The 144,179-nt window shown below is 37.7% G+C and overlaps 1 protein-coding gene across 1 annotated transcript; it reads left to right on the forward strand.

The window, feature by feature from the left end:
* The first annotated feature begins 5,722 nt into the window (after window positions 1-5,722).
* On the forward strand, window positions 5,723-103,735 carry TAFA4 (TAFA chemokine like family member 4). The gene is made up of 4 exons (XM_074199052.1): window positions 5,723-5,864; window positions 8,483-8,598; window positions 102,569-102,724; window positions 103,671-103,735. The coding sequence occupies exons 1-4, from the start codon at window positions 5,785-5,787 to the stop codon at window positions 103,733-103,735; spliced, it is 417 nt and encodes a 138-aa protein (XP_074055153.1). The 5' UTR covers window positions 5,723-5,784.
* Window positions 103,736-144,179: the final 40,444 nt, after the last annotated feature.

Below are 144,179 nucleotides of genomic sequence, written 5' to 3' on the forward strand. Positions count from 1 at the left end.
AGTAAAATGTCAGGTGACGAGTATAATCCATCATTCAGATGTTTGATCTCCATGGCCCCAAATATCTGGGTGCTTGGAAATGTGAAGAGATTGGCTAGTTTTTCCACATTTGATGTGGTTTAGACAAAGGCAATGTTTTACATCACTGAAAATGTCAGTGTTCCTTGATTATCTGAAATCAACCTATAGAAACTACTATTCTGAATACTTTGTATTGGGATAAAACCAGAGGTGGAAACAATGAAAAACACTTTGGAACATCACATATCTTTTACAAACAAATTTATTCATCATCTGTGTTGAGTCAGGTGAAAAATCTGTGAGTAAAGAATCCATTTTATTTCTCCCTGGCTACCTGCATATTGTAAACATAGATAGAAAGCTAAATATTAAACATATTAAATGATGAAGTTTTTTTTATAATCCACAAAATGTTTCACTTACATTTTCCTAAGTTAAAAAATAATAATTATTATTGCACTTTAAAGTTTGCAAAGTGTTTTAGAATTATTATCTCATTCAATCTTCATGCCAACCTAGATGAAGAAACTGAGGCAGGCAGAGAATAAGCAATCTGTCTAGTGCCACACAGCTAGTAAGGATTTGAGACTGGGTGGTTAACTTTTCCTGCTCAGGTCTTATTCTCTAACTACTGCACCACTTAACTGCCTAGAAAAAGTCCAAGATTCTGAAAGGTAGGATAGTCACGGAACATATACTAGTTTGAAGATTCAAGTTCCACTCCAGTATGCTTCTACATACAGAAATGAAATAAAATAGGTTATTTTTTGGTTATTGTTTCTGTTTCAGCTCATAGGATCCTTGACTTGGATGTTTGCTCCATGATTTGCTACCCATTTTACCTTGGCAAGTCACATCATTCTCTGTGCCTCAGTTTCCCCATCTGTCAAATGAAGGGATTTGATTTAAATGTCCTGTAAGTTCCATTTAGCTCCAAGTTTATGATCCATGATCATGATCATCCAGGTTAGTACCTCTAGTTATATCCCCTCCAACCTCCTTTCTCACCCCCCTCTTTTAATCTTCAGTCTCTTTTCTACCAATTTATCCACAGCTATTCATAAACATGCTCATCTAAAAAAAATACTACAAATTTTTACTGGTCCCTAAAGCTATTGTCCTTATTCTTTTCCTGTTCATAACCAAAGTCTGTCTGTCTGTCTGTCTCTGTCTATCTATCTATCTATCTATCTACCTATCTATCTATCTATCTATCTATCTATCTATCTATCTATCTATCTATCCTTATGGACTTTGTTTCCTCTCCCCAATATCAATAATAAGTATTAAGTGCTTCTATGTCCAGGCACCATGCTAAGTGCTAGGGATAGGAAGAAAATTAACAAAGCAAAAAGCAAAGCAAATGATATTTTCCATGAGGGAGACAGCATACAAAATACTAAGGTATATGCAGCATAAATGGGAGATAATCTCAGAAAGAAGGTACTAATAGTGGGGAGTGGGGAACCAAGGAAGGCTTCAGGCAGAAGGTGGATTTTGAACTGAATCTTGAAGGAAGCCAAGAGGCAAGGGTGAGGAGGGATAGCCTTCCAGTTATTGGGGACAACCTTTGAAAAGGCAGTTAGAAAATGGAACCACTTGTGTGAGGGACAGCAAGAAACCCAGTACAACTGCAGAGTATTACAAGAGAAAAAAATCCACCCCTTAGGAATCTTGTATCTCATCTTATTAGTGATCCATTTTTAGCAATAATTAGAAAATGATCACCACGAAATGCTGCTTCATATCTCTCTGATTTCATTCATGAATGTTTTTTGTTTTTCCACAGATACTTTTCTTATTTGTTTTTTAATTTTTTAAACGTTGTTATTTAAAGTTTTGTGTTCAAAATTGTATTCCTCATTCTCTCCCTCCCTTATCCCCTTCCTAAGATGGTAAAAAGGATATAGATTATATGTTCGTGTTAGTCATTTTATACAAGAAGACTCAAATAAAAGGAAAAAATGAAAGAAAGTGAAAACCATCATGCTTCAGTATGTATTTTGATCAATAGCAGTTCTCTGGAGGTGGATAGTGTACTTCATCGTTAGTCCTTTGGGATTGTTTTGGATTGTATTACTGAGAATAATGGAATTGTTCAGAATTCTTCATGCAACAATGCTGCTGTTATTGTGAACAATGTTCTCCTGGTTCTGTTCACTTCACCATGCATCAGTTCATAAAGTTTTTCCAAGTTTTGCTGAAATCATCCTGCTCATCAATTCTTATAACCCAATAATATTCCATTTCAATCATTTACCACAGCTTTTTATAACCGATGGGCTTTCCAAATCTTAGCCATCCAAAAAAAGCTGCTTTAAATATTTTAGTACAAATAGGTCCTTTTCTTTCTTTTTTTAAAATAGTATCACTGGATCAAAGGGTATACACAATTTTATAGTCCTTTGGATATAGCTTCAAATAGTTACAAATTGCTTTCCAGAATTCTTGGAGTTCACTGATCCACCAACCAGCATTAGTGTCCCAGTTTCCCCACATCTCCTTTACATACAGCATTTTCCTTTTTTTTGGTCATATTAGCCACTCTAATAGATGTGAGGTGGTACTTAAGAGTTGTTTGAATTTGTATTCTCTGATCAATGGTGTTTTGGGAATTTTTTTTTTTCATATGACAATAGTTTTGGTTTCTTTGTCTGAAAACTCCCTGTTCAGATCCTTTGACCATTTATCAGGGAATGACTTGGATTTTTTTTAAGGTTTTTTGCAAGGCAAACGGGGTTAAGCGGCTCGCCCAAGGCCACACAGCTAGACAATAATTAAGTGTCTGTGGTAGTATTTGAACTGAGGTACTCCTGACTTCAGGGCCTGTGCTCTATCCACTGTGACACCTAGCCACCCCAAATGACTTGGATTTTTATAAATTTGACTCAGTTATCTATATTTTTTTAAGGACTGAGGTCTTTAACAGAAATATTTGTCACAAAATGTTTTTCTCCAGTTTTCTGAATTAGTGCATTGGTTTTGCTTGTGCAAAACCTTTTAAATTTTATATAGTCAAAATGATTGATTTTATATTTTGTAATGCTCTCTTTATCTTCTTTGGTCCTAAATTCTTCCCTTATTCATAAATCTGACAGATACAGTATTCCACACTTTCTTAATTAGCTTTACTCCTTTTGACCTTATTTTGATATACAGTGTGAGATACTCAGTTTCTATCATACTGCTTTTCAGTTTTCCCAGTAGTTTTTGTCAAATAATGAATTTTTGTCTAAAAGCTTGGGTTTTTGGGTACATCAAATACTAGATTACTATGGTCATATAACTGTAACTTTTACCTAATCTATTCCACTGATTCACCACTCTGTTTCTCAGCTAATGACAGACTGTTTTGACTGGTGAATATTCTTGCTGATCACAGGTGTTTTATTTCTTAGCAGATGTTTTAGTAATCTGACATAAACAACAACTACAAAAGTACCAATTGGTGACCAGGTTTCTGATGATGATGAGGTTCTCTGAACTGCTGTGGTCCTTGGAAGACACACAATCTGCTTGGCGGGGCTTTGAAGTCTTTTAACTTGATAGACTTGCTGAAGCTTCTGCAGTATTGTTAGAGCCTTCAAGGACCCAGAGTCACCTCCTTGCCACAATGAGACATTGAAGCAGGGCTCAGGGGAAGCATCAGTTACTAAATGTTTAAAAGTGATGTGAAAGAATGAACCTTTCAAAGAAATTGCCTAATAGGCAGACTGGGACAATTTGATTGAATGAGGGTTGGCAAGAACTGAAATTAAACTGCTGCCACCCCCTGGTCTGGGGTTCAAACCATTTGACCACATTTCTTTTCACTGATGGATCCATTATTTCCCCCAACAAATTAAAAAAGAAATTCCTAGTGGTTTTCTTAGTATGATGAAAATAAGACAAATATTTGCAAGAAAAGGTCACTTTAGTCTCTGAGAAGTGAAGAGTTCATTATGGCTGCGTCTGATGAATTGTCCTCTGCAATCTCATTTTGGGGAATAGAAGGTCAAATTGTGCTCTTGGGTAGAAGAAGGAACAAACATTGAGCATAAAAAAGAGGGTCAGGGGGATGCAAGTTTCTAAATTTGTGCTTGCAAAACCCATATAAATCTTTTTTTCTATTTTTTTAAAATTGAAATTTTATTTTCATTTCCAAATTCTCTCTTTCCCTCTCCTTCCATATGGCTGTTAAAGGGCATTTTTTTCCTTTGTTGTTTCTAAGACAATCATTGGAGCTTTTTGAAAGGGGTGGGTAGCCTCAGTGAGCCGGATGGTCTGCAGAGTGTTCTGTGGGCAAATTTCTTAAATCATCTTCAGGTGTTCTGAAAGAAGAGCAAATCCTAGTTTTCTTGGGAATGGATTTGGGATGTGTTCAGTGGGATTCTGAAGTAATTAAATGAGTTTCAAAGGCTAATTCTTGATCACATTTGGAATTTTAATATGCATGGCTGCAAATCTTTATTTCTTTCAAAAATCCTCCACTTAAAGGAGTATATAAATAAAAATAAGGCAATAAGGAAAAATAAGGCACTTTTATTTTTTATTTTCTGAGGTGTTTGCAACAGATGCTATTTGGATGCCAAATTACCTTGTTGTTTGAAAGTTGTTTGAAAGATCATCTACAGATGTTTTGTACCTTGATAGTATCTAATGGGAAGCAATGTGGTAAGGGGTCATGAACACTGACTCTGGAAACAGAGGATCTGAGTTCAAATTCAGTCTCAGTTTTACTATCTATGAATCCTTCAGGAAATGACTTAAATTCCCTAGGTGCTTATTTCCTCATCTGAAAAAAATGATGGGATTGGACAATATGAGTTCTAAGGCCCCTAAAGTTCTGGATTTATGAGACAAAGTGCTTTTCATATGTCAGAGGGTTATCAAAATAAGAATATTTTCTCTCTTTCTTCTCTGTTGAAATCTTTGTTGGAGCATACAACCCTGGAAATCTTTCTTATTTCTTATTTCATACCTGTTGGTCTAGGAGTCAGGAGACCTGCTCTATGATCCTGGACAAATCAGTTCTCCAGACCTCAATTTCATCTTCCACAAAATGGGAATAATAGTAGTACCTCCTTTATAGGGATGTTGTGAGGATCAAATGAGATGTGTCTAGCATTTTGTAAATTATAAAGTGCTCTATTGAAGTAGATTATTATTTTTTGGTTGGAAAATTAAGAAGTTTGAATTAGATAGCAACAAGGTCATAGGAACATTTGATTTGAAAGGGACCTTAACTAACTCTCTGGAGGGAGGATTTGAAGTCTTGTCCCATGTCCCATTTACTTTGCACTGTACCATGCTGTTTTCCTTTATTATGATTCTATGATGGATTGAATAGAATTATAACATAGTATTCATTTTGCTTTGTGAACTCTCTTGTTACTTATCACTTTTGATTATTATTGATTGGATTACCACTATGCCAGTATTTTAGGATTCTTTTTTTTGTTGGGAGGAATTCAGCTAATTTCAAATCATACAATTCTTGACTAACATTTAAGCTAACACGATGTGTTTTTAAAATGCAATCTTACTTCCCTCCCTTTGTTAGAATAGCATAGACTATTCTATGAGGAGAACCTTACTGTCCACAGACTAGCTTACTTATGACAGGCGGTGGCATCATAAAACAATTACTTTGCTAATAGAAATCTGTTTCATATCAACATTAAAAATTCTAATGGTTGTCTATCTGGGTTTCCTTAATAGGTAATAGATTTCTCAAGCGAAGAGAAATTTGTGAATCTCAGCAATGGTTGAGTCTAGTTGCAAATGGAAATTTGGAGCTGCTTTGAAACATTTTCTGGAATAATTGTGTTTGACTGGAATCCAATTCTTGTGAAGTCCCCAAGGTAAGATGACTTTTACCAGTGACATAGAGATGGCACTTTCTAAATACTAGAATTTGGCAGATGTGAGTGTTTCTGGGGCTCTGCTCATCTTTTCTAAAGGTCTCCCTCTTATCTGGGATTCTGGGGCTTTGGGGCTCATGGTTTTTTTATTTGGGACTCTAATCTTTTGGACTCTTTTCAGTTTACAAAGAGTTGTATGGAGAGATGAGTTGTAAAGACCTGGGATTCTCGCTAAACAACATTCATTTTAACCTGGGGAAAGTATAACCATTTTATGAGAGCATTTTTCCCCATCTGAAAATTGAAATCTTGTATCAGATAAAGTCTAGGGTTTGCTGGAGCCTGCTCATACTGGTTCGGGAGAACTGATTGTTAAATTTTCAGTATAAGCATTTATATCTTGGAAAGTAGCAAATGTTACAAACTGTGACTTGATTTGTTGTTTTGTTGATTGTCTAAAATTAATATAATGATGGAGAAAATGTAAATGATACTTATTAGGGGTTTTTTTTAGTTTTTTTTTTTTGCAAGGCAAATGGTGTTAAGTGGCTTGCCCAAAGCCACACAGCTGGGTAATTATTAAGTGTCTGAGGTCGGATTTGGAACTCAGGTCCTCCTGACTCCAGGGCTGATGCTCTATCCACTGCGCCACCTAGCTGCCCCTAATGATACTTATTAAATTTCAAAATGCATTTGTTTGCATTTTTCTCCCCAGAGAGTTAGTTCTAAAATATTTACCACCATATAACCGGATGAGATGGTCTAAGGGACACAAAATAATAAGCTCACATTATCCAGAATAATAGAGCTGGGAGAGAGAGACCTCTGCAGTTGACTAGTCCAACTCATACCTGATCCACAAGTTATTGTCCATTTTCTTCTTAAAGATGTCAGGGGAGAGGGACCTCACTGCCTCCTGAGGCAACCCATATGACTTGGTGGGGGGAACTCTAATTGTCAGTGAGCTTTTCCTGCTGTCTAGTCTATGATGGCCTTTCACAAATTCTTACCATTGCTTCTGGTGATGTACTCTGGGGCAAAATGGAACATATCAAATCTCTTCTTCACAGTCTTTGAAAAACTTGCCCCATAGTTTTACCACGACTCACCTTTAACATATACTTCTTTAAAGACAAACTGAAAATCTTGTGTTTGTCCGTAGGTTCAGATAATGAAAGGAATCTCCAGCCAAGGAGCAGTATGGCACCTTTTCAGTAGTTTTCTTTAACTAAATAATAGAAAGCTCAAAGAGATTACTGGTTTCAGGTCTGACTTTTGATAGTTTTATGAGGTGGGGATCTTCTCTGATGATATTTTGTACTTTTTCCCCCCAGGCTAAAAATGGCACCCTATGGATGTGGTACCAGATTTCCTGGAGGGCATCTATTGGATGTATTTTCAGAGAACACAGGGGGTTCACCTGGAGAGTTGTTCACTATCATTGAGACCCAGTATGCCATTTCAGTAGTGTTCTCCCATGACTGTTTTTGTGCTCAATAACTTTCAGTGCTCCCATAGAGTACTTAGGTCCTAGAGGATTGAATAGGGGAAGATATAAAAAGCTGCAAGGCATTTACCCAAAGTGGAAAGAGAACATTTGATTTGGTATAAGCAGATCTAAATCCAGAATACCACCACTAAATCAAATCTCCACTTTGGTATCAATTAAAGTATATGCCATCTGAGGTTATTTTCAGCTCTTATGTTTTGTGATTTGGTTGGTCAGTGACTTGGGAACTCCCAGTGTGAAAACTCCCTCCAAAATAGGCAAACTCCTAATAGAGAAGTTTTGTCTATGACTTATTATTCGTAAGATACAGAGTTGAAATGCATTGGCCAGGTTCTAAGAGCTAGTGAGTTTCAGAGGCTGATTTGAGCCTAGGTCTTCCTAATTTCAAGACTAAGGTTTTATTATCTTCTTCTGCCTTTCCAGATTTTGTGAAGCCCAGAGAATATAAGTTTTCTAGTCACTACATTTGTATTTTGTTTAATCTTTTCTTTGGGTAACTGAACCAGACCAGCATAAATGATCATTGAAGAGTTTTATTTGCTACATTGACCATTCATAAAGTCTAAATAATTTGACAGTCATCACTTTAGTGTCTTTTGTTCAAGATATCAAATGCCAACCTGTCCCACAAACCTGAGGGTTTGTTCAATAAAATATATGTCTGTGCTTTCATCCCAAACATTTTTCATTCATAAGTGCTTGACTTGAGGGGAGGTGTGTTCAGCATTAACTCAGATTTTATATAGGGAAGCAGTGTGCATTTCAACAAATGTAACTTTCTTAATATTTAAAAGTGATTTAAACCAAATTTAATTATCAGACCATCGAATTGATACTTAGGAAAGCAGGGCTGATCTTATATCTAAGCATATAATTCACTTCTGGAATTTAATTTTAAGATTGATTTATCAGAAATTGGGTCAAATCAAGTCTAAACTAGATTTGATTGGCGCTCCTTAAAGAAAAAAAACTATTATCTCTGATACTACCCTCTCCCCACCAACAGGCAATTTTCAGACTACTTTGTCCTACCTCCATAGTATTGTCTGTCTCATAGCTCCTTCAAGTATCAGCTCTTCATTGAACTCATTTTTTTTTCTGCCTTTAGGATGAGATTCTCTGCCAAATCAGTGCTGCTGTCTCATTGGCTCCTCCTTGTCTCCTTGCTAATGGTATGCAGTAAACTGTTATCAGCCTCTAGCCATCATCTCCGGGGACACCCAGGTAGGAGCTTTAAACTCATTATGCACTACCGAGATCAATTAATCACACTCCACCAACATCAGAGCCCACTTTTTAGCCATTGGTTAATTGACCAAGCTGTGGATAGTGTCTAATAACTGGGGTAAAACTATCAGTGCAATATTTGGATGTGCCACAAATTCTTGCCATTTTTTCCCAGCATGATTTGTTTGCATTTTCTCTTCTTAAATGCCTCTGTTTATATAGTGCCTTTCCCCCAGGATGCTAGAACAAAAGACAGGCTGTTTTCATTCATTCTCCTAGCATCCCTCCAAAGTATGTTGAGGCTATCTGCTAGGGTATATTGACATCTAATTGAATTGTTGAAAAATGAATGAAAAAGCATTTGTTAATGCTTACTGTATACCACATGCTATAAGCTGATCACTGGGAATGCAAAGAGAAAAGTTGTGATGTTTGTCCTTCTTTCTTAAAGAAGACCATGACATCATGGAAGTGATGCCGTAACAAGCAAAAGGATTGGATTTAAGTGAGGGGGGCTGTGCTAAATCACCAATCTCAGTTTTTCCTCCAGAGCCATTTGGGTCTAGTGAATCAGAATGACTGGAAATGGTCCTGGATGCAAGGCAGTCGGGGTTGGGTGGCTTGGTCAAGGTCATACAGCTAGTAAGCGTCAAGTGTCTGAGGCTGGATTTGAACTCAAGTTCCCCCAGCTCTAGGGCTGGTACTCTATCCACTCTACCACCTAACTGCCCTGGTCATGAATAATAAAACGCATGATTAATGGTGATGATGGTGATATAACAAAGGCACGTGGTTAAGCTCTCAAGTCAATTGACCCAGGTTCAAATTCCACCTGATATTTACCTCGGTCATGTTTGACAAATCGCTTCACCTTCATGGGCCTTAGTTTCCCAAGCTGTAAAGAGAGGGTTGGGTTCATTGATCTTTGAAGTTTGTCAGAAAGCAAGATCTTTGATCCAATGAATGATGATACCTTCACAAAGGGGGCATAGAGAGAACTAAGCAACTTGATTCATTTTGACTTGATGTAATGAAAAAACAAACTGTCTAAAAGTGGAATGGAGGGTTGTGGGCTCCTCATCAGAAATCTTCAGTCAACCTGAGATGATCTCTCTTTGGGTGTATTGAAAAGGGACATCCCTTTGGAATATGGATTAGATTAGATAGAAGGTCTCTGAGGCAGGACTCCGATAGTCCTTGATTCTGAAAGGTAAGCAACCCTGATCATTTTCTTGGCAACTTGGGTCTGTGATTTTGTTATTTCTGGACTAAGGTTGACCGGCTTTGTCATCAGTGACTCCTTTTTTTTTCTATTCCCCTCTTTCTCTTGCTTCCCAAATGTGTCTTTGTGCTCACATATATACATGCTCACACACAAACACCATACGCCACTTTAATCACCACTTAGAGTGACCTACATTGAGAAACTCCCCAAAGATTTGTGTTTTTTCCTCCATAATTCATGGTTGTCAGCAGACTGACTGCTAAACAATTAATCCAGATCTTGAGAAACTGCAATTTATGCGATGGCAGTCCCAGAAATTCTTAGACTTTTTGAATGTAAGACTTTATAGCCTGAATCCTAAGCTGTGCTGTCTGTCAACTTAAAAATTGTAATGTATAACCTGGAAAGGGCTTTTCTGTGGTTTAGGGATGCTAAACATTTTGATTCCCTATCCAGTTGCTGTTTTTCACTACATAACACTCGAATTCGAAGGTCATAAATCATTTTGGACTCAAGTTCATTTTTTTTTGAAATCCTCTAAAACTCATTTTCCCCCTCGAGCTACACATTTTGATGAAGATCAAGCCAAATCATGATGGAAGTTTGAACAAATCAGCATAAAATCAATACCATGCGGCTGTTCCAAAATGCCGACAGCCAGCAACTTACCCCACCATGTATCTCTAGATGACTTCCTTTGGAAGACAAAGTGTTTTAAGTCATTAGCCTTATCTGATTAGTCCACATCGCTTTTCCTGGGTGGAGGTCGAGAGACATGCTTGTCATCAGCCAAGGAAAACATTGCAGCCAGGCAGGTTATTAACAGTAGATTTTCAGATTTCAGAGGGCTGAGCCCGAGGGACAATGTTGAAAGGTTATTAAAACTTGAAGGAAACCGAGGACAAGGCAGAGCCTTCATTTGATTGGGGTCAAATTCTTGCTTCATTGCTTTAGCCCTTTGAATGGGGAAAATGTATCATTTCAGGGACAAATCTGTATGAGGATGACAGTAGTTTTGAGTAGGCATAAAACAATAATGAAGGAGGCAATGTAGGGCTATGGAAAGAGTAAAGATCTTGGAATCTGATGATGGGTTTGCAAATTCAATCTACCTTCCTAGTGAAGTGACCTTGGTCACATCAATGACTTCTCTCCTGGTGTCTCAGTTTCTTTATCTGAAAAATCAGGGATTTGGACTAGGTGAGCTTTGATATCTCTTCCAGTTTTAGAATTAGGATTCTAAGAAGTGATGAAATGATACCTTCTACTTTCATAATAGACAGGTACCTTTTGAGAGACCTGGATAGTTCTAGACAAGCACTGAGGGGAGCACTGAATAGAGCAAAGAAGGAAAGTCTTTTTAAGAATCTACTAAGAATAAGGCACTTTACACATATTATCTCACAACTACTCTGGGAAGTAGGGCGTTATTATTATTATATTATTATTTTACAGTTGAAGAAACTGAGACAGATAGAGATTAAACAACTTGTTAATGATCACCTATCTAGAAAGATTTGAATTCAGTTCTTCCCATCATGTCCTCTAGCTGCCTCCAAAGCTTAGTTAAGTTATAGATTTTTAAAAACCTGAACTTTTGGCATAATATTCTCTCTTTTTGACTTTTCTTTCTCTGTAAAAGAAAATTCCCAGCACCACCATCCTAATTTAAGCCCTTATTGCTTTGTTATTGTTCAGTTGTTTCAGTAATATCTGACTCCTTGTGACCCCATTCGGACTTTTCTTGGCAGAGATACTGGAATATTTTCCATTTCTTTCTCCAGCTCATTTTACAGATGAGGAAACTGAGACAAACAGTGTTAAGTCATTTGTCCAGGGTTACCAAGTGTCTGAGGTCAGATTTGGACTCTAAAGATAGTCTTCCTGAATCTAGGGTCAGCATATCATCCTTTGTATCACCTGCCTGCCTTTATCACTTTAAGCTTAGACTATTAGAATGACCTTCTAACTATTCACTAATACTGGCTTTGCAATTTATTACCTGTGTAACATGGAAAACTCTTTTAACCTCTCTGGGCCTCAGTTTCCCCATCTATAAAATGAAATTATTGGACTGGATGGACTATAGCATCCCTTCTAGCTTGATGGCTATGATCCTGAGTTCAAACACTTCCTCCTTCTCCTCCTCTTCCTTCTTTCTTCTCACTCCTCCAGTTTTTCAGATCAATTCATTGAAAAGCCCTTTACAATCTTCCTAAATCACCACTATGATCCTGCCACCTTCATATTCAAAACCTTCATTGCGGAGGAGCCAGGGTTGCTGAGCAGGGCGGATGACCACACTATTACTCCTCTGTCCCCCTCCCCTGGCACCTCCAGTGCCACCCTCTGCTAGCTCAATGGTGCATCACTTCTGGATCAAAGAAAGCTTTTCTATCCCATACCTTAGTTAGCAGATCTGCTTGGAACAGTTTATTAGCCCAGAGCTTTCATTTTCTGTCGCTCATTGGTGATCGAGATGGAGATATTGAAGACAAATGAAATATGGAACTGCTGATTGTTCTCAGACCATATAGAAGGAAAACAGAAGATTGTGGCTTATAAATGCCTTTCAAGGCCTTTAATACAATACAGTAATCTAATTTTGACTGGGTTAATTTTAAGTTGGAACTGCTATGATTAAGAGAATTTTAATTTTTTTTTAAAAAACTGAACTGGAATAGAAAATAAAAATAAAAAGTAAATACCTTTCATAGGAGACTATGAAGGATGATTTGACATTGAAACAGATATGTTTCATTTCTAGAGTTATTAAATTTATATAGAGTTAAATATGAGTAAATAAATGGAGTAAATATGAGTGATTTTATAACAGACACTCCAGGAATGCTCTTGGTTGGTTTTTAACTTGCAATGAAAGTTGGGGTAGGGGGGAAGATGGGCCTGTAGAATTTGGTTGCAATACAAATTTAATGAAAATATCCTTTTGGAGTCGAAAACATTTAAATTACTTCTACCTCTCTATCAGATGAGTTTGAATTTATAAATGACTTAGCCACCAAAAGATATCATATCAGAGATGGTGTCTTCACTACATAAATCCTCATGAGCTCCCAGAGATGCTGTTAACTCAGTTCCAACTCCATCACTGTTGGTGAGCAGCCTGTATAGAACAGGGTGGGGTAAGACTCAGAGGAGAACAATTAGGTCATTTTAGATCATTGATCCCCCCCGCCCCCCCCCCCACCCCCCCCCCCCCCCCCCCCCCCCCCGCCCCATCCCTATGGCCAAAGCCAAAAGAGGAAGGAACTCAGTTGTATTTGTTAGACACAACATAGTGTGAAAAACCACTCTCTTCTTCCTTGCAAAGTTAAACATGTGTTTAGGTCAGTAAAGATCATAGTGTGGGGTGTCAGCATTAGGATAGATTCAGAAGCATTTTGCCACAATGCATTGCGTTTGTTTACAAGGCTTGCTAAGAGTCTGAATTTCATATTGAGGTTGTAAATGTTTCCCCATGTAAAATTATTCCCAGCTAAGAGGATGCTTGGTCTAGTTCATTTATACAGCAGGGAAAAATAAGTAAGAGTTAACAGACGGGCAAGTGAAAGATTTGGGTGTTTTGAAAAATAAATTTAAAAATTTAAACTTATTCTTTAGGAGGCAAAAAAGAGGCTCTGGCACATTTGCCCACACCTTACTGATGGTGCCTATCTACAAAGAGGTTGATCTTTACCAATGGGCTAGAACACAAGCTTAGGGTGTAATTTTTCTTGACCTGTTCATCCAAGAAGTGCCCATTGCCTTTTGGGATAGCTTGGACCAATCTGATTAATAGTTGGAAGGTGATAGCATTTTTCTATAAAATAGAATGAATCAATAAACTCCAGTGGAATTCTCTATCAGTTGTATACTAATTTAACTATTAGTGCAGATTAAGGAGGGCATTCCACTTGAAAAAACAAGCAAACTTTCTTTGGTTTCCATCGTCTAATCAATAAAACTGAAGCTCTAGAGTTCTCCCAACCTACCTTATTTCCTCCCAGGTCTGATTTTTATTCTTTTTTTCTTTTTCTTTCTTTCTTTTTTTCTGGAAAGGCAATGGGATTAAGTAACTTGTTCAAGGTCACACAGCTAAATAATTATTAGGTGTTTGAGGTCAGATTTGAACTCAGGTCCTCCTGACTCCAGGGCCAGTGCTCTATCTATTGTGCCACCTAGCTGCCCCCACCCCTTGTTTTTTTTTCTAATTAGTCTGAACTATTTAATATTCCAATGTTTCTGGGACTTTAGGCTATTCTTTTTACTGGAATGTGTGTTTCTTTTCTCTTTCTTTTCTTGTCCTCAAATATATGGGCACTGACCGGAGGCAGAAGACGATCCTAGGCATGGCTCTTCATTTCCCTGGGTCTCAGATTCTTCATTTCTAGTTTAGATGCCTCTGAGCTCCCTTCCAGCAGATACATTCTCCAAGATGTAGTTCTGTTGTAAGTTCTACCCTTATTATCTCATCTCCCATTAATTACCTAGTCAGGAATATTCCTTTTCCTGGGTTCCTATGGCATCTAGTTTGTGCTTCTCATAGGGCACTAATAATGCTTTGTGTTATAGATATTTAAATATTTACCTTAGATTATAAACTCTACAGGGACCATGTTTCATATAATTTTGTGTCTTAAACAGAGGCAAACCCACTGCTCTGTCTATGGTAAATGGTTAATAAATATTTATTGAGAGAATGAACTCTAACTACATGGTGATCTTTTTTTAAAAATGGAAAAACTATCCAGGAGTGACTAACCTACAGAACATCTCATGGTACGGTTGATAGAATTCTGGATTTGGACTCATGAAGATCTGGGTTCGAATCCCACCTCAGATGCTTTCTAGCTGTGCAACTCTGGGCAAGTTCTGCAACCTCTCTAGCCCCTTCTTTCTCCTCTGAAAAATGAGAAAGTTGGACTCAATGATCCTTATTAATAATAATGATAACAACAAAAATGATACCTAGCATTTGTAAAGCTCTTTAAGGTTTGTGAAAAGATTTATGTGTGATCTCATTTGGTCTTCATGACAACCCTGGAAAGTAGATGCTGTTATAACTGTTTTACAGATGAGGAAACTGAGGCAAACAGGTTTAGGTGACTATACACAGAATCACACAGCAAGTCAATGTCTAAGACTGGATTTGAACTCATGTCTTTTTGAGTCTTAAGTCCAGTGTTTCAGAAAGTTCTTTCTGACCATAAATCTGTGATTAACCTTGAAATAGCTTAAAGTGAACTTTGGGAATATCCTGTATGTACAAGCAATGGAGAATAAAATAAAGGAAAGTCTTCTAACATAATGACTAAAGTAATGTAATTGAACAGAAAAAAGGATCAGTCTTGGATAGGAGGAAAGACAATCTCTCCTTTCCCTGGGGAGGATGGGGCAAGATAGATGTGATATGCTGCTCATACTGTCAGTCAAGAAACTTTATCTGTTGATTTTGTTTAACATCTTTTCTTCGTTTCAAGGAAACACTCCTCAGATGGGGGAGAGGTTTATATGGAAATGATTGTGATGTGTTAATAAAAAGGCAGAAATAAAATTTGAAGGTAAAACTAACTATGTGGGTATATATGTACATATGCATGCCTGCATGTCTCTCTCTCTCTCTCTCTCTCTCTATATATATATATGTATATATATATATATATCTATATATATATATCTATGATATGGACACACATATATACCCACATCACTCCCTCCCTATATCCATTTCTGTTTCCATCTTCATCTATGTATCTATACCCACTTCTACATCTACATTTATATCTACATCTATATTTGTATCTCTTTTCAGGGAAGCTAGAAGGTATGAAATTCCAATCAATTTTGAAAGGGAGTGATAATATTAATTATAAGCAACTAGGTAGTGCCATAGTGAGTAGAAAACAGGGCCTGGGATCAGGAATCCTGAGTTTAAATCCAACTTTAGATGCTTACTAGTGGTGTGACTGTAGGCAAGTCCCTTAACCCTATTTGCCTCAGTTTCCTCATCTGTAAAATGAGTTGAAGAAAATGGCAAACCACTCCAGTATCTCTGCCTAGAAAACCCCAGATGGGATCATTCAAGTGTGAACAACTAAACAATAACAATGATATTGATTACATTGTAGTCAGTAGGAATTGCGCCCTAGCCTCTTAGGGCCCTTCCTCTCTGCTCTCTTGAATGACCTTTTGATTTCTCTGTCTTCCTTCAAGACTTAACTACTTCCTACATTAGTCCTGGACCCTTTCTTCTCTCCCTTCTAAGATTACTTTCCGTCTCTTCTACATTTATTTTCTTTGTATCTTGTTATTTACATATTTTCTTCCTCATTAGAGGCTAAGCTTCTTGAGGACAGATAGAATTTTGAGCTTTTTCCTCCTCTCCTTATAACTCCCACATAGTATTGTGCTTATTACATTAGGTAAACATTTAATAAGTCTTCATTATTATTGCCATCATTGGATTATAGGTGCAGGATTGACTTGGTAACTAGTGGACTGAACAGCTCCCCTACTTGGAAAGGGAAGCATCAAAGCTGATGCAGCAATTGGGAACCTGGGTTATCTCAAACAAAAGAGGAGGTAGCTTAAGGGAAAAGATAATGAGTTCTCTTTTGGACCAAGTAGGACTTTAGACCTCCAGACCAGAAGGAAATCATCAAGGATTAGTTAGAACTATGTATCAGGTAAATTCATGATGGAATCATGAAAGCCTTGCAATTGGTGGTAGAATTTAATCCAAACTATGAGTCTCAGAGGACTCTCTTTTTTTGGAGAAAGTTGTTGTGTACTTTTAGTTTCCTGAATTGGGAGGTTAAGTGCTATAGGATTTTATTTGTGGAAAAAGCAGAAATTTTTAATGTTTTAATATTTATGCCGAAACAAATTTATTTGCTATCACTATCAAATGAGAATAAGATAGGAAGAGGTCTTGTTTTTGGACATCAGTGGTATAGGACAGCCCCAATCGTAATAGTAATAATGATGAAAATAGCTGACATTTCTATCTGTACTTTAAACTTTGGAAAGCTCATCCCATATATTTTATCATTTGATGGGATGTGGGGTATATTTTGTCATATAATAGGATAGGTATAACTTATACAGTGGTAAGAATACATTATATTTCGGTGGCCTATTTGGGGTGGAATCATTCTTAAAAGTATCAGGTCCTTGGAGAAAGAGAACAGCAAATATTCTTTTTGCAAAAAGAAAAATCCCTTCCATCTCAGTCTTCCTTATTTTACATGAAAATTAAAAAAATTTAACCCCTGAGTAGGAGTCCAGGACTAGGAGATCTTTCGCATAAAGCTCCCAGAAAGCTCAGAGATTAAGGGGTGGGGCTTTTTTTGGGTGGTTGCTAGGATTTGGAGAGCTGAGGCTGAGTTCCTAAAGCTTTTTGAATAGTTCCTCTTGGTTCTGTTTTGGGAGTGTGTACCACCAGGCAACTATCACTAGAGGGAAGCAAATATTGCTTAAATCTGTTGTTGCATCCCATATAGTAGAATTAGGAGACGTACAAGGCTTGCAGAACTGGCTACTTTAGAATAATTTTCTTTAAAAAGTGTTCAATTCAGAATGCTTATATATGGACAAGTTGCTCAGTTTGAATGCAGATCTGTTGAGGACAGGGTCTGTTTTTTTTTATCTTTGAGTATCAATCACAGGGATTGGAATGGAGTGTGTACCATAGAAAATATTTGCTGGCTTTTTAAATGGAATGATTAATAAAGTCTGTATCTGTCCTTATAAAGAGCAGTATCATTTCAACATAAGAATCTTGGACACCTACTTAATTAAATTCAAGTTAACTGTTGGCTTTGTTCTCTTCACCTGTTTCCATTAAGGTAGGTCAAGAGAGAAATATTTTTGCTTCAATTTAAAGATCGAACTATTGAGATTGTGGGAAAATAGCCCAATAGAACTTAAAGACTTGTATACAAGTCACCCTTAGTTATCCTGGACCTCTATAAAATGAGGAGAACAATCCAGATGAATCTTCTGGTTCTAGATAAATTTTTTTCAATTTTAAGGGATTCAAAGAATGAATTAGACTTACAGGGGTTCAAATAACATTAGAAGTCAACTCCTCTTTTTCTAATTGAAGAAACTAAGGTATAAAGGTATAAACTCATTTAATGTTACGCAGCATCATAGGATTTGAACAAAGGATTGACCAATGTAGGATTTGAATCCAGTTCTCCTCTGTCCAAATCCTGGGCTCTGACCACTATGATTCTTTTAGGACTAAAGCTACATCATTTTGCCTCCCATTCTTTCCTCTCTCATCCTTCTACCTTGCAGTGACTAAAGGTGAAAGTCTTGAAGAAACTAATCCAAGCTTGAGGTAATGAAGTCCTTTCCAACAATTAGAACTACCCCAGGAGGCAACGTTATGAATTTAGTTCAATTTTAAAAGCATTCTTAAGAACTTATATATTTGGAAATACAAAGAGAGAAACACAACAGTCCTTGAATTCTGTGTAACATTGAATAAGTTAGTTTTTTCTTCTGCAGAAATGGGTATATTAGGTGATAATAACCTTATTAGATTGTTGTAAAGATCAAGTTAAATAATATATGTTATATCCAGTGGCAGGATTCAAATAAATTAACAACTGGTTCCCCAAACTCATCATAAAATTAAATATCAGTTCTGCATAACCAGTGTGAACCAGTTGAATTCCACCACTGTATCCCATCCAGGATTACTTCACCAACTCCCACATCCACTGGCAGGGGACCAGGTTCCTAGAAGGTGATTATTATTCCTCCCCTCTGCATTAAGAGTAATTCTGACAAGCTGTAGTTTCTACTGTTGTTCACACACCCAACTGGTGTGCTCTTTATTGCCAGTCAGAATCAGTTGAACTTCATTAGCTTTTTAAAAAAATTTTATTTATTTAAGGCAATGGGATTAAATGACTTGTCCAAGGTTACACAGCTAGGTAATTATTAAGTATCTGAAATTAGATTTGAACTCAGGTCCTCCTGACTTTGGGGCTGGTGCTCTATCCATTGTGCCACCTAGCTGCCCTCTATTAGTTTTTTTTTTAGGTTTTTGCAAGGCAAATGGGGTTAAGTGTCTTGCCCAAGGCCACACAGCTAGGCAATTATTAAGTGTCTGAGACCGGATTTGAACCCAGGTACTCCTGACTCCAGAGCCGATGCTTTATCCACTGCACCACCTAGCTGCCCCTATCCATTTGTTTTTGAAAAGGGGATTACTGAGTAGTAGAATCAATGATTTGTACAAAACCTTCCCTCCAGACCTAATGTATACTCTCTCTTTGCACACATGTAGTCCCTGGGGAGAGTGGTCCCAAAAGTTGAGAACAACAGCAGCAAGGCACCTTTGACTTCCAGGCCTTGAAGTGTTTTTCTCTTTTGGCAGAGTTCTCATTAACTTTCTCTGAGGTCTTGCCTCCTACTGGGGTCCGACCCAGGGCTTCTGTTCTGTCTCTGCAATGTGGGGTCTCATTCTATGAAAACATTCATACATACGTGACTTTTCCCATATAGGCACTTCATCTGTTGTCAGCCACTACCACTTTGACAGCCACTGCTATATCTCATTGCCAGAGGGACTTCTTAGGAGAACCTCAGATTTCCCAAACCAGGTCATCTGGAAACTGCTACTCAGAATATTTATTAGCATAATTTAGGAAGGAATAAACACAAGAGAAACCATGGTGTCATGTGCTCCTGTACAGCCCCTTCTCACTCATCGAACCTCATAAGTTTAACACTTAGGGCTTCCCTTCTTACTGAAAGCCCTCAAGAAAAGAAACTGAAAGATGGGTATGGGGTCCTTTTGTTTAGATTCTCAATTTCAGCTTGGCACCTACTTAGTCATTGGTTCATTTTTCTCTGCAGTTAATTAGAAGGCTTTGCATCATCACATAATAAAAACCCCTTTGGTCACTCATTACTGAAAGTAATCTCATCAAAGTTTCTTTGTGGCTGGGTTGAGGCCATCTGAACATAACTCTAAAATCTGGACCCCAATTAGCCTATCTTTTCCACTCCTTTTCCTATGAAAAGCCATTTGCCAACTTTAAATGCTACAGAAATTATTATTAATATCATATACAGTGACAAATAAATATACAAACAAAATAAATATTTTTTTTGGAGGGGGAGTGGAGAGAGAGAGAGAGAGAGAGAGAGAGAGAGAGAGAGAGAGAGAGAGAGAGAGAGAGAGAGAAGAACACTAAGATGTGGAGGAAGAAAAAATGTCTTGTAGGAGACCTGGAGTTGAGTCTGGAAGGGATCTAGAAATTCCAAGAGGTAACTATGAGGAGAAGACATTCCACACAAAGGGGACATCCTGCCCAAAGGAATAGAGATGAGAGAAGAAATGTCATATATGGGCATCAGCGAGGAGGCCAGTTTGGTTGGACCATGGAGTGTATGAGATGAAATCAGGTGTAACCAACCTGGGCTGATTGGTTTCTGGCTCATTGGACATCATTAAGTAAAGTTTAGGGTTGTCATAGAGGGAATTCTTTTTCAGGTCTGAACTGGACTAGATCAGGGGTTCTTAAAAATCATTTTGTTATATCATAGACCCCTTTCAGCAGTTTGGTGAAGCCTAGAGATCCCTTCAGAATAAAATCTGTTGCCTATAAGTAAAGCAAATAATGCATTTCAGTTAGAAGTTGGGGAAATTGAAAATGTAATTTTTTCTCATCCAAGTTCATGGACCTACCATGATTTAAATCTATCCTTAGACCTTTTGGGGGGATGGTTTATCTCCAAGTAAAGAATCCCTAGATGACTGTAGAAGACCCTATGTTTTTCTGATTTTGGGTTTTTTTTTTACTGAATTTCAATGGCTGTGTGGTTTAAATTAATTGAATAATTGCCTAGACCCTTATCCATAAACTTGTTTTTCTCTTGTAATGCTGAGATATTAGGGGTCATACTAATCCAGGCTTTTTTGCAGAAACTTATTAACCTTGTTAAATGGTTTTGTTTTAAAGGAATGTTGTAAAGATTATTTAGAGTAAAACAATTAGATGGGCAACTTGGGATACATTGAAGGGGAAACAAGGACTCTTTTCATTGTGTAAGATCGCTTTGAGAATTTTTTTATTGTGCTTATATCTCTGACTGTCAAGTGGAAGACTGAGGTATCAAGGGATCAGTCATTATTTAAGTTTCTTTAATGCCCTGCTTGTCTTGTGACATACTCTTCTTCATCCTTTTGTTCACTCCTGTCTTGAAGTTGTCTCCTTTCTATTTCTTGGGGCAGGAAAAGAGAATGTTTATTTTAAGGTAGCTTGTACTGCTGTCTTGGTTGGACCTTCCTTGAATGTATTTTTCCAAGTATTTTAGTTCTCTTGCTGATTCTAGAGGGAAATTGAATGGACAGAGTAGGTACTGACTCCAATTGAGGTGTTAAATTCAACTGCAGTAAAGAATAGAAAATGTCTGGGAATAGGGTCTGCTTAAATCTGGCAGTGAGAATGGTAGAGGAAATTATAGGATCATAAAGTTAGATCTAGAATAAATGACCATTGACTCCAGTCTTGAGAAAACTGAGGCACAGAAATTGACTTGCCCATGGTCAAACAGCTATTAAGTATCTGAGATAAAATTTGAATCCATATCTTGATTTTATTTCTATTCATTATATCCCTTGTTCCTTCAGTATTTCAGTAGATTAGTGATGGTCCTGATTTTCTCCTTAGGTATAGCTGATGACCCATCCATGTCTTGTCATCATGTTCTCAATCAAGTAGCAAGCATTTATCTAAAGCCTACAATATATGGCCCAGATATTCTATGAGATACTGGGTAGACAATCACAAAAATGGAAGTCCAAGCCCTGAAAGGAGCTTATATTCAGATGAGGAAACTGAGGCCAAGTCACTTGTCTAGAAGTTAGTAAGAGTCTAAAGTGGAATTTGAACCCAGGGCTTCTTCACTACATGGCCATTTCTTTATCTATTAATTATGCCAATATGCAACTCATTTGTAGAAGAGTAATATAAATAAATCAAAAGAAGCTTTGAGACAAATCTATGAATGATGCAACTTTCATTGGCTACTATGAAAAATGGGAATATACTTAACCATTAGGAGGAAAATCAAGGTGAATGACTATAAAATTCATTGATGTTTGTAATGATAATGAAACCTTGAGCTATATGAATAATAGATATGATTAAAACCAAGGACTCATATTTTTTTCATGTTGGGAGCAAATATATAATCACATTAGTGAAGTAGGTTTATTCTACATAAAATTTAGGTCCCTGTAATATTCTACTAACTGTAATCTTCCTGAAGTCAGGGACAATGTGTTACTCATTTAATATCCTCGTGGAATCCGTTTTAGTATATTATAGAAGGAAAGTGCTCAGGAACTATTTTAATGAATGTGGATGAATTTTTGCTTGGATAAGAAACTTGAGGGCAGGAGCTATTTTTGCTTTTTATTGTATCCTCAATGATTACTATATCTGCTCTTTTCAGACCCACATCAGACACTAATGATATGACTTTTTTTGCTCCCCCTTCCTCATCTCTGCTTACTTGTAGATCAGGGGATTTTAGCCTTTTTATGTGTATCACGGACCACTTGGGTCTTCTGATGAGGCCCATGGACTTCTTATAATAGAGATTTAAAACGCATAATAGGAAATAATAGCATTGCCAAGGAAACCAATTATATTAGAACATATCTATCAAAATTTTTATTAAAGCATTCACAGACCCCACCTTAAGAATCCTTACTCTAGATGAACGCTCCAGTTCTACTGCTCTAAGACAATATCAGCCCAGCTTGTGTTTTTGTGGTTGCAGCTGGCATACAAAGTATCAACGAGGATAGTATTTATATTAAAACACAATTTTTACATAAAGAATCCATTACCTTCTTGTACCTAAACTCAACCAGACAGCACATGATCCATTTTTAGCTACTAGAGAGACTGGTTCACTTTGCTAAATGGTCCCTCAAGCTCAGGAAGAGGACAGCATCTTGGGAACACAGGCCCTCTTTACAGCATCAGCCACTGGTCATTAAATGAGAATATTGTTGCTCTGTCCTTTGTAATCGAAGAAGACCCTGACATCAGATCAATGATGGATTATGTTTTTTATAGAGAGGAGAATGTTGTGCAAAGATATCCTTCTTACCTTTCCAGAACTGTTTCTGATTTGGTAATAAACAGGACTTCTGGTGAAGGTCTGGATGCTACGGGGGTCCTTGGTCTTATGGATGGGAGTCCCTCCCATATGTTTCTTGGAGAAGAGATGCTTTCCAACAAAAGCTCCTTCCATACTTCGTGGTGTCCACTAGAGGGCTCTGCAAGGCAACGAATCTGGATACTGAAGCTGATGATTAGATAGGCACAAAGCTTGTTGTCTAATGATGCAAGTCATAACTGTGCATTTTGCTAATTAGAATTATGAGTCCTTTGTCTTTTCCTGGGTCGGACGTGGTTAGAGCACAATATGTTTCATCCCTTTGTTCCACTCAACTCCTTTTATGTCTTAATGTTTTATTCAGTGTATTATTTACGGATTTTACAACTCGGTTTCTAAATATAGGGGGAACCACAGCCTAAAGTTCTGGCTGTAATATCTAGCAGTAAAATAGTGGGGAAGGTAACTCAGATCCGGAAATGAGATTGCTTTCAGAGAAAGAGTCCTCTACACACAAAAGATTTTTCAACAGAAGGGATATGGAGGGAACATCATAGCTTTGTCCATTAACTCCGAAAGTTTCCAATTGCCAAGCTTGTTTCAACAAATAATTAGATTTGGCACACTCCCACCAGAGTGAATCTGATGTTAATTTGGTATTTTGTGCTGGAAAATGCAGCTCCTGGTGAGATGTGTTTTCTCCCTGCTATGAATGAATGTTCATTTTCACAGTGTAGGATGTGCTCACCCAGGAATAGATATTGTTGCTATATTTCAGGAGCAAGAAGCAGGAAAGATTTACGGATTAATTTACAGGGCTTACAGTCCTTTTCAAGCATGATTCTTTATGGCCTAAAAGGGTCTGGCTTTTGAATTCCGAAATTGTGTGTGTGTGTGTGTGTGTGTGTGTGTGTGTGTGTGTGTGTTTTAAGCCAGTGATGAAACCTCCCTACCTGGGTCTGCCTTACATTGTATGCTGCACAGATTGAAGTCTAGAGACTTAATTTTGAACTAGATAGTCCATCAAGTCCAATCCTCTCATTTCATAAGTGGGAAAACTGAGTTTAGTCATTCTCAGTGTCTTTCCAAAGGTCGTAAAGCTAGTTCACGGAAAAAGCTGAATTGGCACCCAGACCTCTGGTCTGACCTGAGCAGTACTTTTTCCTCCTAACAAGACGACATCCATCATCTGTGAAAAGATTGATGCAAACATCTTGCGATATTATTGCCATTCCTTCCTAACTATCCATATCTAAAGGGACTAAAGTTTGACCTTCATTTGTCATTTGTTTTATAGTCTTTCTCTCCATTTTAAAAAATTTCATTAAAATCTTAACTTGGAACATTGGTATAGTGAACTAAACTTTAGGAACTATTTTCATTTAAATTAAACAATTAGGTATGTTAAGCTTCTTGAAGACAGGGGCAGTCTTTCATTTGTGAATGTAACCCTACTGATAAGCATGTACAGTAGCTGGAAAGTAATAAATTTTGTTGATAAATTAATTTGAAACTCTAAAGTATCATACTGATTTTTAAGTTGTTTTCTCTAAGTCGTAGACTCTTAGAGCAGAGATTTAGAGTTGGAAAGGACCATAAAAACATTTGTGTTCAGCCTCCTGACATTTAAAGTGAGGAAACTGAGGCACAGAGTACCTGTCCATGGGGTCTCATAGTTTCTGAAGTATTTGAACCCAGGGCCTCATTTTACTTGTCAATTGCTACAGCCACAAGATGTCACCAGGGTTCTTTGTTTGTTCTGTGATTAAATTCTGTATTTTATTTTCCTTGTTCTGCATTAAAAAAAACCCCAACCAAAAAGCCCCTTAAAAAGTAAAAGTGTTTCCAAGATTGTTTGTGTAGTCCTCATACCTGTTGGTTTTAATTGCATTCTAGTATTCCATTACATTAGTGGATACTAAAATATATTTCACTCTCCCTAGTTGTTAGACATCTAGGTTGTTCTCAGTTTTTTGTCCATTATGATTCTATGAAAATCTATGAACAAAGTCAGTCTCTCTCTCTCTCTCTCTCTCTCTCTCTCTCTCTCTCTCTCTCTCTTTCTTCCTCCCTTTCCTTCCCTTTCCCTCCCTTTCCTTCCCCCTCCTTCCCTCCTTCCTCCCTCCCTCCCTCCACTCCCTCCCTCTCCCCCCCTTTCTCTGTCTCCCCGCCTTCTCTTTTACAATAGAGATTGTAATTGTTAGGTATAAGCACTTCCACCAGCGATGGATCAGTGCACCTGCTCATTCACAACATTGTCAGAATCAAGTTTTGTTCCTTTTAATCATTTCAGTCAATTTGATGAATGGGAGGTGTTTTTATACTATTGTTTTAATTTCCATCCTTTGATAATTATTGACATTTGGTATTTATTCATATGATTATTTAAAATGTCCATTTTCTCTTTGGGAAATGGTTCTTTCATGTTCCTTTGATATTGAAATGGATAATTTTCTTTATGACTTTTGTCCTATTCCATTACTGGGAATAAAAGGACTTCCCACCAGAAGTAGATGGGTCAGTCAGTGCAAAAAGTAAAACTCATTTTATTTTGGTATGTTTATGAGAAGATCTAAATGAGAAGGGCATGTGACTTAATTGGAGATACTCAAAGGAAAGGGGGAGGTAGGGGCAACAAGGCATGGGAACTTATAGCTTTTATACCTTTCACATTGAGTTATACCTGATGTCTCCACAGCAAATTTAAGAAGGAAAAGGAATACAAGGACGGAGGTTACCAAAAAGTTTCAGGAGCAATGGTCTTTAGTCCATTGCTAAAGGAAGCAGTCTACTTACACTGAAAGATTTTTCCTTGGACTTGGTGAATGATTATATCCAAATCTTGTTGGCACTCCTATGATCATAAAACCGTAGATCTAGGGATCCCAGACTCATCGAATCAACCCCTTCATTAACAAGGTATGATACTGAATTCCATGATATTAAACAACTTCCCAAGGTCACCTGGAGGAGAGATTTGACTGCAGATTCTCTGACTACATCACCTCTTGAGCCTGTTAGTTTAGGGTTTATGTGGTTTTGAGGTCAGGATATTTAAGATGTTTTACAGATTTGGGTGGGGACCTATTAAGTTGAGTTTGATTGGTTTCTCACCTCTTAGATCACCAACAGGAAAGTGCTAATCACCTCAGAAACAGACTTCCTGGGCTTTGAAATTTCCAAGCAAAGGAATTCTTATTTATGGGGATGGGCATAGTTGGGTTCAGAAAAAGGATAGAGAAGAAGGTGGAGGTGAAGGCTGTGGTAACAAGCTAAAGTGATCATCCAATGCTTCATAAAGATCCCAGAATCACATGTTGATTTAGAAAACCACATAAACATTATGTTTTATTGTCTTTTTATTTATATCATTTAAACAACTCTCAATTTTTAAATCTAATTTATAGAGCAATGGATCTCAGGTGGAGTCTTTGGCACCTCTAGAATAGGGTATGGATTACCTATTGGATAAAGAAAGACCTGGCAGGAAAAGCCAGAGATTTTCCTAGACTATTAAAGTATTGCAAGAGTTTCTTATATATTTTAGATGTCAGGCTTTGCTGTCAGGTATGCTGTAAATATTTTCTCCAATCTTTTTCTTATCATTATAAGTTTCATTTTGCATAGAAATTTATTTTCATGTAGTCAAGCACATCTGTCTTGTCCCTAATAATTCCTTCTCTTCTTGAATAGAAAACATTAATTTTCCCTCTGAAATTGAGATAGTTTATTTCATTTCCTTGCATTGTTTCTATTTTTTATGTTTCAATCTCTCATTCAGATATATTTTACTTCACTATTGACTTCTTAATGTTATTATCATAATTTTTTATTTATCAAGAAAGCTAAGAGGAATGGAGATATTAGTGCACCTGCCCTCCCCTCCCTACTTAATTTTTTTCAGTTTTTGCAAGAAAATGGGGTTAAGTGACTTGTTCGAGGTCACACAGCTAGGTAATTTTTAAGTATTTGAACTCAGGTTCTCCTGACTTCAGGATCAGTGCTCTATCCATTGGGGCCACCTAGCTGCTCCCCTCCCTACTTAGTTTTAAATTCAAATTCAAATGCTAGTGGGAAGGTCAGATTTTGAGAACCAGGTGACTTATAGGCCATTTGCAGAATAATTTTTCAATAGAAAGGAAGATAAACGCACTGAAAAATGTCCAAAGGATTTGAGGTCATTTAAATAAACATGGGGGAGATTTCATTGGATGATACATTGGACAGTCTTCACAGAAAAACAACTGATGATTCTTTGAGTCACCAATTATTGAAGCGATCTTATCTAGTACTTAGGGGTGGGAGGTCCTTTCCAGCTTCAAAAATTTTTTTCTTAATTATAAACTTAATGTCAACAAATAGGAACATTTTAACATAAAAAGAACAGAAAAGAGAATTATAATGAAATAGTAAATTATAATGTACAGCTTTAAAAATATATATTATACTTATTATGATAAGACAATACCCTATTTGTTTTCCCCTGTTCTGATTTTCTAGTTTCTGTGAAATTTTCTGGAAAATTTTTGTGTTTCATTGACATTCTTTTCTTATTTTTCATCCATGTCATAGTTCAATTCCATTTTTTCCAAATCCCTGCAACTTAGGGAAAACAAATTTATTGCCTTTGTCTGAAGGTTTTTAACTCAATTTACATCACTCGTTCATTACCTCTATGTCAGGAAAAAAAGTGAGAAGTGGGAAGCATGTTTCATTCCTAGTTCTTGGAAACCTTGATTGTCCCCTGTTGCCATGATAAGATTCCTGAAGTTTTTCACAATTATTTTGCTTTATGTTATTTTGGATATTTTGTAAATTGTTCTCAGGGTTCTTCTCGTGTTATTTTTTTTGTCAGTCTTTGAAGGTTTCTTTGAATGTGTCATATCTGTTATTTTTTTTTTTACTGTGCATAGCATTCTGTTAATTTGTTTAGCCACTTCCCCAATTGTTGAACTCTTGCTTTGTTTCAAGTTTTCTTCCAGAAAAAGAGTTGCATAAATATTTTAGTATGGTGGTTCTTTTTCCTTTGTCTTTGACCTCTTTGGGATATATGCCCAGGAGGAATGTTCCTGGATCAAAGGAATAGTGACTTTGGAGGTTGTTTTAAATTGCTTTCCAAAGTGGTTCTCTCAATTCAAAGCTTCAGAAATAGTACATTAGTACTATAACTGGCTTCTCACAACCCTTCCACAAATGTCTTTTCCCAGTCTTATCTTCCTTCTGATATGATGTTTGATAGGTTCCTTCCAATTTGAAACTTTTTTCTAGAAATATTAGAATAGGAGGGATTCCTGGCATATATGTATCTGAAAAATCCTGTGCAAACAACTTTCTGAGCTGTATAAGGAAAGACAGAAATAAATAAAATAGGAGAATGTAAAGGGGAAAATGGATGAAATTACTTAAGATTGTGTGATTCAAATAACCATCCCCTAAATATTTTGTAGAAGAGGACAATTGGCAATGAGTGAATGGATTAATGATAAAATCATTTATTAAGTTTTTATATGACAATGTTCTGTATGTATGAAGAAATGTGAAAATAAAATCAATTTTATTATTAATAGAACATACTTTTTATGGCAGTTTGGTGTGGTATAAAGTGAATAGAACACTGGACTTGGAGTCAGGAAAATATAAGTTCAAATCCTTCCTCAAATACTCTGGACAAGTTACTTGACCTTTCAACCTTAATTTCCTAATATGTAAAATGGGAATAATAATAATAATAATAATAATAATAATGTTTATCCTTCATTTTTTTTAGATTTTTCAAGGCAGTGGGGTTAAGTGGCTTGCCCAAGGCCACACAGCTAGGTCATTATTAAGTGTCTGAGGTCAGATTTGAACCCAGGTACTCCTGACTCCAAGGCTGGTGCTCTATCCCCTGCGCCCCTGTCCTTCATTTTCAAAGATCATGACATCAGGAAGGTGATGTCATGACAAGCATGTGAACTGGATTTGAGTGAGGGGGGACTGTATTAAGTCACCAGCTTCACTTTCTCCTCTAGAGCCATCTGGGTCCAGTGGCCAGATAGAAATCAGGATAACTGGAGATGGCCCTGGATGCCAGGCAGTCAGGGTTAAGTGACTTACCCAAGGTCACAATAGCGAGTAAGAGTCAAGTGTCTGAGACTGAATTTGAACTTCTGTCCTCCTAACTCCAAAGCCAGTGTTCTATCCAATGTGCCACCCAGCTTCCCTATTAATTATTATTAAAATGAGTATGTGATAAAAAAGCACACAAACCTCCAGGGTCATTATGAGGATCATTTGCAATAATTTTTAAAGTTTTAAATATCTTATTTCCTCCCAATTAATGTGTAAAAACGATTTGTAATGCTTTTTATAAAGAGCTTTGCAAACCTTAGAATGCAATATAAATGCGAACTTTATATTATGGGAAACCATGTGCTTTGCCCAGCTACATGTGAAAGGGATGAAAATAAATGTAGAGCATTAGGAAAATTAATGTGGCCCCAAGTGTGGGTCAGAGTTAGTGTGATTAAGTCCAAGGGGGCATATCTTCTTAGCAGATAAACCTAATTATGGATTTGATTATTTCATGAGCTTTCATGAGGGTGAAAGGTATTTATTTCAAGTGTTGCTCTTAGAACCTCATCTGAATTCGAGCTTGAAAAGCTGAAATGTAGCTGTTGAGTTTTCTAGTTTACTGCCGTCATTTCACATCCTTTGAAGAAAGTGACAACCAATGGAGGGCAGTGAATGCTAAGTGGGGATATTAAACATGTCTTGTTGGTGGTGGCAGGCTAATCTCTCCTCATCAGACTGGAAATGATACCCATCTGCAAAGGAGAAGCAACATCTAACATTCATTATATTCCTTGATAGCAGTCTCTGGGGGGAAAAATGATATGTACAGAATGTGAGGATCAACATTTCACTTTTTTTTGACATCTTCTTTAAGGAATCATTTTGAGATGGACTTCCCCTCCTCCCTTGTCCCTCTAGGAAAGACTATACTTATAGTATATAGGATCATCAGAAGCATAGGAGTCATATTGTCTCTACCGCTGTCTATTGTCTGAGTGCCAATGAGTTAAAGCATCTCAGTTTGACTCCCAGCTCTGCTACTTATCATTCATGTGGCCATGGGTATCATTTCACCTTTCTGTTCTTCAGTTTCCTTATCTGTACATTGATGGAATTGTATTAGATGATTTCTCAGGTCCCTTCCAACACTAAACATATCATCCTTCAGGGAGTCTTTCTTTGTCTTTGTGGATAGATATCAAGACTTTTGTATATTTGGATCTAAAAAGAATCATATCTTCATTACATTATAACTTAGTTCCTCTGTAACCCTTTTGTAATTGTTTGTTTTTTTATTTTTTATTTTCTGTATTTAAAAACACTCTTCTGAGAAGGGATCTGTCACCTTTACCAGGTGACCAAAGGGGCCAGGACCCAAAAAACTTGTGGAATTTCTGTAGTTAAATAAAAATTTCAGTTGAACCTCATTTAGTGTTTTTTAAAAAATCTGAAAGAAGATTTAAATTTATAAATTATGATTTATAAATATATTTATATTTTATATTTATATATTTATAAGTATTTTTGAATATATCAAGACCCATGGTCTTCCCCCAGTTCTTCTAATCCTGGGTTGCCGCTCATTTCACTAAGCCATATTGGATTGTCAATTATTTGTAACTAGTTGATGTGGCAATGAACACTTGAAAAAAATCACAATTCCTTTTCTTTGAAAATATGTCATAATTCAGTCTTTTTGGTCATTTTGAAGAGTAGACACTCTACAAATAGTTTGAATTATAAAGATTTTGGCAGATGTAATTTCAGTCATAATACTTTTTATACATGCAGTTTGAATGGTCCCAGACATATGGTGACATATGATTAATGACTGACCATAAGTCACTTTGAAACACATTTATCCACTGTTCTGTATTAGTGATGGAGGGATAAGTTGGAGTTGAGACTCCTGTCTACTCAAATGCATAGAGGGCTTTGCTCCCAGAGCCAAGGTTATGACTATAATAATGGGTAGGCCAATTAATTTTGTTCTGTTCCAAGGTCCCATACTGAACCTCTTGCCCTCAGTCAATTAGTTCACACAGAATAATAACTGATACTTATACAACACCTTAGAGTTTGCAAAATGTTTTTCTACATTATATAATTTGAGATTCATATGAATAACCCTATAAGATAGGTAAGTCCTGCTGGTACTATTCCCATTTCATAGGTGAGGAAACTGAGGATGAGTGATAAAAAGTGATTTGCTATGGGTATATAACTACTAAGTGTCAGAAACAAAATCTGAACCCAGACTTCGTGACATCATATTAATGCCATTTGCCTAATATACTGTACGAATGGGAATCAATCAAGAGTGTGACTAGCTGAATCAGTACAGCATCTATGGGACTGCCTGGACAAACACTTCAAAACTATGTCTCTGATCAATGACCAACAGTCATTATGACATCCTGATCTACAAAGATCAGCATCATATTTTGCCAATTCCTAGAATGTCTACTAAAGAAAAGAAAACAAGTGACTTCTTTTTAAGTTGTTCACATATGAGTTTCTGGTCAAATATTAATCTTGACTACGGTTCTTTTGGGTAAACCTACTATACTAATGTCTACCTTCTTGACTGTGTTCTTAGTTGCTTCTCTTTCCTTTCCTTAAAGAGGTGAAATGGGGTGGTGGAAAGAAGACTAGATTTAGAATTAGGAAATCCCATTTCAAGTATTAGCTCTGGATTTCAAGATTATAACTTTATCCACTGAGCCTCAGTGGACCTATCTGAATAAAAGGGAATTGTAATACTTGCTTTATCTTCCTTCTGGTGGGGAAATCATTTTTGAAGCCTCAGGAAACTGCCAGAAGTCTTTAAACAAAGGCAAGGTGGTCACCTGTAGGTGATGTTATGGGGAGGAGTAAGACTAGATGAACTTTGAGGCCTGATTCAGAGATTCAGAGAACTAGAGAATTGGAAGGGACCACAATGATTATGTAGTTTGGTTGGTTGGTTGCTAGACTGTTGTCCTTCATTCTTGAAGAGGACCAAAATGACATCACTAGGTAAGAGTCTAATCACAATGTATCTGACTATGACCAATCAGATCAATATGAGCTAGGAATGCTTTATCACTGTTTGGACACAAATAGTCCACGTGAATATTTGGTATGATTTCTCTAAATATGTACAACTCACATTTCTTTTGAGCTCAGAGAACACAGCATTTTCTCTGATGAGGGCATGCCATACTGAGTGGTCCTATGCCAGCGATTCTAGTCACTTAGGTCATCTAATTTAAATCCATTCCTGAAAGGAACCCCACTATCCTTTGTTCAACAACTTGTCCTTCAGACTTCTTTTTTAAAAAATAGATATTTTATTTATTTTTTCAACTACATAGTATGGTTGTTTTCAACTATCTTTTATTACAAGGTTGTGAGTTTTACATTTTTCTACCTCCCTCCCTTCCCTTCAAATTGTTCTTGAAGATGGGGAGCCTCCCTCCCCTTTAGGCAGCCAGTTTAGAACAACTCTGATGGTTAGGAAGATTCTCCTAATGTTAAACCTAAATCTGGCTCTTGTGGCTTCTGCTTATTGCTCCTGACTATTCTTTGGGCTTCCAAGTCTATGCTATCTGGAATTCACCTAGATTACTTTTGGAAGACTGGCCATTTGGGCAGAGTATATGTGAAAAACATACAATGTTGTTTATCTGAAGCCATGGAACTCAATTGAGCAGTATAAAAAGGGGCAGCCACAGCAGGGGTGATATCCTGAGGTTGATACCAACTGTCCCCAAAGTGAAAATTGAGAAAATCATGTCTGGAAGGATTCAGCTTTGTAAATGCCAAGAAACAACTTGTTTACCAAATAGAAGCATGTTTCCTTGGATGAAGCATCCTAACTCAGAGGGTGGTTGGAATCCAATCCTTTCTGAATGAGATGAGATGGTAAACCTTCCAACATCTATGTAAGGGTCATCTGACTTGGTGACACCCAATAAATCTTGTTTTCAAGTATATGGGCAGCTAGCACTTGTCTAGTGTTGGCAATATCTCAGGGATTCTTTGTTGGTACTACCTCCTCAGCATCACTGTCTCAGCTAGAATACTTGCTTGACTGACATTTTGGTGTATTATGGATTAGTGAATAAAGAATCGGCATTTAAATAGGGAAGCTCTGAGGTCTAATCTCACCTTTGACTGACGGTGGTGATATGATCTTGGTTAAATCACTGGACTTCTCTAATACTCTGCATTTCCAAAAAGTTGCTTTGGTTGGGGGAGTTTATTGGAGGGTCCCCTTTAGCAGTGAAATCACTGGTCTAGTTCCTCTTTCTCTCCTTACTCTGCTTTATTAAAAACTATTAAATACCCCAGACCCAAGCTCTTATCTTTTCCAGGGAAAATTTGAAAGAGGATTTTTTTTTAGGTTTTTTTTCAAGGTAAATGGGGTTAAGTGGCTTTCCCAAGGCCACACAGCTAGGTAATTATTAAGTGTATGAAGCTAGATTTGAACTCAGGTCCTCCTGACTCCAGGGCTGGTGCTCTATCCACTGAGCCACCTAGCCTTCCTGAAAGAGAATATTTTGAGTAAGCTGTTTTTTTTTTTATCAGTCTAAGGTATATAATTGATCAGTTAACAATGAACAATTTCTAAAGCACCTACTTTGTGCTAAGAGATATTTAAGACATAGTAATGGAAGCCATGGAGCCATGAAGAAGACCTGGGTTCAACATATAATGACTTTATGACCCTGGGCAACTAATTTCACCTCTAAGATGATAAATTGTAGAGAACGTGTTAAACTTTTTGGGTAGAGGGAAAGTTTCCTTTTCTTGGAGTTCCTTTAGTCATCTGAATGACAATCTTTACCTCTTTCCTATTATTTCTTAGAAGTTGGGGGGTACAAAGACAGAAATGAAACAGTCCTTGCCCATAAGTAATCATTTGATTTTTAGATCCTTTCAACAAATATCTTGCAGTAAAACCTCTCCATCCTTCAATTAAATCTAAATCAATTCAACAAACCTTTTTGAAGCCCCTTTTCTATAGCATTTTTGCAGAGAGGTAGATGAATGGGAAAGGGGAATAGGCAGATTGGGAATCCTTCAACTTCTGAGCTCTGCATTCTCCTTTTCTTTTGGAGCTAAGATAGAAGACATCCAGAGAACCAGTGTGGCAGAGTTGGCAATGCAAGCAATAATCAACAAGCATTTGTTTTGAGAAGTTGCCATGGTATTAGGAATAGAGAACCAGTTTTGGAGCTGGATGACCTAACCTGGATTCAAGTCCTAAACTGGTCATTTATTGGCTATGTGACCCTGGCCAAGTCACTTACCATCTAGGTGTCCACAGATAACTGTCAGACTACAAATTGCAGGGGAGCTATAGATCTGTATTGGTGAGGGAGTTTTCTCATTGGAACTCTCCTCCTATTCTGATAATCACAGGGAAGTTAGGTAGTTCAGTGGATAGAGCATGGAGTCAGGAGGTCCTGAGTTCAAATCTAGCCTTAGAGACTTGATACTTACTAGATGTGTGAACTTGGGCAAATCACTTAACCCTGACCGCTTCGCATCCAGGGTTACCTCCAGCTGTCCCGATTCATATCTGACTGCTGTATCAAGATAGCTCCTGAGGAGAAAGCCTCCTGTCACTGATGATAATGATGATGTTTGTCCTACATGTGAGTTAGATTTAGTGAAGAGGTCACCAGCTAAGTCACCAGAGGTGACCAAAAAGCCCATACTGGACCTCCTTTAGAAGGAGAGCAACTTATAAAACCAAGGTATGGATAATATCTCATCATGATTATGAATTAAATGGGGTGTTTACTTTTCCTTATTGAAATGATTAATTATTGAAATAAACATTTGTCTACTGGACCAATTAAATAAAATAATTCCCTAGATAATGAGTCATGTTCTGCTTTGGTTAGTTTTTGTCCTAGCATTCCTTGAATATATCCTAGCAATTAAATTCGGGGTTGACAAATGCTTGGTAAGTTCTTTGACTAAATGTTTCCTGTGCTTCGGTCTGTTAGCCCAACTTGGTCAAAAAGACTGTGAAATGAAATAGCATTCTTGAAATATTCTCGCATTTTTAGTGAGTGTTAACTACTGTCTTTTTACAGGTGATTAACTCTTGCCCTGTGTGCTTTATTCCAGATTATGGCAGGAATTTCTAGAATGTGTTCTGTTAAATAATAAATGGCATTAGCAAGGTCATTTTCTGCCTGAACAAGGGAAAACCTAGCAGTATAAAGCCATGAATTAAAAAAAGATCAATAAAAATGAAAAATAGAAGGCAAGTTTTCTAGGACCTCTTAATCAGGTGTTTCTGATTGAAAAAAAACTCCACATGAAATAAGACTAATTTGCTAATTGCTTCTGCTTTTATCCAATCCTATGAGATGGGGGGAGACATTGTACATCAGTGGAACGTGTGCTGCAATTGGAGGATCTGGGTTCAAATCATGCTACTGTTATTTACTACCAGTGACCTTGGGCATGCAACATAACTTCATCTAAAGTAGACTTTGGTATCCTAATAAGTAAATGAAAAATTAAAAAAAAGGAGGCTGCTGGTGGTCTGGCAGATAGACTTTGGAAAGACCAGAGTTTGGATTCTGTTGCAGACACTAGCTGTATGACTCCAGGAAAGTCTTCGTTATGCCTCAGTTTCCTCATTTATAAATTTGGATTAATAATAACACTACTCAAAGGGTTGTTGTGAGGATCAAGTGAACTAATATATATTAAGTGCTTTGCAAACCTTAAAGTAATATATATATGTTTATCATCATTATAATTATGATTATGTGTTTATCATGATCACTTTTGATAAACATATAATAATCATAATTATAATGATGATATATATATATATATATAACTATAAAGCTTGCAAACACTTAATTTATATTAATATACATTAGTAAATATGACTTAAAAGTGACAGGTGAATTAGATGACCTCTAAGATCCTTTCTAGCTCTAAGCTGGAATGATATAAAATCAAATTTGACTGATTAAAGGTACACAATTTAACATTTCAAACTAGTTAAGAAAAGGAACATAAGAATTGTGAATTTCACATTTGTAATGCTCTTATCATCTGATTGGATGATAAAACAGAAGCTTTGGATTAAAAAAAATGGTTTCTAATGCTATATTGATGGACTCAGATGGGTAAGAGAAATCCTAGCACTTAGAGATAGAAATGGGTGAAGAGGTCATCTAGCTGAACCCTTTCATTGTAGAGATGAAGAGAGGGAGATCAAGAGAAGGGAAATGACTCACCTACAGTCATTCAGGCAGTGGATAGAAGAGCCAGGATTTGCATTTGTGCTCTCCTACTATGCCAGTCATAGACCTGTTTTCCTCAGCTATATTTCAAGAACACTTTAAGGTTTGCAAAGTTCTTTGGATATGGTATCTCATTTGATCCCCTTAACAGCCCTGGGAGATGGGGCTATTATTAACCCCATTTTACAGATAAGGAAACTGAAGCTTAGATGTGACTTGGCCAAATAGGCAAGGTTTGAGGTAGGACTGGAACTCATGTCTTCCTTCCTCCAAGTCCAGTTTTCCATCTATAGCATCATCCGATTGCCTTGCAGGATAATTTTAAAAGGATGCTATACTGATCAATTGGTTAAATCATCTTCATATGAAGGGGGAAAGTCAGAATGTGATTCCCACAGAGAATGAGAGAATTTGCTAGATATACTGCTCCAGGTCATTAAATCCTTGATGAAAAAAAAACCCCACAGACACACACACACACAAACACACACGCACACACAAACACACACACACACACACACACACACATACACATACACAAATCTATTGACTTAAATTTTCCTTTCTGGGAAGCAGAGAAAACAGTGCATGTCAAATGCACTGACAAAAAGATCAGTGACATGACTGTCTGCAAAAAAGGGGCAAAGAACTAGATCATTTTTGGTAATTTTATGGCTCTTGAGATATCATTTTAGTCCTTAGTTAGAAGACTGAAGATCAGAAATCAGATTTTAAATTGCTGGCTGAGGAAATGAGATGGAGAGAATTTGGCCTGCTTGAGTGATCTTGTCCTCTCTTTACTGGAATCAGAGATCTCAGACTGTATTGTATTCTTCAACTAATACATGTGTGAGATTATGCTGTAGTAGATTGTATTGTAATCTTTAGCTAATACCATTTGTGTGTGTAAGTGTGATTATGCTGTTGATTACCAAGCAGCATAGAATTAAAATGACTTGAAAATATGCCAAAATTCTGATTATCCATTTTCTGTCCCATCTCATTTCCAAGAATATTAATAACTTTTAACTATCCATTTGTTGATATTTTATTTTGAAGAAATTGATTCCTAGGTCAGGGCTAAATGAATACATATTCACATGATGAAAGAAAAGCATTCTCTAAAATTAAAGTTAGCTGAATCTTGAAGTTATTAAAAATCACTAAGCAAAAAAAAAGTTTCAGTGATTAGAGGTTGCTTAATTAGCCATCTTCTGACATGATTTCCTGTTTATCCTATTTTCCAATTAGCCCAGTTCCTTAGGGGCAGGAACACTGTTTTCCAGTATGTGTAAAGGCCTGTGTACAGGGAAAGTATTCAGTGAAATGACAGATAAGAATATTGTTGTATTAAAAAGGGAAGGTACTTACCAGTAGAGAAAACTGGTTAAGAAGGTGGCACTATGTTGAGTGTATGTCCCATCTGGAAGGAATCAATAAAACATTATTTCGAATTCATCTGCACTGGGAATGCCATATTATAGTTTTGTTACCAGACTGTCAAAAGGGAGGTCTTGAGAAGAACAATCCAATGAGACATTGGGTTAATCTCTTCACTGCTTTGGTCTAAGTCTTAATACTTGGTGGTTTTTTTTTTTTAGGTTTTTGTAAGGCAAACAGGGTTAAGTGGCTTGCCCAAGGCCACACAGCTAGGTAATTATTAAGTGTCTGAGACCGGATTTGAACCCAGGTACTTCTGACTCCAGGGCCAGTGCTTTATCCACTACGACACCTAGCCACCCCCTAAGTCTTAATACTTGTAAAATAGGAGTTGGGCTCATTGATTTATAATGGCCCCTTCTGATTTGAATCCGATGATTATCAAAGAGTCTTGGGAAGAAAGCTGAAGACCACAATATGTGACAAGATGGAGAGGCAGTTGGGCATAGTGGGGGAGGTGTTTCTTTCTTATCTTTTTCTTCCTTCCCTCAGAAGAAAGGAAGGAACGACTTGGTATTATCTATTTGCAATATTTCCTTATACATCTTCTCAGTGAAATTTAATGCAACGCTTCCTTCTACCCCCAATACATAACTTTCCTTTACATTCTAATTTAATCTTGTTTATTCAAAAGAAGCTTTTCAGTATCATATCATCAAAATTATCCACTTTATCTTCCATGATCCCAGAATACTTTTTATTCTAAGAGATGACAGAAGTTAAGGTAGGTTAGTAAATGTTTAAATTCCTGCATGTTAGATCCATAATAGGGTATATTCAGAGAAATTGGAGCTAGATTGATGTCATATAGACATATATATGTATATATATATATAATGTATGCATTTCTAAAATATATATCTTTACACAGACAATGTACTGCAACCTCTTATAATATTTAGTGGACACACATGCTCAGACCCCCACACACATAATTTTCCTATAGGAAAAAAGTAAGCTCTTTAAGGGCAGGAACAATAATTGTTTTTTTATATACTAAGGGCAGGAACAATAATTGGTTTTTTATATACCCATTGCTAACAAAGAACTGAACTCCATCAAATGGAATTAGATTAAATAGGTTACTTACAGATCAAGTTGTATAATACAATAAAATGTAGATTATAGGATGAAAAAATTAGGGGATCAAGATGGTTTAGAATTCTCCTGGATGGTTTCAAAGAAAAAGGGGTAGTGGAGTCTTGAAATAAAGATGCTTTATGAACAGATGGAGAAAAACAATGATGTATTGCTGTTTGGGGGGGGCAGAGATTAGCAAAGGTATAGAAGTTGGATTGAGCATGACATTTGATGGGACATCCAAAGTTCAAACTGAGCAGATTAGAAGTTTGGGATGGATAATGTAGTTGGATTGCTTTGATGAACCCTGGAGATGTTCATTGAAACCATGTTAGAAGGTGATTTTTCTACACAGCAAGTGTAGATAGAATATTTCAGGGTTAAAGACCAAGCTTGCCTTTGTAAATTTCCTTTAAAAGTCCAAATTATTCTTCTGATGGTAATTATCCTGCTGTAATAAGAGTCATTTAAATATAATGTTGTAAGGCAAAAGGAGATTAGTCAAACAGTATTGCCAAAAAGGGTACTTTGAGTTTGTGATTTGATTTTAAAACAAAGAAACAAAAAAAAATCTCCTGCCCTACAGTTTGTTTCCTTTTTGAAAACATACTCCACTTTGTAGAGGCAGTTGTTGATGCAAAGGATAGAGAAGTAGAACTGAATCAGAAAGATCTGAATTTGGATTTAACTTCAGATACTTAATGCATGAACCTGGATAAGTCACTTAACTTCTATTTGCCTCAGTGTGAATGTTAATGTTTTTGTCCTTCATTTTCAAAGAAGACCACAACATCAGGGAAGTGATGCCATGACAAGCACGTGAATTGGATTCAAGTTGGGGGGGGGGCTGTGCTTTGTCACCAGCCTTACTTTCTCCTCCGGAGTCATCTGGATCCAGTGGCCAGATATGAATCAGGATGACTGGAGGTGACCCTGGGAGGAAATCAGGGTTAAGTGATTGCCCAAGGTCACAGCTAGTAAAAGTCAAGAGTCTGATGCCTCAGTGTGAAATAGGGATAATAACGGAACCTACAGGGTTGTTATGAGGATAAAATGAGATTGTATTTGTAAAAGCAGTTAGTATAGTGCTTGGCACATAGTCAGAGGTTATATAGACAGATGGTGCTGGACCTAGAGTCAAGAAGACTCCTCTTCCTGAGTTCAAATCTGGCCTTAGACATTTTCTAGTTATGTGATCCTGGGCAAATCATTCAATCTTGCTTGCCTCAGTTTTCTCATTGCAAAAAAGATCCTGGTCCTTGTTTTTTTGTAGAAGATCATGACTTCAGGGAAGTGATGCCATGACATGCACATGAAGTGAGATGGGGCTTGGCAAAGTCACCAGCCTCACTCTTTCCTTCAGAGCCATCTGGGTCCAGTAGCCAGACATAAATCAGGGTGACTGGAAATGACCCTGGAGGCAATCAGGGTTAAGTGACTTGCCCAAGGTCACACAGCTGGGGTCTGAGGTCGCATTTGAACTCAGCTCCTTCTGACTTCAGGCACTCTACTTAGTGTGCCATCTAGCTGCTGGAGAAAGAAATGGCAAACTACTCCAGTTTCTTTACCAAGAAAATCCCAAATGTGGTCATGAAGAGTTGACTATGACTGAAACAGCTGAACAACAGTAAATGGTGCTATATATGTTTGATTGTTCCCTTTCTCCATAGAAATCTGCCTCCAGGGCTTCATTATGATTTTGAGGTGACCCTGGGTCCCCCAAAATTAGGTAGCAGACCCTAAGCTACTATTAATTCAGTTCAATTTGAATAAACATTTATTTATTGGTTGCTATTTGTTAAGGCTATGAATCTATACTATTGGAAGACTGAGTCTATAATCAGAGTATTAGCCCACTTGAATACAGAGACACCCATTGCTAGTATGGTGACCACTGAGGTCATCGATTTGGAGCTGGGAGGAACATCAGAGATCATTGAGCCCCACTCTTTTACATTACAAAAAGAGGAAACTGAGGACTAGGGACATCAAGTGTCTGTCCCAAGGTTATTCAGAAAGCCAGTGTCAGGTCTAAAATTGGAAGCAGGTCCTCCCTGATTCTACATCCAGCACTTTTCCATTGTATATGCTGACCACAGATACATATATCTGACCCCAGAACCCAGATGGCTCTGGAGGAGAAAGTGAGGCTGGTGATGGTACAGCACCCCTCACTCAAATCCAATTAATTTGCTTGACATAGTTAGTTGTCATGATCTTCTTTGAGAATAAATGACAAATGGGCAGCTAGGTGGCACAGTGGATAGAGCACTGGCCCTGGAGTCAGGAGTACCTGAGTTCAAATCTGGCCTCAGACACTTAATAATTACCTAGCTGTGTGGCCTTGGGCAAGCCATTTAACCCCATTGCCTTGCAAAAATCTAAAAAAAATTCTCTTGAGAATAAATGACAAATATCATCATTATCACCATCACCATCACCATCACCATCACCATCACCATCACCATCACCATCACCATCACCATCACCATCACCGTCACCGTCACCATCACCATCGCCACCCCTATGAGATTGTGTTCATGGATCATGCCCTTCCATGATAGATATTCAAAAGCTTAGACTAAGCTGAGATGAAGTTTGGGAAATTGTGGGTGTTTGATATCTCTGTCATAGAACTAGTATCAAATAAGCTAACATCTAAACTGCGCTGTAAATCTAAAAGTTGTATATAAAAGCTAGTTATTAGTAGTAGAAGAAGCTTTTGTTCAGTTGTATTTCAGTCAGTTCTGAGTCTGTCCCCATTTTTGTGATTTTCTTGATAAAAGATACTGGAATAGTTTGCTATTTCCTTCTCCAACTCATTTTACAGATGAGGAGACTGAGGCAAATCAGGTGAAGTGACTTGCCCAGGGTTACACAACTGCAAATGACTGAGGCCAGATTTGAACAAAGGAAAATGAGTCTTCCTCACTCCAGATCAAGTGTTCTATCCACTGTGCCACCTAACTGCCTCAATTAGTAGAACTAATAAGTATCAGAGATGGGAACTGAAGAGAGGTCCTAACCAATTCCAAGATAAAATATCAAATTTGAAAGTTGAAATAATTATGCAATTATCTGAACCATCTGAAAGCTGATGAATACAATTAATCTTGTATGAGAATGAATCCTTTGGGAGAAGTTTCCAAGGTGATAAATAGTGAATGAACAAATGATAGGAAGAGATGATGGATTTGGGGAAGAGGAAAAAAACCAGGTAAACACATTGGAAAAAAGGAATTTCAGAGCTGTCAAAAGAAGAGCATCAGATCCAACTATGCATTCATTCATTCATTTACTTGGCATCTCCTTGAAATTCTCTGAATTCAGGTTTTGACAACACATTCAAAGGCAAAATTAATCTTGTTGACATTCCTTCCTCAAAAGGGATTCCCTAGGCATCTTTTTGGGTGGCATTCTTGACAATGGAGTAGGTGGAATTTGGAAAGTGGCTTTTTTCTATTTGATATGTTCCACTATTAAAACATACCATTAACTGGACCAAATTGGCCCCTAACCTCTAGCCTGTGGATAGACAGAGCCAGACAAAGCAGTCTAGAGATAGGAGAGTCCAGAATCAAATAGTTTTAATTTTAAAGTGAGGGGAAATAGCTTGCAAGAAAGGAGGGAAATGTGCCAGAGCCCTCTCCCTAGTTGGGGGACCTGCTTTAGTGTGGCCAAATCTCAATACTTATACCAATGGCGTGACAGTGATGGATAGCAGCAACAGTGTGACAAGTATGATTCATTAGCAGGGCTTCATGACCAGTACTCGTTCAAGCTTGACCAGTGCTTGCCCAGGTTCAGAGGATACTCTTGGTGCTGGTCAAAGCAATGTAATTATTCTGTGATTTTGCCAGAGGCTGAGATCAACCAGTGGTTGAGTGCAAAGGATTGTTGTTATGCCAAGTTCAAAGCATAGCTTGTTTGTTGGACCTTAGCTTTAGAAAACAGGGTGTCTCCTAATATCTTGACAGTTCCCAGGCATCAAAGTTAGTTTGTCAGATGATCTACTGAGGTGGAACAGAAAACAAGGAGGGAGGGTTTACTGGTGGTGGCATCCATCCTAGTGAACTGGCAGAGGTTGCCAACTGACTCTTGAGAGGAAGGAGACAGGCACCATTACTTCCAGCCATCCTCTGTGTTAAGAGAAGGCATTACTTGTTGAATCTGTGTGGACATGACATGGAGTATGGATTGGGGAATTGGAGGGAATGGGTGGCATCAGAAGAAGGAGCCAGAGGGTTTGACCTATTGGCCAGCAACTATCCTTTAAACTATGTGCACAGTACTGATCCTCATCAGACTAGATGTTTTGACATTTAAGTCTTTTCCCCCAATCTGGCTTCTTGACTCACACTTTTCTAGGTTTTTCCTAATACTATTACCCATCATTCAATGGGATTCAAATTAATACAACAAGCACTTAATGACTCCTGTTTGCCATGCATTGTAAATACAAGAAAAAAAAGAAAAAAATGTGTCCTGTAGGAGCTTACATTATTCTTAGGAGGATGCTGGGGAGATGTTTCAAGATATTACAAGATGCCTTGAAATACAAGAGACCAATACAAAAATTTAAAGGATAGAGCAAATAACTTTTTGTTGTTGTCTTTATTGTTGTTATTTTGGCTAGCTCCAAATACAGTATCAAAGCAACCCGGCTTTGCTGTTGACAGATATGTATAATAAAGGCAGCAAAATCTGAGGAACACTGAGCTTGCCTCCTTAGCTTATTTCTTTCAGTTACTTAGGTTCTTTAATCAACTAAGCTAGAGAGAATTTTGGGGATAGCTAAGCCTAAATTTGATGAGGTTCTATAAGAGAAGGCTTTGATATCTATTGAGACATTGTCTTTGACAAGAAAAAACAAATCATTATTTGCTTGCCACTTTGCCCTTGTCAGTAAGTGCTAGGTTCTAGCTATCCAAACCTAACAGCCTGGCTTCCATCCTTGGAACCAAAATGAGTTCTGCGGTTGATTCATGTTGACCGTGTGACCCTCCTCTTAGTGTCGCAGACAACTTCCTAACACAGGGTTCTTCACGTTTTCTCTGTGTCCTTGATCTCTTTGGCAGTCTAAGGTCATCTATGGATTCCTCAGAAAATTGTTTTTAAGTGTATGAAATAATATGCATAGGATTACATAAAAAATCAATTACAAGGGGCGGCTAGGTGGTGCAGTGGATAAAGCACTGGCCTTGGAGTCAGGAGTATCTGGGTTCAAATCCGGTCTCAGACACTTAATAATGACCTAGCTGTGTGGCCTTGGGCAAGCTACTTAACCCCATTTGCCTTGCAAAAACCTAAAAAAAATCAATTACATTAAAATACAGCTGTCTCTCTCTATAAAGATATATACATAAATATATTATTTATATATTATAAATATATATTATTATATTATATTAAATATAATAAACATTTGTATAGATATAGATATATAAAAAGTTCATGGATTCCAGATAGGACTAACCATCACATAGAACTACAAGTTACAGAAAAGATGCTGACTTCAGAGGTAGAAGGACTTTTCTTGACCCAAATCCCTTATATCAGTGATTCACAGGTCTAGTACTTTGGAATCGTAGAAAGGTCACATACTTCCTTTGTGACCTTGGGTAAATCACCTCAGTTTTGTCATATGTAATATGAGGACAATAATAACACCTATGTCCCCGAGGTATTGTAAGGAGAAAATGAGATAATATTTATAGAGTGTTTCCACAGAGTTTAAAGAACTGTGTAAATGCTGGCCATCTCTAATTCGCTTATTTTATAAATGAGAGAACTGTCTAGAACAAAGGGATTTGCCAAGGGTCCTGTAAGGAATATGGGGGCTTTTTGACTTTGATGTGGGTTTTTTTCTCTTTCTTTATGTTTAGCCTTTTTTGCTCCTGACTAGCAGTCTGCACAGACAGCAAAGCTCCACCAAATTGTGGCATTCAGTCATGACCAACATTGACTTTACTTGACTTAGCTTGGCTGAGCCTTGGATAAGATCACATCATTACGTCTGGGACTAAGTTTTTTCAGTTTGGTGGGATCTGTTAGAACAAAAAGGTAACCTTTGAGAATCCAGTGTCATCTCTGTGGACTAGAGGAGGCAAATAATTAGTGTTAGATTATTATTAATTATTAAGACATTAGTTATTATTAATGACAAAATCATCAACATTATCAACAATAATGATGGAAGGAGAATTGAGTTTGGAGATAGAACCAGAGTTCAAATTCTGATTCTGCCCTATACTATTTATGTGACTTTGGGTAAGTTATTTAATTTCTCTGGGTTTTGGTTTCCTTATCTTGAAAATGAAGAGACTAGATGGCCTCAAATTCCAAGATGCTTTGACCTGAGCATCTTGGAATTTGCACTTGCACACTCCATGCCTCAGTTTCTCTATCTGTAAATTAGAGAATTGGGCTAAATGATAATTAAGTTGAAATATCTTTTTTAAAATTTAAGGCAATGGGGCTGTGACTTGCCCAAGGTCACACAGCTAGGCAGTTAAGTACCTGAGGTCAGATTTGAACTCAGGTCCTCCTGACTCCAGGGTGGTACTCTTTCTACTCTGCAACATAAAGGAGTAGGTTTCAATTCAGCTCATTTAATTTAACATTTATTAAGCACCTACTTTATACCAGGCAGGCTGTGAAGGATTAAGAACCCCTGATCTAGAGGTTATGGTGTAGGGGAGTGAAATGGTCAGGCATGTGTTTTTAGGAATAGCAATTTGAAAAATGTGTGATGGGTGGGTTGGAGGAAGGGAGACAAATTAATGGGCTATTGATAGCTTGGGTAAAATGGTCCTTTGTACAAAGGTCAAAGTTTACTAAGCATTTTGGGTTTTGAAGTCAAATGCCTGAGAGTTTTCATTGCCAGTGTTGAAGGTTATAGTAGGAATTTTGAAAAGATAGATCAAGAAGGCTCAGAGGAAAGGAAGCTGAAGAGTAGAGCAGTGAAAAGCTTGTGGTGGTTGGGGTCCTTGAGGACTTCTAGCTGCATGCCTCTCAAGACAATGGACTGAGTGTAGAAGACTTTCAGTTTCTGCTTTTCAAATATTATGCTGGTGAGTTAACACTAATATTGAGAACCTGATGAGTTACCATTTTTTAAAAAAATAATCAACTTTTAAACATTTAAAGAAATTAAGTTCCAAATTCTCTCCTTGTCCCTCTTTCATCCATTTAGAAGACAAGCAATAAATATAAATTATATATAGAAAGTTAAGTAAATATATATATTTCCATATTATCTATGTTGCAAAAAGGAACAATAAATAGCAACAAAAAATAAAGTAATTCTTTAGTTCTTTCTCTGGAGTTGGGTAATATTTTTCACCATGGGTTCTTTGGAATTATCTTAGATCATTATATTAATCAGAGTAGCTATCACAGTTAATCATTATTACAATATTGCTCTTACTGTGTTCAATATTCTTGTGGTTCTGCTCACTTCATTTTACATTAGTTTGTATAAGTCTTCCCAGGTTTTTCTGGAGGAGTTATCATTTCTAAAGAATTGCTGAAAAGTTCCTCTTGCTCTTCACTTCTCTAAACCTCCTTCACATAAGGTAGAAGAGATTAGACATAATACATGAAGCGATAGAAGACCTGTGTCTTCTGATTTCATGTCTTAATAGGTAGATTGAGGGAAAACTTGGTCTAAGCTTTTTTCCCCTCACCTACAGGCTTAGAGGAATTTTTGCCTCCTCACTCAATGTGAGGAAAGAGATAGACTTCATGAGAGTCATTTGCCTGCACACCCATACCCATTCCCTTCCAACAGTCAATCGAAAAGGAAGTGGATTGTAAATAGTGATAGCATATTTGGGCAAATTCTGAAATGGAATATAGGTCCTCCATAATGTAATGGAAGCTCACCAGATAATCAGGGAAGTGTGTTGAGGGACTAGCAGGGGAGACAGAATTGAGCCTCACCTCTGATTGTGAAGGGTAGCATCCTAGAATCATATGGGGATTGCATCAGGTACAGCACAATGGGCATTCATCTAAGTTGGGTTCTCATTATCTAGTTCCCCATTATATTAGCATTAATGAGCTCTCTCAAATGTTGGGAAGAGGACAAAGTGAATTTGTGGGACCATTCCCCTTAGACTTAAAATAGTGATCTCTCTTGGGGTTGCTAGCATGCCCTAGGACTTCAAATGAATCAATAATGCTATTGTGATGGTTCAGGGGAGAAGTGATGAGGATCTGAGCTAAGATGTTGGCCAACTGAGTGGAGAGAAGTGAATGAATTAGACAGATGTCCTGGAAATAGGAACAACAAAACTTGGAAACTGAATGGGTTTGTAAAGTAAGGGATAGAGGCATCGTGTGAAGATGATTCCTATGTTGCAAAAGTGGGAGAACAGGAAGATTGTGGTACCCTCAACAGAAATAGAGACACTGAGAAGGGGGAAGATTTTGGGGAAAAGATGAATTCTGTTTGAGAAATGTTGAGTTGGAGATGCCCATGGGACATTCAGTTAGAAATATGTGAATGCATGAGAGAGATCAGGGAAGCAAGGGGTTGGGATATGCTTGAATGTGAGGAATGCCAAAGAGGCATTCCCAGAATGAAGCAGTTCTTTGGTTCTAATTAGAATGTTGGACACCCTCCCTCTCCCAGGATAATCTCATGGATTTTGTCACAACTAGGAATGGTTGATAATAACGTGACAAGCATTTATTAAGTGCTTACTGTGTACCAGACATTGGACTAAATGTTGAGGAGAAAAAGAAAGGCAAAAACAGTTCTTGCCTTTGAGGAGTTTGCAGTCTAATGGAGGAGACAGTATGCAAAGGGCTCTCTCTCTCTCTCTTTCTATATATATATATATATATATATATATATATATATATATATATATATATATATATGTGTGTGTGTGTGTGTGTGTATATATATATATATATGTGTGTATATATATATATACATACATATGATATTTGAAGATTAGATTGGAGGTAATCTGGAAAGGATTTCAGAAGGGATCTACTCAATTAGAGAGAAATTCAGTTCAAATAAAAAAATATCCATTGAAATGGAAGATGAAATAAGTGGAGAGAAACTGGAGCCATTATATTTTTCATTGTTTTCTTCTCCATTTACTGGGGCCTATGTTAGTCCATCATTACTTATTTTCCAAAGATCATGGAGATAGAAGGGCTTTTAGAGGTCATCTATCCTAATCCTTTACAGGAATCTTTAGTCACCTCAATGATATTCCCAATAAATGGTCATCCTGTGCTTCCTTCAACTACAGAGGCTACACTTGGACCATAAGTGACAGAAAGCATTCTATTTACTAAAATGGCCCATTGCATTTCTAGATTGCCCCTAATTGTTAGAAACTTCAGCCTTCTAATTTCTCATTGGAAAGAAGTTAGATGACCTTGTTTGTCTCTCTGACTTGCCCATCAAGTCTTCCTTGCACATATCTCAGTACCAATGCCTTCCTCTGACTGTAGCTAAGATTCTGTCAGGTCTATTAAACTCTGGGCTAAGCCCACAGAGCTGCTTACTTTAGTCTTTCCCTTTTAATTGTACCCCAAAGACGAAAAAAGCCTTTGAAAAATGACTCTGCATAGAAAGGATCAACTGATCTCAATGTCAACACTTCTAACAGAGATTGGAAAGCAGGGCCTGGGGCCATGGGGAAGAGAAAGAAGAAACCAGCCATGCATTTTAAAAGTTAGAGAAACATTTTTCAATATGAAAGGGTTATGGTTTAGATTTGGGCATGAATGAGAGCTTGGGTAGATCTTGACATTGGGAAATGATTTTATTCATTTCTATTTGCATATATTAAAAGAGTCAATGCATACCTCAACTATTGAGTGGTCCATATTTTGCCCCTTTGGGAATGACTTTCCTTGTACCTATGATAAATGATTTCAAATGTCATTAAATATCGCTGTGATATTGTTTTATTAATTATGGATGTCATAATTAATGACTGGTTCAAAATATCATTAACTAGCATTATACTATTAATAGTTTTTAGTGACATTTGGAATGAGCTGTTAATTATCACATCCATAATTAATGAAATATAGTTAAAATAATATTTTGTCATAATTTAAGATTGACCTATATTTATTTTATTGATCCAAGCATTCATTTCAATATTGCAGTCATTTGTGCATCTGTTTTATTCTTTCCCCTCCATCCCTGCCACTAGTTTAAAACTTCTTAGAAGACGGAAAGTCTCTCATTCATCCTTTTATTCCTTGATCAGAAAGGGCATTACATAAATATTATTCAATCCTAAATTCATATATTTGAGAACAAAACCAGCATCTTCTTTGTTTCTTTGTAAGTCTTCATGGTGATAACTATGCTATGAAGAGCTCACTGCAATAAATAATCGTTGATTGATTGATTGATTGGATCAGATCCCTGGCTCTAACATCTCTTTTTAGATTGAGTTTAAATTAAGTTCACCCTACATTCTACCTGGCAGACTTGTTGTCCTTCTGTAGGACATGGCTCTCCCTTGCCCATATCCTTTGTACAGAACTCATAACCCTCACATCTGAAAAGCAATCCCCTCTTGTAATTTTTGGAACTCCTAATTTCCTTCATGATCATCTACTATCTGCAGTCTTTCCTGATTTCAGGAAAGCATCTACTTAGGGAACAGCTACTCTGTGATAGGAACTCTGATGCCTCTCCACTTATTAATACTTGTTTAATCTCACCTTGCCTTTATTTTTTATTTTCATAGCTGTATGCATCTTATTTTCTTTCAGTGAATGTAAGCTCCTTGAAGGATGGAGTTGTTTATTTCTTTTTTGTTCTTTGTATCTTCATATATCTTTGTATCTTCACACTATGACTGGCACTTGGTACTTTTTAAAACCTCTAGCTTTGAATTGATTTGAAGAACTTGCTATGTGACTATGGACAAGTCATTTAAGTTATCAGAATCTCCGTGTTTACTTCTACAGAATGGGTATGCTAATACTGAACTATCTAACTCTCCAAGGTATGTATGAAGGATCAGGTATGCATGAAGGAAAGAATAAAAAAGTTTTTATTAGACATCTACAATGAACCAAGAACTTTGCTAAGTACTAGTGGGTGCAAAAAAGACAAAAATCAAATGTACAATTATATATTTTTATTATACTATGTTATAGAAATGCTTGTTTTATTCTAAAATTTTAAAATAGAATAAATAAAAAGTTAAAAAACCAACAAATGTGTGAATTTGACTCTATTCACTACACAAAACTGCTTCTCATACATTTATGAAAGAGTAAAGGGAGGCTCCTGTTCACAGAAATGAAAGCTTCTAATAATTCTGGGCCCACTACTTTCCCACTGAGTTTTCAAAAAAATTTTTTTAGTTTTTTTTAAGGCAATGGGGTTAAGTGACTTGCCCAAGGTCACACAATTAGGTAATTATTAAGTGCCTGAGGCCAGATTTGAACTCAGGTACTCCTGACTCCAGGGCTGGTGCTCTATTCACTGTGCCATCTAGCTGCCCCTGAATTTCCAAAATTTCAAAGTCTATTGTCCATTACTACAGTTCCCTTTCCTCCACCCAAATGACCTACTGGTAAATAGTAAGTATCCATTAAATCATATAAGAGGTTGATTGGAAAAAAAACCCCATCATGGGGAACTTGAGATTTGGATAAATCTTCATTAGCCCAGAGAATTAATATCCCCGCCAAGTTCTTTCCCTAGAAAGAGGAAGGTGAGAGCAGTCGAACTGATTAGGGTTTGGAGGAAGGGAAGGGGATTGGATTGGATTATAGAAGGCCTAGTACATCCATTGTTCCATCCTGTGGGACCACTACCTCCTCTGAGGCAATACTCACAGTTAAATAAATTTCCTTTTGTTCTGAAATGACTAGAATAGTAGTTATTAGAGACAGACAATACAACCTTTATGAGCTAGAACCACAACGGAGTGTAAAGGAATAGCATTTTTAGTAGAGAATGCATGTTCATATTCCATCTCTGACACTTGCTATTTGACCTTGGGCAAACCTAACAGCCTAACATCTCTGGATCTTGGTTCCCTCATCTCACATACATCAAAATGTATAGGAGAGGCAGTGTTAATGCTGTTTTCTCTAACATTCCTTCTAAATCTAAAGCTACATTATTATGAGATTTAGACACTAGAGAAGAGAATAATTCACTTTTCTTCATTGGCCCAGTCTTGGTATATGGTAAGCACTGAAGAAATATTATTGACTAACAGATACTGGAAATTAATTTGCCATTCAAAAGCACTCATGGTGGCTTGAGAATTTGACTCATTCTGAGAGTGTCTGAAATCTAGTGAAGCCCTTGTTTTTTAAATGTAAGGAATACCTTCAGACAAAATCAATAGCTCTATTTTTATGCAACAAACCAGACTTAGAGAGGGACTTGGGACAGGTCATACAACTTCTTTTATCCTTTTCAGTTGTTTCTTAATAGGGTAACTAGGTGCTATAGTGAATAGATTACCTAGTCTGGAGTCAGGAAGACTCTTTCTGAATTCAAATCTGATCTCAGTCACATAATAGTTGTGTGATGCTGAACAAGTCCCTTCACCCTGTTTGCTGTAGTTTCCTCATCTATAAAATGAAATGGAGAATGAAATGGCAAACCACTCCAGTATCTTTGTGTAGAAAACTCCAACTGCGATCACAGACATGCCTGAAATGACTAAACAACAACAAAATTTTTCTCATTTCCAATATGCTTGGATGAAACACTAAAATATTGAAAGGGAAGGAAGAAATAGAGGAAGGGTCCCAGATTTGGACCTGTCAAGAAATATTTCATTACTTTTGCATAATTTGGTAAACAAATGTGCAATTTGCTTTGGGAATTCTTCTTTCAAATTATGTGAGATCCTGCATTTGTTGGTATATTGGATTGAGCTTCAGTATTTAAGTGGATCTCTGCCATATTCAATTGGGGCAGTTATCAGTCAATGTGTCTTTCAAACCAATGTTTGCCAAATTTTGTTAACTTTATTGTGTGTATCCTCTTGGCTTGGTCTATTTCCATAGCCTCCAACCTGATGCAGGTCTTCCTTTTTACCTCTTCCTTGGACGATTACAATAACATATCATTTGAACTCTTTGCGTCTGTCTGTCTTTTCCAGTGAATCTTCTATACAGCTACTAAACTGGATTTCCTAAAGCATAGATCTGAGTATGTCACTCTGCTGCTCAAGAAACTTTGGTGGCTCCCTTCTGCTAAGATAAAATAGAAACTCTGCTGTTTGACCTTTAAAGTCCTTTGCAGTTTGACTGCAACATCCCCCCCCCCCTAAGCTCTCCCTTATGCACCCTGTTCTAGCAAAGTCCTCCTCTATACTGTTCCTTGGAGGTCATAGTTTTTCTTGACTTGTGAGCTAGCTGCTCCTCATTCCTGAAATGCTCTTCTTCTCATCTTTTGAAATTCTTACCTTCATTTAAGGTTTAAATAAAGGTCATTCTTTTACAAGAGTGTGATTCCTTCAGTTGTCAATATCCTCTCCCCCCATTACTTTATATTTATTGAATTTGAGTATATTTTGTATTTCTTTTTTCTGTGTACATATTATGATGCTCTTCTCCCCCTCCAATAGAATGTAAGCTTCTTGAGGGCAGGGATTATTTTCTTTTTGTCTTTGTATCCCTATTGATTAACATAGCAAGGTCAATTTTGCTTGAAAGTATAAACTCATTTGTTAAACATGGCAGAAAAAATGAACAGAAAATAGAAATATAGACTTACAAAACAGAACCTTTGGATGGTACAAAGTATAGAATGCTGCGTTTGGAGTCAGGCAGACTTGAGTTCAAATCTAGCTTCAGACACCTACAAACCCTCTGACTCTGGGCAGGCAACAAATCTTCCTAAACCTCTTTTCCCCCAATTACCAAATAAGTATAATAATAGTACCTTCCTTCTAGGGTTGTAATGAGGATAAAATGAGGTAAAAGATATAGAGTTTTTTATTTTTTTTCCTTTTTTTAAAATTTATTTTTTTATTCTCATTTTGCACAAATGTTTTTTTTACATTAATAAAATATACTTGTTTACAAGTAAACAAAATACCCCTCCCCCATGAATATAGATAGACTTGCTTGGGTGAAAAAGCAAAGGGGAGAGAAAAAAAATTAAAATTAAAAAAATAATAGTAATAATTGTAGGTATGGCCAGATGGCGCAATGGACAAAGCACAAGCCTTGGAGCCACGAGCACCCGAGTTCATATCTAGCCTCGTAAACCCAATAATCACCCAGCCATGTAACATGCAAGCCACCCGATCCCCACTGCCCTGCAAAAACCAAAAAGAAGAAGGAAAAAAAAGACCCAAAATAAAATAAAATAGTAATAATAGTAGGGGTGGCTGGGTGGCAGACAGAGCATTGACCCTTGAGCCAGGAGCACCTGGTTCGAATCCGGCCCCAGACACCCAAAGATCACCCTGCTATGTGGCCCCAGGCAGGCCACCCAGCCCCACTTGCCCTGCACCCTCCCCCAAATAATAATAACAAAAAATGTGCTTCAGTCTTTGTTCCAACACCATCAACTCTGTCGTGGGTGGATCTCATTCTTTATGATAAGTCCATCGCAAAAGTTACTTCCATATTTTTCCAACGTTGCCATTGCTGATCACAACTCCCTCCTTTCTTATTTCTCCACTACCATGTACTATATTTTCTCTCTCTTTTCACTCTGACTCTGCTGTAGGGTCGCTGAGTGGCGCAGCAGACAGATCCCTGGTCCTGGGGCCAAGAAGCCCTGAGCCCCCATACCACCCCTTAGGCCCAGCATCCACCTGGCCCCATGGTCCTGGGCAGGCCATCCAATCCCAGCCCCTTGCAAGAAGTAAAAAAGAAAATGTGTTATATCTGACCACTGTCCCCCCATGGTCCATCCTCTCCTCCTTTATTCACATCCCCACCCCTTCCCCCTGCTCCCCCCTCCTTCTTACTCCAGATGTCTATAGCCCATTGAGTATATTTGCTGTTTCCTCTCCTAGCCATCTCTGATGAGAGCAAAGGTTCCCTCATTCCCCCTTGCCTCCCCCCTTCCATATCATTGCAATAGCTCATTGTAATAAAAAAATCATATTATGTGAAATATCTTGGACTATTCCCCCTCTCCTTTTTCTTTCTCCCATTCCATTTCCCTTTTTTTCTATTGACTCCATTTTTACACCATATTTTTTCTTCGAATTCAGCTTTCTCCTGTGCTTCAACTATAAAAGCTCCCTCTACCTGCTCTATTAACTGAGATGGTTCATATGAATATTATCAGTATCATTTTTCTATACATGCAGTTCATCGTCATTAAGTCCCTCATATTTCCCCCTTCTCCTCCAATCTCCATGTTTCACCTGAGTCCTGTATCTGAAGATCAAACCTTCTGTTCAGCTTTGGCCATTCCAAAAGGAACCTTTGAAATTCCCCTGGTTCATTGAAAGTCCATCTTTTCCCCTGGAAGAGGACATTCAGCCTTTCTGGGTATTTCATTCTTGGCTGTATTCTAAGCTCTTTTGCCTTCTGGTATATTGTATTCCAAGCCCTACGAGCTTCCAATGTAGTTGCCGCTAAGTCCTGTGTGATCCTGACTGCAGCTCAACAATATTTGAACTGTGTCCTTCTGGCTGCTTGTAATATTTTCTATTTGACTTGGGAGTTCGGGAACTTGGCTATAATATTCCCGGGGGTTGGTTTTTTGGGATCTCTTTCTCGGGGGGATCGGTGGATTCTCTCCATTTCTATTTTGCCCTCTGCTTCTAGAATATCAGGGCAATTTTCCTGTAGTAATTCTTTGAAAATGATGTCAAGGCTCTTTTCCTGATCATGACTTTCAGGTATTCCAATAATTTTCAAATTATCTTTCCTAAGTCTGTTTTCCATATCAGTTGTTTTTTCAATGAGATATTTCACATGTTCTTCTAATTTTTCATTTTTTTGGTTTTGAAGTATTGATTCCTGATTTCTGGTAAATCCACCAATCTCCCTGAATTCTATTCTTTGTCTGAAGGATTTGTTCTCCTCAGAGAGTTTTCTTATCTCTTTTTCCATCTGGCCAATTTTGCTTTTTAAAGCATTCTTCTCCTCAATACCTTTTTGAACTGTTTTATCCATTTGACCTAAGCTGGTTTTTAGCATGCTATTTTCTTCAGCATTTTTTTGGATTTCCTTGACTAAGCTGCTGACTTCATTTGCATCTTTTTCCTGCATCTCTCTCCTTTCTTTTCCCAGTTTTTCTTCCAACTCCCTCACTTGATTTTCAAAGTCTTTTTTGAGCTCTGTCATAGCCTGAGCCCAATTTCTGTTTTTCTTGGAGTCTTTAGATGCAGGAGCTTGTGCTTCCTCATCTTCAGACTGAGTATTTTGATCCTTCTTGGGCTCATATGCAAAATATTTCTCAATAGTCTTCCTCTTATTTCTCTGCTTGCTCATTTTCCCAGCCTGGTCCTGGTTTTGGGGTACTTTCTGAGCTTTTGGGGCACTCCCACAAGGGTCTCAGTGTGTGAGGCTCTGTCCTCCCTCCTGGTCTGTGAATGACCATAAGCACCTCCCTCTGCCACGGGGCTGAGGTGGGGGTGCCCTGTTGTTCTATGGGGGGCCTAGACTGGGATCAGGATCTGAATGTGGTCAGAGCCCCAGAGTCCTGTTCCAGGGACAGAAGACAGAGCTAGGCAGTCTCTCTTCACTCCCCTCCCTCAGCTCAATGGGCTCATGCCCTGGGGGCTCCTGCTTACCAGCTCTGCCTGCTTCTGTTTCCTGGATCAGGGCTGGGGAAAGACCATGCTGCTCACTGTGTGCCCTGAGGGCTGGGCTCCACGTGCTTGCTCTGGCAGAGGTCCCCCGCTGTTCCCCCACTTTGTGCCCGGTGCTCCTCGGGGTGCAGCTCAGGAGACTCCCCCGCTGCTGTGAGCCTCGGCTCCCAGCACCCTGGGGCTGCCTCCGGGAGGCTGAAGTTCTTTGGCTCTGGCGGGCCACCCCTCTGGCAGGCCGCCCCTCCGACCCTGGGAAGCAGAGCCTTTCTACTCTTTTCCAGGTTACCTTGAGTAGGAAAACTGCCTCACTGGGTCCCTTTGTGGGTTCTGTCTCTTGAAAGTTTAGTTAGAGTCCTTAGTTTATGAGTTTTTATCAGAGAGCTCCTAAGACTGGATCCCTTCATGTTGCCATCTTGGCTCCACCCCTTTTTAAAATTTTAAAGGGTGATCTATAATATAGCTAATAGACTGAAAATCAATTGGGGGTAGGAGAAATTCCCACAGCTTTATGTGAGTCCAGCATTTCATTCCTAGATCATTTATGGGTTGGACCAGAATAAGGACAACAAACTGGCAGTCTGCTTGTATTTCCATAGTCATCTATTCTACTTAATCACAACATTGAAACCATTTGGACTTGATCACCTTTGTATCTTATGAATTATTCGCCAAAGTAGTAATAGCATGTAAGGAGGTGAGCTAGTAAAAACTGGAACTGTCCAGATACATACAGAAGAAATCTGTGTTGGGAGCAACACATTTGTTAAGTCATTCAAAACTTGATTTTTTTCAGATATTTCAAAAGAAAGAAGATTCTAAAAGAATTTTAAAAGCCTATACATGATTCTTTTGCTAAAACCTTTATAAGATGGTTTATGCCTACATCAAGGATATCCTTGATGATAACATGAGAAGGGACTAGGTAGACTTTTACATTGACCTTCCAGAGTTGTTGCATCTTTCTGGTTGCACCACTGACTGAAAGGCATAGAAAATATTAAAAACCCACTGTGTCTACCATTTGTCTATTTCAAGAAAGCATTTGAATCAGTCATACAAAATGAAGCTTTTAAGACTTTCAGTGAGGCATTTCTGAGACATTTATTAAATTATATTAGAATCCATTATATATAGAGCCACAGGAATAACTCAACAATCTCATGATTATTAATATCAAATGTTGTAGAAGCGGTAGATGCCCATCAAAGCTACAGCATCCTGATCAGAGTCCAAAGGGAACCTGCAAGATGATAGAGTTCTAACAATGCACTGCAAAGCCATTTTTAAAGGAGGAAACTAATGTATGTAAACAAGACCTTGAGAAGTCAAATCACATGGCCACTGGATAAGGTAATTTACTAAAATGTGTGCACGACCTAATGTCTCTAAGTCAGTCTTTTGAGCCTTTAGGAGGCAAGAGGGAAAAGCTGAGCTATTGAAACCTGGAGAACTCTAACCTTAGATGCCTTATAGATTTCTTTTTCCATCAGTTCTAAGTATTCTTGCCCCCAGTGACCTCATTATGTCACCTGCGAGCTGTAGCACTTTGTACTTAGGCAACATCGCCATGAGGCATCTGGGCTTTGTAGTGGAAATTCTCACAAATTGGATTTCTCTCTTTTGCTCTAGGAGCTAACTTTACCAGTTTACCTAAGATAGGAAAAAAAAATAAAAAGGAAATTTCTTTCCATCCTCCCTATGAATTGTGAAATGTTGAATCCCACCTGTTTCTGTAATATGCTCCTGACAAGGAGAAATGTGAGGTTTAATTCACTAGTTTGCCTTGTATTTTGTGTATATATGCATACATATATTATATGTATGTATGTATACATGTACATTGGTGGTGAGTGGAAGAGAAGAGATCATAGGAGAAGAGATCCAGAGGTGCAATGGCCTTTGGGGACCAACCTTCAGATCTTACAGATAAGAAACCTAAAGTCTAAATATGTGAAGTGACTAAATTGAAAAACTTGGAAGGTTGGAAGGATGAAGATAAGGAAAGAGGGAAAGCTTGATAAGGAACTTCATTTTTTCTTAGTCCAAACTTTTGCTTTTTTAACTGTAACTTTCCATTATCTTATTCTTCATTCAGTTATCCATCTCTTTCATAAAGCCAACGCTTTTTTACATAGCAAACAGTTACAGATCACTCTCACTTTGTTAGTCTCTTGTAAAAAAATAAAACAGTTAAGTAAAACTAATAATATAAAATTCTTTGAAATAAATATATCTTACATCTATTGTACCCCTTTCCACCTTTTTTTGGAAAGATTTTATTTATTTTGAGTTTTACAATTTTTCCCCCATTCTTGCTTCCCCGCCCCCAGAATGCATTCTGTTAGTCTTTACATTGTTTCCATGGCATACATTGATCTCAGTTGAATGTGATGAGAGAGAAATCATAACCTTAAGGAAGAAAAATGAAGTATAAGAGATAGCAAAATTATATAATAAGGTAACTTTTTTTTCTAAATTGAAGGTAATAAATAGTCTTTGGTCTTTGTTCAAACCTCACAATTCTTCCTCTGGATATAGATGGTATTCTCCATTGCAGATAGCCCAAAATTGTCCCTGGTTGTTGCACTGATGGAATGAACAAGTCCATCAAGGTTGATCATCGCCCCCATGAGGCTGTTAGGGTGGACAATATTTTTCTGGTTCTGCTCATCTTGCTCAGCATCAGTTAATGCAAATCCTTCCAGGCTTCCCTGAATCCCTATGCCTTCTGGCTTCTAATAGAACAATAGTGTTTCATGATGTACATATACCACAGTTTGTTAAGCCATTCCCCAAATTGAAGGACATTCACTTAATTTCCAATTCTTTGCCACCACAAACAGGGCTGCTATGAATATATTTGTTTAAGTAATCTTTTTACCCTTTTTCATAATCTCTTCAGGGTATAGACCATGCTGGACCACTGTTCTGTTTTTTAAAAAAATGTATAGAAATCTATTTTCTCTCTCTTCTACCCCCATCCCATTGGAAAACAAAAACAAACCAAAAAAAATTTCTTACAACAATTATGCATAGACAAGCAATACAAATTCCCCCAATGGATGTTCTCTGTCTCTGTTTCTGTCTCTGACTCCCACAGTCTCTCTCTTTCTCTCTCTCTCTCCAATACAATGACCACGATTCCAGAGAAGCAGTGATGAAATGTGGTATTCATTTCAGAAAGATGGAGAACTTAGTGTTATAATGTATTTGTGTATAAAACTTCATCCATACAACCATCTATGCAATCATCCATCCTTTCCTTTCATTATCTGTCTTTCTGTTTGTCTATCATTTGGGGCAGCTAGGTGGTGCAGTGTCTAGAGTGTTGGCCCTGGAGTTAGGATGACCGGAGTTCAGATGTGACCTCAGATACTTGCTAGCTGTGTGACCCTGTGCATGTCTCTGACTGTTTGGCTCTATTTCCTCATCTGTAAAATGAGCTGGAGAAGGAAATGGCAAAGTGCTCCAGTATTTTTATCAAGAAAACCCTAAATGGGATCACAGAGATCACTCAATAACAAAACAACAAAATTAATCATTTAGCTATTATCTTTCTATTTATCTATCAATCTATCTCCCTATTAGCTATTTATCTACTTTATTGCACCCTAAATCCTCATCCTAAATCCTTCATCTTTCTACAGTGAATACCACATTTCAGCATTGCTTCTCTGCAATCATGGTTATTTTTATTGATCATGGTTCTAAAGGTTTCAAAATTGTTCCTATACAGTATTGTATAAATTGTTCTCCTAGTTCTGTTCATTTTATTCTTCATAATTTAAAACCAAATCGTTCAGTTGTATAATATTGATGTTATAGCATAAATTGTTCTTATGGTTCTGCTTAGTTCATTCTGTGTCAGTTCATGTAAGTCTATATATTTTTGCAATAGTTTATTTACTTCTTACAGCACAATAGTACTCCATCATATTCATAGACTACAACTTATTCAGCCATTCCTCCATTTTTGGACATTTGAAACATCTTAGTTTCTAGCTTTTTTTTGGCACCACAAAAAGCTGCTATAAATATTTTTGTACATAAAAGACTTTTTTTTCTCTTTCTCTGATCTCTTTTGTATATAGGTCTAGTAGTAGTCAAGCTGGGCTAAAGGACTCATACTGTTAGTCATTTTTTTTGTGAATAATTCCAAGCTTTGTAGAATAGTTAAGCTCATTCATAGGTTCACCAACAGAGCATCAATGTGCTCATTTCCCCACAGTCCTTCCAACATTTATCACTTTCCTTTTTGGTTCTCATTGCCACTCTGATGGAATCTTAGATGGAATTTTAAAATCACATTTTAATTTGCATTCATTTGGAACATGTCCATATTTGGACATGTATACCATCCATATGAACATATACATATATACATATGAATATCTCCATATATACTCACATGAAGATATGGCTATATGCATACATGTGAATATATTTATAAATATGGATGCACATATTTATGCATATGTATATATTCACATACACATACATATAAACACACATGTATATTTATATGTATATTATATATATATATATATATATATATATTTTCATTTCCTTAAAAGGAAGAACAATCTTTATAATCTTTAGACCATTGGCTAATTAGGGAATGACTCTTTCTCTTATAAATTTTAATTAGTTTCATATATCTTAGAAATGAGATCTTTATTTCTTATTTTTCTTCTAGGGTTTTGCAAGGCAAACAGGGTTAAGTGGCTTGCTCAAGGCCACACAGCTAGGTAATTATTAAGTGTCTGAGGCTGGATTTGAACTAAGGTACTCCTGACTCCAGGGCCTGTGCTCTATCCACTGTGCCACCTAGCCACCCCAAGAACTTTATTTAAAAAAAAAAACCAACTTGTTGCAGAAAAGCAAGAGTGGCTAGTATAAATAACATCTCAACATATTCAAATATGTTATTGTCAATAGGAAAGAATCTCCTTTTTGTGGGCAAATTCTTTAAAGAAATATACAATAGATCTTAAGAGCTGATGGGACTTTAGAAAAACTGTAGTATATTGTAATTCTGGATGTGGAGTCTGAGTCAACCTTGCTGCTATTGTCTGTGTGACCATGGGTAAGCACCTTCCTATCTCTGGGTCTTCGTTTTCTCCTCTGTAAAAGGAGAATTTGACATGGTTGATCTCTAAGGGCCTTACAAACTCTGATTGCTATGATCACTTTGCCAAACCTCCTCATTTTATAGATGAGAAAGTTTAACTGTACTTTTGGAGGGCACAGAGTTAGTGAGTGGCAGAAATCCACTTGACCTCCCAGAGATTCCCAATCTAGCCCTCTTTCTAACATCCTGCATTACTTTGATAGAATGCATCCTCCTCAGCAGACTATAATCAATTTGAGGGCAGGGAATGTTTCAATTTTGATTTTGAATACCCAACATCTAGCACAGCGAGTGCCTGGCTCTCAGTGGGTGCTTCAGAAATATTTGTGATTTGATTGATTGATTTCATTTTGCTTTTTCATCACAAATGATCTGAGTTCCCACTCTCTTCAAAATTATCTTTGCAAAACTTATTTTTCTGATATTCTGATGAGGGTTTAGCAGATATCTTGGGAACAGCTAGGGTTTTATTTTTCTCTAATAGTGTCAGTCAAGAATTAACTCTAAAATCTAAAAAGGTTTTTTTATTTTTTACATTTTGAGTTGGTTCAGCTGAGAGAGCTCAAACAAGGTCCCTCTCTCAGTCTTTGTGAGTTTTGTATTATATAGAATCTTCACAAGGAAATAAGGACAAACCACTGGTTGGCTAGTGTATATAGGCAGTGAGGCAGTTTTCAGAAAGGGTAGTTTCTAGGTAAGATTGCTTGAGATGTATTTCAGCAGGCAAGCATAAACATTTAAATTGGGTGAAAGCAAAGCACAAATTTTTGGGGAGTGGATCCAAGACCTGGATGGATCCCAGGAAGCTCTCTGGCTTCCCTGGAGGGTCTCTGGGATCATCATGACCTAAAATTTCAATTTAGACAATTTCTAGCCACATAAAGCTAGGTTTAAGCAACACTGATAAAATGTTTTCCTCACAATAGTCAACTAACTCTAAGCTAATTGGTCTTCTGTATGTCTCATAGATGTCCTTGTGAGAGTGATAATATTTATAATGTTTTAAATGCAATTGTATTTTTATGCTATCCATCTTTTAAGGTACAAATAATTAAAAAAACTCTGAAAACCCAGGAGGAATTTTGAACTTCTCTCCCTTTTGAGAGCCATTATTATATCTTGTTTTTAACATTCTGGAATGTGGTTTTAAAAAAATCCATTGAGTCCCTTTCCCTAAATTTTTTTTCAAATGAATCCTTACAAAAACACATTGTTACTTACTTAAATATCTTAGTTTCTTGATTTTCAAATTTTATATTTTGCTTCTTTCTTTGTCAAGCAAAGCAAAGATTAACAACAAAGGAACTGATAAGTAGAACAAAGAAGACTTCCTTTTTCTGGATTTTTCCTGAAGTATATGCCGAGAAAAAGGTTAATGTTGAAATGGCAGAATGAGAAAGTCAATTCAATTTATAAAATTCAATTGCACAGACATTTGTTACTCCTTTTTCAAATGGAGATCACTGTGGGAAGGCTCCAGTTTGTTAAGACTTAGTGTCTACCCTACAGAAAACCTACAGTTGAATTGTGGGATATGATAAGACATCCTCTGACTCTCCTCCCTCAGATGTGGGCTTCTTTAATTCTAGTGTTGAGGCACATTTTGAGTACAAGTCATCAATATTTTAAAACTAGGGCTTATGAAGACCCTCTGATGTGTTTCTTTTAGCAATGAATTAGAAGATCTATGAGTTTAAGGCAAAAGCCATTTAATAAAATAGCACAAGAGGGTTTCTCATATGCTCAAGCATATACTTTCTTATAGGTTCCTCTTATCATCATTAGTGGGAGATGGGTTGGCAACACACATGTAATACCCAGGATGAGGGAACACAAATGGAGAGGCCCACACATGGAACATATGTGGCTAGAATACACACTTAGTTGGTGGTTCTGATTCTACAGAAGGGTTGATGTCCTTTGGCGATCAGAAAAGTTGTGATTTTCACTGAGCATGAAAGGTTTGGACTGACTGTCTTGGCAGGCGGTCTATATTACTAAGAACCTTGGACTTGTCTATCTTCCCTGCCTGGAAAGATAGGAAACTAATAGGAGATCACTCCTGGAGGGTGAAATTTTTTGCTACAGCAGGCATTTTAATTTTTTTTTCGAAAGGAGGAAAACACAAGGAATAAGGAGGCAGGGGGGAACTTTTCCATTTTCTCCCCACACACATGGAGTATCAGCATGCCTACATTATTAGCATTGGTGGCATTGGCAGTTCCTCTGCTCATACCCATGCCTCCAAGGGAGCCTATGAGAAGTGAATGCTAAAGAAGCCAGCAGCAAATTAAGTCTTTTTAAAAAAACTCTAGGGGTTTATTCAGGACAGATTGATGACAAAAAAGACATGAGAAGACTGGAGATGTTTACTCTCTTCCTTGGTCTTCCTTCATTTAAGTGGGTCCAACTGGTTCTCACTTCTAAGCATGTCCTCTTATTCTATTAAAGACTGTCTGACTGAACAAATCTTATAAATTATCTTGTGATTAGCTCTGAAAGATCAAGTGGTAGACCCTGACCTTTATATTTCTTTGTGTCCCCTGTGTACACAGCATGAGTTTGGGGATAGCTCAGGGAGCCATCCAGCAAGTGACCTTTCCTAGCACAGATCTGGGGTCCCAGCTACAACCCATTGTTATCTGGGACAGATATCAAGTGCCATTCAACTTTCATATCGATGATTCTGAGGGCAGAACTGCTGTGAACTCAGACCCTTTAAATGTGTCAGGAGACCATAATTCTTAAGCCTCTTATAATCCTTAGTGGTTACATCTTTTTTTTAAAAATGGGACTAATAACACTGAAATACCTAAATCTCACAGTGTTGTTTTGGGGTTCAAATGAGCTAGTGTTTGTAACAAAATTTTGCAAACTTTGAAATGTACATAAATGTCAATTTAGTACTACTACTACTACTACTACTACTACTACTACTACTACTACTACTACTACTACTGTTGTTGTTGCTATTAGTGGGAGACAGTATGCCATGGTAGATAGCAAGCTGGCCTTCAAGTTAGAAAAAATAAAATGTTAAAGCTGGAAGGTATCTGACAGATCATCTAGTTCAATCATCTAATTTTATAGGTGAGGAAAACATAAACCAGAAGTAAAGGGTCTTGCCATGAGGCGGTATTGGTAGTAAATGTGACATCAGCAGAATTTTAACTTCAGTTTTCTACTATATTCCTCTAACTCTCATTTTACAGGTGGTGAAACTGAGGCCCAAATTTTTCAGTGTTGCCCTGCTGTTTTCATGGCTTTTTTACTTTACCAAACTTATGTAAATTGGAGCAAATGTTGTCTTATGTCTGAAATATTAAGAGAAGAAATAGGAGATGGCTAAGTTCAGTGATACTCATTTGTATGGATCTTATGACTTTGCTTTGGTGAGAAGAAAAGCATTTAGAAGATTAACACTGGTGGAGAAGAGTAAAGAAAGAAATGACTTGGGGAAATTGATGTCATTTCCTAAACTAAAACACTAAAAGCCCAAGAAGTGAAGGCTATGAAAAATGCAACGGGTCCTCAAGGATCCTCCACCTAGCTTCCTAGACTGCTTTTACATTACCTCTCCTCATACATTCTCTCTTCCATCCACACTGGTCTACTTGCCATTCTCTGTCCATGACATTCTAGACATCCCTTGTCTCTGATGCCCTTGAATTGGTTGGCTCCTGGGCATGGAACACACTATCTTAAGGAATCCTTATTTACTTCAAGAACCAGTTCCCATTCCCACTTTTACACAGGGCTCCCCTAGATCTCTTCAGATATTAATACTATTTCCCTCCTTTAATTTGCTTTATAATCTTTTCCTCCTCCTCCTCTTCTTCCCCTTTCTACAGCCATAAATAAAGTTTCTGGGTAATTTAATCATTTGATTAATAAGACCAGCAGGTTATTAATAAAAGGATGGTCATATGGTCATCTCTCTTAGATCACAGATAATCAGACTTACAGTTTATATACCCTTCAAAACAGTAGGTGGTCCATCAAACAGAAATCAAATCTAATTGGTTAACATGATTGGAGGTGGGCTAATGTATCCTTGTTCTGAAAGAAGACCATGGCGTCAGGGAGGTAATGCTATGACATATATGTGAATTGGACTCTACCAAGTCACCAGCATCACTTTTTTACTCCAGAGCTATCTGGGTCCAGTGGCCAGATCTGTCAGGATGGCTGGAGATGACCCTGGAAGCAAGGCAATTTAGTGACTTTCCCAAGGTCATACAGTTAAGTAACTGTCAAGTGTCTAAGTTTGGATCTGAACTCGGGTCCTCCTGACTCTAGGGCTGGTGCTCTATCTGCTGTGCAATTTAGGTGGGTGACATTAAAATAGAGGACTAAGTATCTCTTAGGGAAAATATTTCAATCCCAGACCACCCAGAATTCAAATAATGTATACCTTGCAAACCTTGAATCTTCAGTGGAACACAGAGGACTTCCCTACCCTAGATTAAATTGCTCATAAAATTGGATGGAGTCTGACCCAGATCTAGGAGAGTCAATGCAATCTAATTGTCAGTGTGGTCCTTCAAGAAAAGGGAATCTTTTAAAATGAGGAATTAAGAAAAGAAATAAAAAAATTAAGAACCTCTGAATCTTTCCAAGGTATTGGTTATTAACAGTTCTCATAATCTACTTCATCTCTCCTCTTTTTCCTCCTCTCTTCCTCCATGGACCCTTTATCAGAATAGTGTTTTTAAAATGCATAAAATAAACTTGTGGGTTTTTCATCCTTTCTTCTCAAAGAAGACCAAGGTTAATAATATAAAGTTAATAGATTACAAAGGAAACCAAATATATTCAAATAGTGAAGTAATTTTTTTCCCCATCCAAGTTTACAGACCCCTTGAAATCTCTTCCTAGACCCTCAGTGTGGCCTCTGTATCCCAGGTTAAGATTCCTTACCTTGGAGAATTGCCCAGAATCCAATTGGAGGAAGGATTTAAACCCAGATGATTCAGAGTTCTAGGCCAACCCTCTAATCACAATACCAGCTGCCTCTTTCTATTACTTAGTGTCTCTTCTGAATGTATTTGTGTGTCTGTGGTTTCCCCTCTGAAACTCTGAGGACAAGGAGAGTTTCTATTTTATTTTTGTAGCTTTATTGCCCCGCGAACTGCCCGGAAGGGCTCGGTGAACTGAATTTCATTGAATTACACTCTAAGATGAATCATATTTTTTAAATTAAAATTTAATTTATTTTTGAATTTTACAATTTTTCTCCTAATCCCCACCCCACAGATAGTCTTTACATTGTTTCTGTACTATACATTGATCTAAATTGAATGTGTTGAGAGAGAAATCATATATGATAAACTATATTATGGCAGAGTATGAGGGAAGGATCTTGAGCAAGAAGGGATCTTTCAATTCTGTCAACATTTATTGAGTACCTCCTGTTTGCAAAGCACTGTGATAGTACTGGGGCGGGGGATACTCTCTTTCCTCTCCTCTGCCTTTGGAATCCTTGTTTTTTTTTCTGATTTAGCCAAGTGCTAGATGTGAAGCCCGTCCTGATGCGCCCCCACCCCAGCCAATCTCTAGCACCCTCCTCCCTATATTACCTTAGATTCCTTTTGTCTCTTTTTGGTATCTATTTATATATGCTCACATTATTTCCCCCATTTGAATGTAAACTCCTTTATGTCAAAACCTGTCCTTTGTTTTGGCTTAGCCATGTGCCTGGCATTGTAGGCATTTAATAAATGCTTGGGGATTTGATGGGTTCCTGGGATATAACATGTCCATAAATATCAGCACTAACTAATCCATGATCAGTGCTCTGGAAGGGATCTTGTTTAAACTGAATCCTTTTCTGACTGGATGAAAAAATAAAGAACTTTAATCAGAGTGTTTATGATAAGGATTTAGAAACTGAACTGGTAGCACTGTCAGTTTCCACTACTAGTATACTGGCTATCTCATTATGTATTTGGAGAGGGATTTTGCTCACGTTCCAATTGATAATTGAGAAAGACAGTTATAGCAACCACAAATAAACAGTATGCCTTTCAAGGCTGTCGATAGCTGCCATGTAAAAAAAGCACGTCTAGTTTTTTTCAACCCGTTAACATGGAAGCTCAATAGAATTGCACAATTAATTCTAACAGAAGCTTTCTGCCCTCTATTTGTTTTTTTTTTATCCCAGAGTTACTGTAAGAAGCTCTCCACAATACCTTGCTAAGTGATGGATTTGACAGCAGCATCTTTAAATAGAAGGCAGAATGCTGTTGGCTACTTTTTATGCTTTAGGCTTGTCAATATTTTCTTATTTGTGATTTGGACAGAGAAGTTACACAAAAATAAGACATCTGGATGATATGTAATTATTTTAAATTGGCCCAACGTGACCTATTATCAGGTCATTTTATCTCATAGCTCAGATGAAGAAAAATGGATAGATAGGCACATGTTTTCATTTTCAAGCAAAGCTTCCAGTAGGTTGAGTGAATCTTCTTTGGAAGATTTATCAGAGTACATGGATAAAAGTTGCCTAGGATGGTCAGGCATTGGAAAGGTTGCTAACTGCATCAGTGAGATCACAGATGCATTGGAGTGTTAGAGTTTTTCAAATTGTCAATAATTTCCAACATTGGTCAAATGACTATGATCCATTTCTTATTAAGGTAGACTCCAGGGAGATATTGGTATCCAAATCCTTTTGCTGAACTCAAATTTCATCACAAGGAACATTGTTCAACATAAATTGAAAATACTTTTAATAATTCAGTGTTTCACTAAAAGATACATGATTTTATCATTGCACAGATGACATTTGCTGCTATAAATCTTTTTGCCTTTCCATATCTCATTAGACAGATTTTATGAATTGTTGTAGCTTACAAACTTATCACCTAGTGGCCTGTTGTTGTTCAGTCATTTCAGTTGTGTCTGAGTCTTTGTGACCTCATTTGAGATTTTCTTGGCAAAGGTACTGGCAAAATTTGCTATTTCCTTCTCCAGCTCATTACAAAGACAAAGGACTGGGGCAAATAGGGTTAAGTGACTTGCCCAGGGTCACACAGCTAATAAGTATCTGAGACTTGGATTTGAATTCAAGAGAATGAATCTTTGTGATTCCAAACCCTGTTCAGTGTGCCACCTATCTTTGAATGATTAGATAGATAAAGTATTTATTATGTTCTTAAAATGTTAGACGCTATGTTAAACTCCAGGAATATAAATATAAAAGAGACAGAAAGAGAGAGAGATATAGATAGATAGATAGATAGATAGATAGATAGATAGAGAGAGAGAGAGAGAGAGAGAGGATTATTTACGATTTCTATTCAGTTCAGCTTTATAATAATAAAGAATCTTTATATAGTGGTTTAAGCTTTGCAAAACATTTCAGTTTATTCTCTCGACAATCCTTTATGGTAAGTACTATCATCTCCATTTTACAGATGAGGAAACTGAGACTAAGAGAAATATGGTAATTTGTGCATGGTCATGCCAACTAGTAAGTATAAGAATTGAGAATGGGAAATATTTCTCTCTTGCTTTTATATTCAGTGATCTTGCTACTATCCTACTGGTCTCCCAGGGCCACATTGTAATAAACATTGGGGGGCTACAAAGATAAAAAATGAGAAATATTCACTATCCTCAAGGGACTATTTGGGTAGAGCAAACATAAGTTGGGTTGAAGCAAATATCTCTGTCCTTTGTCTGGTTAATAGAGAATGTCTGTCTATACATGAAGACATAAATCTGTGAGTTAAAATGTGGCCAATTCCTCAGGTGGCTCAAAATCTGCATCTAATAGAGTCTCTAATAGATAGAAGATCCTTTCAAGTATTCAGCTAGCTCTTAGCTGGAGACAAAATATACTCAAAATTCTTGTTTTTAACTTATACTTCCAGCTTTGGGGTCAAATAGCACGTTTCCCATAATGAACTCAGCAGTACACAGTATTTGACAGTTGATTTTTTGTTGAAGAATTACTATCTGTTGAAGGGTAGACTAATTAAGCAGTAGACCTAGTAGGCTTTGGCATCTGAGGACCTACATTCAAATCCCACTCCATTTACTTATTCCCTGTAGCTTAACCCCTGTGGGTCTCAGTTTCTCTTCCTATATAATGAGGGAGTTGCCTTTATTAGGCAATTTTTGAGACAGATGGATGATACAGTGGATGGAATGTTAGACTCAGGAAGACTTGAGATTTGTAATCCTAGCTCAGTTATTTACTACCTTGTGACTCTCTCTCAAACTTGGTTTCCTCATGTGTAGAATGGGAATAACAATTGTATCTAAGTCACCAGATCAAATGAGAATATATTTAATGCTATTTTATAAATCTCAAAGGTATTATATACATATTTACTATTTTAATAAATATATCTATTATTTTAAAACAGCTAAGTGACACAGTGGATGGAGTGTCAAGCTTGGAGAGAGGAAGACTCATCTTTCTAAGTTTGAATCTGGTCTCAGACATTTACTAACCGTGACTCCTGGCAGGTCTCTTAATATTGTTTGCCTCAGTTTTTTTTCTCTCTTTTTTTGGCAAGGAAATAGGGTTAAGTGACTTGCCCAAGGTCACACAACTCGGTAATTATAAAGAATCTGATGTAGAATTTGAACTCAGGTCCTCCTGACTCCAGGGCTGGTGCTGTAACCACTGCACCACCTAGCTGCCTCTGGAGAAGGAAATGACAAATCACTCCAGTACCTTTGCCAAGAAAACCCCGAATGGGGTCATGAAAAGCTGAACATGACTAATTGAATAAATAACAATAACTATGATCTCAAGTCATTTGACTTTTGTGGGAGCCAGTGTCATCTCTTAAAAAGAAGGGGTTGGGGGCGGCTAGGTGGCGCAGTGGATAAAGCACCGGCCTTGGAGTCAGGAGGACCTGGGTTCAAATTCGGTCTCAGACACTTAATAATGACCTAGCTGTGTGGCCTTGGGCAAGCCACTTAACCTCATTTGCCTTGCAAAAACCTAAAAAACAAAAGGGGTTGGATTGGACGCCCTCTAATGCTCCCTTTGACTCTGCATCCATGACTCTAATTCTTGAAATAATGGAATGAACCTTTTTTAAAAAAGTTTACATTTTTAACTTCTTGAATATTTTCCAAGAATCCTGAAGAAACTCCTCCATTTTGTATTGAGTGCATTTTATTGGATGGATATTAGTTGATTTGGTTTGGTTGATGGTTTGTGTTGGTTTGGTATGTGATAAATGGTAGGACTGCTAGGTAAGCCTTTCATTGCTTCTGGATGCATCTACATCTTTATGAAATGATTGTCTGAGTTACTGTAGGGCAAAAATGCATAATCCTAGCTAGGCTCAGCCTTTTAGTGATGAGTCTCTTCCCAACTAAGTGAACTTAGGGCTCTGCTGATAGGCATATAATCTAGAAATTGCCTAGTTAATTTTGGAGATTATCGGTAAGCCCTGATTCCATTGATCTTTATAACAACAATAAAAAAGAATTAAACAAAACTAGTTGATCCTATGACCTCAGTAGAATATGAAGGATTTAGTATCTATTAGCTACCACCTGCTTATTGGGAAAAAAAAACGTGTATTCCTTGCATGGAGGTGCACAAGTATGATATGAAGGAGAGAGGATTTGAACTAGTCTTTCTAAATTCAAGACTAGCCCCCTATTCACAAAGCTGTACTTTCTCTCTCTCTTAGATAAACTTAATCAGTTAATCAATATGTTATTATTAATAAAATATTTATGCAGTGATTTAAGATTCATAGAATAGTTTACAAATATTATCTTTTTAAAAAGAATCTGTACAACACTTGAAGGTAGATGCTATTATTCTTCCCATTTTCCTAACAGGGAAACTGAGACTAGGAGAGTTTAAATAACTTGTCCAGAGTTTTCTATTAAGTGTCTGAGCCTGAATTTTAACACAGGTCTTTCTGACTCTAGGGCTAGGGATAGAGATAAAAGAGAACCTCAGAGGTTGTCTAGACAGACTCCTTAAAGAGACATACTCTCTTTCATTTTCATCTCAGATCACTCCAAATTCAAGTCCAGCATTCTAGTCACTGCACTATGCACTTGTCTATCAGATGAGTCCCTTCTATGGGTCAGGTGCCATTTCTTAGCTTCTCAATTAGTCTGTGCAGGGGGAAGACAAAACAGCCTTCTGCTCCAGAGAAATCAAGTCAGGATGCACCATTGTGATCATTCCATTTGTTGTTTTTATTGTGTTCTTCATTCTCATAGCAAGCTTGATTTTTGACAGCAAGTTACCATGGAAGAAAGCACTTGAAGATCCATTTGGAGCTCTAAATTGTGAAAATGTGATCATTTCATTGAAAGAAAAGGCTAACTTCCCTGACATATAACCTTTTAAAAATGGCACTGCTGCATTCTTTCTAGCCAAGGAAAGAAACAGGTGATTTTTCCTGATTTGCTACTCTGCTTCCAAAACTCACTCTATGGGGTAAAAACACACATAAAAAAACTCCTTTCAGCTTTTGCATTAGACATTCTCCTCTCCCTCCACCCCTATCCCAATTGCTCTGCATTGTTCAACATCATTTTTTTTTTTGGCTGCTTTTCAACCAAGTGCACTGATGGTTTGCATATTTATGATAACTTCAGGCCATCTGCTGATCTGCTCCTGATCAAGAGAATGAAGAAAAATATGAGGTTTAACCAAAGCCAGGCTTATCACGGGCAAGCACTCACCATAATATTTATCCTCTAGCACTCTGGACTTGCTTGTCCTAAATTCAAACTGAATTTTCTTCACCGTGTTTTTGTTGAGAATTATTTTCTTACCAGGGAGAGTAGCAGATCGGCAGCCCTTGTTTCTTCTGTTAACATGCAGTGCATTTAAAAAAAAATCACAAAGATTCATTTTGACCTTCTCATGGTGCATGTGAATTAGAGGCACTGTTCAGAACTCAACTTCTGACTTCTTTCCAGCTCATGTGTAATATCAACAGATTGGTATGTATGAAAATGAGACACTTAGAAGTAGATACCATTTATAAAACGACAACTGGAGTAGACAAAAAAGCCTATAAAAGTTATTTAACCAGTGATTTTAATTAGAACGATGTGTCGTCTGTTGCTTAATGCTGCCGTTATCATTTTGCACTAGATTAAAAATATAATATAACCTTCTTTTGGTGTTATATATTAAATAAAATCCCAGGAGCAGTGACATCTCTTTATATCTTTCCTTGTGTTTGCTTATCAATTTAGTCATGGGGGACACCAATGAGAAGTATGGCCCTTGACAGTATATCCATTCCTAAACTTAGAGAATCAAGAGAATGGATTTTCAAGTTAAGGGTGTGATTAGAAGACAAGTTTAAAATTCAGGTTATTCATTTGTGGACAACAGATTAATCTGTGACCTGGTCAGATGTGGAAATACTAATAGCAGTATTATAGGCAGTATATACTGCCTATACCAGTGTAGTTCACAAATTATTTATGGAATAAAGAAAACAAACATTTAATAGGAACAAGTGTGCTGAGTGCTACACAAATATCTCATTTGATCATCACAACAAGTCTGGTAGGTAGGTGCTATTATCATCCCCATTTTAAGGATGAAGAAATGAGCAAGACTGAGATTAATGACTTGTCCAGGGTCATAAAACTAATAAACGTCTGGTGACTAATTTGAACTTAAGTCTTCCTGACTCCAGGACTAGCTTTTTAATACATTGCATCCCCTAGGGAACTAAAAGAAACCATAGAGTCATCAAGATATTTAGGCATACCTTGGAGGCATTGTGGGATTGGTCCTAAATTACTGTAATAAAGCAACTATTGCAATAAAGTGAATCACATGAAATTTTTGGTTTCCCAGTGTACATAAAAGCTTTGTTTACACTATTAGTGTATTCTATTAAATGTCCAATAAAAATGTATAAAAATGAAGTATCAATGTCTACTTTACTGATAAAAAATGCTATCCATTATTTGAGTCTTCAGTGAATTGTAATCTTTTCACTGGCGGAGAGTCTTGCCTTGATGTTGATGGATCTTGAAAGATGGGGTGGTGGTTATTGAAAGTTGTAGTGACTGTGGTAATTTCTTAAAATAAGACAAGAATAAAATTTACTGCATCAATTGATTATTCCTTTCATTTGGACGCCTAGAGTCCATTACAGGGTTATTCATTGGCCTAATTTTAATATTATTGGGTCTCAGGGAATAGCAAAACCAGATGAAAAGAGAGAATATTGAGGGAATGGCCCATTGGAAGAGCAGTCAGAACACAGACACACACAACATTTATCTATTAAGTTCCATGTCTTATATGGGCATAGTTCATGGCAGCTCAAAATGATTACATTAGTAACATCAAATAAATAAATAAATAACATCACTGATCCCAAATCACCATAACAGACATTATATTAATGAAAAAGCTTGAAATATTGCTAGAATTACCAAAATGTGACAGAAACATAATGTGAGTATGTGCTGTTGGGAAAATTGCACTTAATAGACTTGCTCAACATAGGGTTGACACAAAACTTCAATTTGTAAACAGCTACAATATTTATAAAGTACAAAAAAGGGAGGTATACCTGTAATGCAAGCTTCTTAAAGCAGAGACTTGTATTTTTTAGCTTTGTGTCCACAGCACAGTCTCTGGCATATAGTAGGTATTTAATAGATGCTTATTTATTTATTAATTGATGTAGCCAAGCACACAGAGAGGTAATTTGCCCAGACACAGAAAACTGATGAAAGCTTAGGTTTTGAATTCAGCTCCTTTGTTTCCAAATCCAACTCATTTTCCTCCTTAGAGTATTGACTCTAAATTAAGAGAAATTAAGTATCTTCTTTGTCATCCAGGATTACTTAGCCATTGTTAGAGGTGGGATCCAACCCAGGAATATCTAATTCCAAGTTTTATTCATTTATCAATTTTCCTCCATTGCCCTTAAAATCCAGGTTATGGGCCTGTTATTCACATTTACTCAGTAAAGGATGTTTAAGTGCTTTGGGGTCAGGGTAAGAGTGTTATCTGTGGGCAAGAGCTGCTTGATGGAATGGGGAAGATGAGTTAGGGGTGCATGTCCATTTCCCATGGACAGATGTTTAACAATAGCAAATGGCCCTCTGCATTTAGGCTCTGACTGGAGTCTCTACAGAGCCTAAGTCGCCTCTAAATCTTAGCCTTTCATATAAGACACTCAGCAGTCACCAGGTGAAATAGCATTTGGTCATTACCAGTCCGGTCTATATTTCTTCCTTCTCTTCCCAAAACAACAACAAATACTACCACCACCAGCAGCACCACCACCGTCTACTTCCTCCCAGGAAACTAAATAAACAGCCATTCAAGAGGTCAGTCAGTCTAATAACAAGAAGATGGTAAATTAGTCAGGAGCCACCAGAAAGTTTTAGAAAAGACTTGGTCGCTCTTTGGAAAAACTCGACTGTGTTTGAATAGCTTTCTAAAGAGCTCATGCAAATAAAAGCCTAGGATGGATGATTTTCATTAAGTGACCATCTCTGGGAAAAGGTAACAGAAGAAGTGACCAGCCTATGCGTTCACCTTTTAACTCTTGTCAGGAAGAGTAATGCCTAGACAGGGCCTCAGTAAGCCACTTAGCCTGGAGGAGGCAAAGTCATCACAGACAAGTTAATGGTGTAAGCTCCTGCCCTAGAGAGCCTGCTGTCCACTTGCAAGTGCTGATCCAAAGTGCCACTGTCTCAGCGGTGACATCTGCTCCTCACCTCCCACCCCTCGTTGTTTCCTTTACATTGGGCACTGCCTTGACAGACCTGAAAGTGATCTCATCACTCTACTTTTTGGCTCATTTTTCATTCTTCACATACTTATGTCCTCATTAAATTGAAAGAAAATGAACCTGGTTACGAACCTGGCTTTTTTGTCCCACTTCCACCCTCTTTAAGTTTGACAAACTTTCAAATAAGCCTTAGTGAACTGCTTAGGAAGGAATCAGTCACTGCAGGGCTAGCAGTGTCTCAGAGAAGTTGAGAAGGAGCAAAATATCCTTCATTTATTTCAGAGACATGGCCTGGCACAATGGAAGATGGGGCCCTGAGCTAGGAGTACAGCTTCTAGCTTGCCACTAACTAGCTTAATGAGCTTTCTTTTTGCAAGGCAATGGGGTTCAGTGACTTGCCCAAGGTCACAATCTAGATAATTATTAAGTGTCCGAGGTCCTATTTGAACTCAGGTCCTTTTAACTCCAGGACTGGTGCTCTATTCACTGCACCACCTAGCTGTCCCCAAGTTTAATGATCTTATGCAGCTTCTTCTGCACTATCTTTAGAGGCAGAAGACTTGGACTCAGATTCTGCCTTTGTAGTTTATTTCCTGTGTGAGCCCTTGGGGTAGTTACTCCTAGGTCTTAGTTTCCTATGACCTGGAGAGGAACTCAAAAATTCATTTCAATTCAATTTGATACCTTTGAGATGATGACACTTCTGATGAGACAAAAACAGAGACTGGATCTGTAGTTCATTACTATAAAGAAGCCACAAATGACACAGTAAGTTCAGCAGATGACATAGAACCTATGAACAAAATAAACCAGGTTTTATAATAAGGTACTGTAAATAGCCCCAAAAGAGGAAAAAAAAATCAGATTTCTTCTCTGATACAAAATATTTTTCATGGATTCTTCAAATCACACGGACACTTCATCCCTAACCCAACTGATGAGGAAGGGATAACTGAATCAGCCTAGAAGGGACAATGAAGGCCATCAAGTTCAAATCTTTCATTTTATAGATGAGAGAACTAAGACCCAGGGAGATTGTGACTTTCCCATAGTTTCAAAGCATCAAAATTGGAACCCAATTCTTCCTGACTTTAATTCTATTCCTTTATCCACTATGCTATTCTGCCTCAGGAATGCATGAACAAGAATTACTCATTGTGAGAGGGCATTGAAAGATTTTGATTTTTTTCAGGAATATCCATCCCTCTGAAGCAATCAATTCATCAAAATCCCCAACTACCACAGATCTCCAAAACTCACTGCACTGTTCCTAATACTTTCTTAAATGACTAGTAAAGCAAAATCAATTACAGTAAATTTTAAAAATTAGTTGTGTTCTTTAATCATCATTAGACAATAGTAAAAAGCAAAGCTTAAAATTTAGACGATATTAAAACAAGACTTCACGTGAAATCTTTTATATTTTATTTTACACCTCAACTCTGGTCCCAAGTTCTTTGTGGTTAATTTTTTGACAAATACCACTCCCTACTTATGTCCACCTTTGGGTGAAGGATATTGGTTATAAAAATAAATTAAACCATGAATAAATTGATAGGTTGCATAAAAGTACTGAACTCTGAAATGTGCCTATAATGAGTTTTTTCTTCTCACAATTCACTGAAGAAATGTAGGCACAATATGCAGGCTATAGTGGCAGTTAGAGCTTCTCAGCTGTCAGTTAAAAGTTGTGTGTCACTAGCAGGAAGACCCAGACTGAGATAATTGGCCAGTTCAGAATTTTGACCTGGGGATTGTGATTGGGTAATTGCTATGTAGGCTTTACTTCTTTAATTGCTACCTAGAATTGCCTCTTTAAAAGTGGTTTTATCCTTTTACCACCATAATGGCTTCTATGCAGACAAATTCCACTCTCAGGAAACTTCCATTCTAAAATGGATAAGGTTAGGTCACTAATGCCTACAGTCCTAAGGAGGAAGAAAAGGAGGGAGAGATGGAAGGTAGGGGGTGAAAGTAAATGAAAAAGCCAGTGAGAGGAGAAGAAAAAAAAGTGAATTGGGAAGAAGAAAGGAATGGCTGATGGTGAAAAACTGAAATTCAAGAAGAGATGGGGAAAGATAGGGGTTATCTGATACTAAATAGTTATAAAACTGTCTACCAATGTCCCTTCCACATGGGCTAGGTTAGTTGTTTCCTAAAAGGCAATAATGCCATCCTTGAAACTAAATTGATCCAAGAGAATGAGGTTCAAACCATTTGTTCAGCTTCCTGGTAGAAAATAGTGTAGGACACGAGCAGTCAGAGGTTTTTCAGCCTTGATATATACTGCTGGCTAAGTATCCCTTCCATCATGGCAAATATGGAGTCAAGGGAGCAGAGTACCATAGCTATAGTGCTGAAATGGTACTCAAAGAATATCGCCAGTTTTCTATCCATGACCCAGCCAGATCAATGCTGTATCCTTGCTGATTAATCTTTTCCATCTTATTTTTAAGCAAACTTTCTCTTGTTTAATGATGGATTATTTATGATCATCACATCTCATTCAAGTCTCAAGCCTAAATCTATACTGGTCTGAATAAATCCTGGTTGAGAACAAATTCCAGATTTTCAAAGAGCTTTACAAATACTCCCTTTTGTCATACATACAGTAACCCTTGGGAGGGTAGGCACTATCACCCCATTTTACAATTGAGAAAATAGAGGCACAGAGAGATGAAGTTGTCCACGTTCCCTCATTTATCAACAGACTTGAACCCAGGTCACCTCTGGGTTCCCTGAGGACAGAGGTTCTTTTAGTTTTTTTTTTTTGTTTGTTTTAGGTTTTTGCAAGGCAAATGGGGTTAAGTGGCTTGCCCAAGGCCACACAGCTAGGTAATTATTAAGTGTCTGAGACCAGATTTGAACTCAGGTACTCCTGACTCCAGGGCCAGTGCTTTATCCACTGTGCCACCTAGCCGCCCCCATGGTCCTTTTAGTTTTGAAATATTTATTGACGATTCCTGATTCCAAATCTATACCCTTTTCCCTTTCTCCTGCTATAACTCTCAAGTTCTGACATCCAGAAACAAAAGCTACAAGTCATAATAGGTTTTGTTCAATGCCAGATGAGATATTTTTGCATGTAATTCATCACTCAGCAGATGCCTAATAAATGCATTTTTTCTCTCTCTTGGTAACTGAATTACTTTTATTCTATATTTTGCCCTTCTTCTAGATCTGAGATTTCTCTGATGTGTGAAAGTGAGAATGTAGAATCTCTGTAAACCAATGCAGGTCTTCAACAGAACTTCAACTAGCCTGTGGTCCAGAGAGAATAAGTGGTCAAGTGGTCACCATGTCATATACATATATATATGTATGTATATATACATATATATATACATACATATATATATAATTGTCATTTATTCAAATATTAAGTTTGAACTCATGTTCTAAGGACAGTTCTGAAGTTAACTCAGCATCATGGATGTGAGCCTGGATGCCTCCTAAATCCTGTTTCCTTATCGTATATATATGGGGAAACTGAGACCCAAAGTGGTAAATTTTTGTTTGCAATGGGGTTAGATGACTTGCTGAAGGTCACACAGCTAGATAATTATCAAGTGTGTGAAGCCAAATTTGAACCAGGTTCTCCTGACTCCAAGGGCTGGTGCTCTATCCATTGCACCACCTAGCTGTCCCCCAAAGAGGTAAATTTATGGAAGGTTATACGGTTGGAAAAGTCAGGACATCTGGTATCCATTCCATTACTAATGGGCACAATGATTGGAGAGTTGGGCCTGAAGCTGGGAAGAAATGAATTCAAATTCAGGCTCAGACACTAACTGGCTATGTGACCTTGGATAAATCAATTCATCTTCCTCATCTGTAAAATGGCGAAAATAATAACCTATACACTCCATGACTAGTTTTGAGTATCAAATAAGCTAAGTTTTTTAAAGCACTCTTCACAGTGCCTGGCTTACGATAATGTTTATCCTCCATTCTCATAGAATACCATGACATCAGAAAGATGATACTATAACAAGCAAGTGGATTGGATTTGAGTGAGGGGGTGCTGTACTAAGGCACTAGCCTCACTTTCTCATTCGGAGCTATCTTGCCAGATAGAGATCAGGATGAATGAAGATGATCCTGGATGTGAGGCAATCAGGCTCAAGTGACTTGCCCAAGATCACACAGCTAGTAAGTGTTTGAGGCCAGATTTGCAGGACTGGCACTCTACCCACTGCACCCTAAAAGTTTGTTTCCTTCCATACCACGTCTTCCATTCAAGAAGCACACACATTGTTAAGGGCCAGCAGCTGGAAGTACAAAACAAAAAATGGAATCAGTTCCTGTCCTCAAGAAGCTTGCATTCTGTCTAATCTATTATATTGTCCCTTGTTTTTTCCATATGGCTTTAAAGTTCAAATGTAAGAATGGTGAGGAATTTAAAAAATGATTGGTCTAAGGGTAGATGATGAGTCCTTTTGTATTAGGCAGTGAGGGGAGACATTATTTCCTCCAAGACATTAAAATTAATTAGTATCTCATTCCTTAAGCAAGGAAATGTGGACATCATTAGTAATATACTAAAGTCTATGGCATTCTGTTGCTGTTGTTTGTCCTTCATTCTTCTTCTTCTTCTTCTTCTTCTTCTTCTTCTTTTTTGATTTTTGCAATGCAATGGGGTTAAGGGACTAGCCTAAGGTCACACAGCTAAGCAAGTATCAGGTTTCTGAGGCCACATTTGAACTCAGGTCCTCCTGACTCCAGGACCTGTGCTCTGTCCACTGCACCACCTAGCTACCCCTGTCCTTCATTTTTTTTTAGTTTTTTGCAAGGCAAATGGGGTTATAAGTGGCTTGCTCAAGGCCACACAACTAGGTAATTATTAAGTGTTTGAAACCGGATTTGAACCAAGGTACTCCTGACTCCAGGGCTGGTGCTTTATCCACTAGGCCACCTAGCTGCCCCGGCTGTCCTTCATTCTTGAAGAGAACCCTGATATCAGGGAGGTGATGCCATGCAAGTGACTTGGATTTAAGTGAGGGGGGCTGTGCAAAGTTACCAGCCTCACTTTTTCCTCTAGAACCATCTATATCCAGAGGCTAGATATGGATCAGGAAGACTGGAGGCAGCGCTGGATATTGTGGGAGACCTTGAATTGTTTCAGCTAAGTCTTCCCAGGTTTCAATCTGACTGAGGCATTGCCCATTCTGTGCTTAAGGCAGGTAAGAAAGAAAGAAAGCAAATTATGACCTTTTGCGTAGTCAAAAACAAACAAATAAGCAAATAAACAAACCAAACCTCAATCTGGGCAGGGAACACCTTCAGGGTTTCTGGCCAAAACAGAAATAATTACTTGATTATACTAAGGGCAAAGTAAAACCTTTCCCTGCTTGCTAGAGCCTGGTAAATAATGTTTTAATTCCCAGGTCTACCTTTAATTCCACAGAAAGTGAGGTTTGAAAAGTGATGGTTGAGGAGGTCATGATCAGGAGCTTCTCCAGAGAGAATAGAAGGTATTTATGATCTGTCATGTTTGGAGGCAGCACCTGTCTCTATGAGTTATTGGTGGATGGAAATGGAGAGAGCCATCCAATGTCAGAGGCCTGACATCAGTTTTGATTATGTCATTAACCACCATAAGGTTAATGCCGTGATTTCAATGGAGGCGGGCATTGAAATGATGGTGCTTTTGGAATTTCATTTTGTCAGATTTGGGACCTTTCTCTCTGCAGCTCCATTTGATTCATTGTTACTGAATGGATTACTCTTATGTTCAAGATGCCGCTTTTAAGGCCCATAAGTCAACAAAGCCCATAAAGATGGCAGCTCCTTTCTTCCTTATGCTTGTAACCTCTCTCGCTCATTTACGAAAGATCATAATTATTGTAGTCTGTGACATTCCACTCAGGGAGTCACTCTACGAGAAGCAGTTGCATACTAAATGTTGCTAATGTTCCTTTCCTCAGATTTAAACTCAGAATAAAAAATTCATTTGGGCCATTTAGCTTTGTGACTGATTAATGGGTGGAGCGGTAATATAATATTTAAACTGGGCTAAGTTTTATATCTTTGAAGTCATATACTAATAACAGTATTTATAAAATGCTTTAAGATTTACAAAGCATTACATATGTTTTCTCATCTGGTAAACAACTTTATGAAGTGCTATGATTATCATTCTTATTTTACAGATGGGGAAACTGAGCTTGTATGAAGTTAAGTGACTTGTCCATGGTCAAACAGCTAGTCAGAAGTAGTATTTGAACTCAGGTCTTTCTAACTCCAAGTCCAGAACTTTCTCCACTATACTACCTAATTTTTCTAGAGTCACTAATAAAAATCTTTCATCAAGGCAACATCTTACTGAGAGATAGCATGGTTTCATGAAGAGAGAACCATCCTTGGAAGAAGAACCTGCATCTGAAACCGCCTGGCAGTGTGACCCTGAATAAGTTGGGGCTCTCAGACTTAACCTCAGTGCTGCAGGCAATCCTTTCATAATTTGAAGAGTAGATGTGAAGCCTGGTAGATTTCTTCCAGAATCTCCTTTTTAAGGAAGGGCCTAGACCATGCATATTGACTTTTTAATTCTTTTCTGGGCTCTTCTCTTGATTCTCTGGGTTTCTTTTCTTTAAGCTTTTGGTTTTCAATCTAGAAACTCCTTCTGTCTTTATAGTCTTCTCAGTCTAGAAGATTCATCCATCCTTTGATCCATTTTTCTGACTATTCTGTTTTTCACTAAGACAGGGCCTAAATCGATCATGCTCTTTCCTTCATTTCTCTTTGGAATCAGCGCCTGATTCTATGAATTTCTTTCTCCACTGACCCTCATGTGGAAAATTTCTCTTTCCTCCCCACATCACTTTTCTCCATTAGAATGTAGGCTTCATGAAGGTAGGGATTGCCTCTCTTTTTACTTTTATCCTCAGAGCCTGCCACATGGTAAGCATTTAATAAATTCTTTTTTTTTTTTTTTGTTTTAGGTTTTTGCAAGGCAAATGGGGTTAAGTGGCTTGCCCAAGGCCACACAGCTAGGTAACTACTAAGCGTCTGAGGCTGGATTTGAACTCAGGCACTCCTGACTCCAGTGCCGGTGCTCTATCCACTGTACCACCTAGCCACCCCAATAAATTCTTGATAATGAAGTCATTTCCTCCTAGAGAGAGCTACCTATAACAAAGTGGACTTATTTTTAGGTTTGAAATTTAAAATTTAAGATTTTTAGTTTTCAAAATCAGCTTCATAAGTACAAGATGAGAGAGGGGCGACTAGGCAGCACTTCATGTCCACAGAGATTTGAGAATTTTAATGGATTGCAAGCACCATATGAAGTAAAAATGTTTTTACGACAGCCAAGTTAGCTAATGAGGTCTGAAGGTGCATAGGGAAAAAAGAAGTCACAGTCCCTTTCAATTCCACCTTGTTCAGAACACACCTGGAAGATTCTGGGTACCATGCTATTGGAAAGACATTGCTAAGTTAAAGGGTGTCTAGGGAAGGGAGACCAGGATGTAAAGAGATGGAGAGGTGAGGTCACTTGAGAATGAACTGAAAGACATGGATATGTTTAAGCTGAAGAAGAGAGAGGTAGGTCAGCTGTTTTAAGCATTTTAAGGATTACCATGTTGAAGAGGTCTTAGATATTTTCTAATTGATCTAAGGGGCAGTATGAGGAGCAATGGGGAAATGGAAGGCACAGATTTCAGAATGATGCAAGAAAGCCATTCTTAGCTATCAGAACTAAAATTGGAATAGGAAGCCTCTGGAAATAGCTGGTTCCCTTTCAATGGAAGGGAAAAGTTGCAGCAAAGGTTGACTGGCCACTTGTCAGGCACCTTGCATTGGGGAGTCCTGCTCAGTTCTAAGTTGGGTCAGTGAAGTCTCTTCCAAATCTGAGGCTGGGTGATTCTTGGGTTCCGTGAAGTACCATACTTCAGCATCCCAGAAACAAATTATGCATTGTCACTTAAACAGAGGGTGTTTTCACAGAGCAGTGACCATCAGAATAAAATTATTGGCAGGATAGTCTGTTTCATATGCAAACTAGGTGCTCCATGAAAAGACTCACACCAATGCATAATCATGGAATAGTTTACTTTGTGTTTTGGAAAGCTATGTCAGGGGTGTATGAGCTCTTGGAAAGCCCTCATATCCTGATGAGCCAGAAATAATTCAAATACATTTTCCATTGATGAGGGCTGTGTATTTGTCATCCAAGGGCCAGTCTAGCTAAATGCACAGAGATTCATCATCAGAAAGATGACTATCAGCTGATTGATTTTTCAACCAATTCAATCTCTGCAATATAAGTTACACTGTGGAGGGCTGAAGCCATCCCACCTTATAGTCACTTTAATAGAATAAGAGCAGGTTTCAACCAATCAATCCTTCAAACATTTTAGACTAAGTGCTAAAAGCTGAACTAGAAGGATGTGAAACACAAAAATAACATTTGCATAGGCTGAGGAAATTGGGGGCACACCAAGGGATCATCTGTATTTTATCAGGTAAATTGGGAGGGGTTTATATTTCAGAAATTAGAGTGAGTGTGACTTTCCAGCACACCTTGGAGGAGGATTTAAAGAGGGCTGGCAAGAGAAGACTTCTTAATCTAGACCTTAACCATGTCCCCTCTTTTAAAAAAAATTTTATTTAAGGCAATGGGATTAAGTAACTTGCCCAAGGTCACACAGGTAATTATTAAGTGTCTGAGGCCGGATTTGAACTCAGGTCTCCCGACTGCAGGGCCAGTGCTCTATCCACTGTGCCATCTAGTCGCCCCAACCAGGTCCCTCTTGACTGGAGGATGGCTTTGTAAACTTGAATGGGTCTGTAAGATTTGGACTTCCTATTTTGCCTTTAATGTCCTAGCAACATTTCCAGGTCATTTGGTAGAAATGTTTTCTCTGGGGGCAGCTAGGTGATGCAGTAGATAGAGCTCAGGTCTTGGACTCAGGAGGACCTGAGTTCAAATCTGGTCTCAGACACTTAATAACTACCTAGCTGTGTGGCCTTGGGCAAGCCACTTAACCCCACTTGTCTTGCAAAAAAAAAAAAAAAAGAAATGTCTTCTCTGGGACTTCAGACCAGATGGATATAGATTCACCACAGAGAATATCTTGAGTTTTCTATAAATTGGAGAAAAGGTCTTCTAGTAATCAGAAGTAATCCCTCCTTTACCACATGTACCATCTAATTTTGAGTCTACTTTCCCCCATATTCCTTGTGTTGTTAGGGGAAAATTTCATAGACTTTTAGGAGAATGATTTATATCAACTAATCTTATTGTACCACCTTTATAAAAACTTCCTGAAAACTACTTAAGCCTGGAAGACTAAATTACTTTTCAGCTCAATTCAATTTAGTAATCATTTATTAGGATACCATCTTAAACTCTGGGGTTAATAAGTAAAAACAAAGAGCTTACAAACCAATTTGGGAAGACAGGCTATGAAAGGAAACTGGACAGGGAGGGGGCATCTGTGGTGCTAAAGCTGAGCAGATGGTGAGGAGAATGAGCTCGAAAGGCCAATTTCTTACCTCTCTAAAGGAAAGTTTTAGAAGCAGTTCAATACTCTATCCTCCAGCATCCAACCAAGGGGGAGAGAAGACTGGGGGAGTTAGAAAGGTGTTTGAGTATACAGGGTTGGGTTAATAGCATTTCACTCAGATCCAATTCACATACATGTCATGGTATCAACACCCTGAAATCACTGTCTTTTTCGACAACGAAGGACAAACCATAGCAACAGTAGCATGGTGTTGAGAGTCTAAGTGATCAGCTTGTCCTGGGAGAGAGACATCTTTTCCCTGGAGTGGAGACTGAGTAGAGCTGTTAATCTTGAGGGAAAACATATTAATGAAAACTTGAATCTATGACATTGTAAATTCATCCCTGATCCTTCAAGGGGACCCAGAGGCCCTGAGATACAGGCAGCTGATTCCTGGGAATCCTTGGTAGGAGACATGACACTTCTATGGCTCATATCACAATGGCTTGTGTTTAGATGTCTCTTTGGGGCAGCTAGGTGGTGCGGTGGATAGAGGCCCCAGCACGGAGTCAGGAAGACTTAAATTCAAATCTGGTTTCAGACATTTACTAGTTGTATCCCCCTGGGCAAGTCACCTAATCCTCTTTGCCTCAGTTTGCTAATCTGTAAAATGAACTGGGGAAAGAAATGGCAAACCCTTCTACTATCTCTTCCAAGAAAACCCCAACTGGGGTCACAAAGAGAAAGACATGATTGAAAGTATGGAACAAGAATAGTATGTGTCACCTTCAAATTGGCAAAGCACTTCATACAGGCTCTCTCACTTGATCTTCACAACAATAATATAGTTATATTATATATATATTATATATAGCATTATTATCCCCATTTAACCCCGGAGTTGGGGGGATCTGAGTTCAAATATGACCTCGTACCTTTGTGACCTTGGGCAAGTCACCTGCCCAGAGTCATCTCCAGTTGTCCTGCTTCATATCTGGTTCCTGGGGTTCCTGGACCTAGACGACTCTGGAGGAGAAAGTGAGACTGGTGACTTGGCACAACCCCCCCCCCTCCGAATCATGTGCTTGTCATATCATCACCTCTGCAATGGCGTGGTCTTCTTTGAGAAATAGCAACAACAGCAACAGCCCAGAGCCACATAGCCATTATTTTTTTTTCTTGACTGGATACAAACTAGGTTCTGACTCGAAGTCCAGGGCTTTCTTCACTGCTTTGCTCAGCTACCATATCAATAAGGAATATTAGTGGAGAAGAGTACAGGCTAACATCATCCAACATCCTTCATCTACTAGAACCAGACGTTAGGCTTAACTATAGTATAAGGCTTCTAAAAGAACATTGTTATAAATGGGCAAGTCTGCCCAACAGGGTTAAAATGAGATACTGTAACTTTATGGTAAGGTTTGGGTATAATGGATTCACACATTATGGAATATGGGTTGTTAGTGCTGACACATTATGTACCTTTGGCCTCTGTGCGGCCAGTTCCTAAATGATCTCATTTATCCCTTCTTTTCCTTGATTATCAAACTATTCACTGCTGTTACTGCTGTGCCCTTTAAATGTTATGGATATGGTAGATCAGAGATCAAAGGATGCTTAGAATTTTCTGCTTCAGGAGAACTACTCTAGAAATAATACAATTAGAAATGCGGGAAGCAATTTAATCCCACTATGGAGACGATATTCCTTCTTGAGCTCTTCCAAGTAGACTCTACTAAAGATAGATAATGAGCAGAATGAATCAAGGTGTTTTTTTCTTCCTTGCAGTAAACCTTCTATTTAATAGCTATCTGAAAGTAACAAACTCATTTCACTTTAGTACTTAGGTTCTTGTTGGGATTTAAGATGAAAGACCTGATTTTCATTACAAATGAAGGGAAGTTTTGTTTTCTCTTTATTGCAAATATTGTTTACTCTAAGAGGCATTCAGCTTAATCTAATTAATTCAAAAATGTCTTAGATGAAAATTATTTCTGCATGAGATACAATAATTATAAAACTCCATGAATATCAGAGCCGTTTTTGAAACACAAAAGTTTTGAATCCGCCAAATCAGGGCAAGAAGCTCAATAAAATATTCACCCCAACAAATATGAAAGCCTTGCATCTTGTCTTTAGATCATCAACATCACATGTTTAAATTTTAGATTAAGATGGGCTGCGGCATTTAAATGAGTATAGAGAATCAAGAATAAACACTCTTTCTTAGTAGACTTTTCATTTGATTTCTAACTTCATCATTGATTTTTAACTGTCTTCCCTGTAGCAAAGCATTAGCTTATTGGGAAAAACCAAGTTGTAAAAGTCGTTACCATCATTGACATTTGAATCACATGGACCAACACGGAGTAACATCCAGGAGTAACATGCAGGGGATAGGGAGCTATTCTGTCATAGAATTCATGTTATATGCAGAAACAGATAACTAGACAAAGGAGTGCCTACATTGCAACAGGCTTTTAGACCTTGTACCAGAGGTTTAAATGTCCCACTGCCTGTGAATCAGCAGTGTCTCGGTTCCAGTCCTACTGCCAGCCTGTATTATCGCTTTAAGACTCAAAGTCACAGGGCAGGTCCCAACCAGACGAGTAGACATTGTTTTCTGATTGAGGAGTACCTTATGTAAACAAAATCCCAGATCCAATCTGTATTTCTCTCCTTTTAGGAAAGATGTAAAAAAGAGAGACTTTTCAAAAAATGTTGTTCCTCTGCGAATAGAAGAAACCCTCCTATCTTCATGAGTATATTCTTTGTCTGAACCTGTGATGAATTTATTTTAGGAAATTTCCAGAGGAGGAAACTCCCTCTCTCTAGCTCCATCTTTCAGGATAGATTAGAAACTCATCTAGGATGAGGGGTAGGATCCAATGAGCCCATGTAAAGATAGATAGATAGAGATAGAGATAGAGATAGAGATAGAGATAGAGAGATGATATAGATATAGATAATGTAGATATAGACATAGACATAGACATAGACATGGACATGGATATGGATATTTATATATATATATAAATAAATAGATATAGACATGGACATGGGCATGGATATGGATATGGATATGGATATAGATATAGATATAGATATGGATATGGATAGAGATAGAGATAGAGATATGGACATGGGCATGGACGTGGACATGGATATGGACATGGATATAGATATAGATATAGACATAGATATAGATATATAGAGCACCTTAAGGTTTGCAAAGTGTTGTATATATATCCATACATACAACACTTTGTGTACCTTCTCAAGGAGCTCTCTATACAACACTTATACTCTCTAGACAACATTATTATTCTGATTGTTTCCCATATCTGACACTCTTTTCTCATTTTTGCCTCCTGTCTTCCCTGGGTTGCATCAAGACCAAGCTAAAATTCCACTTTCTATAAGAAACTATTCCTGATACCCTTATTTCCAGTGCTTTTTCTTCTGTTGCTTCTCTCCAAGTTTCCTGTCTTAGCTGGTTTGTACACAACTGTTTGTTTTCTAGCTCTTCCCATTATAGACTGTGAGCTCCTTGAGAACAGGAACTGGTTTTTTATTTTACCTTTTTTTTTGTTTCCCAGTCTTGGCTTGATTGTAACACATAGTTTTAGAGAGTCACTGAAGGGGAGTACTAAGATATTAAATGATGTCATCATATTTACACTGCTAGTCTGTGGCAAAGGCAGAATTCAAATTTAGGTCTTCCTTATGTCAGACACATAAGTAGCCCCTTTCATGGAACTGCTAGTTTGCAAGTTTGCAAAATGAAGAGATTATCCGGCCAGATGTTAATCTACTATTCCATGCTGAGCATATTAATAGAGGTTATTATTCTTCCTCTTCTTCTTTCCCCAATAACCATTTGCTAGTTAACTTAATTGTTAAAAGAAAAAACAAGGGATACAAGGCTTGCATCAAAAATCAAAGCTAGCCATTCTTCATATTGACATAATTTTCATTCTAACAGGGCAGAGGAAGAAGAAATTGAGACATCAAGGAAATGTAGGACTGTGAATGGAGATCTCACAATGAATCCCCCAGATGTCATGTAATTTGTTTTCCATTCATTTGAGCTGAAATGGTCTAGATATATCCCACCAACACTAATGATACTGGACTTAGGAGTCTTTCTTTAGTTACTGTACCTAAAAAATAATATGAATGGGACATTGTCAGTTTAGTACTTTGAACAGTGAAGGAAGCGTCTTGATGCTTTATGGAGCAAACTAGAGAAGATGCTGAAATTGCCAAATGTGGGAAAAGATGAAGAATTTAAATGTTCCCAGGTTCCAAGCCTTCTTTACACTATTTGGATTGCCTTCAGTCAGGGTTCTACTATGGAGATATTCTTTCCCCAAATACCATTCTTTCCTTTCTTCTCTAAGCACCTCTATTCTTCAGAAAGTTTGATTTCACTCCTGGGATGCCTGTATTTGGGAATTTGTTAAAAGATCCAAATCCAGGGGCAGTGGAGAGAGCACCAGACTGAGTCAGGAGGACCTGAGTTCAAATATGGCCTCAGACACTTAGTAATTACTTAGTTGTGTGACCTTGGGCAAAGTCACTTAACCCCATTGCCTTGCAACCCCCCCCCCCGCCAAAAAAAGATCCAAACCTGAATGGACCTTGCTTCTTTACTTAGTAGGACTGTTATGGAACTCTAAGTAACAGAATATTTCACCTTAATTTTCTATCACTTTCCGGTCATACCAGACTCTCTTTTTTCCCCTTTCCCCACTCCCATTTCCAGGTTCAAGTTCTGCAACAGCTATTTTGATTCATCAACTAATCTATTTTAATGCTGTGTTCCTTGGTGGAGTCTCAGTGTCCATGTCTCACAGAAGGTCATGTGTTCTACTTCTTGTAGAAGACAATCTCCATGTGGATGTCATCAGTGAGTCTGATGAAAGAATTCACTGTCTGGTATGGTTCATCCAGCTTACTCAGAAAGTTCATCCTCTCCCTCACATGAAAGTTTCCAGTTCTACTTTAGTTAAATCTTGAGTAATCTCATTATCAAGGTGTGAAGAAATGTTTCATGCTTCCAAGAGGGTATCTCTTTGTCTTTGAGGTTTGATAATATATCATCTCTCCTATGGGTTAGGTGTCATTTATAATTTTTTTTTTTAGTTTTGGAAGCCAATGGTGTTAAGTGTCCTGCCAAAGGTCACACAGCTAGGTAATTATTAAGTGTCTGAGGCCACATTTGAATTCAGGTCCTCCTGACTCCAGGGTTGGTACTCTACCCATTGCACCGCCTAGCTGCCCCTTATTTATAATTTTTATTATGGAAAAGCATCTAGACAGTTTTGAATCTCTTCAGTACCAACTCATTACAATTATACAGTCAACAATGAGCTTTGTGCTGTTTCTTTTATCTCCCACCTTTGCTATACATAGATAATATCCAGAACTAATGGGTAGTTGTGAGAAGCAGCATGACAAAAGTTTCAAGTTAGGAAGACCAACTTTTGAGTACAGCCTTGGATACATACTAGTAGTGTTTGTGACCTGGAGCAAGTCCTATCACCTCCCAAAGTCTCAGGGAGATTTTTTTTTTTGTTGTTGTCTTTGCAAGGCAATGGAGTTAAGTGACTCAACCAAGGTCACACATTTATGTAATTATTAAGTGTCTGAGGTCAGATTTGACCTCAGGTTCTCTCAACTCCAGGGCCAGTGTTCTATCCACTAGCTGCCTGTCTCTTATAAAGTAGAAGATCTTCATTGGAGGAGGGACTTTATATATCTAGAGTCCTTCACACCAATAAAAATAAGAAATCCCCAGGTCAGACCCTTTTCTCTTCTCTCTCCAATCCTGGTGATACTGAACAAAAGAGAAAAAGGAAGTCCTTTACTATTTTATGGTATATTTTAATGAGATAACTTTTGATTCATATTTTGTTGTATAAATTTTGTGTTGGGAGCTAACAACAGCCTGATTTCCCCACTCCCTTCTACCCTGAAATAAATTGATTTTCTGAATTTTCATCTTTGCAATAATTTTATACATTTACATATAGTTTTTGAATGAGTAAAGGTCCTGATTTCATGCTAGGCAAATGGCCTCTTGGAAATTATTTCTCAGGCTCAGGGGGAAAAAGTCCAATTAATTTATGTTTACATGAAACTTTTCCTGAGCCTCTCAGATTCTAGTATTTTCCTTTCCCCATCTTCTCCAATACCTTGTTTGGATATATTTATATATGAACATATTTTTTTCCTCTGACAAATTCCTTTGATCTCTCTGGATCTCATTTTTATTTTTGCATCTTTCATTCCTTGGACAGTGCCATATATAGCCACTGAAAACATGCTTGTTGAAAGATTTATTGATTGACCTTTGCTAGATATTTGCAGCTTGGTATGAACTATCGTGTTATATGTGCAGGCTGAAGATTAGGTCATATTCACACTGACCTTTGTGATAAATTTATCTGAAATGGACATCATCTCATATCCAGTCTTTTTGGTTTGTTTTGTTTTGTTTCCTATTTGATGGGTGGTTACATTTGAACTTGAATGGTTGAGATTATATGATTATAAGGGCATTTTAGGAATGTATCCATGTCCTGAATCCTCTCTCTTATCACACTTGGTCATATCCTTTTTTCTTTTCTTTTCTAGCAATACAAATAACAGTAACTGCAGATTCAGACTCAATATATGAAAAACGGTCCTTTTTGTAGTGAAGACGTATGAAAAGCAGTGTGTTATAGTGCAAAGGGAGTTGATCCTGGGGTCAAAATACCTGGTTGCAAATTCCACTGCTGAGATATACTAACTGAGAGGAGTTTTCTAAGAATAAATTGCAAAGCAGGGGTTCTTCTATATGGATAAAAGAAAAATAACTAGAGGGGCAAGACATAATATTTATAAGATGAAGAAAAGACAAGAATTCCTCTTAGCTGCAGAATATAGACCTAGCAGCAACAATGGTGCAAATCGGCTTAGAATTATAAACTAATAAAGCTGTTCCATAGCAGAATGGGAGGTTTTGAGAAGTGTTGAGTTCCCTGTGATGGGAGGTGTTCAAGCAGAGGCTGAATAACAGCTTGTCGTGATATTGAAGATAGGATCCTTTTAAAATATTAAAAAATTCTTTAAAATATTATACTTTTTTCCCTAAGCTATTAAAAATTGAATTCCACATTCTTTTCCTCCCTCTCCCTCCTGGTTCCTTAAGAAGGCAAGCACTTTGATTTCAATTATACATGAAATCATGCAAAATATATTTCCATATTTCTCATATTGAAAAACAAAACAAAACAAGAAACATGAGTGAAAAATATGCTTCAATCAACATTCACTTCAACAGTTCTCACTCTGGAGGTGAATAGCATTTTTTTAGTATGAGTCCTTTGGAATTGTCTTGGATTATGGTATTGATCAAAGTAACTAAGTCTTACACAGTTAATCATTGTTACACTACTGCCATCAATGTATACAGTGTTCTGGTTTTGCTAACTTCACTTTGCATCATTTTATGTCTTTCCAGATTCTTCTGAAAAATCTCTTGCTCATCATTCTTCTAGCACAATAGTATTCCATCACAATCATATACCACAACTTGTCCAGTCATTCCCCAATTGATGGGCACCCCTTCAATTTCCAATTCTTTGCCACAACTAACAAAACTGCTACAAAAATTTGATATCTTTGGAATATAGACTAGTAGTGGTATTGCTGAATAAAAGGATACACACACACACACACACACACACACACACACACACACACACACACATTACATACAGTTCCAAATGACTCTCCAAAATATTTGGATCAGTTCAGAGCTCCATTAAAAGTGCATTAGTGTCCCTACTTTTCCTCTTCCCCATCAATATTTATCATTTTATTTTTCTGTCATATTAACTAATCAGATAAATGTATAGTAGTACTTCAGAGTTGTTTTAATTTGTATTTCTAATTTAATCTATCCCACTTATTTATTTCATAACAAGTACCTTCTTGTTTTGATGATTACCACTTTGTAATATAATTTGAGACTTGACACTGCTAGGCCATTTTCCTTTGAATTTTTTCATTTATTCCCTTTATAATCTCGAACTTTTGTTCTACCAGATGAATTTTGTTGCTATTTTTTTCTAGCTTCATAAAAGAGTCTTTTCTGATATTTTGATTGATATGTTTTCAAAGTTATTTTATTCAGTATTTTTTGCTACTAAATATTTTTTCAAAATTTTCTTGCATCACTCTCATTTCTTTTTGTAATTTTTCTTCTACCAGTATTCTACAGTATTTGAGTCTTAAAAGTCATTTTTTTTGCTCTTCCAGGATTTCTTGTTGGACTTGTTTTCAATTCACATTTTTCTTTATGGCTTTGCTTTTAGTTCTTTTAACATCATTGTCTTTTTTGGGGGGGGGGAGGGCAGTGAGGTTAAGTAACTTGCCCAAGGTCACACAGCCATGTAATTATTAAGTGTCTGAGGTCAGATTCAAACTCAGATCCTCCTGACTCCAGGGCCAGTGCTCTATCCACTGCACCACCTAGCTGCCCCAACATAATCGTCTTCAAAATTCATACTTTGATCTTTACTGTCACCATCTTGACTTTTTATGTTTTGGTTCTTTTGTTTGCTATTTACCCCCTTATTTTTCTAGCCTACTTCTCTTTGAACTTCACATTTAAGTTGATCTCTTTTCACTTGGTGGTGATGGGACACTGTTGCAAGCTTCAGACTTTGTTTTTGTGTGTGTGCTTATTTTAGAGCTAGGGGGCTCTAAAATGGGGTTTTGGAAGTTTTTTTGTTACTTCCAAGGCAATTTGATCCAGGTAGATGTATGGTCACTGTTTTCTTGATCTGCATTCTATGTAACATGCATATTAATATTTCTGTTTTTTACATAGGATAGGCCCCTGCTCCTTTGTGACCAAAAATATTCTTCTCTACCATGGAACCATAACTAACTTAGTCTGGACATTGGAATTGTGGCTTACACCTTATACCATACTCAACAGATAGCACAAACATTCCCTATAATTTCTGTCTGATCCCCCTAAATTGTCTTGGATTGGAAAAATATCTCTGCCTCACCAGAATTTGGTTTGAGGCATTATTTTAAAGCTGTTTGAGAAAAATGTTAGAGGAACTTGACTGTGGTGTTTCTTTTATTCTTCCATCTTTGGCTCTTCCCTATGATGAGATCCTTGTTAAAGTTTGGTTTGCATTCAGTGACCACTGGGATCCTTTCCAACTCTTAACTTTGCTCCTCTCAAAATGACTTTTTTGGCATATAACTTCAGTTTTCCTAGTGTGAGAACTGGCTTGGCTTGTTACTGGATACTTTTAGTGGATTTCTTCATGAGATCATGAAGAAGAAAACTTGAAGCATTAATTTTTTATTACTAGCTTTAATGCTAAAGAAGAAAAATCACAACAAAATCCCCTTTGACTCAGGATTTCATTTTAATCTCTTAACTCTGGCAGTAGATACCTTCGCGAAATGACCTAACCTGCCAGTAAACATCAGGGATATGAGAGCAGAGATTTTATCCTGTGCCAGCATCATTTTCCTCTCTTGATAAATTGCATCATGCAGTTTACTGCTGTAAAATATTTATTTAGAAGGATATTTCTTTCCTCTGGGGAAAATGCTACCTATTTTATTTTTACATCTTTAATGTACAGATGGAACTCCATTTTTCCAGTTTCTATGTAACATGTATATTGATATTTCTGTCTCCTGAGTTATTTCTGTCTACTGAGTTTATCTTGTGTAAATATTTGGCAAATGAGTAAATAAGAAATATATCCAATTATGTATGAAATGGTGAAATCATACAGATATTAAAAGAGATAAACATACTTAAAAAGCTGGATCATGGATTTATAACTGGTAGGCTAGCTAGTATAATGTTCTCATTTTAAAGATGGGAAAATTGAGGACCAGAGAGGTGGAATGGTGATCAATATCAGGAAGATAAGATAATAAGTAGAAGGGAGGGATTTGAACCTTGGTACTTTGAGTCCAAACTCCTTCTCAAGGAAATATGTGATTTTTTAAATTAAATTAACACTGGATCTTTTTTAAAACTTCAAAGAAAGTTTAAACAGTTCTTTCATAGCATCCAGAAAACATATATTATTCTCCATGAAAGTTCATTTTGAAATCCCAAGTAATTAATTTCTCATGTATTCCATCTCATTTCCATTTAGTCAACATCAAACTCATTTATTTCTCTGTTTCCTAGGACTCAGAAGGGTTAGGAGGGCAAACTATAAGAGATCGCCTTGGAAAGAGATCTCATTTGAGTGGAGGGAAGATACCTGTTAAAAGCATACTTTGATGATTCTTGGCCTTAGTAACTCTGTCCAAATGGAAACATTGTCTAGGTTCTACCAATTAGAGGAACTGGCATACTTTTCTCAGAAGAGAACTCCATCTGTTGGAAGCTGCCAAGCTTTCTCTTCTCCAGGCAATCAGAACTCTTATTGAAATATTAAGGGGTTTCTGTCCCTTTCTTCCTGACCAGCAGGTTCAAGTTTGGACTATGTGATCTCAAGTTCCCTTCTAGTTTGACATTCTTTATTATCCCTTTTGCCAAGAAACATTCATTAAGCATTATATATGGTGTATATATAATGTATGTATATATATATGTATATATATATGTATATATATATATATATATATAGTTTTGAGAAGTAAAGATGGGGAGAGACAATATGGGGAGGGATTTAGGCATGGGGGAGAGTTTGTCCAGTGGAGAAAATCAGAATAGCTGGTAGTCCATTTTGGCTGCAGTGTAGAGTTATGGAAGAATAATTTTTCTGAAAGGGAAATGAGCCATTGGTATCATTTCAGTGCCAATAAAATGAAAGGAAAGTTTTTAGTCCATTGGGTACCCCAGGATGAACAGGTGAAGAGAGGATTAACTGTAGTTTATATCAGGGAGAGAAGTACTACCAATGAGATCACAGATTCATTGGAGAACTGTCCTATATCTGAGGATCATCTGAGTTCAACAACTCGACTGAAATACATCAGTGTCTGCAGGCATTACAATAATACATCTCCCTTAGATGATTATTTGAATGATTTTGATTGTGTCCTTCATTAAAAGATGGAGAAATAATTTGTTTCCGAAATCCATTCAGATTTAATATAAACATGAGACATAATATGAAGCTTCTTTGGATTATTAAAAAAGTTTAAATCATTTGCTTTACACAATACTGAACACAAATAAAACCAATTAAACTTGCTTTGGGAATATTTAACAAATAAATCTCAAATGTAATAATAAATGCAAAGTGCTATATAAATGTCAGTTTTATTATTTCTATCATTTTTGTTATTATTAAAAAAAGAAATTCAGCTACTCAAATGCCATAAATTTTCAGTTTCTTCCTTTAAGTCTTTATCTGAATTCTATTTTGTTCATTCATTCTCATTGTTTTCTTCATATATTGGTGATTAAGGTTACTCAGTTTTTCTGTTTCTCTATTTCCCCTTTATTTTAGAAATGTCTTTAGATATTTACCTTTATTCTGACTTTTCAATATTAATGTCTTTGCCATATGCCTTTACATTAATCTGTCAATATGTAATGAAATACACTATACTCCTTCATTGTTAGATATTTAGGTTGCTTCCATTTTTTCATATATATATATATATATATATATATATATATATATATATATATATTATGTTTCTGTGAACTCTTTGAACAAATAACTCTTTTCTTTTGGTTGGTGATAACATTTCCAGGTCACATTCCCAACAATGGATCTTTTGGGTTAAAAGCTTAAAGGCTATGATTATTTTTATAGCCTTTTTTTAGCCCACCGTCAGATGGCTCTATGAAAAGATTCAAGTTTGCAATTCGGCCAACAATGAATGAGTGTACTTGTTTCTCCACATTCCTAACAGCCTTGAACTTTGTTGCCTTTATCTCTGTTTGGCCTATTTCTTAACAAGTGACATCTTTCTCATGTATTAGTTCACATCTTATGTAACATAAACTTCTGGGGAAGTATTAACTTTTTAGGACACTGTCATCAAGTGACTCATTAGACTGGGGTGAGAATAAGCAACATTGGGAGGTTTGATTCACTGTGGAGTTAGAAATGTCAATCTGTATTTGAAAATACACAGCCATTAAGCCAATATTGGTTTGTAAGTGAATTGGTTAATTTTCATTATAGTCAAGAATTATACCAACATCTACTCTGTGAGCATTCAGATAAATACTTTAATGTATCAGTACTTTAAAATAATATATTCTAAGGTGCTATGTATGATCCAAAACCATCTATCTATTTATTTGTTTGTTTGTTTGTTTATTTATTTATTCATCATCTTATTCATTGGTTCATGTATAAGAATGAGATTGGGACATTGTCCATGTATGTTAATAATCAATCTGTATCCCCAAATCATCTCTAAAAAATAGGAGAAAATCTTTAGGGAAGAGCCAAGAAAAAAATGATTTGATTTCCATGGATTGCTGAAGTTGGCAACATGAGAAATTTTAGATATTTTTTAAAAAGGAAGTTAGCTATCTATTATAGATGGTTCCACTACTGAAAATTAGTGGAATAGGTCATATACCCTTGAAATTACTTTTTTTCCCATGTGAAGAAGGACTATTTGGGGAGTCCCAAAGTGACAGAATGTTAGCATTGAAAAGGGAACGTAGGTTATCTTCTCCAACCAATAACTGAATAAAAATCGCATCTATGTTTAATCCAACATGTAGTGATCCAACTTTTATTGGGAGATGTCTAGTGAATAGGAACCTACCACATACAAAGAAGCTTCTTTTGCTTTGGGAGAGTTCAAATGAATTGTCAAGATGCTTTTCCTGACATCAAGCATAAATCTGCCATGATTCAACATTCCCTTGCCTTCTCCAAGTTCTGCCATCTCGGGGGCCAAGCCGAATCATTCTGATTCGTTTTCCATGGGCTAATTTTTTTTGCAAGGCAATGGGGTTAAGTGGCTTGCCCAAGGCCACACAGCTAGATAATTATTAAGTTGTCTGAGGCCGGATTTGAACTCAGATACTCCTGACTCCAGGTCAAGTGCTCTATCCACTGTATCACCTAGCCACCCCCATGGGGTTAGATTTTTAAGTATTCAGTGACAGCTATCATGTTACCTTAAGTCTTCCTTTTGTTCAGGCTAAGCACCCTATTTTTTGACTGATTTAGAAATCCTTCCCCTTCATTCTCTAGACTCCATTCTAAATGTGGACTCCAGAATAAGATGCAGTGTTTCAGATATAGCCTGTCAGTCTATGATGAAACTTTTGAAGACTCATAGAATTTTACAATTGGAAATGAGCAAAGGTTCCATCTTGTCGAATCTACAAAAGAATCCTCACGATTACAAATCTGAGTTTTAATTGAAGACCCTCTCCCCAGAGGCGTCTCTCTTTACCTTTGGACTATTTATTTGCTCTATTAGAAAGTCCTGACTTTCTGAAATTAAGAACCTACTTGAATATGTTTCCTCTCTTTTCTTTTCTTTTCCTTTTTTACCTTCTTTCTCCCATCTTCTTGTCCCTTCCATATTAATTGCCACTCATCATAAAGGATTATAAAAAATCCTTAAAAACTACCTTCATTCTTACTTTTAAAATAGCTCTCTTCAGTAGAAATCACTTCATTGGCAAGTCTTTGTCTTCATGAGAATGGCTGCAAGCAACACAAAAGAAAATGGATTCCTTCCCAGCAGAAATATAATTATGAAAAAAAAATCACAATATAAGAAATAGCCTTCAAACCAAACAACTTAATTCCTTTGAAATGGTATCAAGATGGTTGATTTTGAGGAAGAAATTAAGTAGCAAAATTCCTACTTCTTTTTCCTTCCTGGTGTTTTTCTGGGGTCCAGATTCATTTCTTCCCTTCCCTTTGCTCAGCTTTTGACAATTGCCTTAAAGGGTTGATCCAATAATTGGTTGAAGGGGTTCTTTTCTAAATGCTCAAACAGAAAATGAAAGCATTAAAATTCCATAATACCAAAAACCAGAGCTGGAAGGGATGTCAGATCCTCTTAGATCTGATTAGTAGTCAGTCATCTAATCCAACCCTAACAATCTCTTGTCTAAATCTCTGGCAAACGATCATCCCACTTTTGCTTGGTTCTATGAAATGGGAGAAGAAATCTGGTTCTCTCTCCTTTCTAGGATGGATCCTGTTTGCCAATCATAATTCTTTTATTTGCTATAGCCCTTCAGACATGTATTCCATTATTATGGGGATGCAGTTGTCTCTTCTATGCCTATGCTCATGTTTTTCTCACCCAGAATGTTAACTTTTCTCTCCTCTAAATCTAATATTTATCTTTCAAGATCTTAATCAAGTTCCATCTTCTCTATGAAGTCTTTTTTAACTTCCAAATTCTATGTTCCTTGGAGTCAAAGACTCACAAACTCTCAGATTTGGAAGAGAACTTAGAAGTGACCCAGCCCAGTTCACATCCCTCAAAGAATTTTCTTTACAATACACTCAGCACTGTCTTCATGAAGATGTCTAGTGAAGGGAAACCTATTAAAATTGGAGGCAGGTTTAGAGCTGAAATGATCCTTAGAGATTGTTTAGTCCAACCCTCTCATTTGGGAAAGCCAAGATAAAGAGAAATAGTTGCTTTTCCCAGTTCACACTTGAATGGAAAGTAGAATATTATGACTAGAGTGCTGGACTTGGATTCCACAGGAAGAGATGGGTTCAAACTACACCTCTGTTAATTTCTGTTGAACTCAACCTACAATCACTAGGAAATCATCTTGAGGCAGCAAAATGTTGCAGTGGAAAGAATGCTGGACCTGGAGTTAGAAAGACCTGAGTTCAAATCCAGTATAAGACAGTAGATATATGACCCTAGGCAAATCACTTAACTTTTGTTTGTCTCAGTTTTTTCATATGTAAAATGGGTATAAAAGTGGAATCTTTGTTGCAAGGATGAAATGAGATTATATTGTAAACTGCTTGATAAACCTTAAAGTTATAGAAATTCTAACTATTATTATTATCGTAAAAAATTATTATCATCCTCAAAATCTTATTCTTCTCTACCCCTATATCTGATTATTTATCAAGTTCTGTTGGTTCTCTCTAATGTAACATCTTTTACACAAATCATTTTTCTTCAATTATATGTTCATGACCCTAATTCAGGCTCTTATCACGATTCCCTGGACCATTGTAATAATTTCCTTATTTGTCTCTCTCCCTCAGATCTCTTCCTTCTCCATTCTATCCTCCACATAGGTGAATCAGATCTGATATGCTGCTCTCCCATGGGACTTCCTATAGCATCTTGGATCAAATACTAACTTCTATTTGCCATTTAATCAATACCACACAGTCTGACTCCAGGTCATCTTTTCAGGTTTTTTTTTATGTCTCATTATTCTCTCCAGATTTCAGTCAAATTACCCTTCTTCTTGTTTCCTCATACCTGGCAAGAGGCCATTCCCCTTGCTTGCAGTGTAGCCTTCCTCACATCTCTTATAATTCTGGTTTCCTTCAAATGTCACTTCCAGTTGAGACCTTTCTTGATTATTCTCTAGTATTTTAGTGCCTTCTATCATCTACTTACAAATATTATCTCATTTTATCTTGACAGCAGCCTTGGGAAGTAAATATTATTATCTCCATTTTTTTTTACAGCTGAAGAAACTGAAGCAGACAGAAGCAAAGTGAATTACCCAGTTCATATAGCCTGTAACTATATAATGGTAGATTTGAATTCAGGTCTTTCTAATGCCAGGTGAAATACTGTATCTGCTCTGTCACCAAGCTGGCATCTAGAGAATGTCAAGCATTCTAGAAGATAGGCTTCCTCTAAAGGATGACCCTACTTTGGTGAATTTGGGGGACAACTTAGACAAAGGTCCTATAAGAACAATATCCATGGGTAGACTGTAATGTGTATAGCTTGAGGCAGTATCCACACACACAAAGATCATAGATCTAGTCAATTCCCTCAATCTCCCTATTATTTTAGGCAAAAAATACATAATGCATTCTTTCCTATAATTCCCCAACACAATAAACAAAGCTTGGATTACATGATTTCAAGATCCCATTTAGATCCATGAATGTCTGATCTTGTGGCCCTATTTAGTACATATGGTTTTCTAAAGTAAGTTGACCCCAAGACATAACTATTTGTAAGCGTTCTACTGAGTACACCAGTACCAAAAAGAAAAATTGTGCATAACTATCTTGTAAAAGGTGGAATCCATGTCCAAATCCTACTTCAGAAACTTGTGACCTTGGATGAGTCAGTCAACATTTTATTCCTTCAGTTTCTTCATTTGAAAAATAGAGATAACAATAGTATCCATGACTGTTTTGTAATCAAATGTAATAATAAATGTAAAGTAACTGTAAGTCTTAAACTAATTTATTACAATTATTATCATAGCTCACATTATTATGATTCTTCACAAAAATGGATGGTTACCTCTTGGAGGGGAAAAGAAGTATCCAGATTATTATTTCCATTTTATAAATGGGGAAACTGAGCTTTTGGGAGGTTCAGTGATTTTTGACTAATGTTGTGTAGTCAGGAGGTATATGAGGAAGCTTCTAATTTTAGTCCTCATGTGATAAATATAACTTACAGTTTGAACAGTTGATTGATTGGGTTAAATATTACCTCTGATATGAAACCTTCCCCATGGTCCCAGACACTAATGCTTTCTCCTACTCTTCCTTTAAATAATCTTGTATTATCTTTGTATAATTCTTTATCTACCTAAGCCACACACATGATAATTTCCCTGATAGACTTTGAGCCTTTGGAGAATGGATATTGTTGAATTCTTGTCTCTGCAGTTTCAGTGCCTAGAATAGGTAGAGTAGATGCTTAAAGAATACTTGTTGATTGATCATTTGATTGACTCCAGTCAGTTTTCTATATGGCCACGAATCTGCCAGTTGAAGCTATTAGGTTGGTTTTCTGAATGTGATTATAACTGTTTCTCCAAATAGATGGCTTGATTATTCACAGATCATAGAAGTATGGAATTCTAGGATGCTGAATTTAGAAGGGACCTCAGAGATTGCATAGTCCAACCCTCTCATTTTCTTGATGAAGAAGTTGAGAATAGGATGTATGCAGTTGAAATAGAAATTTCCCTTTGAGTTTTCAGATGAGGTACATTAATAGCCCATTTGATAACATTTTTCTTTATACTTTAAAATTTAGTGGCCCTTCTGAAGAGTCTTTTGTCTATTAGAGGAATTCATTAGAGCATATTTCTCCCATTTTGTTTAACAGGCACAGAGATAACTCTTCCTTCATTTGCTGACCCTCTTGTGTCATTTAGTAATCTAATTAAAGCCTAATGGCCAACAGGGAGGGTATTTCCCGACAGATAATTGAGGAGTTAATTCATCTTGGCCCCTCTACACAGCTAGTCACTAGATGCCAGAAAATACCAGACCTCTAGGTCATTCTTGCTATTATGAATCTAATCAAGCATTTCCCCCCATTTCTTTGCCTGTTAACACAAGTTCTATGTGATTTTTGCTATCAATAGTTTTTTTTAAATTATGAGCTTGGCCTTTACATTTTGGAAATCTATTCAATTGCTGGTAAGCAATGTGAAATTAGAATCATACAAACAAAAGATTTTATGGTGGAAGAGATCTCAGTGGTCATCCAGGACAACCTGTTCATCCATCCTTTTCTTGAAGACCTTGAGTGAGAAATAGAACCACTACCTTCCAAGATATCATCTCTCATTGTAAAGGAGTTTTTGCTGCTATCAAGTCTAAATTAGATTCCTAATAACTTGCCCCATCATTCCTCTGGATGTTTAGCCCTTTGAGTCATGCAAAATAAATCATTTCAATTGATCAGCATATTATGACCCATGAAAAACCCTGAAAGACAAAGGTTCTGGTAATTAATAATCAATTTATTAATTAGGTTAGCTAGCAATCAATAAGTTGATGGTCATTGATTTCTCTCAGTAACCAAAGACAATCCAAGGAGAGAATAAATCAGACCTTGATTCATAGCATTTGTCACAGTTTCTGAAGTTGTAAATGCTCACAGTGAGAAAAAAACTTCGGAGCTGGTTAAAGCTGGCTTCATCATATCCTGTTTTGGTTCTGACCAATGATTTCATTGGTGGAGTGAATGCCCAAATACTAAATTCCTTCTATTAACAATGTTTCTTATGTTCTGTTTAGCTTCCAGAATTAGAGCCTTCATGTCCAGAAAGGTTAAGTCAGTCTAAGGTCAAGGTTACACAGCCAGTATAAATATGAGATAGTACTTGAACCAGGACTTTCTTAACTCTTAATGGCTGGCTCTCTCTATACCTTTGCAATGCATTTCAGGAAACATGGCTTTGCCATATTAAAAAAAGGAAGGAAGGAAGGAAGGAAGAAGGAAAGAAAGAAAGGGAGGGAGGGAGGAAGGAAAGAGAAAAAGGAAAGAAAGGAAAAAAGAAAGAAAGAAAAAGAAAGGACAGAAGAAAGGAAGGAAGGGAGGAAGGAAAGAAAGAAAAGAAGGAAGGGAGGAAGGAAAGAAGGAAAGAAATGTAGGAAAGTAAAAAGAATAAAGAAAGAAAGAATGAAGGAAGAACTTGGGTACCACAAAAATGGTCACATGAGTCTTGCTCATTGTGAGGCTAAATGCCTTTGTGAATATTTTTGTTCTTGCACATCTCAGGGCACCACCAGGTCAAGCAAGGGACATGTGAAGTGGTTGCTGTGCATCGCTGCTGCAATAAGAACAGGATTGAGGAGCGATCCCAGACGGTCAAGTGCTCTTGCTTCCCAGGGCAGGTGGCTGGTACAACAAGGGCTCAGCCTTCCTGTGTTGAAGGTAAGCAATCTCTAATCGATGCTGCTAAGATCTCAGTAAGATGGGAAGAACTTAACCTTCCTACCCTGTTTGTTGACTTTTTGCTTCCTGAGCTGTGTAATCCTTCCTTTTCTTAGTCCCTGTTTGTTGGTGGTGATGAATATATTATGGATAATTAAGTCTCTTAATATATGTAGTGATGCATCTTCTGTCTTTGCCAGTGGTATCTGTGGCTCAAGACATTATTTCTCAGACTAGGGGACTTGGGAGGCCAATCATCCAGCAGCTTTACTGGTTGGAAACAGCACAAAACCATTTGGTACTCAGGCTATGATTTAGGTTTAGAGAGACAATATGGGGTAGTTGCCAATCCTGCACTTAGAAGTCAGAAGACCTGATTGTGAACTTCATCTAATATATTAGCTATGTGACACTGGTAAATCACTTATACTATTTCTGCCTTAGTTTCTTCATTTGTTGAACAAGGAAGGGGATTGAACTGGATGAAAGTACAAATGGATAAAAACATTGATTAAATACTGCCAAACATTGGTGTTAAGCACTTGGGTTGCAAATAGAAAAGAGATGATAGTCTGCTACTAAAAAGCCCACCCTCTAATTAGGTAAGACAATATATAGAAGATCTCGGTGATAAGAAAGGGAAATTTTAGTTTGGAAATTTTTAAGGATGGTCATTGGTCATGGGATCATCCATCTAGAGGTGGAATGGGCCTCGGAGGTCATCTATTCTGATCCTTGCATTTTACAGTTGCAAGAACTGAGGTCTGAGCAATGATTTTCCCAAGATCTTATGGTCAATGAGTGTCAGGGATGGGATTTGAATCCATGCCTTTTGACTTCAGAGTTCTGGAGCCGAAAGGGTTGAATCCTCTAGGGGATTATTTCAGATGTGGGCAGTAAGACCTAAGGTCCACCAAATTTATGCTTATATGTATGATCCTATTAGTCATCTGCCCCAGCACTACAGTGTGGACTTATAGGGGTTTGGATCCTGCATCTTCTACTTACTAAAGTGTGCAGCCTTGATCAAGTCACCTCATCTCTAAATCACAGTGTATTCTTCTGTAAAATGAAGGGGTTGGACCAGATGGGCATTGAGGGCCCTTCCTGATCTAAATCTAGAACCCTACGATCTGCTGTAATTCAGGGGTCAGCAATTACAGAACAACATGTCTGCATGACTCTGAAGACTGCTAGTAGCAGGAGACTGCCCAGAAAATCAAGGATCATAGACCTGCAAATCTGATGTTACTTGAAATTTCTCAGGCTCAGTTTTGAGGTGAGAATATGCAACACTGACTGGCAGAACTTGTAAGAAAACAAGGTCCTTAACATAAAATAGGGAGCAGGAACTGTGGTTATAAAGGAGGACTTGCTAGGGAGGCTGTGTGTTCATGACAAAAGAAACTACTCAATTAGAAATAAACATTTGCCTGAATTTAAACATGCTGAGAAGAATTAGTATAACTGGCCACTCTCTAAGGGGCAGGCAGGGCTTCCTGACTTCAGGTCCAGCTCTCCATCTAATGGGCTAGTATTTATAAATCTCATCTCACCTTATCCTTGCGACAAATGTAGGAGGTGTTTTAAGTATTGTTATCTACTTTTTATATTTATGGCAGCTAAGTGGTGCAGTGGATACTTTGCTGAACCTGGAGTTAGGAAGACCTCAATTCAAATTTGATCTCAGATACTTGGTAACTGTGTGATCCTGGGCAAGTCACTTAGTCCTTTTTGCCTCAGTTTCCTCATGTGTAAAATGAGCAGGAGAAGGAAATGGCAAACCACTCCAGTATCTTTGCCAAGAAAACCTGAAATGGAGTTGTGAAAAGTTGGACACAATTGACAAAACTAAACAACAATGATAGTAATAACAAAAAGATAAAGGAGATTAAAACTCCTTGAGGAGTATCTATCATCCTCTTTTCTTTATCATAGAGATAGGCAGGTAGGTAAAGCACTGGGCATGGAGTTAGGAAGATCTGAATTCAAATCCTCTCTCAGACACTTGCAAGTTGTATGACCCTGGGCAGGTCATTTAATCTTTATTTGCCTCAGTTTCCCTATTTGGAAAATGAGCATAAAAATAGAACCTACTTTGTTATTGTAAAGATCAAATGAGACAATATTTTTAGAGTGCTTTGCTCAGTGACTGGCATGCTTTTTGATTGTTCAGTTACTTTTCACTCTTTGTGATCCTATTTGGGGTTTTCTTGGCAAAATTACTGGAGTCATTTGCTATTTCATTTTTTAGAGATTAGGAAACTGAGGCAAAAGGTTAAGTGACTTTTCCAGGGTCACATAGCTAGTCTGAGCCAGTACCTCCTGATTCCAGGTTGACATCCTACCCATTATGCCACCCAGTTGCCCTTCTCTTGCCAAAAAATATATATGTGATAAATTCTTCTCCTCCCCTCCATTTTAGAGATGAAGACATTGAGGTGAAGTGACTTCATTCCTAACTAGTAAATTCAGAGCTGATTGGTGAACTGAGGTTTTTCTGATTTGAATTTCAGGCTGTCTTTAGTCCAAAAGTGCATAAGTTTTAGAAGCAAACATCTAAAGTTCATTGTAGACTTACTGTGGTATATCTATAGTCCAGAAGATCTGGGTTCAAGTCCTGCCTCTGGCACCTATTTGTTATGTGACCCTGGGGAAGATGCTCCAACTCCCTGAATTTCTATTTCTTTCTCTGTAAAATGGTCAGAGCAGAATCTGCCTCCAAAGGTTATAGTGAGATTCAGAGATGTTCAATCTTTGCAGACTTTCAAGTACTAGAAAAATACAAGAGACCATTGGCTTTTATTCAGAACACTACTGCTTCTGGCTTAGTGTGCCACTGGTCTCTTAGCCTGGGCAGTTTCCTTTAGAGATTTCAGCTCTCTCTGCTCAGTCATTTATCCTGTAATAATTATGCAGGGCCATGCCATTAGCGGATGTGCAGGAGATTAATTCTTCACTAGATAGAGACATCCTTATCTTATTTGTCAATAAAAATGGGAAGGATCTAAAGAAAAGGAGATTCATTTGGAATTTACATTTAAATGAAAACAAGAGCCCCTAAAAATGGTGCAGAGGAGAAGTAATTAATGTCCACACACAAAATCAACGTGTCCTTATACATTCTGGTTAATCCACTAGGAAGGTTCTTATCTAATGTTTTCATTACTTTTCACACAAAATCACGACTTTAGTCAACAGGATTCCCAGATTGTGGATTTGTTCCCCCCCCCCCCTTGTGGGTCATGATAATCTTGTAGAGTATACACAGGTTCGTGACCTGCATTGGCTATCATGGGGAACTTTCTTTGGGGCTAATTGTGCTGATTTTGATTTAGAGATTGAGAGAATATTTATAATTTCTGAAATATACATCAAAAATAACCGCAACTTCTGGAAATTCTGTGTCCCTTCCTATCTGTCCCCACCCCATCATGTATGTTAAATACATAAAGTTCTCAGTCCTTATTCTTGACCATTTTCCCAAATATGGTCCTTTTGATCACTTATTTTTTGTGGATTTTCCCTTTTTCCTGACTCTGAGGGTGACAAATGACATGAAAAGAGAGACACATTAGAGGTAGAGGCTTGGATGTAGGATGTAAACACTATGCAAATGGAGAGAGGATTTTAAAAAATTGTCCCCAGTGCTTAGCACAATGATTGGAGCACTTAATATATACTTATCAATTGATTAATTCCGTTTCTATCTAGTATATGGACAAATCACAGTCTCTCTGGATCTCAGTTTCCTCATATGTAAAATGACTGACTGAAATAACTTCTGAGATCCTTTCTAAATCTGTGATTCTATCGTTAGTTGGTCTACACTTCTAGCTGTTCTATTGTTGACTTCACATAATGGCCCTGACCCTTGGAAGTGAGTGTTGCTCAAGGTTCTGTTCTCAGCACTCCCTTTACCTCCCCTCTTCTCTTCTCTGCTTCCCCACCTCCCTTCCACTTTCCTCCCCAATTTTAACCCTTGATACTCTGTAGATGGTACCGGAATCTGTTTCTTCCAGTCTAGTTTTCTGCTTGAAGTCCAGATCCTTAATTATCTATAGAAAATCTCTTCCTGTACCCAATGACCTCCCTACCTCAACATGTTCGAATCATATCCATTATGTGATCATACATAGAACTCTAGAGCTTGATGGAAACAGATTTCAGGTAATTCAATCCCCATTCCCCCATTTTACAGATGAGAAAACTGAGGACCAGAGGAGATAAGTGATATGTTTGAATCCACAGGGGAAGTACATAGTAGAAAAGATCTTTCTCAGTAAGCTGGTGCCTTCTTTTAACTTTAATATTTTTGCTAGTGGAATAAAGATGTACCCAGCTGTCTGTGTTCTAAATTGATGTTTTCACTGACATTTTCCCTCTTATACCCCATCAGTGAACAAATCCCATCAATTCTGTCTTCATGATAGGACTCACATCTGCCTCCTCCTCTATTTCAACTGCTACCACACTACCACAGGTCCTCATTACCACTTACTGCAATTGTTTCAAAAGCTTCCTAATAGGCCTTCTGACTTCCACTGCATTCCTATTTCAATCAATGCTCATGTTGTGGCTGGACTACTCTTTCTTACAGATGATCTGTTTATATTATTGTTGTTTAGGTGTTTTTCAGTCATGTCTGATTTTAATACTCTGGGAATTTCTTGGCAAAAATACTAGAGTGATTTGCTATTTCCTTCTCCAACTCTTTTTTATAGATGAGGAAACTGAGGCAAATTGGGTTAAGTGAATGAACCAGGGTCATACAACTAGTTAGTATGTGAGGAGAGATTTATCAGGAAGATAACAGTTCTTGCCTACAAACTAAGGACCTTATCCATTGTGCCATCTTACTGCCCCTATTATTCCTTTGTTACAAAATCTTCATTGGATTCCTAAAGTCTACAGAATCAAATACGAACTTGTTGGTCTGGCATTTAGGACTCTCCAAGGATTTGACACTATGTTGTTAACCTTATCTCGGACCCTGACATTTTTCTAAACTGAATATAATGTGTCCACAAAATGGAGGTACTCATGTATCCCAATGACAATTTAAAAATCAACATGTCTACTATTTTGTTCAATATTTTCCCCCTAAACCTGCTTCTTCTCCTGATCTCACTATTTCTTTCAGTGCCATCAACTTTCACACTCCTCCCCATGTGTGCAAACTTGGGGTTTTCTTTGACCTTCTTCCTTGATCACCTTTCATAGCCAATCAATTGAGTTCAACTCTGCAATGTCTTTCACCTTCATCTACAACTTTCTAAAACCCCACAATTACAACCCTACTATAAAAAAAACCATTATAACCAGTTTGGACCCTTGCTATAGCCACTTTTCTTTCTTTTCTACCTCTTCATTATGTTAAAATCATACTACATATTTACTGTCATAATAATCTTTCAACATATAAATTTGGTTACATCACTCCTTCATGCTCAAAGAGCTTCAGTTGCTCCCTAATGCATCTCTATTTTGCTTTGATTGCATTTGCAACCCAGACTTTCCACTGTCATATGACACCAAATATATCCAAAGAACTCTCTTCCATCTATTCTATCCTCCAGAAAAATTGGGCTATGCTTTATCTTCAAAGCACCATCATAGCTTTTCAACATTTCCTCACTTTCTTCCCTATGTCTGCAACATTCTACCTCTTCAGTGGATTCCTACCTAAACATTAAAGACCATCTCAAGTTTCCCATTCCCATAAAATCTTCCATGATCTGTCTAGTTAGGATTATCTACTCCTTGGACCTCACCTAGTATTTTTGTTTGGTAATTCATTAGGCCATAAACAGATAATATTGTGTATTTTTGCTTTCTGTGTATGTGTGGTGTCCCTCACTAGGCTGTAAGTAATCTTCATTAGTGCAGGGGCCATGAGCTCAGGGGCTGTATCTTATCTAAACTTCAAAATTCCCTCAGAGACCAACACAGTTCTACAAACATGGTAGGAAATGAATAAACTTATGTTGAATTTGATTGGGTGTCAAGGAATGTTACATTGGTACTATTCTTTGTGATGGGGAATGCAATCTAGACATTTATTAAAACATGAGACTACATAGATGACACTGAATGGCCCCTTTGATAAAACAAAATGACTTCAGGATGCAAAATCAGCTTAATTCATTTTCTCAAAGTAAATGCTTAATGAAATATCTTATCTTTTGTTACAAGGATTTGAATTGTTTTAAAGATGAGATTAATAAGGTAGTTTATGGATGTAAGTACTGAATAGCTTTTTAAAAAGCACATTTTATTTTTTCTTTCCAATGACAACTAGCTTTTATACTCAGAGTTTTGGGATTCACCTTAGTTAAGAATGTAGGGTACCACCTATATAGCAGTATATTGTGGTTCATGTCAAATTTTTTATAAAAAAATTATTTTTTCCCAATTACTTGCAAAGATCATTTTCGACATTCATCCTTTTGCAAACTTGAGTTTCCCATTTTTCTTCCACCCTCTTTTCCTGTCCCCTTCCCATGGCAGTGAGAAATCTGTTGTGCATGGATATGTTTAACATATTTCCATTAGTCAGGTCATATCAAATTTACAGAAAAACTAAGGTTTGTCAGTATTTCTTTAAACTTTTTTTTTTTATCAAAAATTGATAGTCTTATCGATTCAGCTAGGTGGCACAGTAAGTAGGCCACTGGTCCTGGAGTCAAGAAGACCTGAATCAAATCTGGTCTCAGTAGTAATTGAGGGAATCTGGACAAGACACTTAACCCTCTTTGACTTAGTTTCCTCCTCTGTAAGATATCTTTGCCAAAAAAAATCTCAAATGAGTAATGAAGAGTCACATGTGACTGAAATGGCCTAGCACCTATCAATCCTCATCGTTTTTGACTTCAGTATTTGGCATCATTGACTCCCCAAAAACTATTTTGGAAAAATTAATATTCTTACTTTTTTCTTGTACTTTTCCTTTTTATCCTCTTATCATTTCTGTGAGCTTTCAGCTTTTCATTTTGTGGGTAGTGGGGTCCTACTGATTAACTTTTTTGAGGTTTACAACTGGGAAAGGTCAGAGGAGGAATTTGAACACAGAGCTTCCCTGATCCCATACTCACAGAATATTTATTCAACTTTTTCAGTGTTTGTGACATTGCTCTCTCTCGATTCTCCTCCTGCCTGTCTGGCCACTCTTCACTATTGTTTGCTAATGGGCAATCACCTAACTGTGAGAGTGTTGCACCAAAACTCTTTCCTAGGCTCTCATCTCTTCTGCCTTCCCTATTTTGATGATCTTATCTACTCTCATGGATTTTACAATAATTTCTTAGCTGATACCTCCCAGAGCTTTTATTAGTCTTCTCTCCTGAGTTCTAAGCTTCTATCACCAAAGGTCCATTGGTTAACCTGTGGGTATCTCATCAGGGTGGAGATTGAAACAGAATTCATTATCTTTCCCTCACAAATGTACTGCATTTCTAGATGGATATCTATGTCAAGAGCATCACCATCCCTCTAGTTACCAAGTTCACACCTTAAAATCCTTCCTGAACAATGCTATCTAGAGGGGAGCACAAGTTACTATACATGCTTTGACCAGGGCAAAATGCAACTTTCGTAGTGTTAGTTAAGACATTGCCTTCTCTTAATGAAGCCTAGGAATAAATTAGTTTTATTATTTTTTTTGTTTTTTTTTGGGGGGGGGGGTGGCAAGGCAATGGGGTTAAGTGACTTGCCTAAGGTCACACAGCTAGGTTTCTGTGGTCACATTTGATCTCAAGTCCTCCTGCCTCCAGGGCTGGTGCCCTCTCCACTGTGCTACCTAGCTGCCCCTTAAATTAGTTTTCTTATTTGCCACATTAAAGTATTCAGAAGATCACAGGTCTAGGGCTGGGAGGATTATTAGAAATTATCTTAACCAACCTCTTCATTTTATAGATGAAGAATCTGAGGCCCATGAGGCGAAAAGATGATTTGTCTAATATTGCCTTTTCTCATGGTTTTTGTTCAAGTTGTTTTCAAATCTTCATCCCATTTGGAGCTTTCTTGATAAAGGTGCTGGAGTGGTTTGCCATTTACTTCTCCAGTTCTTTTACAGATGAGGAAATTGAGGCAAACAAGATTAAGTGATATGCTTAAGGTCACCCAGCTATTAGGTACCTAAGGCCAAATTTGAACGCAGGTCATCTTAAGTCCAGGTTCTGTTGCTCTATCCCAAGATCACCAAGCTTGTACAAAGCAGAGACAATTTGAACCAAAATTCATAGATTTTTTTCCAGGGTCTGTGATGCATCTATTTTTTTTTCATTTTAAGACCTTCTACTTCCAGATCCCTTATTGAATGAACTGAAATCTAGACATGTCTCTCCCATCATATACTTGTGAAATCCATTTTTTTGAATATAAGCATAAAGTTTTACAGTTTCCCCTTTTTTTTCTTCAGCTTCATCTTATTGTAATTAAACCATTGTGTTAGCCTGAGTTGTTTTTGGATTCTCATTCTGCATGGTTTTTATTTTTGCATTATTTGAGTAAGAGTGGGGCAGATCCCATTATTTTTTCTTTTTTAAAAACTATTTTGGAAAAATTATTATTCTTTCTTTTTTCTTCTGCTTTCCCTTTTTATCCTCCTATCATCTCGGTGAGGTTTCAGTTTTTCATTTTATGGGTAGTGGGGTCATGCTGATTAACTTTTTTACGGTCTTACAGCTGGGAAAGGTCAGAGGAGGAATTTGAACACAGATCTTCCCTGAGATTCCAGGCTCACATAATATTCACTACCTACTCTGTTTCCCCTTTCTTTTCTTATAGCATGCAAGGTAAGGCAGCTTAGTTGATGCCATAGTGTGTAGAGTACCGGACTAGGAAGACTAATTTTTCTTTTGAGTTCAAATCAGGTCTCAAACACTTTTTACCTTTGCGACCTGGGGAAAGTCACTTCATCCTATTTGCCTTAGTTTCCTCATCAAAAAATCCAACTGGAGAAGAAAATGTCAAAATATTCTAGTATCTTTGCTAAGAAAACCCCAAATGGGGTCACAAAGAGTTAGACATTATTGGAAAACAACTGAAAAAAAAACCCATGTAATGTGTCTTGCAGAAATTTTCACTACTTGCTTCTACAGTTAATAAATAGCTCAATTGGTGAAACTTGGAATAACTGTAATCCAGGCAAAAACAATAAAACACAAAATACATTAACATCTGGAAAGGTATTACTGTAACAATTTCTACTTCCATGAGAGATATATACCATTTAGATATCACTTAATCTTCTTGTCTGTATTTTCAGTGTAAAAAGGTAATTTTTAGTTAAGCCCTAATTCTATGTAAACATAATTAAGCTAAATCAACATTTGAGAAACTAAATCTCCAGATGTGAGCCCTGTTCTTACTTAGGCTAATTTAAAAGTATAACAACCCAAGTATCCCAAGAAATACATATTTTTTTCCTTTAATGGGATATATATATATATATATTATATATATATATATATATATATATATATAATATATATATGTTAGGAAGAAGGGTTGAGGAATGCAAACAGGCCAGACCAATACCTATTAATATTTTACCTGGAAAAATAATGACCTGAGATGCCACACCAAGGATCAGGCTTTTCACAGGTAATGCAGAATGCATAGGGTTTTTAGAATTTGAGGCTTGCAAAAGAGGAAGTTCATTACCATGTGATAGCATGGGTTGCCAATGAAGGCGTCCTTTCCCTCTGTGCTCCAAATTTTTATGTGAAGCAGCTGTAGTAACTTTGTAAAATTAAGAACTTCTTGATTGTTAACAAAGGCATTTTTAGAACAGAAACTAATAGATGTTCTCATTTGAAACACTGTGCAGTATTTTGCAAAATGAAAGAAAAATGTATCTCCTACACATTAATTTTCCTGTAGAGAAGACTGTGTTAAGGATCCATATGTTCTCTGAGACCGTTAGAATAGATTTCTACTTTTGGTTCTTTGTCTCACTTCATAGCCCTGCCCTGACTTCCATAGCTTAAATTTGTGAATTGACATTTTTCATGGTTAAAAAGATCAAATATAGCAGAAAAATTCTAGATTCACTTCTTCACTGAGAAGAAACCTTTATTTTTTGGTGCTCATGGTTCTTCTTAGATCTTTCTTTCTCCATGGCAGCTGGGTGGCATGGTGAGTAGAGCCTTAGGCTTGAAATCAGAAGGACTCATCTTCATGAGTTCAAATCTTACTGTGTGACCCTGCTCAAGTTACTTTAAACCTGTTTGTCTCAATTTCTCATCTCTAAAATGAAGTGGAAAAAGAAATGACCAATTGCTCCAATATCTCTGCCAAGAAAATGCCAAATGGGTTGTGGTGACTCAATGATAACAACTTTCTATGGCAATATTGCTTCTAAAATTTTCTTAGCCTAATTGTTCCATTAATTCAAGCCCAGATGATTTAATATGTTCTGTGCCTTAGGAGATAAAATTGGAGAGAGACAATTTTTAGGTTTGATGTAAGGATTACTGCCTTGTCATGGTGGAAGGGCTTGTGTAGCTCAATTAAACCATGAGCTATGCCATGCAGGGTTACCCAAGATGTACAGGTCATAGTGGAGAATTCTGACAAAAGGTGATTCATTGGAGAATTAAATGACAAACCACCTCAATATTTTTGACAAGAAAACCCCATGTGCAGTACTAAATAATAAAAGGGATGCCATAGAGATATCATTCTGCTCATAACAAACACTTTTTTAATAATCTAAAAGGTGATCCTATATATAGACATCACCAAATGGTCATTATAGAAATCAGACTGAATATTTATTTACTTTGCACTCAAAACTCTATATAACTAGTTAAAACAGTTCCTGGAGCTTACCATGGTGCAGATCATGAGCTTTTTGTTGCAAATTTCAGATTTCAGTTGAAGAAACTAGGGAAAATCATCAGATCATATAGGTTTGATTTGAATAACATTCCTTATGAATATGAAATGGAGATTATAAATAGATTTAAAGGGTTAGTTTTGAAGAACTATGGATAGAGATTTGAAACATTGTACAGGAGACAGAAACAAAAACATTCTGAAAGGAAAGAAAAACAAGAAAAAGTAAAATGGCTATTTTATGAGACTTTACAAATAGTAGAGGAAAGAAGGAAAGTGAAAAGGAAAGGAAAAAGGGAAAGATGAATTCAACTGAATGTAAAATTCCAGGGAAGAATAAGCAAAGATAAGGAGGTTTTTCTTAAATTAGCAATGCAAATAGAGGAAAAACAGTAGAATGGGAAAGGCAAGAGATATCTTTGAGAAAATTAGAGATATCAAGGGACAGTTTCATGCAAAAATGAGCATGGTAAAAGACAAAAATGGTAAGGGGTTAATGGAAGTAGACGAGATTAGAAAAATATAGCAAGAATACACAAAAGATATACTGGATATTAACATCATGAACATCCACAATGTTATGGGTACTGATCTAGAGCTAGACATCCTAGATGATGAAGTCAAGTGGCCCTTAGGAAGCTAGCTCTGCTAACAGCAGAGTAATGACATTCCAGCTGAGCCACTTTAAACCCTGAAAGATGATAGTGTTAAATGCTCCTCTCAATATGCCAACAAATTTGGAAACCAGAACAATGGTCATTGGATATCGCAATTCTAAAGAAGGGCAACACCAAAAAAATGTTCAAACTACTAAATAATTGCATTTATCTCACATGCCAGTAAGGTTATGCATAAAATTCTGCAAGCTAGGTTCCATCGATTTGTGAGCCAAGAGTGACTAGAAGAGCAATGCTGGTTTTCAAAAGGCAGAGGTACTATAGACCAAATTGCCAACATTTATTGAGTTATGGAGAAAGAAAGAGAGTTCCAAAAATACATCTATTTCTACTTCATAGATTATACTAAAATCTTTGACTATGTAGATCACAACAAAATGTGGCAAGTCTTCAAAGAGATCATTTTATTTGTCTACCAAAAAACTGTATATATGGATCAGGAAGCAACTGTTAGTATATGGAATTATTGATTCATTTAAGATTGGATAAGACGTATGACAAGGCTATCTATATATTGTCATCTTATTTATTTAACTTTTATGTAGAGTCCATCATGTGAAATTCCAGATTGGATGAACAAAAAAAGAAAGCTTGAATTAAGGTTCCTAGGAGAAATATCAATAATTTCATATACATATATATATATACATACATACATACACACACACACACACACACACACACACACACATATATATATATATATATATATTATATATATATATATATATATATATATAGAGAGAGAGAGAGAGAGAGAGAGAGAGAGAGAGAGAGACATCTGGCAGAAAGTGAAGAGGAATTAAGGAATCTCTTGTTGAGGGTAAAAAAATCAAGTATAAAAACTGGCTTAAAAGCTTAATATAAAAACAAAACAGAACAAAACTAAGATCTTGGCAACTGGTCCCATCAGTGGAAGCTGGGTAAGATTTTATATTCTTGGGCTCCAAGATCACTGCAGATGGTAACTGCTGTCATGAAATTAAATGATGTTTTATCCTTGGACAAATTTGAACAAATGGCAAATCTGTATAGCACTTGATGTTTTTGCCAGCAGGAAATAGTCTTGGGATGAAATCATTGCCTCCAAGAGATCCTTCTTATTCAGTCATTTAATTGACAAGCGCTTATTAAATGCTTACTGTGTAGCAGACTCAGGTACTAGAGATACAAAAACAAGTATAAAATTCCCTTTTCTTGAGGAGTTTAATTCTCTGTGTATAAAAATACAAAAGTTAGTGAGTTCAATAGCATGTGATGCTAAGAGCTGGAAATTCAAAGAAAGACAATGGTCCTTGCTCTCTTAATGTTCTAAAATAGACAAAACTTATTATAAGGTAATACAAAATGTGGAAGCTCTAGTGTGGAGGGAGGGCAGAAAAGACCTCGTGTAGGCAGCAAGGTTTGAAAAAAGCTTTGTAGGAGACTTGAGATTTTTAAGAGAGGGTAGGAGAGCTTTCAGAACCTAATGAGCTGTTGGTGCTAAGATACAGAGATGGTTGATAGGCTGTTATATGTGAACAGCAACAAAAAGACTAGTTCAGCTTGAACTGCTGAGAGTTACCAGGGATGGGTAACATGTTGCTATTCATTTACTTGAACAAATTTATCAGAATATCTGCTATTACCTATTTGGCACAATATTTAGCAAAGGTTTATTGACTGATTCATTAACAGATAACAGGAGATGGGAGAGATGTATTTCAATGGAAGGGAGAGGAAAATGGAAAGGTCTGAGTATAGGATACAGGATGGATTCAAATGAAGGAAAACAATTGGGGACAACTCAAGGATGTTGAGCATCTGTGGAAGGGAGGTATTAGTGAGAGAGGATTTCCAAATAGGAGATGAGGAGTATAGAAGATAAGCTGTCTACTTCATAATTTTGCATAGGGCTGACCATGGCTGGAATCTATCTTTGAGCCTGTTTCCATTGTATAATCAGTAAAAATGTTCTTCCATTGTGGTTCCATATATTCTTATTATGCTAATTTGCTCTGAAGTAGTGCTCTCATACACACTGTAAATTATTAAAATGGTGTGGTCAGGAACAGGAAGGATGGCTATACCCACCCAACCCTTCCTCCCAAAGATAATGGCCAGACCTTGTTTGATTTCCAGAATTTTAAAGCAATGTTGACCAGCCTTCAATGTAGGAAATAATAAAGAGGCTAAAAGGCTGCCCACTTCCTGGTTAAAACTGGAATCCTGGCTTGGGTGAATAAACTAATGGGTTTAGTTTCACATCTTTTCAGTGCTACAAGTTCCCTGGTTTTCCTCCTGACCAGCACCATGGGGAACCAACCAGAATAGAATCTGCTACACATAGCACAGATGTGGCCGTGTTTAGATCTGCATTTCCATTGCAAGATGGTTTACCTTTCTCTTTGTAAAGCAGCCAGTGCTCAGATCCAGCATAGAGTTAGGTCAGACAACCTATTGGAGAAAGGGGAACAGTCTTCTTCATTCTTCTGTATTATATTGAAGAGGTATTGCTGTGAATCAATGAAGAATCTTGCTCTAGGGAGAGCCAATAACATTGCCTCTGAGCATACCGAGCAACAGAATAGACTGTGAAACCAGATTAAACTAGATTTTTCGTTTATCAGAATAATCGCAGGTCTCACTTTGAGACAGGTGGAAAACAGCAAAATGAAAGTGAATTTTTAATTCTGGATATTACAAGGTAAACAAAGAGTTGAAGAAGAAATTGTTCAAAGCTGAAATAAGGTAGATGAATTACATACTGTTAAGTAAGAGGGACAAGGGTCTTGCCATGATACTGTCAGAATTAGTTGTAAGCTTAGGCCTCCCCCTTCAGTGTGTTTGCTATTTTCTGGAGGTTTCAGATTGCATGGCAGAAGTTGGAAGGATAAGTGAAAAGATATATATACATATAAAATAAACATGTGTATATATACACCTTATACACATGTGTATACACACAAACATACATTTATATTTATATGCTTACACAAAAATTGTTTCCACAATGGGAAATAAGAGTGAATGGTGGGAAAGATAAACCTGCAAGTCTCATGCTTGTGTAGCTTGGTCCTTTTTCAGTCTGAACAGCTCAGAGGTTGCTTACGGATATCTCTAGGAGTTTGTGACTAGCATATTATACCTAAAGAAAGCAATGTGATTCAAAACACTATGGTGGCCAAGTTTTACTAGCTGATAGCAGCAGTTTTGTTGATGATAAGTATCTGTAGAGGGTGGAGTTTCAACTGATAATTGATGTTTGTTCTTCATTTCTCAAAGAAGACATTGGGGAGGTGATGCCTGGACAAGCAAGTGAATTAGATTTGAGTGGGGGGGGACTGTGCTAAGTCAGCAGCCTCACTTTTTCCTCCAGAGTTCTGTGGGTCCAGTGGTCACATGTAGATGGCCCTGGATTTGAGGCATTAAGTCACTTGCCCAAGGTCAAATAGATAGTAAGAGTCAAGTGTCTGAGACCAGCTAGAGAACAGTTATATTGGTTAAGTATAGCAGCTGACTAGTCTCTAGGCTAGAATGGCTGTAGAACAGAGCCAAGAAGAATCAGAGCTTTTGGACAAGACAAAGAAATGCAGGAGATAGAAGAAATTTAGACTAGAAGAGTTTTCTAGCTTCAATGTCTTTTCCAGAAAGAGCTTCTTCCTTACTAGCTTGTGAGTTTGTAGGCAATTGTACTATTTGTACATGTGTGAGGGGATGATAGTGAAAGTTATTCATTTGTTTGACTTTCCTATGTTATTTACTTAAATTGAAGTTAAATACATTATTTGATCTGGGCTTCCAGGCTGGTCTATTGCTTAAAAAAAAGGGTTGGGGACTTGAGGCAAATATCTTCTCCCCCCATAGAATCCAGATTGTGGCATGATCCTCCAGTTGAATGTGCTATCCATTACAATTATTTTGTTATATAAGTGCATTTTGCTTTCTCCAGTTTTTATTCAGTTATTTCTGATAGCCTCCAAATAAAGAGTTATGCCAGTATAAAAAAGGAATTGGTAAAGCTTTGCTACATTTCACTTTGTGGAAACAAAATTTTGTCAGTAGGATAGGAAAACTGGAATGTTTTTCTTTACAGACACAAGCAAAATCATAATGGGATGGATTAAATGTCTGGACATACATAGTGCTGAATGGAATGTTGTTATGTGAACAAATGAATAGAAATGATTTTAATTTTCTTGAAATTTGCAATGGAAAATTCAGATATCAGTATGGATGAATGGGTGGAGAATGTTCAATTGGAAATCAAGTCAAGTGAGGCATTTTTGGAAACTTCTGTGCCTGTTTTCTTTATATGTCCTTCTCTATGGAAATTCGAAGAATTTGAGCTCATTTCTAATAACCTTTTCATTGATGTATTTAGTCTCAATATAAATTAGACTGGCAGGAAACTGGACAAAAGTGAGGGTTCCCAAATGAATAAAAGGAACCTTTTATCAAAGAGGAAAGATTAAAAATGGTGGATCTTCCTCATTTCTTACCTCATTCTAAAGCTTACAGCACTTGGTATTCCCAGGTGGTCTCCCATCCAAAATTACTCACTATGTCCTGCTTAGCTAAGTGACTGATCCTGAAGTCAAGAGGACCCGAGTTCAAATCTGGACTCATTCACTTGACACTTACTGATCTTGGGCGAGTCACTTAACCTTGATTGCCTCACATCCAGGGCCATCTCCAGTCATCCTGGTTCAGATTTAGCCACTGGACCAAGATAGCTCTGGAGGAGCAAGTGAGGCTGGTGATGTTGCACAGTAACCCCCTCACTCAAATCTAATTCATATGTGTGTCATGGCATCACTTCTATGATGTCACGTTCTTCTTTGAGAATGAAGAACAAGCAACAGCCTCATCTTCTGCACCCCTCCCAATCTGAACCTGTTGAAATCTTTTTCTTTCTATTAGGCCCATCTCAGATCCATAATCAAGCTTTTCCTGATTCCTTCTTCCATTTTCCCCATAGATGATGTCTCCTTCCCCAAGTGTCTTAAAATATTTGACACTTCCTACCTTGTACTTATTTCATGCTTATATTTATAATGGTTATTTGTCTTTTATCTTCTATTAGTGACTGTAAACTGTCTGAGAGATGGATTCAGTCATTCATCTCTGAATCTCTCAGGACTTAGCATAGTATCTACTCATAACACATACCTTTTTAAATGGTTGAATGAATGAATGAATGAATGAATGAAGTTTTATCAGGACACTGTAATTAAATATGAGTCTTTCTACCCTGGATTATTTTTAATGATTTGGATTGCAAAATTCAGTTCATCAAATTATTTTGGCACCAGTAACTGGCAAATTATTGAAAATTAGCAGGTACTCTACATTAAGGCTGTTGTGAAACATGTTTCTGATGGTTTTCAGTCTACTATGTTCTCGCAGAAGTAGTTTGAAGATAGCATTCAATGTTGCATAATCTTTTCAGAGAGAGAGATGCAAAAAACATCTTAAACAGTAACTTTTTGGAGGGCTATCAACTTGTTCCTTTTCAGAAAAATTCTAATATGATTTTAATTTTATTAATGAGAAAATTCAGAGATGGAAAAATGGAAAAATAAGACCATTGCTCCAAAGGTCCTTGCTCCAAAGTACATCCCAAATCTCTTAGGATGTCATTCTGCTGGGATATTTCTGAGCATCTGAAAACAACCACAACAGAGAGTATCATAACATGTTATATACCAGGTGCAGGGTGTAAGAATGACAAAAAATAAAACAATGAGTACAGTAGAAAAACAAAGTTAATATAAATATTTACAAAATGTGTGAGAGAGTTTAGAAAGTAGAGCACTAACAGTTGAGGTGGGGAATCAGTAAGAGCTTCATGAAGGGGATGATGCTAAGTTTTATTTTAAAGGAAGAGGACTTTTAGACATAAGTAAAATGAAACTAGGGCATAGAAGGCCAGGCTTTAAATCAGGAAGACTCATCCTTGTGAGTTCAAATCTGGCCCCAGACACTAACTGTGTGACCCTGGGCAAGTCACTTAACAACCATTCAGATGAGTCTGAACAAAAAGATGAGAGTGCATTTTGAACAACGGGGATGAAGTGTTATGAGTGAGGACTGGCGAAAAAGCCAATTTGACTGGATGACAAGATGTGGCAGAGGGAGTAATGTCCAATGAGACTGAAAGGCTGAGGCTAGGTGGCGAAGGGTTTTTAAACATCCACAGAGGAAGACTACATTTTCTCCTAGAGGCTCTAGGAAGCCATTGGAACTGGTTCAGTAAGGGACAGTCCAATGCAGAAAAGACTATAGTTTCAGGTCACCTCTGAGTTTTTTCTTCTGGTGAAATGGGAATGATGAATTCTTCTCAAAGTTTTTTAGTTCGATGTCAACTTGACAACACTGCAGTCTTGGGCGGTGATGGCCCACTTTTCCAAAATAATGTGGCACAACTATGTGGTGAAAGTCATTATTTCAGCACAGATTGCAATCAAGGAGGGACAAACAGTCTTTGGGGTATTTCTCCATCGAGGGTCTCGCCATGGGGCCATATATCTTTTTTTGAAACACACGAGAAGGTTGCATAATCGCATGAATTATATATGCATGCACCCCTTGCATAATAATAATAATACTTTGTTTGTAAACCGCTGGAAGGCCCGGGGATGGCCAGGCGTGAGGTTTGCTCATCTCAAGTCCAGCTCCCCGGGGCTGCCTCGAAGGGCCGGGAGAAAGAAGAGGCTGCTTGCCCCAGGAGGACCCCCTCCGGGCCCTTCCCTGGAGACCCCGGGGATGGCTTGGCTTCCACCCCAGCCGCACCTGCTCTGAGGCTGGAGGAGAAGGGGCGGGCGGTGGGAGGAGGGCGGAGTGGGGGTGCCCACGTGGACCGCCGCGGAGCGGCTGGGGGGCGAGGGGGGTGCCCACTTAGGCCCTGGCCAATCAGGGCAGCGCTCCGCGGGGGCCGGCTTCTCTCCAGGCTGGAGTCCGCCCGGGCCGCGCGGCTGGGGATCGCTCTGGTCCGGCTGCGCCCCTGGCCGGGGAGGCTGGCCGGGGCAGTGGTGGGCCACCCGGACCTCGGCGACACCCCGGCCGCTCCGGCTTGCCTGCTTCTCGGCCCCTCGGGACTCTGTTTGGCGAGACTTGAGAACTTCGGGCATCTTCGCGTCTCCCGGGCAGGGAGGCAAACGATGGGAGCGCGCAGAGGGTCTCAGACCCCTGGCCGGGCTTTCCCAGGCTGCTAGGAGGAGTGTCTCGGGACCCTGGACATCCCGGGCTCGGCCCCGCTTTCCGCGACCCTGCTAACCTAGGCCCTGGGCTGGCATTAGGGGTGCTTCTCTCGCCCCCCTGCCAGACTGGGGGAAGCCGGGTCACCACTCTCCCTATCCCGGGGCAAAGCTTGCTGCGTCCTTCCTCACGGACTGGTGATGTAAACGGAGGTGGCGGAGAGCGAGGGGCGGCCAGAGCCGGTGGTCGCCCGTCCGCCACGGTCCCAGGTAAGGACGGGGCTGGGGCTTCTGAGGCGCGCGAGGCGCGCGACAAATGGTTGTTGGGGAGGCAGGAGGGTTTGGGGAGCCTGGAGGTGGAGGTGGAGGGGGCCCCCCCCCGCATTTGGAAAGGGTAAAGCGGGGTGGAGAAATTAGATTGGGTGGGGGGATTCCGGGGAGCGTCCGGGTCGCGTACGCAGCTCCCCAATTCCGAGCGCTGCGTCCCGACACCAGCAGCATCGGGGGAGCGGGGGGAGCTGGCTGGAGTGGGGAGGGGGCGTCCAGTCTGCCTCGCCTCGGAGAGGTTGGATTTGGAGGCGCTTTGCCCTGGCTTTGGGAGCGCTTGGAGAAAGAGTGAAGAAGAGTGGAGGGGAGGGAGAGATGGCCATCGGCTCCCTGGCCCGCAAGAGTGAGGAGAGAGAGGGGAGGAGGATGGCCAGCCACTGCACCGCCCGCAAAATCGCCGGGAAACGCTCCGGGCTGGTGCGGGATGCGCTGTCCAGCAGCTCTCGGAAAGAAGGGGCTGGGGAGGCTGGGCTGGCCGGGCTTGCTCTCTGGCTCTCTCCCTCGCTCCTGACCAGGGCACCCTGAGGAGAGACGCTGGAGCGGTGGGCTTGGGGCGCAGCGGCTTTCAGCAGAAGCTCCTCAGGGTGCCCCCCGGCTACCCGGGCTTCTCCTACTCTTCCGAGTGGGAGAGTCTTGGCACCTCAGTCCCGGAGGAAAAGCGACACCCAAGTTGGCACAGTTGCCAGTCCCCCCCCGGAGCCAGGCTGCCCTTCTCAGCCCGGTCCTCTCCATAGCCCAAACAGGGCGCAAACGGGGACATGGTTTGGGTGCTTCTCGGAGAAATCCAGATCCAGGTCCCTCCCAGCATGACGCTCCATTCCCCTGCCTCCCAGCTCTCCTCCACCGTTTTTCTCAGCTCATTCACACGAACAGAGCGAGCTCCTGCTGTGTTCTCTGCCTTCCCCTCCTCCGGTGCTTCTCACTTTGTTACTTGGAGACTTGGAGAATCCAAAGGAGGCCCCCCGAGCGCCGCTGGCTTTTTGTTCAAAAGAACTTTAGCTGGCAGCGGTTGGAGGGGCTAAGAACGATCTGATAACAGCCCTGGCAGGGGAAGGAACGAACACTGGAGAGGAGAAGGAAGGAGGACGAGGGGAAGAGAGGGCGAGGAGGTCAATGCTCTGGACAGACCTGGGGGAGGGGAAGAGGAATCTGGGGGGAGATGGGGGGGGGGGCGTCTGATACCACTAGATTTTTCCCTGTTTAATCTCTTGTATCTACAATCATCTCCCCTTCGACCTTTAAAGATGCTGGAAGCATCCATCCCTCCAGTCTTGCTATGGCTGATTTGATTTGACAGGCAAAGATGCACCACTGGGATGGATGGATCGGATCCTTTATCCCTCGCCTGATGCCTGTGATATATCCTGGGCAGAGTGACTGAAGACAATAGCTTGTGCCCTACTCGCAGCCCCTCAGGCCCCTCCGACTTTCCCAAATCAATGCCTCTGTTTTCTGATCACACACTCTAGGTGGGTTAGGCCCCCTCCCCCCCCCCCCCCCACTAACCCTAGGAGTCTGGGTATGTGAACAGAGATGCCACCAACTCTCTATGGAATGAGGATGTTAGAAGCCTTGTAGCATTATGGGAGCACTCGCCCAGCAGCCCACCAGTCACTATGGAACATGCAGCATTTGTAAGAATAAATCAGTGGGCAAGCATGCCCGCCTTCAATAGGAAAAAACAACACTTAATATCTACAGTGACTTATTTATGAGAGCAATTTTCAGACTCATTAGAAGTAATGATGACTTATATGCTCTAAAACTGACCCTAGGAGTTGGCTTGGATGGCTTCTTACTTGCCTCAAAGCTTTTTCTTGGCTGCATCCTCATTTACCAATTAGGATCCTGGGAGACTGAGAACTTCAGCCAGGGTTTCTTAAGTGCAGGTGTCTAAGTCTTGGGCTGTCTATGAACTGGCCAGACCCTAGTTGAGCTTTACCTCAGTTATCCTCCCACTACCCTCATTGAGCTTTAATGCAAACAGAAAGCATAGCCTATTGCATTCGTGATAAGATTTTAAGTGATTACTGGATTGTTTCTCTTGCCAAGAGCTGTCCAATTCAGAAAAGCACTTGCTGCTCGTTTGTTTGAGTTGAGTTTGAGTTTGCAAACATACAAATAATGGTGTTTTTAATTGTTTTCATCAGCTCCAATCTGTGTTTTTTTTTAAACAAAGGGGAGATTCTATGGTCATTTGTATTTCAAATAGTTATAATCAGTTCTTTTTAGAGAGATATATTGTTGGGTGACCTAGATCTACTGAATTTGATAATGACTATTTGCTTGCCCCTCTTTCTGTGGTCTATAACTCTTTCCAACCAGTTGCTTTATCTATTCACTCATTTATTTAATACAGTATTTTCTTATGTAAATGATGTGTAGATGCATAAGATATTAAAACTGCATTTGTGGAGATTAACACAGGAGTATGACATCATCACCAGCCAATCCTGTGACTGTCTTGAGCAAACATTGACAAAAGTCACATTATCATACAAACAAGGGAGTCCAAGCTACTTCTAAGTAGGGAAAAGTCATTATTGTAACACAATTCTTAATTAAGGGCTGAGATAGAGAGTTTGGGGGATTTCTGTGTTTATAATACAGATACAGGATTGTGGTCTTACAAATAAATAATGAATTTGCATGAAAATTCTTTTCATCTCTTTCATTTAACACCTTCTCCCCCTTCTCTTTTGCTAAGTTTCTTCCTCCCCACCTCCTAGCCTATAATTGAGTCTGTTGCCCCATAGCTATTTTGAGATTATTTTGGTAAATGGGCCAACTCTTTGATATTTTGTCCATAGGAAAAATAAAACATTTACTTTTCATTCAGATTTTTGGTATTATATAAATGCCATGTTCACTGCAATGGAAGTACTCTCAGCTTTAAGGACCACCAAGGAGGGAGTGCAATATTCAATAGATAATCAATCAATTGATTATTTAAAAGTGCTTACCATATGACAGGTGCTAACATTTTCATCTAACCTAACATCTTCAAGGAGAAGGTCTGCTTGAACAGAGAAATCTGCACAGGGAATTGTGAAATTGCCTTCAATTTATTCTAGTAATTCTATGTAATGATTTTTTTTTAAATAAGAGCCCAGATCAGAAATAAATGCCGATTCTGATAATGCCATGACTGAAATTATAGCAGGTGGATGGACCTTGTTGTTTCAACCTGTCTTATGTGGCATCTTAAAAACCCTACAAAAAATGAATCTATATCCCCCGATAATAACCATTCAGGTTAAATTAAGTCAATGTTCTTCTCTTTCCTCTCTTTCTTGCCTCCTTTCCAACTCATTACAACTTCTCTCTCCAATATAATCATAAAATAGCAGTTTTTCACATTGATGTAATACTTTAAGGTTTGCAAAATGGATTTCATATATTGTCTCATGTGATAGCTAAATTATCTCTTTTCTTATTCTAAAATAAATCCAGTCATAAGAATCTAGAAGGTAGGAAAGGTCCTGAGAGATCATTTAAGCTAACCTCTTCATTTCACAAATGAGGAGATGACAGCCAAATGATATATCCCTGTAGTCAGAAAAAAAATAAATGAGAGAACCAGGACTAGAGACAAGTCTTTTGATGGATCTCGTTGTGTTTTTCTATTAAGAGTTGTGGTGGTGACATTATTATGATAATAAGGGAACCCTTCCCTTTGGCAGTATCTATGGCATAAACCAGTTTGAAATTACTGGCTTTTGTTGCTACTAACTCAGTCACAATCATCACAGGCTTGCCTCTAAAGCTGAGTATCCTGATAGTTGAATAGATTTGGGAGGTGGCAAATATGATATGGTGAAAGGGGTTCCCAAACTAGAAAGAAGGAGCCCTGAGTTCCAATTTCAACTCTGTCTTAGTTTCCTCATCTGGAAAATGAAGATTCAATTCAATTGAATAAGCATTTATTAAATACTTACTGGGTGGTAGCACTCTGCTAGATGCAGGAGATACAAATGCCAAGACACACTATTTTATATTCTATAGGGATGGTGATCCTTATATAATCTACCTCAGTGCATTCCTGTGAGGAAAGCACTTTGTAAACCTTAAAAGATTATGAAAATATGGCCTATTAGTTGCAATTATATTAATTATTATTCATAATTATGACAATTTAGAGTTATGGAGTCCTCTAAGATTTGCAAAACTTTTTATATGCATTATTTTATTTGAACCTCACAACAACACTGGGAGGCAGGAGTTATCCCCATTTTACAGATGAGAAAACAGTGTCAGAAAAGTTAGACATTTCATCCAAGTCACACAGCTAATAAGAGTCAAGAGATAGAATTCTAAACCAATTCTTGTTTCCAAGCCCAGCACTAAACTGTGCTGAAAAGGCTGGAATCTGAAATTGTGTGAGATAGTACAGATATCTCAGTATAAATGTATTACCACTCAGGAAAAAAGAGATGAAGTTTTAGTATTGTCCGTTTCACGTATAAAGGACAGTACCAGATATGTTAAAGTGACGTTCTTTTTTTTTTCTTTCCATATGTTTTTGTTCTTTTTAATTCTAATTGTGAAAAAAAGAGAAGAAATCCTGTTTGACCCATGTCACCTGGCACAATTAGGAATAATAGTAACTAACAATTATATAAGGTGCCAAAGTTTTAAAGGTACATGATTCTGTTGGAGAATCCAATCTTCCTTTGAGGCAAGTGCTAGAGGAATTATTATTTCCATTGACATTGATGAGAAAGCAACTTTAGAGAGATTAGCAAATATAACCACAATCACACAGCACGAGAGTGTCAGATTCAGAATGTGAGTTGAAGCCTCATCTTCAAGTCCAACATTCTCTACTAAACCATGTCTCTTGCTATCTGTGCGCCACTGGAAAGATTGCTTATGGTCTCTGAGCTTAAGCTTCCTTATCTATAAAAGGAGAGAGTTGGCCTGGATGATCTTCCTACTGAGGTTGAATTCTTTTATTCAATGTCAAGTATTCTGGCAATGTGTGGATTACAATTTGCAAAGAGTCAGACTAATAAAATCAGAGTGAGCATAATTTATTATTTTTTTTTTTTGATGCTTCAGAAAGCACTTCAGATCCTGCAGTGCCTCTGGCTATCTTAGTCTGAGCATCAACTGTTATTGCTCTGTTACATGTGATAATCTTAGTTGGTTGAGAATTCTGGGTAATACCCTATGATAAGGAAAATGTGCTCTTTGTCCAGGTCATGATATACTGGAGTGTCTTTTGTGTTTGAGATTATAGATATTATTTTTACAGATTAAAAGGTTTTTGGAGGAAAATAGCAAGGCTCTTTATTTTTGTGAAAACAGCAAATTGATGAGGTCAGTTTTTACTTGCAAAATAAGAAAGATAAAACCAGTATGAGCCCATTTTTTAAATTTTGACTATCACCTCACAGGAAGAAAGGAAGATTTATCGAAGGCTTATTAGAACAGTATTCTGAACTCTCATTGGAGAGTCATGAAAATTGAGAAATTCTAGAGACTGATGAATATCTAGGAGTGCAGCATCTGACTCCAAGGGAATTATAACATACTTTGAGAGTAGCCTTATTTTCTTACAAGTAGATTTCTGTGTTATCAAAAGACTCCCAACTCCCTTTTTCCACCTCAATGTAAAGTCACACAGTCCCTAAGCATCCAGTAGGCAGACTGGAAGGAATGGACCTAGGAAGAGTTACATTTGACGCTTCATGTCCCCTAGCCAGATAAGCAATAGTACCCATCTGGTGGTAGTGAAGTGGGCCAAGTAACACTCATATCTTGTGCCCTTCTTGGATAAATGAATATGTTAATGTGGTTGTGCATTTTTCAATAAACTCCATAATTAACTTATGGTAATCCAGTTCTTGAAATCCAAAACTAACAGAAAGACAAAGAACAATGAAACAAAATTTAAACTATCTTAATAAAAAGAAGGAGAAGCCTGGCAGAATTATGGTTTTTCATAACTACTTTATTTGATAGACAAAGTATTTATAAATGCTTAGTATATTCTAGGCACTATGCTCAGCACTGAAGATACAAATACCAGCAAAAAGTTACCTTCAAGAAGCTTATATTCTAATGGGGAAAACAACAAACAAGGGAAGTAGGTAGGATAATGAAGAGAAGGTCTCCATGTTGGGCAAAGTCTGCTAATAAAGAGAGGAAGAAATCTCAAAAGGGAGTTGAACTGAGAGTAAAGTGTTACAGGGATTTCTTATGAAATTGTAGTCCAGGCTACAATCAGAAGAGTAGATCTCAGTATAGAATTTATTTGCTTTCATAATCATGGGATATGGTCAAAGACCCTTTTGGTCAGCCATAGTCAACAAGCAATTAAGAGCTCAGTAGGTGCCATATACTTTACTAAGTTATGTGAAAAAAAGAGAAAAACATAGTCCCTGCCCTCAAGGATCTCACATTTGAATGGGGAAATTTTGAATGATTTTGTCTTCTTTGTTATAATGTTATGAATTGAAAACTGAAAGGGATCTTAGAGGTCCCATAGAGTGACCCCTCATTTTACAGATGAAAAAAATGTGTGTGTTTTGGTGGGAGAGGGAAGAGTGGCAGAACTTAGACTACAACCCAAATGTAACTTGCAACTTAAGTCAATGGCCTTTTTTATGATTTTTCAAAATGATAAAGTATTGAAATCACTAGGAGTCCTTGTTTTACCGTCCCCCAAAATTCTGCTCCCACATCCTCAGAATTCATCAGCCACACCTGAGAATTGGATAAGATTGGAATAATCATCTAGTCCAGTTTTCTCATTTTACATATGGAAAAAACTAAAGTCTTTGAGAGCTGAAGAGATCCCCCCCCCCCCCACCCAGGGCAACACAGCTATTTAGGATGGAAGCAGGGACATCGAATTCCAGCTGAGCCTTCATTCCACTTTAGCATATTGAATTTGGGAGGGTTCAGGCCCCATAACCTTTGTCAGTGGTCTTGAAGTTGAAATCTTGGTTCTTGAGCTTGAATTTTGGAACCAAGTATAATCTTTCCTCTATTCCTCCCTTTCCTCTTCCCTTCCTCCTCCATTCTCTCCTCTTTCTCTCCCTACCTCCTTTCCTTCTTTCCAACTTCCTTCTAACCTTTTCCTTTAACTTCCTTCCTCTTTTCCTCCCTCCTTTCTTTACTTCCTTCCTCCCTCCCTTCCTTCCTTCCTTCCTTCCTTCCTTCCTTCCTTCCTTCCTTCCTTCCTTCCTTATTTCTTCTCTAATAATCTTAAGTCTCAAATTCTACTTTCTTTGCTAGTGTGTGGTCTTCTTCTTTTGGATCCTGTGAAGTTCCTTGAGGCCCAGAGTCTTCTGTACCCTCTAGTGCTCCAGGGATGTGACTAGTTGACACTGGCTAGGACTGACTTTTTTCTATTATATCTAGGGCAGCCAATGAAGAGGACTCTAAGTTGGGTTCCTATTTCAGCCATTTGGCAGCTCTTACAGCAACAACCAGATTGTAATATAAACATCTGTTACCTTTTCTCTGCTTTCAGAACTCATTATGCAGCCCTGTTTCACATCGCAGACACTCGGCTTCCTTCGTCTATATTTTTGGATTAATTCCTTCTCAACGCACACACATGCCCAGAGACAATCAAAAGAGCCATAAAATTGGTTACCATGGGCCCAATTCTCCTAGGGCAAAGCCCATCTAGCTCGGCACCTTTCAGATGCTCTTTCCCAGACTTACAAACCAGCTTGGAGCGTGGGTCTCCATTAAGCAAAGAGGAGGATATGAGTCTAGTCCCTTGGTACTCATCTCTTCTTCCATGTGTGTACTGAATTTCCATCAATTACATATTGTAGGAAGAGATGCACAATCTAAAAGCTTCAGAAAACTTTCTGGTTAACGTTTGGGAAATTTTTTTTTAAGTCAGAGGGCTACTGTTTTCCTCACTTCCCCCAACTCTCTGAAAAATCAGGTAATTAGAAATCCATGATCTTTCCTCTGTAGGACTTCTTAAACTGGGTTCTTTAAACTTTATAAAATATATCTTAAATATTGTATTTCAATATAACTGATTTTCTTCATAATCCTATATATTTTATTTAACATATTTAAAAATATTATTCTGAGAAGTGGACCCTGATACAGAAAAGATTAAGAATCCCTGTTTTAAGAAATTAGATTTAAAGCAGTGAATGTACATTAGTTTTGAGATTTTTAAAATTAGTACAATTGTCATTTTTCCAAAATTAAGAAGTTCTATTAATTATATCATAAACTATTTTGGTCTGTCAAATCAGTGTTAAGCAATAAAAACCTTTGGGATCAGCAAGTTCTGAGTTCAGGTTCTGACTGATCCAAACTAGCTGTCTGACCATAGACAAATCAATTCTCTATCCATTGCTTTAAGGTTTCAGCCTAAAGCTCTTAAGTTGCAAATAATAAATTGCTGATCTGCCTCAGTGAAAGGGGTTTCCATTAATGAAATCAAACACACACACACACACACACACACACACACACACACACACACACACACACACACATAGACACATTATCCTTTGCCTCTCCCTCCCCCTATCTTTCCCTCTCCAAAAGTAAAGACTAGCAACTGTGTTGCTTCTTTTACTCCAATAATTGCTCCCATCAACCAGACATTATGGATTTATAAATGTCAGGACAATTTTTGCTTCAGATGAAAAAATAACACAGAGAAATAATTAAGATGAAGATAAGCTCTAAATTTGATCCAAACCATGATTGTATTATTTCTCAAAAAGGAGTAGATGACTGGAGGACAGGGGCACGGTCACCAAGCAAATGGAGCCTGATTTATCAGTTGCAAGTGAGGACAAGTTTCAGTCGTTTTATAAAATTAACAATAGATGCGCATTATGTTGAACTATGGCCCATAGCACTACGTGTTTATTCATGATTATAATTACCCTGTGGAAAAAGCCTTTTTGTACTTGTTACAGAGATGGTTTGGAGACATAAAGACCTGGGACTTTAGTTGTGTGACCATGGGCACATCATTTCACATCTCTGAGTCTCAGTTTATTATTCTCTAAAATGGGGATAATTGAACAAACTTTTATTGTGAGACTCGAATGAGTTAATAGATGTAAAAGTGCTTTTTGAACTTTCAAGTATTTTTATTTGGCCCAGTGGATAGAGTGCTGGGAGCCAATCAGGAAGACTCATATTTTATGATTTCAAATCTGGTCTCAGCTACTTACTAGCTGCGTGACCCTGGACAAATCACCTCATCTAGAAAATGAGCCAGAGAAGGAAATGACAAACCACTCCAGTATCTTTGCCAAGAAAATCCTAAATGGGATCATGAAGAGTCAGACATGACTAGACAGCATTGCTTTTATTTGATCTTCTCATTGTCTGTTCGCTAGGGCAAGTCACTCCCTACAGTATTCTTGTATGTTAAATATATGACTGACTTGCATTTGTAGTCAGTCGGTGAAGAAGTTTATGCCAGTCACTGTATTAAGCTCTGAGGATACAGAGTAAGACAAAGACATGGTCCCTGGCTTTCAGGGGATCGTAGTCTAATGGGGGAGACAACACACAAACAGCTATGTTTGTAAGACATACACATATATGGAACAGATAGATAGTAATCTCAGACAGAAGGCACTAGAGGATGGAGAACCAGGAAAACAGCTCCCCGCCTCCAGAAGATGGGATTTGAATTGAATTTTGAAGAAAATCAGAGACGTCATGAGAAAGAGGGAGGAAGGGAGAATACACTAGGAATTGAGGGATAAGTAGTACAAAGGAGACAGGTGTTAGGATGTGGTATTCAAGAAAAAGCAAATAGACAAGGCAATAGGTTGGTAGAATGTGTGGAGGGGAGTCAAGACTGCAAAGTAGGGGCAGCTAAGTGGTACAGTGCTTAGGGCAGCAATCCTGGAGTCAAGAGGCTCTGAGTTCAAATATGGACAAATCATTTAATGCCAATTGCCTCAAAAAAGAAAGAAAAGAATACTGGAAAGGCAGGAAAGGCCAATCTCTGACCAGCATTAAATGCAAAAGAAGGGACCTAATATATGATTAAGGAGGTACTAAGGAGCTACTGGAATTTATTGAATAGCTGGGTGACACTGGAAACCTATGTTTGGCAGTGAAATAAAGAATGGGTTGACATGGAGAAAGACTTGAGAAAGGAAAACTGATTAGAAGAAGATTATAGTAATAGCCCAGAGAAGCAAAAATGAGGGACTATATTAGGGTGGTGGCTCTGAGAGTGGAGAGAGGGAAATATGTCACAAAAGCTGGGAAGGTAGAAAGAGAAGACTTGATGACAGATTATATGAATGAGGTGAGTGGGAATGAGGAATCAAAGAAGACACAAGTCATAAGATCATGGGCCTGGGAGATTGGGAACAGTAGGAGGAAATTGGGAAGAGAGTATGGGTTAGATTGGGCAAAAATATAAAGTTCAGTTCTGGGCATGTTGAGTTTGAGAAGCCCATTGGATTAAATCTCTAAGATTTCCTTGATAATTTAAACCTGTAGCTCAGGAGAGACTCGAGACTAGGGCTGAATCATTCTGGGAATCATCTGCATAGAGATAGTAAGAAAATTGATTTTTCTAATGAAAACAGTGTTGGGATATAATTCTACCTTCTGAAAACTTGTGAAACCTTCAAGACAACTACAGTTGCAGTCAGCTCATCCTCTTATTTCCAAATTATTTTGCTTTTTTCTTTTTAATGTCTTTTTTTTACAAGACAATGGGGTTAAGTGACTTGCCCAAGGCCATATAGCTAGGTAGTTATTAAGTGTCTGAGGCTGGATTTGAGCTCAGGTCCTCCTGACTTTGGTGCTCTAGAGACTGGTGCTCTATCCACTGTGCCACCTAGCTGCCCCAATGTCTTTGTTTTGAGAAAATTCCATTCCCATGTAGTTTGGAGATTATAAGTGTTTGGTTTAGTGAGATTAATCAATTGATCAATTAGTATTTATTAAGCATCTGCTGTGTGCCAGACATTCTTATAGGTACTAGGGATATAAACAATAATGCCTAGCACTTAATAAAGTATTAATTTATCATTATTGAGCAAATAATGATTTCTAGCAGGAGAAAAGAATGAAGTAATCTCTACTCTCAAAGAGCTTGCAGGAGTAACAGGAGTCACAACTACATATATAAATACATTGAATAACTATTGGAAAATACATAAAAATGAATATACAGAGTAGTTAAATGTAGTGAAGTTTGAGAAGAGGGGCCTTGTAGTAAGGAGGATCAGGAAAGATTTCAGGTAGAAGGACCTCCTTGAGCTACATTTTGATGGAAGTAAGGGATTCTTCAAGACAGAGGAGAGGAGGGATTGCCTTCCAGGCTGAGGGGATGACCACTTCAAACTCAGGCCACAACCCAAGAAAAATCATTTAAAAAACTACCTGAAACAATTAGATTCAGCAAAGTAGCAGGATATAAAATAAACCCACATAAATAATCAGTATTTCTATATATCAACAACAAAGTCCAAGAGCAAGAGCTAGAAAGAGAAATTCCATTTAAAGTAACTGTAGACAACATTAAGGCAAATCCAAAAACTGTATGAATACAATTGCAAAAGCCCTGACACAGTAGATGAAATGTATAGAATGCAAAGAGAGGACTGGTTTAGTTGGATTGCAGATGTATTGTACAATGAGACTGAGAAGATTGGTTGTGGAAAAAATGTGAAGAGATTTAAAAACCAAATAGAAGAATTTTTATTTTGTCCTGGAAACGATAGGAAGTGACAAGAGTTCATTAAGAAGAGTAGTAATCTGGTCAGGTTTGCATTAAAGAATTTCATTTTAACTCACATAGCATGGGGAAAGATCTGAGACACCATGATTAAGAGGAGACTATTGCAATAATTTAGGCAAGAGGTACTTAGGAGGTACTAAGGAGGGACCTGTATAAGTAGAAATTAGGGGATAGATATGAGAGAAGTCGTGAGAGTACAAACAGCAAGATTTTAAGACTTACTGGCGAGTGGTAGGGAGAGTGGGGAATCAAAGATTATCACTGAGATTGTGATCCTAGGAACCTGGAAAAATAAAATTATTATAATTCCTTAAAAATTTTAATATTTGGAAGAATATACTTTCAATAGAAATAGAGAAGTTTAGAAGAAGGATAGTTTTGGGAGTAAAGCTGTTATAATCTAGATATGTTGAATTTGAGATGTTGACTGGGACATCTGACTTGAAATGTTCAATAGGCAATTGGTAATGGGGCCTGAAAGTCAGAGGAGAGACTGAGGAGTCATTGGCAAAAAGATGATTAGGTCTATTGCAGTTGATGAAGTCACTTAAGGACAGAGGAGAAGAGGATCCAGATTAGAACCTTGGATGGCACCTCCATGTAGAAGTGTGCTAAGGCAGATGAGCCAGTAAAGGAGAAAAAGAAGGAGCAGTAACACAGGGCAGAGGAAAATCAAGAGAGATTAGTTTCAGAAAAACCAAGGGAAGAGAGAATGTCTGGGAGAATGCATAGCAAACGATATCAAATTGAACTTCTAAGTTGAGAAGAAAGAGGACTGAAAAAAATCAGATTTGTCAATTATTAGATTGTTGGTAATTTTTTTTTAGGTTTTTGCAAGGCAATGGGGTTAAGTGGCTTGCCAAAGGCCACATATAGCTAGGTAGTTTGTTGGTAATTATTAATGATAATTTAAAGAGAGTAGATCCAGTTGTGTGATGAAGTCTGAAGTTAGACTGCAAAGGGTTAAGAATTGAGTGAGGAGAGAGGAAGTGAAGGCCTGGGGTTTAGACAGCCTTAGGTATTTGAGAATGGGAAGAGAAATATGAGGGGATGATAGAATCTAATGATTACAATTCTTTTCTTTCTTCTCTTCCTGATCCCCCCCGTACAATTGGAGTTTAATGACTTGTCCAACATCACCATCTACTAAGTGTCAAATGACTGATGCCAGATTTGAATTCTGTCCTCCTGATTCCAAGGCTAGTGTTCCATTCTAATGTTAGATCTTTTAACAAAAAGGGAAATAGGCATGGTTAAAAGTAATAGGCAAAGAGGATGACATAGGAGAAGGATGAAGACTTGAGATGGGGAGGGCTTTTATTGAGGTTTCAATCTGATGGGGAATATGGGAAGGGATAAGAATCAAAGGTATGGATGGGGAAAGGAGTTGACCGTGATGAGAAGAGGCACTGTAGTGTCAGAACCTGGGGGAAAGGAAGAGGGGAGGGGAATGATGTCAAAGGATTTGGAGATGAAGTGAAAGGGAGAGGAGGAAGCTGTAGTAGAATGACCTCAATTTTCTCAGTAAATTAAGGGACACTTATTAAAAATCCCATTCTAAAAGTTGTGTGGGCCATTGTTATGTCCAGAAGATTGTAGATGACAGCTTCATCTGGAATCAATATCATTATCGTGGACATCCAAGACTACGAGTAGTACCAAATACCAAGGATGAAACTTCACCGTGTTTTATATAACTGATTCTTTTTGTACAAAGGGGCCACTTAGAAACATTGGATCACCTGGATATCCTTTTGACTAAAAATTCTGATTTGGCTGTAAACATTCCCAAATACCATTCCACTGTGTCGACTTAATATGCAGCAGGAAGGCATTTGTAATTTTCAGATGGATTTGTGGCCTTTGTAATTTTTTTCTACTCATCTTCGATAGACATAGTTAGGACACATTCTTCGTGAATCATTTTAATGAGCTGTGGTGGGAAGGAATCAAGAATGCCACTCTTCTATTGACTTTTCTCCCAGTTTATTTGTTAACCCTTTTAAATCAATGCTAGGGTGAGTGCCAATGATCTTGATACCGGGGTGGGGGGGGGAATCACAAATTGGCTTTTCCTGATACCCACATGAACACATTCCTCTAATTATTTCTGATTCCACTAAAGAATTAATCAGGAAAGGAAACACTTTCCTGGGTCTGAAAGCTAAGGTCACCCTGAGAAAGAGGCCTGGCAAGATTCCTAGAAAACACTTGTTTCATGAAGACCTGTTTTTTTGATTCAAAGTTTACTTCCTTCGCATTTATAAAGACTGGCAGATCCCAAGTGTAAATTCAGATTTGGTTTTGATGTGCAAATATTTCTAAACCAAAGCATAAATAATAGGCATGACGCGACTTGTGTTTGACTCTGGCTATATATTAGCTGAACTGTCTTCATTTGCTTAGGGGTGTAACAAGTAGTGGCTGACACTATATACATGACTTGAAACAATATTTATTTTCAGCAAATTTTCAACTTCTCCAGAGTCCCCGGGTGGATCTATGTCACCTTGTCAATCTTGTCAAGGGTACTTGCCCTCCAACTCTAGTATCCTTGCCATTCTTTACACAGCCTTTGGATTTCAGCATAGAAACGTGCCCAGCCAAATATTGTTTGGCTTGTTCAGAAGAATAATTAAGGGTTTATTTTTTTTGGGGGGGGGGATAGATAGGGTTCTTATTCTGTATTCCATTGATAAACTGGTCTGTATCATAATCATTCTGGGTCTTTTTTTAAAATTATGAAATTGATGATTTGTTTTCATAGCTGTGGCATCATACTGTTGGACTCAGAGTCAAGAATCCTGAGTTCAAATTCCACCTCTGTTATACTTATTAGCAGACTACAGCCAATCGCTTAAGTTCTCAAATTCATCACTTGTAAAATAGAGTCAATGCCACTTGGGCTACTTATCTGGTGGACTTTTTGTGAAGAAATTGATTTATTAAATCTTAAAGAAATTTCTTATGAATCTTTAGTGTGAATTAATTGAAGTAATTCAGAAAAGGAATCATGAGAGAAGCATTTGTTGCTTCAGTGTTATCAAAATTGGATCATTCTATAGCTGGAAGAGATTTCGGATGGTATTTAACCCACCCCCCTTCTTTCATATATATATATATATATATATATATATATATATTTGTGTTATATATATGCATATATATATGTATATGTATATGAAGGAACTGATGTCCATAAATGTTAAATAATTTGCTTATGCTACAGAGGGGGAAATGGGGTAATAGAATCATAGAATTAGAGTTGGAAGGAGAATATTAAAAATAATTGAGTCCAACCTCTTCATTCTACCCATAAGGAAACTGAGACTCAGAGAATTTAAGTCACCTGCTTAGGGTCATGGAGCTAGTAGGTGTAAGAGGTAGGAGTTGCCCTCAGGTTTTTGTGACAAAGCTCAGAACTTGAGCCACTGTGCCACCTAGAACCCAAGTCCTCTAACTCAAGGGCTAATGTTGTTTTCAGTATGTCCCTATTTTAAAGTGTCATTCTTAAAAAAAAAAAAAAACCCTCACATTTATAGGACACTAAAATTTCCATAGCATTTTTTTTCAGAAGAATTCTGTGAGGTAGGCAGCTACGTACTACAAGTATTCTGATGCTATGGATGAAGAAACAGAATCAGTGTGATTGGGTAACAATCATGGTAGAGTGTCAGAGGAGAGACTTGAAAAAGAACTTCTGTTTGTGGGTCTGCTATTCTATTTGCAACATGTTGCTGCTCTTTTCAGAATCTTGTATAGTCAACATACTAATATCTTTATCAAATTGAATTCCAAAATGATACTTTTGCTACTTTTTTTGACTGTTTAAATAATTTCTCCTCTAAACATAACTGATCATTAGGAAACTTGCTATGTGTGTTGACGATAGCATTCAAAATATTAAGGTTTGATCTTTCTCTTTTTGTCTCTAGTAGATCACATTTAATTTTCCTACTGAACTCTCCATCACTGGCCAACTGTTTTTACCTTTTTTTGTCTCGCTAAGCAAGGCCTATTGTTACCCTAGTGAAGCATGGTGGACTTTTGGGTCAAATTTCATCTTAGATACTTAATTGTAGACTTCACTATTCTGACTCAACTTGCCATATGCAAAATGGGGATGCAAATATCTGTAGAACTGATCTCATGAGGTTGTAATGAGGACAACATGAGAAAGGGTATGTAAGGCTCTGCATAAAATTCAGGATTGCTACTCTATTACTATCAACTCCAGTCCCACCAAAGCCATCACTAAATATTTATGTTTTTTAGATTGTTTTTTATTAGGCAGACACTATGGTTGCTTCTGACTTAGGATCAGTATTATTGAGGCCATCATTGTATAATGGATCTATCCATTATACAATGATGGACTTAATAATACTTAATAATAGTCAGGGCAATTCAGGTTCAAGTTTACTCTGACTCACTGATTGTGTAATCTTGGGCAAGTCATGTAATCCCAGGCAAGTCTTCAAGATGAAAAACTGTAGAGAAGGAATGATCTCTATTGGTAGAGAAAGTTTTCTCTCTAGGATTTCTCTCTATTAATGAAATAATGGGTCTGATTTCCTTGCTCCCATAGTGAAGGCACTGAAAACATTAAAAGATGATGGTTTAAATTTCCATCCAGTTATAAAAGCTCTGACTTGCTCTCTCTGCTGTTGAAGAAGCTTCAGTGGGTCCTCATTGTCTCTAGGTTAAGGACAGACTTGTTGGCATTTAAAATCCTTTCATAATCTGGCTCCAGCTTGTCTTCCACAATACTCTACATTCCAAAAACTTTGTTCTACTTGTAGTTCTAGGACTTAAGGGAGAAAGGAGGTTTCATACACAGATAGAAGACTTTATCTTCAACTTCTTTGAGAAATAAATGACATGAAATCAAAATTTTGAGCCAGAAAAGATCATTTGAGTCCAACACTCTTGTTTTAAAGATGAGAAAGTTGAGGTATGGAGGGGGAGGTGCTTTGTCCAAGGTCCTATAGGTGGGTTGTGTTATAGCTAGGATTGGAATACAACTGCCTCTTGCCCAGTCCCTGTGCTATTTCCTTAGCACTCAGTTGCATATTTAATTAACCAGAAAGCTATAGTTAGATTTTACTTCAGGCCTTGTTCTATAATTGAAACATTTTCGATGTTTCACTGTTTGCAAAATGAAGTATTTACTTGGTAAAAAAGAACAAACAACACCCCCTCCCCAATTTGTAAATATGCTTCGTTTTTATCTTGGAAGTTTTTAAATTGGGTTTTTTAAGGTAATTTTAATTTACAGCTAGTCTGTCAAGAAGAGAAAGGTATTTATCATTGGTTGAAATGGAGTTTGGGAGGGGAGGAACAGGAATAAGGAAATTGGCAGGGGAGAGAGAGACACACACAGAGAGACTGACAGAGATAGACAAGAGACAGAGAAGGACAGAGACAGAGACAAAGAGAGATATACAGACAGAGACCATGAATACCTGGGTTCAAATCCTGCTAAGACTTTGGGCAAATTCCTTATTTGTAGAATTTGGGGGTATCAAAATCCATGATTTCATCTTAGATGCTTAATTGTAGACCACTATTCTGACTCAACCTGCTCATATGCATATGCTCATATGCGAAATATCTATAGATATAGATATAGAAATATCTATAGAATCTATAATCCTTATAGTTCAGACCAGAAGTATTGATATTTACTCCCAATTTCTAGAGTTATTCTCTCATCTCAATTTGGAATTAAAAATGTCTACTTGGGCTAATTCTTATTACCTTTCACTAGGTTTGCACTGATAATTATTTTGGAAACTATTAGCAAAACCTTTTTAATCCAGCTGTCTTTGCTTTTAGGTTGATATTGCTCACTCACAAGACACAAGGCAGTCATTATCCCTTTGTACTATTCAGGCTTGTTCTGAATCTTACAGTTCAGAGAAATTTGGTGAATGAGTCTGCCAATTTCAGTGGTGTTCTAGAATGGTGTTTTCCAACTCAAAGGATGGAAGAATGTTAAAGTATCTCACTCTTCTCCTTTCTACTCAGCCTCTGCACTTTGGATCTTGGTGGTCAGAAATGAAGAGACAGCCAGTAATGGAATGCAGGAAGGATGAGTCTATTTTTAAAAGTATATAGATTTTAAGGGGGGTGATAGTTAAGAAAAATGTTTTTCATGGAAGGAATTGGCAGTTGAGAGAGACACTAGCCTATAATATGTAGAGATGATAGACATTGGTTGTAATTTCTTTGCTTTTCTTTTTTAAAGTTTATTAATACTTTTCCCTTTGTAATTTCACAGTCATTCTCAATGAGAATATATGATTCTCCCTCCATTAAATCCTACCTTGTGACAAAAAACATTTAGACAAAAAAACTAAGAAAACTGCTACATCTGCCATTTTATGCAACATTCCTCACTCTTGTCTTCTTGTGGCGGTGTAGTGCAATGGGAGAATTCTTAGAGATGCTCTGAAAAGGAATCAAGGTCATGCAAGTTTCCCTCATTACCCTTCAGAAACCAAGGTCATAGATTGTGCTGGAAGAGAACCTTAGAAACTAGCTAGTCCAGTTTGCTCATTTTATAGGTGAGGAAATTATCAGGTGACCTGTATTCAAATCCTGTCTCAGGTATTCCCCATCTCTAGGTGATCATTTGGTAAATCTCTTAACTTCCTCCATCATTTTGGGTACATCTAAAATGAAGGACTTGGATTGAATGTCACCTGACAGTTCTTGCAAATGAACATCTAGGCTACTCCTAAGACGGAGGTGTGCTTCATCTTTTGTTTTCCAGGACTAAGACTGGTTGTTGCCATTGACCTCTGCCATGTCAAGACATTTGCAAAAACAGAGGAGGGAAAATAAAGGTGTAATTAGTGGTTTGGTTGCTAGGATGCCCAAAACATTTGAATAGAGAATTAGGATTGTACAAACAATATACTCAAACTAACTCACAAACTGCTTGACCAGTTCCTTAGGGTTTTGTCACTGGGGTTTGTCCTCCAGTACTTCTCTGGGATAGACCAGTAACTGGGATTGATTGACAGATGTGGTGAGCCCCTTTGGGGCAGTTCTTTCTAAAGTGAATTGATGACCATGTAAATACAGCCATTAACCTTAAGCACCCCAGGCTGCTTCAGTCAGCTAGGCAATTTACTTGCCCTAGAAAATGTTTTTGTTGTTGTCTGATGAATTCCAGGATTCCTCACTCTCCTTCAACCAAAGTAAGCTGATTGCATCCATGGAGCTATGTAGACATGGCCTAAAGGGTTCTATCACTCACTCATTTATTCGTTCTCTAGTTCAAAATTGAACATCTTATCATGGCCACACTTTCTCAGAGTTCAGAATCCAGTTACACCATTAATAATAAATATCATTTGATATATTAAAAATATTCTTCCCAACTTACATGTGAACCAGGTTTTTGTAAGTTGAGTCTATGCTTTTCTTGACAGTATGGTTCAGTGGAAATAATGGTACTGGAATTAGATTCATGGGATCATAAGCTTGGAGCTGGAAGGAACCTTTAGAACCCAAAATTGAATTTTACAGATCAGGGAAACTGAGATCTAGGGAAATGAATAACTTTCTATAGGCCACACAGGTAATAGGAATCAGAGAATGTGAATCTCAAACCTAATAATGTTATTTATTGTCTTTATGACTTAGGTCAAATATGCTTCAGTTTCCTCACCTGTAAAATGAGTAGCTTCTGAGGCAGAGGTTCTTAATTTCAGAGATTCTGTGAAGTTGGTTCAGAAAAAAATTACATCTTTATTTTCATTAACATTTAACTGAAATTTTCATTAATGTTTATCCTTCAATTATTTAGAAACTCTCTTCTGAGAAAGGATACATAGACTTCATTGAACTGCCAATGATAATAATAATAATAATAATAATAATTAACATTTACATGGAGCTTTGAAAATGTTATTTCATTTGATTCTCATGACAACCTTGGAAGGGAAGTATTATTATCCCCATTTTACAGATCAGGAAACAGATTGATAATGATTTAGTAACTTGCCTAGGGTCTCATAGCTAGTAAAGGTCTGAAGCAAGGTCAAACTCTGGTCTTGACTCTTGAGTATAGCATTCTATCCTCTTTGCCACCTAGCTGCCCAAGGAACCCTTGACATAAGAACCAATGTTTATTTTTTTAAACAACAAATTTAATGAGAATTAAGTCCTCTTCCAATGTTATGGGTTTTATTTTTTATTATATAAATATTTTTTCCAATTATATACAATTGTGGTTTCTAACCCATCATTTTTGGGTAAGGTTTTGAATTTTACATAATTCCCCCACCCTCCCTTCCCCCCTTCCCCCCACAGAAGGCAGTCTGATAATCTTTACATTGTAAGAATCAAAGTTTTAAGATTTCCTTCTATCATGATACTTATTTTGAAGGATCATTTCTAACGTAATAATAGTGCACAAATCCATAGTAGATGCTTAATGAATGCTTATTAATTGATTGAATAACTGAAAGTATTAGGGTAACTTTGTGGGACCTTAGAAAAGTTAACTAACCTTTTTCGAGTCACATTTTCTTCACTTGGTCAAGGTCTTGGAGGTTTCATTTCTTTGTGATCTGTGTGATCTTTGAAACTATAAAGAAAACTGGACAAATTCATTTATGAAAGAAATAATCACCCTTCAACTTATGTCCCAAGACGGAATTTTTCTTCAATCAGACATTTTGCTATGGCAAAAGCTATCCCATTAGTTTCAGAAATTTTTAGGAGAAGATAGAAAGAGAGAAAAGATGATGTGGTCGCCCACTTAAATATACATTTGCTTCTGATGTGGCTATTCAGTCGTTAGAGGTAAGAAGAAAGGCTAACTAGACTGTCAAGTCACTTCTTTTTTGGAAGGACCCATTTATAGAACACTTTCAGTTTTGCAAATACTTTGTTTTTAAAAATCCCAATAATGACTCTGTAGAATATTTGGTTTGTTATTAATTTATCCTTTATATAGAAGAAGAAGAGGCACAGAGACTGAGTAAGCTCTGTTCACTATTCCATACTGCCTCACAAACCATTCTGTTACTTGCTCCCATAGGTTGAAAACAATGCAATTTTTTGATTTGTCCTTCTATAACAATATAGAAACAACTTCACTTTCCTTTTTCTTTGATTTTTAAACATTGATTATATAAAGACTTGGGAAAAGAAATGAAATCTCACTATGTTAGTCGATGACATCAATGAACTATAGGGCAAGAGGTGGCACATAGGATAGAGTGACAGTCTTAAAATCAGGAAGATTCATCTTCCTGAGTTCAAATCTGACCTCAGACACTAGTCGTGTGATCCTGGCCAAGTCCCTTAATACCGTTTGCTTTAATATCCTCATCTATAAAATGATCTAGAGAAGGAAATGACAAACCACTTTAATATATGAACCAAGTGAACTCCCAAATGGGGTCACAAAGAGTTAGACATAAGTGGAAAATAACCAGCAACAACAATAAATGCATTGCCACCACTGGACCCAAAGCTGAATCCACAACTGTGAAATATAGTCATACCTTATAGGAACTGGATGCTGGAAGTCTTGGCGTATAATATCCCAGGCAAACTCCCTGTATCCTGGACTGCTTCTGCATTAGGACTCACCCACAGAAGGTCTTGAGCTTGATGTGTTCTTGGACAAGATTGATGGGGTCAGCTAGGTGGCACAGTATATAGAGCACCAGCCCTGGAATCAGGAAGACCTGAATTCAAATCTGACCTCAGACACTTGATACTTACTAGCTGTGTGACTTTGGGCAAATCATTTAACCCCGTTGCCTCACAAAAAAAACAAACAAAAAAGAAGTATCCTTGATGATAAAGTCAAACTTGGAAATGCAAAATTGAACTTAGATGAGGTCCTAGTCTCAAAAACCCACTACCAAATTTTCTAAGGAAAACACCAAATAATGACTACCTAGATTTCATCTGAAGAAGCATTCATCCAGGAGCCAATAGAAATATCCAGATTTCATTTCAGGTTTTTGAGAGATGAGGAAAGTACCATTATAGGGAATTCTCCATTTCTTTTGCTTATTCATTCAATTTATTTTTCTTTTCTTTATGTTTCTATACCTATAGAAATTAATTTGAATTAACTTAAAACTTCATGAGACCTTATCAAAGTTACCATTAAGATGTTTTATAACTAGTATTTTCTTCTTTTTTGGCACCACCTAGCTGCCCCTTTTTTTGAAGGTGGGAAGGGGAGTTTCTGATCCTATGTCAGAGCCAAATATTTGCAGAGATTTAATGGGTGGTGTTAGAAGGAGCAGCTGTAGCAGGATTTTTCCCTTTCCAGATTCTATGTAAGGCCATGTGGTAAAGTTCAGGGATCATTTAGTCATGTACCAGATATTTGTTGTGCATCTTGGCTAATCCCACAGACAATACAAAGATGACCAAATATAATCCTTGTCCTTAAGAAGCTTATGATCTAGTAGAATCTAACTATCTCCAATAGACCCAGAATTGCTTTTTTGGGGAAACTAATGAAATGCTGAGCAACATATCTAATGGGAAAGCCTTTTACTTAGAGGACAGGCATAATGGTGATACCTACATAATGCTGCTGCAGGAGAGAAGGGAAGAATTATAATAGCTAGTAAGCAAACTCTGGTGTCTGGGAGTAAGAAGTGAAAAGGATTGTTAAAAGCCATTTGAGAATTCAAGGAATATTAAAACATACTTAGGATTCTCTT

The sequence above is a fragment of the Macrotis lagotis genome, chromosome 8 (assembly GCF_037893015.1).
Source record: "Macrotis lagotis isolate mMagLag1 chromosome 8, bilby.v1.9.chrom.fasta, whole genome shotgun sequence".
In the NCBI taxonomy this organism is placed as follows: domain Eukaryota; kingdom Metazoa; phylum Chordata; class Mammalia; order Peramelemorphia; family Peramelidae; genus Macrotis; species Macrotis lagotis.

Coding starts and splice junctions, on each gene's coding strand:
- TAFA4 (XM_074199052.1), top strand. CDS start 5,785: ATGGAAATTTGGAGCTGCTTTGAAACATTTTCTGGAATAATTGTGTTT. Junction 5,865..8,482: donor ATTCTTGTGAAGTCCCCAAG/GTAAGATGACTT, acceptor TTCTGCCTTTAG/GATGAGATTCTCTGCCAAAT. Junction 102,725..103,670: donor TCAGCCTTCCTGTGTTGAAG/GTAAGCAATCTC, acceptor TGATCCTATTAG/TCATCTGCCCCAGCACTACA.